The sequence below is a fragment of the Erpetoichthys calabaricus genome, chromosome 8, assembly GCF_900747795.2.
Source record: "Erpetoichthys calabaricus chromosome 8, fErpCal1.3, whole genome shotgun sequence".
Lineage (NCBI taxonomy): Eukaryota > Metazoa > Chordata > Cladistia > Polypteriformes > Polypteridae > Erpetoichthys > Erpetoichthys calabaricus.
This window is the reverse complement of record NC_041401.2, coordinates 173,689,740-173,811,635: the sequence shown is the minus strand read 5'-3', so window position 1 is coordinate 173,811,635 and position 121,896 is coordinate 173,689,740. Positions and strand designations below refer to the sequence as shown.

Genomic DNA, 121,896 nt, shown 5'->3' with positions numbered 1-121,896 from the left:
TTGTCAAGCTGCGTATTCATTCCTGTGAAATCCATGCAATGAAGAATTGAGGCTGTTTTTAGAGCAAACAGAGGCTGTCAAAAGGACAAATCAGTCATAACCTATCTGAGTACTGTTGCTGATCGTGTGCATCCCTTCATGACCACAATTTACCCATCTTCTAATGACTACTTCTAGCATTATAATGCAAATGTCGTCTCAAGCTGGTTTCAAGTCCAGTAGAACACCTTAAGGATGTGATAGAAAGGGAGACTCACAGAATGAATATGCAGCTTGACAAATCTGCAGAAATTGCATGATGTAATTGTGTCAACGTGGACCAGAATCTCAAAAGAACATCTTATGGAATCCACGTCACCAAGAACTGAAGATGTTTTGCGTGCAAAAGCCTATATACATCAGACTTCCAATACAACTCGGAGTCCTGCCACGTGCAAAAGTTTGCTGACGACTCTGCTATTGTGGGCTGCATCAGGAGTGGGCAGGAGGAGGAGTATAGGAACCTAATCAAGGACTTTGTTAAATGGTGCGACTCAAACCACATACAACTGAACACCAGTAAAACTAAGGAGCTGGTGGTGGATTTTAGGAGGCCCAGGCCCCTCATGGACCCCGTGATCATCAGAGGTGACTGTGTGCAGAGGGTGCAGACCTATAAATACCTGGGAGTGCAGATGGATGATAAATTAGACTGGACTACCAATACTGATGCTCTGTGTAAGAAAGGACAGAGCCGACTATACTTCCTTAGAAGGCTGGCGTCCTTCAACATCTGCAATAAGATGCTGCAGATGTTCTATCAGACGGTTGTGGCGAGCGCCCTCTTCTACGCAGTGGTGTGCTGGGGAGGCAGCATTAAGAGGAAAGACGCCTCACGCCTGGACAAACTGGTGAGGAAGGCAAGCTCTATTGTAGGCACGGAGCTGGACAGTTTAACATCTGTGGCAGAGCGACGGGCGCTAAGCAGGCTCCTATCAATTATGGAGAATCCACTGCATCTACTAAACAGTGTCATCTCCAGACAGAGGAGCAGCTTCAGCGACAGACTGCTGTCACTGTCCTGCTCCACTGACAGACTGAGGAGATCGTTCCTCTCCCACACTATGCGACTCTTCAATTCCACCAGGGGGGGTAAATGTTAACATTATACAAAGTTATTGTCTGTCTGTTATACCTGCATTGTTATCACTCTTTAATTTAATATCTTCTTTATCAGTATGCTGCTGCTGGAGTATGTGAATTTCCCCTTGGGATTAATAAAGTATCTATCTATCTATCTATCTATCTATCTATCTATCTATCTATCTATCTATCTATCTATCTATCTATCTATCTATCTATCTATCTATCTAAAAGGAGGCCCACCGAGTATTAGTACAGAGGTCGTAAGAATTTGTTCAGTTAGTGTTTATTGCATATATGTCAGAACTGTTCGATTTTTTAAGAAATGGGAAACATTTAATACAGAACATAATTAAAAAGTGACAGGGTCAAGGTTAATAATGGTGGAAATGAACTAGTTAGATATAGTAGAAGTCTTGCACAGAGTGGCAAACATTGAACATTATTAATAAGCTGGAAAAAATTCAAATCAAAAACCTAAAACGAGACAAGAAATCAGCAAAGTCCAAACCGACTGAACACGGCATAACATCATGAGCCACGCAGCGTGAGCGCACACTCCTATAGACACACCGCATCTTAGTAACCATCCAAACATAAGCACAGCAGAAGGTGTGATGGTGCATCATTCAGCCCTAAAAAAGCCCAATACAAATAGCTAAACTGAAATATTTAAAAATAATTGAAAAAAAAATACTAAACTCAATATCAGAAGAACAACACAATAACTTGCATCCTTTTCCATTTTTCACTGATCTCCAGCTTGCACAGTTAAGATGCATAAATCATTTCAGTTGTGACATCTAGAGGCCAAAAGTGGAATTACTTATACACAGTATTGTAACTCCTATACTCTCACTTTGAGAAATGACAGCTGATTGAACGCATTCTGTCTTTGAGTATTTTTTATTGCTTTTTATTTATTTTTTTTACCAGATGTCCAACTCATTATTTACTTTTTTTGGGTGACTGGGCCATTGTGATATCTGGTTGCTGTTGTGGAAAGATCAGCCTCGACACGGACAGACACCGACTCACAATGTCCTTACCACACACGTTCATTTTCAGTTCTGCACAGCATAATGCACCAATCACTCACAGTCCTTTCTTTAACTCTCTTTTGCTTTACTTCACTGCCGCCTCCACTCTTCTCTCACCAGCTCCGTCCTCTTCCACCTGACTCCGGCTTCCCGGGAAGTGCTCCGGGTGCTTCCTGATTAACATCCAGCAGCACTTCTGGGTGTGTTGGACGTGCTGCATGCCAAGGCTCCAGAGCTGTCCAGGTGTCCCCTGGCGGGGCTGGATGCTGCCCTCTTGCACCCCAGGGAAGTTATTGCCCCTCTTCCGATCCTTCTCTTCTCCAGGTGTCCCAGTGGGACAAGGTCCCTGGTCGTCTGCCACACTGTTTTAATGTACAACACGCTATCACTGTAATAGTGTTAAGTGCAAGTACACTGATATGCGGCATCACAAAAGCCATTTTTTTCCTTAGGAGAAAGGCCTAGAAATGCAAAATAATCATCAACTTTTCTGATCTCGATTGAAATCACTATCCATCCATCCATCCATTTGCCAACCCGCTGAATCCGAACACAGGGTCACTGGGGTCTGCTGGAGCCAATCCCAGCCAACACAGGGCACAAGGCAGGAACCAATCCTGGGCAGGGTGCCAACCCACCGCAGTGAAATCACTATATTTTTATTTTTTCAACTTTTTGGAAGCAATTTTTCCCATCATTGGCTGTACATTTGCCCCTCATTTTTGAATCACGTGTTTTTTTTAAATTGTACATGTACTCTTGTCTTTTTTTCTATTTGCATCAATTCTATCTTTACTCCTTTACAGTTATTTGTTGCTTGTCTTTGCTCATTAATAACTAACCATTTCAGGCAGACACTCACTTCTGTTCATGAGGAGGCTGTTGGTCAAAGTAAACACTAGCAGGTTCGCCTATAAAGAATTCTTCTTTTGATCCTTTCTTTCTATTTCAGTGTTAGTGTTGGTGGCCCCACGGGATTGATTAGAAACTCTTTCTGTCTTCATTATTGTCTCTCGGTCACCAAGAGAATCCATGGTGCCTCAGCATGTAGTGTATCTTAATATCCTGCCTCAGAACTGACAAGCAAACTTTTTCAGTGATAAAAGAGAGCAAAACAAAACAAATAAAAATAAAAACACCCAACAAAACCCAGATGAGAGACAAGAATGGGTCAAAAAACAGTCAAAACCAGGAAAGATTCAAAGAGTAGCAGTTAGAGCCTCTTTTAAGGTATTGTATCCGCAGATTGCATAAAGAAATGAGACTCCTAGCTGACCTTTTATCCCATCATGCCAATGAACCTCATAGGCCACGCCCTTAGAAACATGGGATGTGACCGTAACGACGGACCCAATACAGTGATACCTTGAGATACGAGTTTAATTCGTTCCGTGACCGAGCTCGTAAGTCAAAATGCTCGTATCTCAAATTAATTTTCCCCATTGAAATTAATTGAAATGAGATTAATTCGTGCCAGCCCCCAAAAAAACCACCCCAATTTTTTGTTAAATGTTTTCAACATAAGAAAAATGTATTTATAATGAACAAATATTGTATACAAACAAAATAAAACCTAATACATAAAAGAGAATCTAAAGAAATAAACAGACGTTGGCAAAGCCGATTTGCGTATTGTAATGTTTTTTTCTTTCACTTCACTTTTGCTTAACTTAATTTTCTTCTTCACTAGTTTTTTTCTTTTTTGCCACACTTTCATCACTTTCATTCACAGGGTGTTTCAATAGAAACCTGTCCAAGGAGCTTTGTTTAGTCATCCCCTTTAGGATGTTTCTGAAATGAGTTAGGCAAGTGTCATTAAATAGCGCGGCTGCATGTTCAGTTTCTTTTCAATAAAGTCAAGCGCTAGGCAAATGTTATTAAATAGCGCGGCTGTATGTTCAGTTTCTTTTCAATAAAGTCAAGCGTTAGGCAAGTGTCATTAAATAGCGCGGCTGTATGATCAGTTGTAATTTTTTCAGGGTGTTTCTTTTCTTTAAAGTTCGAAACTTTTTCCCACATTGCAAACACTTCCCTTATCTCACTTTAAGAGATAACCTCCTCCGCGATACCGATCTCCTGCAGAACCTCCGTATGTTGCTGCGTATGTAGTTCCGTCAACTCCTCTGTCGTCAGTTCCTCGGAATGTGCGGGGACAAGCTCTTTGATGGCTCTCATTTCGAATTTTGGCTCGCAACTCAAGACAAAAAATCGACCTAGTGATGGCTCGTATCTCAAAAAACTCGTACATTGGGGCACTCGTATCTCAAGGTATCACTGTATTTGGTGGCAAAGATGGTGAAGATGGTAAAATATATTAGCTTTAATTAGAAATGAGATTACCCCTAAAAATGAAACCTGCTCATGACACTTGCATAGTCTGCTTATTTATTTTTATGCCTGTAGGCCTTGTAGGCCCCATCTATGAAGTTCCCTAATTCCACTGGCCATTGGATGTCATACTGTACATGAAATGATTTTGAACCGTTTTCATTTCACAAATCAGAGCGTTATTATAACTGTAGGGAAATATATTCATTTTTGGCACATATTGCTTTTGTTTTATTGGGGTTATTAATTATTAATCATTGTGACAGTGACCTCATTTTCACCCTCTGTTTTTTCTTGGCAATGACTACCATTGCCTGTCGCTACATACTGACATCATCAATACTGGGGTATAATGATTGACGCTATGGTGAGAGTTTTCTTCTAGTTTTGACCACAAGATCTCTTCATAAAAATAAAAGACTTTTCTAGAGTAGTTATGGGAAAGAAGACCAAGTTAGTGTTAAGAGTGCTTTAGAGCTCCAGACTTGGTTTTCACAATTCAGCCTGTTAATTAACTACATTTCAGTCTCCCATTTAGAATCCCTTTAGTTTTCTGCCACTATGTCCGTGACTTAATAAGTGCACAATAACACCACACCAAGCTGTGCACTCTGACTCCTCCTGTTATAAATATCCACCAGCCTGTGCATGAAAAGAAGCTCCTGACGTTCATCCCTTGCTCAGCCAGGACACCTCTTTTATGTATGATCCAGGGGAACAAGTATGGACTGAACAGTACCTCCCCCAGGACACTAGACGGCAGCCCCCATGGGTGGCAGTGGCGCCTTGGATTCATCGAAGATGGAGTTCTCTAAAACCCTGTTGGGACTTGGGGGTGTCGCCAGGGGGGCGCTGCAGTTGTTCCTGAGCCCATGTGGATGGCACTTCCGCCACACTCGGATGTGAAGCCGGAAATAGGTTGTCAAACACCTGGAGCACTTCCGGGTGGGCTATGAAAGGAGCCAGCTGCCATCACTCTGGGAGCCAGAGTCGGATGGAGAAAAGAAGAAGAGGTGAAGGATTGTGGGGATTGCGCTTGTGCTCATTGGAACGGGCAAGGCGTTGCCCACAGGCGAAGAAAAGAAAAAGAAAACATTTATTTGTTTTATCAGTGTGCCTCCCGTGTCTGCCTGTGTCGGGTTGAGCGCCAGTATAGCGCCTTTTGTCACAGTCTATTTGTGCTCTGTTTTTAACTACACAACATTGTATATTGCTGTTACACAGAAGCTATTTAATGGAGTCTACTAACATAAGTCATTAAGTTTAATTATCGCTGTTGTTTTTGAATATGACTCATTGTTACAAAAATATTAATTTATAAACATAAATGCTTTAATTGACTCTTGGATGAAGTCACTAAAAATGAAATCAGTTGACCATATCAGTTAACTTCGCTCCTCAACGCACCTGAATGTTACCCACTGCAGACATTTTTGAACTTGTCTCAAACTGGTTACTGGCTTTTGTCCATTTCGCCCCATGTTTGTGCTCCGGCTGTCAGTCTCACTAAAGCACTCCTTTCTTTCCGTAATCTCACCAGCCACTCAGACGAGCCCTCCCTCCACGTTCACAAAGGACCCCACTCCAACTGAGAGTGCCAAAGACAATTTGGAGCAGAGGTGAGCATGCAGTGGCCTGAAGTTAGAATATTCTGCCAGCTGAACCGACTAGGACTTCTTCTTTAGCTTTTTAAAATGGTTGAGAGCTTGACAAGTCACGAAATTTGACACTTGAGGGAGAATCTCTTTATAACAATACTGTAAGAAAAGGGTGGGGATGAAAAGCCGTTCAAACAGCTCTGAGCGCTTTCACCTTTGTGCGTCACTGTGAGATCAAATTTAACTTTACAGTTTGTGCTGTGACCAGATACAGTATATCCTCAAAGTTTACTTTTAAGTCATTTTGTTTTTTATAAAATAAAATACCTTGGTGAAGAGAAAGTTTAGCTTGTTAGAGACTGGGGAGATGCAGACTCTGCTTTGTATATCTCTATGTCACTCCTATGGCAAGCCGAATTCACATTTAGAGATATCTCAAAATGAATTTTAAGATATCTGGATATGCATTTTAGATATCTCAAATTGAATTACAGATATCTAAAAATGCATCTATTTTAAGATATCTAAAAAGCACTTTATGATATCTCAAATAGATTTCAAGATATCTTGAAATGATGTGCTGTACATTTTGAAATATCTGAAATGTATTTTAAGATATCTTAAATGCAATTTGCGATATCTCGAAATCACTTCCTGTAAAATTTCCTCTTCTTTCAATGGGACTTCCTGTCTATTTCAAGATATCTCAAAATCATTTCCTGTAAAACTGCCTATTATTTCAATGGAACTTCTTATTTATTATAAGACTAGACATTATGCCTGTTACAATAACGGGCGCTAGAACAGTAGTGCATAAACATTAGTAGGAACAGTCTACATTAAATGGCAAGGGACCTTGACCTCATTCTGTTTCTTGTCTTAATTTTTTTTTGTCAAAAATATTTTTGCAAGAAGCATAAAGTAAAATAATAATAAAAATAAAATAGAAACGTATATGACAATACAGTAAGTATAATTAATATTACATTTATCCTCTCCTCTGTGGCTGTTGATTGATGTGTTGTGTCTGTTTGAAGATCTCCTATCCTGCCTCTCTTTATTTTAGCTTGCTGTGGCGTCTCTCCAGCAAGTGCTGTGCAGTTCCCCAGCAAGTATTTTAATCTGTGCTGGCGTGCAGCTGATTATTGTATGTGTGGCGTCTCCCCAGCAACGGATTTTATGTGCGCGAAAATAAATCTACTTTTAAAAGTCATCCTATTGTAATATCATGAAAATTCGTATATTTAGGAAAACCCCTTCAACGACTGACACTTTACACTTTACACTTTACCGGGCCAAGTTTTGCTAATCACAAATCTGACATCCTCAGAGTGAACACTTGCACAACAACAAACACTAATCCCACTGTATCAGTACCCGATTGGATTTTTCGTGCCTTATGTTTTAGGTGTTACCTCATTTACCGAAATCCGATTGGATCTGCCGCGCGATATTTTATAGGTCCTGCCTTCTCTGTCTTGTGTGACGCGTCAGGCAGCCTTTGAAGCTTCTGCTAGAGGCCGGTGACTCTACTTCTCATTCCGCCCTTCCCTGTACTTCCGCTTTGTCCGTAATATGCGTTTAATTTTCTGTCACAACAGTGGGCAATCAGCGGAGTCTCCCCGGGAACTGATGTAATGTGTGGCGTGCAGCTGATAATCGTGGCTGTGGCATCTCTCCAGCAAGTACTGCGCAGTTCCCCAGCAAGTATTTTAATCCATGCTGGCGTGCAGCTGATTATTGATTATTGCTTGAACGGGACATGCTGACCTCAAAAGTGGGGCCCCATTAGGCGCGGGGCCTGGGGCGGTCGCCCCACTGGCCACCCCCAAACGTCGCTCTTGATGAAGACCCAAAGAATGTTGAGGTCTAGTTTAGTTTAGTTTAGTGTATGTTGAGGACTGATTGAGATCATTGATGTTAAGTAGAATGGGTGGTCTCGTGGCCTCAGAACCCCTGCAGATTTTGTTTTTTGTTGTTTTTTCTGTCCTCCTGGCCATCGGACCTTACTTTATTCTTTGTTATCCAGCATTGCCTAATCTTATTTTTTATAAACTTTTCTTTCTTCATCTTGTAAAGCACTTTGAGCTACACCATGTGTATGAAAATGTGCTATAGAAATAAATGTTGTTCTCATTAGTCTTCATTAGGAGTCAGTTCTTGATTTTAATTGAACCCTTTATTTAATTCCATAGCTTGTTGGTGCTCTCATTCTAACACAGAAGACATTTCTTTTTTCTAAGGCATGTTTTCTGGACCTGAGCACATCAACATCACTGAGGCCTTCACCTTTGTTTATTTTCAAATATTGTATGATGGACACGGGTTATATGACACTGGTCACATGTTGGCTCATTTCTGTAGGAAAAAAAGAAACAAATAAAGGGTCTTAGTCTTAACTCTTTCAGAGCGGATGTCGACTTTTGTCAACAGGAGGGGCAGACGGCGGTAATCAACTGTAAATGGTGACAGACCTCGCTGTTATGTTTTTGTTCGACCCTGCTGGGTAGCAGGAAACATTCGCTGTGTTGGTTTGGCCGAGATTCCCTGTACTGGCGTGAGTAGCGAGGACTAAACAACAGCAAAAATGGCATCGACATCTGGCGAGAGATCGAAAGCGAATGTGTAAACAAAAATACTCTACGGACGATGATCTGCATATTATGGCTGAATCGGACTCTGACCTGTCAGACTCCGATGTTGTTACCAGTGATCGAAGGTGAAGGTGAGGTACCGGCATCATCTGATCGATCTCCGGCCGACTGTGGTGCTGAACAGGTTTGTGCAGCTGACGTGCCTACGGCCTGGGAGGACCTCCACTTCCAATGACAAGTGGTCAAACCAGACTGCGTGGCACTGCGACTGCCACTGCTAAAACCCCTGCCACATGAAGACATCCTGGCAGCCAGCCTGCTCCCTGTGAGCAGCTCAAGCCATAAGAGACACCGAACTGGCGGCAACCGCATGAAGCAAACGATGTTTAATATTGATTTATGTGTGAAACCATTGCTTTGGGTGCTTTTCATAAAACTGTGTTGTTTTGGAATATCATATTCAGCCCTCAAAGAGTTAATTTACGAGTCCATTAAAATGTGGGCAAAAGAAGCCAATAAGTAAGAAAAGCTGGTCACTAATGAAGAAAATGGTCAGAATGGAAACCTGCAGCCACTGCGGTTCTTCAGGGTTGGAGTTGGACACCCAAGGTTAGGAACAAATATTTTTTTCAGTTTTCAAGACTTTAATTTTTGGTTTGCATTTAAAAACTTGACATTTGATTATCAGCCTTTTCCAGTTACAGCCCTTGCTCGTTTTTCTCTCTCGTTCCTGTTTATTTAAAAAATCATTACTATCTCGTTCTGAATCACGTTTGTAAGGTTACATCATGTCAAACATTTGTTGTTACGATTGGGGAAGTGTGTCTAGTAGTGTAACGACACAGAAAACAAGGTGTCACACATGGGTGTCGTGCATATGAAGCAGCTAAAGGGCTCAAAAGACGGTAATTCCATGCCAGACCAGGGCATGATCCTTTCTCTTTTATCCTTTGCAGACCAACCTCGGGAAATTCCGACTGGGACCGATGACGTCACGTCTGGTTCCAGACTCGATGACATCACGTCCTGTTCCTGTCCCAGTGACGTCACTTCCCCCTCCGGCTTTAAAACCGCCATGTTTGTCTGCTGAGTCAGTTTTGTCTTCAACTAAAACTTTTTTTTTCTATTCTGCGTTTTTTCAGCCATTTTTTCAAGTATATGGTATGGCTGCCCCAAACCTTCAATTTTTGCATCATTTCACAAAGGATAAGATAAAGGTTGATCCACCCTGTATACTTGGAAATTAGTGCTGAAAAATATAAAGAGCAGAATAGACTGAGTAATCTTTTACAGCTGAGTCCCAAAACGTGACTGACTTTGAAACAGGGGAGTGGCAAATTTACAGAAGGGAGGAAGGAAGAGGCGTGTCTTCGGGGTGTACCCGGAAGTGAGGTCAGCATTGGGGTTGGACGGGAGGTTTGTAGAGAGGCAGGAAGTGACGTCAGAAGTGGAACTGGAAGAGGAGTTGGAAGTGGAATCAGGCAGATGTTACTTCAGAGGATCTTTAGAGGAGAGAGAAGAAGCATTAGTGTGAACTGCCAACCCTCGGCCTGGCATAACAACACATGTAGTCAGGCCCATCGACCGCCTCCCACACTATTCGGACACTGGTGTCATGGGTGTAGAGTTGTATCGTGTCAAATACTGGTGTTATGGCTATCCCTGTTGTGAGGCCGGATGGTGTCTCTGATATTGTGTGCATTTTAGAGTTAGAATTTTACTTAGTGGATACTTTTTCCATGGACCGAGGATTACATTTTTGATTTCAACTTGTATTTGTTTACATCTTATGTTTTAGCTCTGAGTAACGTCATATGACTGCACCTGTCATGTTGCTGATATCACGGGAAGTGACCCGATAAACATGGTAGCAGTCGCCACACTTGCTATCCCTCGGAGGGTACACATTACTGTTCTTGACAACTCTTAGCGATAGTTTGTTTCAAAACAAACAGGACCTCAGCACTCAGCTTTGAAACTCCTTTTTGATTGTTGACTTTTGATTCTGGTTTTGCCTTTTGCTTTTGCACAATCTCAGGTATGACCTATAGCTCCAAATTTAACTACGACTTTGGTTTGTGTTTTTCCATCTCCTGGTCTCTTTTATTTGCTCACAATAATCTCAAGAGACTATGTGTGTTATGAAAATGGCAGACATTTGTATCTCTTGCTTGTGAGGGTGTTCCATGCCGGCTATAGGTGAGACGGCTGTGAGGTTATATCATTCCAAATTAGCATCAGCAGCATCATGTTTATGTTTGTAAATTTTGATTTTTTAATTTTACATTTTTTTAATTTTTAAATATTGAATTTTAGTTGAAGGGTTGACAGCATTGATGATACGGTCACATAGTTGTATTGGTCATAAATACTAGTGTTGTGGTTGTGAGGTCATATCATGTCAAACCTTGGTGTAATGGCTGCCGAGATGCCAGACAGTGGTCTGAACGAGTGTTTCATATGTCAACTGGAAAGTGCAGATCCTTTATTTCTCACGCTTATTTAATTCTGGGGTGGACACTGATTGGCATGCTTACCAACAAGTACGTCTCAAAGAGGCCCCGTTCCTTTGCCATAAGTCGTTTTATCGTTTTCTGAACCCTGGAAGCAAGTGCATTTAGCAACAGAGAAATGGACTGAGATATAAAATGGGTCATTTGAGGCCCGTTTATAAGAGCTTATTGGGTTTTGCCATCTTCTTTTGGGAGAGGAAATCAGGTTGGAAATGCCAGCAAATATCAGAACAAATGAACAATGACAGTGCAAGTCATACACTGCTCTTAATTATCCATCGTCAGACAGTACAGTATCACTTGTCGGTTACTAAGCATTATTACCCAAGCACATATGTGTTAGCAGGCTATACTTTATTTTAAATTAAAAAATGAAGCCTTGTACAAAAATATTAGGACATGTCAGAGTAAAGCACATCCACACTTCACATTCTAAACAGGCCTTGTCTATTCAGAAGGCAACTCCTCAGCACACATGTACAGTTGTGGCCAAAAGTTCTGAGGATGACACAAGTATTGGTTTTCACAAAGTGTGCTGCTTCGGTGTTTTTAGATCTTTTTGTCAGATGTTTCTATGGAATACTGAAGTAGAATTACAAGCAGTTCATAAGTTTCAAAGGCTTTTATTGACAATTACATTAAGTTTATGCAAAGAGTCGATATTTGCAGTGTTGGCCCTTCTTTCTTTTTCAAGACCTCTGCAATTCACCCTGGCAGGCTGGCAATCAACTTCTGGGCCAAATCCTGACTGATGGCAGCCCATAATCAATACTTGGAGTTTGTCAGAATTTGTGGGTTTTTGTTTGTCCACCCGCCTCTTGAGGATTGACCACAAGTTCTCGATGGGATTAAGGTCTGGGGAGTTTCCTGGCCATGGACCCAAAATTTTGATGGTTTGTTCCCCGAGCCACTTAGTTATCACTTTTGCCTAATGGCCCGGAGCTCCATCATTGTTCGTCACCAAGCTGTTCTTGGATGGTTGGGAGAAGTTGCTCTTGAAGGATGTTTTGGTCCCATTCTTTATTCATGGCTTGGGATCAGGGCACCACCAGTGCAGAGCTTGCTCAGGAATGGCAACAAGCAGGTGGAAGTGAGGCAAAGACTTTGGGAGGATGGCCTGGTGGGTGTCAGGAAGGGCAGCAAAGAAGCCAAGAAAAACATCAGGGACAATCTGATATTCTGCCAAAGGTACAGAGATTGGACTGCTGGGGTAAAGTAATTTTCTCTGATGAATCCCCTTTCCGATTGTATGGGGTATCTGGTGTGGCAAGCGGCTGGGCGCGGTACCCAGCCAGGACACCTGAAAGGACCGGAAGAGGGATTATGCCTCCTCTGGACCACGAGGGGGCAGCTGTCCTGGTTGGTATGGGGACCACGGGAACAGAGCATGGAAGCTCAACCCTATAGGGGCCCATGATCACCGCCAGGGGGCGCCCGGATGCCTAAAGAGCCCTGGACGTCAGCACTTCCACCACACCAGGAAGTGCCGGCGGAAGTTCATCGAGAGGCACCTGAAGCACGTCCGGGTGGACATAAAAGGGGCCGCCTCCCTCCATTCAATAGCTGGAGTCGGGTGGAAGTGGACGTAGCTCAGAGGAGAGGATTGGATGTGGTCAAAAAGAGAGTCATCGAAGAAAGAGGCCAGGATTAAGGGTGATTGGTGCAGGGGCACTGGCTTGTGCGTACACAGTTGTAAATAGACAATGTGCAATAAATGTATGCTTGGGTTTGAACCATCTGTGTCTGTCTGTCTGTGTCCGGGCTGCTTTCCACATTGGAAAAAAGAAAAGGTGAGTGGCACTACCATCAGTCCTGTGTCATGCCAACAGTAAAGCATCCTGAGCCCATTCATGTGTGGGGTTGCTTCTCAGCCAAGACGGTGGGCTCACTCACAATTTGGCCTAAGAACACAGGCCTGAGTAAAGAATGAGACTTAAACATCCTCCAAGAGCAACTTCTCCCAACCATCCAAGAACAGTTTGGTGACAAACAATGATGGAGCTCCGGGCCATAAGGCAAAAGTGATAACTAAGTGGCTCAGGGAACAAAACATTGAACTTTTGGATCCATGGCCAGGAAACTCCCCAGACCTTAATCTCATTGAGTACTTGTGGTCAATCCTCAAGAGGCGGGTGGACAAACAAAGAACTACAAATTCTGACAAACTCCAAGCATTGATTGGGCTGCCATCAATCAGGATTTGGCCCAGAATTTGATTGGCAGTATGCCAGGGCGAATTGCAGAGGTCTTGAAGAAGAAGAGACAACACTGCAAATATTGACTCTGCACATAAACGTAATGTAATTGTCAATAAAAGCCTTTGAAACTTATGAACTGCTTGTAATTCTACTTCAGTATTCCATAGAAACATCTGACAAAAAGATCTAAAAACACTGAAGCAGCAAACTTTGTGAAAACCAATACTTGGGTTATTCTCAGAACTTTTGGCCACAACTGTACTTCTGGCAATTGAGAAAACACTGCCAGCTAGTCAGCAGGACCATCTTCCTATTTCCTTTAATGTGTACACATTGTAACCAATCAAAGTTTGACATTTTGTAACATGTGGATAAAGAACACCTTAATGAATAATTATCCGCCCTTCTGTTATGTGAGAAGGCTTTGCCCTATTGGGTGAGATTCATCCTCTTTGTGCCGAAAGGCACATAAGACGTCAACGATTTGCCTTCATCTGGTCCTGTCTTGAGCTACAGATTCTGCTTCACCTCATGTTAGGTTCATCTCCTGCAGCTCATTTATTTTTCATTTATCATTTGCCCTACATAGGCTTGCATAAAATAGTAACTATTTTTATAGGACGCCATTAATAGAAGAAATCATTAATCCTGGCCAAGTACTGGATATTGAGCAGAAGGAAGGCGATTGTTATACTGTACACCACAAAATACTTCTACTGCCAATACTTCACACTGTTAGTGCCACATTAGTTTCAGACTGTGACAAGATAGACCGATTTCTGTTGGTTTCCACTTGTGACCCTAAGCTCTCATATTCTTAGACCTCCAGTCCCCCTTACTTTTTTTTTCAGCCAACAGAAAGACCACTGACCTTACTGCTTGGCACATGGCTTTATACTGAATATATGCTATTGTAATATTAATGAACACCTTCATTGTCATGAAAGCATCATATCTGGAGAACTTCAATATTTGACAGAATACTCCAAAAATCCCCCCATTCGTCTACATATGATACACATGCAGGCTACAGCAGTACATGACAAAGAACTTTCAAGTGTCACCATGACCTTCCAGCAAACATGCAGGGCTAATGACACCTCTGTAAAAGAAGGACAGCACTTTACAGGTGTAAGGGAAGGGTGTTGTGCTTTATGCTTTACTATTTAGGTTCCACTAATAGTTCGCTACTCTGTCATCAGTCATATTGTTGACTTTACTGCTTATTCCTTCCTTTTTAAAATTTTGGTTTCTTGCCTAACCCCAAGATAGTTGGTTCTTTGTATTCAGACTACGTTTGCCTGACCTAACCAAGGCTTATACTACATGCATTGGTGCTTCAGAATTTTTTCAAACTATGCAGCGATGCAGACGCAGTGCTGTGTATTCAAAATGGTGAACTGTAAGGAGAAGCTGGTTAAGTGGGTGCCAGGATGATGAACGAAGGGCTGTATGTGATGCAACAGGCCATCAAAGTGCAAGGTGGACTTGCAAAAAAGTGCATCTGTTCATCATGTAGGTCATCCCACTCACGAGAATATTATACTCGCCTTCCCTTTTTGCTTAATGGGGTGGACACCCCACCATCTTCTTTTTTTGCTGTTAAAGACAAGATAACACGCACAACTCTTCTTCCATAGGCAGAGTCTCAATGCCTCTGCTGTGACATTGTTGATCAGACACTGTCACCCACTGGCTGAGAGAATATCAATGTCCGATCAAATGAGCTGCAACAAGTATAAATGCCTTATGGTCACTGACCACATGCGTGATTTGTGTTGCCGTTTGTGAGAAGACTTTACAGAGTCAAAATGAACAATAATTCTTTGATTTTATATAGTGCTTTTCTCACTACTCAAAGGGCTCAGCAATTGCAGGTTAAGGGCCTTGCTCAAGAGCCCAACAGCGCAGAGTCCCCTTTGGCATTTACGGGATTCGAACCGGCAACCTTCCAATTGCCAGTGCAAATCCCTAGCCTCAGAGCCACCACTCTGCCTAACACAGCTCGGTGTTGCGTGTCCAATTCATGTATTGACCTTCATTCCTGACAGTGTTCAGAAGCCATTATGAAGGCTAACAGAATGTCAGGTTATATAGCGCCTTGATGTGTGGAGTACAAGTCACAGGAGGATCTGCTCAAACTTTATAATGCACTGGTGAGGCCTCATCTGGAGTACAGGGGGCAGTTTGGGTCTCCAGGCTACAAAAAGGACACAGCAGCACTTGAGAAAGTCCAGGGAGGCTGATGCCAGGGGTAAAGGGAATGAGTTTGGAGGAAAGAATAAAAGAGCTGAGCCTTTTCAGTTTAAGAAAAAGAAAATTAAGAGGAGACCTGACTGAAGTGTTTAACATTATGAAGGGAATTAGTCCAGTGGATCGAGATGGTGACTTTAAAATGAGTTCATCAAGAACACAGGGACACAGTTGGAAACTTGTGAAGGGTAAATTTCACACACACATTAGGAAGTTTTTCTTTACACAAAGAACGATAGACACTTGGAATAAGCGACCAAGTAGTGTGGTAGATGGTAAGACTTTAGGGACTTTCAAAACTCGACTTGATGTTATTTTAGAAGAATTGAGTGGACAGGACTGGCGAGCTTTGTTGGGCTGAATGGCCTGTTCTCGTCTCGATTGTTCTAACATTCTAATTTCTAAAACCGTCCCTGTATATTTCTTTTGCCTGTCTTGTGACCTAAAATCTGTCTACACACAATACCACAAGTGACTTGTAATGGCAAAGATGACCACACTTTAGTGGTCACTGGACGCAGTGGTTCAGTTAAACTGAGAATCTTTATATATGTCTTGTCAGCATGATGACAAGTGAGTGAAAAAGCAAGTCAGAGCCATCCATCCTTCCATTATCAAACCCCCTAACCCAGGCTGCTGGGTAGTGGCTGCTTTTCCCATATTTACTGTGGAAGGCCCCATAAATATAAGCAGTACTCAATTTCCAGGCTACACATTTGAACCGAATCTGACGTCACAAGCTTTATGTAGACAGTCTCCTCGTATAGGTGATCTGTTCACCGTTACCACTTTTACTCTGAAATGTTCAAACTTAGCCTCCTGAGGCCATGAGGTGCTATAACGGGAGGTGGGCAGCTTAAAGCAACAGCTCTGCTGGCGCCAACCCCACCTATGAGGTGGCAAAGCTGTCCACCAAATGAACCAAACCAAAAGTCATGTAGCAGCATACATACAGGACCTCGATTAGAAACCAAGTCATGGAAACAGATAAATTAATTCCAACTGAAAACATTAACATTCATAAATAATATTTCACTACAATGAATGAATGAATTGAAAAACTGCAAAATAGATCAATCTGAAACAGTAACTTAAATGGCAATACAATCCGGGTCTCCACTCAGATAAGATACATCAGAATATATAATACTTTATATCATAAAGTATAATGAGAATGTATTCAAATGGGTGTTTAAATCATCAATGCCTCCGTTTTCTAAACGTGTTGCTTGTATTCCATTGCTGTGGATTGGACACCAGCCCAGCGCTCTCTCACTCATACCAAGCCAACAGGGGTGCATCCTGCCCATCTGTGAGTCAGCATGTCATTTTATTTTACCATCCATCCATCCACTTTTTCAATTCACTTTTTTCATTACTATGTAGTGAGGAGTTGGAGTCCATAATGAGCAAAAGCCCCCGATGGTATGGCAGCCAATTGTTGCGCTCACTCGTGCACACACCTACGCCGGACTAACATGCATCCAAAGTCTTGCAGATGTGGGAGAAGCGTGCAAACTCCACATAGACTGTAAACCAAGGTTCTTGGAGATGAGAAACAGCGGCACTAGCCACTGTGCCACCATGCCTTCATCCATAAATCCAATAAAAAGAAGCATTTCTGCTTTGAACAGCAACTAATAACATAACACAAAGCCTAATAAATAAAAACTGATATGAGAAATAACAAAGTCCAAGAATCCAGTTTCTCTTTTCTGTACCTTTCTGGCTCAGTGGTACCAGGATCTGAGACCATGCAGTAAATTGGCAAGATGAAGAAATCAGGCTCTTTGTATTGGCATATTCTGAATGTGAGCCAGTGTTGTTGCAGCATTCAGTTCAGTGCATTTTTAGATGTGCTTTTCCAGAAGAATCACATGAAATTACACACTGAACATGGGCATGAGAACCACATGTTTGAAGAAGCTGTGTCCATGGCTCTACAATTTGTCCTGGTGCCACTCTGCACCCAAATGGGTGCTACTTGAAGGTCCAGCGAAGCCCCAACAGCCAACAGGGTCTCTCTTTGCAGTCTTGATTTTCTACTTGCCAGCCCAGCGTCCTAACTCAGGCTGCTTGAGTCACTTGCTGTTGGGACCAGCAAAAAAACAAAGGGACAAAGGACAGACATTGAAACACGTTAGTAATGACAAGTCCACAAGGTAAGAAAAAAACACCAAAAAGTGACTCCTCGTCTCGACACCGGTGTGCCCTCCTGCCACTGGGATTTTAATCACTGGTTATGAAAACCCCTGTGATAAATTACAATTAGCTTGGTACAGCTGTTTTCAAAATTGACTCAATGGAATGAGTGAAAGGGTGATATTGATTTCATTTCTAATAAAGAATTCTGATTGATTGGCAGTCAGTGAGAGGAGAAGCCAAAACTTCAGAAAGGTATTCTGGGAATGACAGAAGCTGGCTCAAGAGATAATAAATCTTTAATCTCAGTCCCAGCTGCCACCCAGCTATATCTGATGGCTCATCTCTTGTCCTTCTCATTGTTTATTTGGAAGACATCTTATCTAAGATGATATCCCGGATGCGTCCTTATATATTTTTTATGTTCTGTGTGGACGGCACACAGTAGAATGAACTTCTCAGTTGACTGTCCCCCATGTGGTTTTTCACATTTGAACCTTAGGCAGGTTGACTGACTTGCACTGATTTACAAAGTGAGTGGGTGGCAAGACCTGAGCTGTAAACCTGGTAGATACCAGTCCCGGGGTTTAACCACTAGGCTACAATGGCTTCTTTTTCTCATTGTGTGGTTAAATTGTGTGTGATGGCTGAACGTGACCCTTCCACCATCCATCAAGTGAAACAGTGCCTTGTAGCAGCATAAAAGTCAAACTCTGAATAGGAAGGAAGACGGCAGGTAGTGATTAGTACACAGACGTGCAGCCCACAGACCTCCAGCCACCAGCCAAACTCTATTTCTACTTTCTTGAACATCATCAGAATGCTTGGGGGTGTTGTTACATGCAGCATTTCTGGGATGTCCAACCAGAATAGGAGATTACCCATTTCTCTTAGCACAGGCTTTGACAGGTCTCATTCAAGGAAATGGGTAAAAAGTGCGACTAAAAGCAAGCCATGCAGCCCCCTACCTGCCCCTGTGCCTTCAGTTCCATCTAAGTTCATATGGAATAAGTGAGGTAGAATATCATTCCTTACCTTAGCACATGGACACCAAGAGTGACTAGCAAACACAGAACAAGACAGTCAGCACATCAAAGCACAGACACACACAGACTGACACCAGAGACCACACCAACAAAGCAAGAGCAACAGTTACGCCAGTGACAACACCATCAAGGGACAGAAGGGCACACCATGAAGATCAATGCATGAACCCAGACAATGTCTTCAAATGCCCACTCAATCCTGTGCCTTAAAGGTGTTTTCTGACACCAATCTTTAGGTGCACTGGAAATCGGGTTTTTCTGATACCTATTTTGAATTTCTTTTTTGATTTGATATACTTTATATACCTTTTTATGGGTTGTAAACAAAAAGTACCCTAAATACACAGTCAAATCTCTAGGGCATGGTGGGTCAAAATTGACCCCGCGGGTATGGCAGTATTCAAGATATGTAGGAGCTGTACAAAAATGTGACATTTGTAAACTTTTTTGCTTTTTTGTAAAGTTATATTTTAAGATGAAATGATTACATTTAGGGCGTTTTTATGAGCAAACAAATTAATGTGGCAGACGACCGGGGACCTTGCCCTACCGGGACGTCTGCAGAATGTGTAAGGACATCAATTTTTCAGTCTCCTACACGTTCAGCGTGCAAATACACTTCTGCCGTAGGCATTTCCAACACGTCTTTGAGGAGGATTTAGCATGAGGACCTTAATTTCCATCCATACAAAATGATGGTAGTGCAGGAACTCACTGAGAGAGACGGGGATAGCCGTAGATAGTTGTGTGCGAATATTCTGCAAAACGTTCAGCGAGATGCCATCATCACGTGCAGCGACGAGGCACATTTCTATTTGAATGGTTGTGTAAATAAGCAAAACATTTGCTATTGGGCTGAAACCAACCCTCGTGAACCCCTGCACGATAAGCGTGTTACGGTTTGGTGCACAGAATTTTTTTGAGGACAGTGGAGCAACAGTCACCATCACTTCAGAACATTACAGTGGTACCTCTGGTCATTTGGTCGCGACCCGAACATAATTTCCCCATAAGATTAAATGTAAATACAATGAATCTGTTCCAGACCGTACAAACTGTATGTAAATATATATTTTTTAAGCACAAAAATAGTTAATCATACCATAGAATGCAGTGTAATAGTAAACTAAATGTAAAAACATTGAATAACACTGAGAAAACCTTGAACAACAGAGAAAACTAACATTGTAAGAGTTTGCCCTAGACCCTTACGAACCGCTCGCTGTAAACACTTTTTTATGTGTTTTAAGCACAGGGAAAAAAAATTAAATGGCACTTCTCTTGTGAAACTTTTCAAACCGTCCTCTACTGGCTTTAAATTCCTCACCTTCACCACTCAAAGAAGGATTTTTTTTCAGCGAATCTTCCTGGCTTTCTCGCATATGATCATCTCACTTACGCTATCCCCTGCAAGTTGCCTCTTGTTCGACCACACTAGCAACAGTTTTTCCACTTCTTCCAGCACTTGAGGCCTCTGTTTGGTTAACATTGTAACTCCTTTTGCAACATCAGCTGCTTTGTTAGGCCCTGTATACTCAAACAAAAGAAAATGGGAAACGGAGAATGGGAAATCATTGACGCGTACGAACGCGCGTAGGGAAAACTGGCCGCCAGTGTTTTTGTTCACCACCAGAGCGTGTGGTTGTGAACAGATGCTAAACTTTGGCAAACTTTTTGATCGTAACCCGATTTGTATGTGTTCAGAAATGTTTGTGACCAGAGGTTCTACTGTACATTGAAATACTAGAGAAGTGGAAGAAATGGATGTGGTGGATGCCTGGTTTCAATAGGATGGTGCAACTGCTCAGACGGCGCGGGGATTCATGCAAGTTTTGTGGGAGATGTTTCTGATTTCCCTGTGCGGTGATGTCGGGTGGCTTTCCCGTTCGTCTGATCTCGCTCCGTGCGATTTCTTCTTGTGGGACTATCTCAAGACGAAGGAATATACACACACCGACCTCAAAACCTTGAAGCCCTCAAGGACACTATTCACCACCAAATCGCAGCTATTCTCCTTGAAATGGCCAAACGAGTCATGTGAGCATTCAGAAATCGTCTCAAAGAGTGTATCACTAATGATGGCCACCACCTTGAAGATATTGTTTTTAAAACACAGTGAAAAAAATCTATTTTGTATACCATTTTTTTGTGTTGTAATGAAATTTATTTTATCTTGTAGCATTTTTGTAGAATAAACATTTGAAATGTGGTACTTCTTTTTGGCTCACCCTAATAATGTGGAATTGTAACAAACCCAAATTCTGTTCAGTTTTACTGTAAAGTTAGGGTAATCCATTCATTCTATTTCAAAACAAATAACCTGATGTTAACCTCCTATCCAGGAACCATCGGGTGAAATAAAGGACCCAGCATTGGGCAATGGGCACATTCACTCCAATAGGGCAAATTTAGACCTAACCTAATCTGAACATGTTTGAGAAGTGGGAGAAAATTCAAACAGAAAAAGAAAAATGTACCAACCCGTATAGCTCTCGACAATCATAAACGATCAACTTTGGAACCATACCTCTTATCTGAAAGGTTTCATTAAACTGAACTGATGACTATTACTGCAATACATTCATTAATTCATTTTCTTTGCCCACCTGGAAGCAATGGGTGCAGGACAGGCAACAATAACCCTGAATGGGATGTTAGTCCTATCACTCAAATCAAGTAAATTTCCTTTGGCCAGGGGAATGAATGCATCTTTGAAATGCAGCTGGACAAAGGTAGAACTTACAAAAGCCTGACACAAACTTGGCATTTAAAGAGGATCTAACACTATCAGCTGTGGCACTGTGCTGCCTTCGTACCGCAGTCAGTAGGAATGGGCAGTTCTGAGAAACTTTACAAGTATCCATATTTATTGGTATGAGGCAGATTTGATAGAGTATGGGAAATCGAGGTGTTTCAAAATGCAAACAGGCAGACCACTTGTCTGTCATTGTGTTTAATGAAAGCCTCATGGGCCATCTTGCCAGGCCACGTCCACATAACAGTGCATGTTTCACCCATTCTTCTCCCATTAGTCATGTTTGCAGTCTGAACCATTGCTAGTCATCTGAATTCAGAATAGTGAGGCTCTGGACGCCCCTTTGAATTTCATTACCTCATATATCTGTCTTGTGGGCTGTCTCATCACCTGTCTCATTCTACCAAAGACAAACCAACAAGTGTGAGGAGCATGTAACTGTTGCCATTGCAAGACGGAGGGACGTAGCAGACAGATGTGTGATACTGTGATGTACTGACCTTCTGAGGACGCTGATCCCCGACTCACCATCAGAAGAGCATCCTGGTTGTCAGCCAGCGCCTGCTTGGCAAGGTAGCGTTCCCTCTTCATTTTGAGTGCCAGGGACTCGGGCACATCTGGCACTATCCAGTCAATCACCCTTAGCATGAAGAAGACCACATGCTGCAGCAGACAGACAGAAGGGAAACCATCATAATTAGAAATAGCTGGGAGAGGCCAAACATGCCAAGAAAATTGAGGGAGGTGGCTCTGTGCCAGCTTTTAGAAAGTAAAGTGATACTGAAGCCCCAAGCAGGACTTTATTAATGAAGTTAATTCATCCTGCTGGAGATATTATATATATATCACATTATACATAATATCACACATTAACACTTTTTTACTGAATACCAAATCACACAGTTTGGCACGGATCCTCTGCTGGTTCATTTGTGATTTCAGTCTGCATATTGACAACTAAATTAGCAATGTGCATTTGTGGGCATGGCACAAAGTTGCCTTAAAGTCTTATGTCTTTAATTTAATTAATTTATCTCAATACATAAAGTAGTATGATTCTATCCATACTGTATTTCTACAATGTACAGTAGTGGCCAAAAGTTTTGGCAGTGACCCCAATGTTGTGTTTTGCAAACTTTGTTGCTTACGCATTTTCAGATTATTTTTTACATGTTTCTATGGTGTACTGAAGAACAATTATAAACATTTTATAAGTTTCAAAAGCTTTTATTGGCAAATACATCCAATTTATGTAAAGAGGCAGTATTTCCTGTGTTGATCCTTCTTCTTCATAACTTCTGCAATTCGCTCTGGCATGCTGGTTATCAGTTTCTAGGCCAAATCCTGACTGATTCTGATCCATTCTTGCCTTTTTAGTGCTTGGAGTTGATCACAATTTGTGGGCTTCTGCTTGTCCACCCGCTTTTTGAGAATTGACCACAAGTCCTCAAAGAGATTCAGATCTGGGGACTTTCCTGGTCACGGGTCCAAACTTTCAATGTTATGATCTCCAAGAGATCACTTTTGCCTTGTGACATGGTGTTCCATCATGCTGGAAAATACACAGGTCATCACCAAACTGCACCTGGATTGTTGGGAGAAGTTGCTCTTGGAGGACGTTTTGATACCATTCTTTATTTAGGGCTGTGTTCTTGGGAAGAACTGTGATGAGAAGCAACACCACACATGGATTGTCTCAGAATGCTTCATTCACTTTTGGCACAGTGACACAGGACTCATGGTAGCGTTCACCCTTTCCTTCTTTGGACAATCGATTTTCCAGATAGTCAGAAAGAGGATTCATCTGAAAAAAGAACTTTGCACCCGTCTTCTGCTGTCCAATCCTTGTACTGCAGAATTTCAGCCTGTCCTTGATGTTTTTCTTAGAAAGAAGTGGCTTCTTTGCTGCCCTTCGTGACACAAGGCTGTTGTCCAAATGTCTTTGCTTCACTGTGTGTGCAGATGCCCTCACACTTGCCTGCTGCCAATACTGAGCCAGCTCTGCACCAGTGGCAACACGAACCTGTAGCTGACTCCTCAAGAGGTGACGGTCCTGGCGCTTGCTGGACACTTTTAGCTGATCATTTTGTGTCAGGGCTAAAATAAGTGACAATGGGTTTTTGTGATAAAGTGAACTTTCTATGCTAATAAAGCTCATTGGAATGAATTAGTATGCATCTGATCACTCTGCACAATGATATAAAAACAATGTGATATTCCACCATAAAAACTGAAGCTGCAAATTTTGCAAAACACAACATGTGTGTCACTGCCAAAACTTTTGGCCACGACTGTAATCTCCAAAAGGTGAACTCACTCCACTCTCACATGTAGAACCCTGGACAATGATGGGCTTACTATGTCAGAAATGAAAGTGGATTTCATTGTTTGCCCTTATATGGATGATTTGTCATTCTCACATGACATTCCCAGTTTGGGATGGGGTCACAGGGGTAGGAATTTGGACTGGTACTCTTACATGCCTCTTTCTGAATCTGTGGCATAACTACTAGACAGAGGCTCCTCTTTAGTCAGATACCAGTCAGTGCCATACTGCTACAAACAGCTTCTAAGGAGCATTCCTACTGCTTGCTACCACAGAATCATGTTGTCGTGTTCCTACCATATCAAAGTGCCAGAGACACATCTCTTCCTCACGAAAGAAGAAGAGGCAGGTTTCTACAGTAATGCCTGGAGAGTCGGTTGTACCAATAGCTGTCCAATGCTACGTTTAGAGAAAGGTAACAGAAACCCCAGATGCCCCTTTTCTGTTTATAGGATTTCCTTAACGAATTAGAGATGCAAGGCTGGATAAGACTGCACTTAACCACAAGGGGCCAGTTTGGATTTGACAGTCAGCTAATCAGTTTATCTTACAAAAGATGTACTTTATCAGTTAATTACCAAATTCTTTATTTATTTACCAGTAATTGCGCACTGCTCGATAACGTGCAGTGAATACACCTACTTGCCACGTTTTGTCTTAAACAATATACTCTCTGGTCATTGCTCTCATTCATTTTAGCTCTCACACGATTAGCGTCTCTTTGTCATCGCCGAATGGCATTTTGTTCTGTCTCATTTGCCTTTGCAATTCTGGCACTTTTGACCACTGATTTCCAACATCGATTAGCCTCTTGTGCTCTTCTGATTCTCTTTCGCTCAGCGTTGGCTCATCTTTATTGTATGGTCTGCTCTTTGCTCTCAGTTGCTTGAGCAATTCTCTTTCGCTCTGCGTCAGCTTGTCGTCAATGCTGGGTGCGTTCTTCATAGTTTTCCTCCTCTTTCTCTGTACGTTTACCATTCGTTTGCTCAGAGGTTGATGCACTCGCTACTTCCTGAGCAGCTCTTCTTTTCACCACCCTAGCAGCCCACTTCTTCTCTTCTTTCGTCTGAATCTTTTCACGTTAAAACTGATTAAGTCAGTGTTTGTGTTGCAATTACTTAGTACGTTTTCTTTATTTTTTCACTTACACTGGCACTTAAGTCTGCAATCTGCCTCAAGAATGATTTAAGATATGAAGAGGTAGGGGAAGTGACGGCGAAGGTGGTAGGAATGAGAACGGCACCCGTACACATGCGCTGCATGGCCGCCCTGCTGTGCGCTGCCGAGAGTTGATTCTACAATAAAATAAAGTAGAAATAAAAAGAGTAATAATTCCAAAACTCCTCACTTTTAATATAAAGCTGTAGTGTAGAGTTTCAGTGTAGTATTTGTGTACCAAATTACAGAATACAGGTTATTTAATTTTTGACCTTGACATTCCTGGGTTGAACTTTAACCTTGGAGGTCAATCACCACCCCGAAAGCGGACAGTAGAGGTCATGTAGTATATGTGTACCAAATTTCAGGTCAGTAGGTCAAATGGTTTGCAAGCTACAGGTGATTTAAAATCCTGGACAGACAAGCGGACAGCTGTGGTAGCGTATTATATATGAAGATTATTTGTCACAAGGCAGCTAAAGGGCCTGAATGAGGATAATTCTTACCAGACCAGGGGGTGGCGAAGTGTACTGACCCTTTCACTCTTTCCACTGTAAACCAATTACAGGAAATTCCGCCTGGTCCCAATGACATCACTTCCGGTTCCAGGTGTAATAACATCACTTCCGGTTCCGGTCCCGATGACGTCACTTCCTATTCTTTGCTTTAAAACCGCCATCTTTGCCTCATCAAGACAGTTCTGTTTTCTGTACACAAATGTACTCTCAATTTAACTCTTTTACAGCCAATAACAATTATATAGGTGGCTGCCCCAAATCTTTTTGTGACTCTTTTGTCTCGTCTTTGACATATTGTTCACATTAGAAAGAAAGGAGCATTTAATGCGATGTCAAACTCCACAAATGAGTGAGGGACACAACAAAAATAAATACGCTTGTGAGGGCAGATGTCTTACCTCAAAGGCAATAATGAAGCCAAGGCGCACTGCCAATAACTCCCAGTAAAAGAGGGTGTAATTGCCGCTTTCATCTCTAAATGCCTTGTACCTGTTTTGGAAGAAATAGAGGAGAATGAGAACCCTTCATTATGAACCAAATGCACTCTACCTGAACAGCTAAGAAATCACTGGTTCAGAAATGGCTACAAAAATCCCGCCAGGTCCGAATCAGATGGGCATGTTGAGAAGTGCACAGTCAGCAGCATTGCTCTGTCGGATGGGACCACCTGCCCTCCTGTTCATTCTGACTTTCAGAGGGGAGCAGTATTTCATTCTTTACTGATATCTGCTAAAGCTGATTGACCTTCTTCATTAATAGTTTAGGCTGCTGTCATAATTACAGTTGTGATTGTTATGATAGTATTTAGAAGGAAAATAAGTGTGAAAAAGAAAAACACAAACACACTCATCCACCCATTCTTTTTCTGAGCTTATTTGCTGAATGCAATAAACCAAAGAGGGGTGCAGGGAAGGAGTGGTGGCTCTGAGGCTAAGGATCCACGCTGTGTGGAAGTTAATGCCGACACAGACAGGCAGACCTCACAAGTGCAAGCACACACGTTTTTATTTTCTTCCTTTTTTCAGCACACGGTGCACAATCCCCAGCAATAATTGCTCAGTCCTTTCTTCTTTTCTTTTCTCGCTCTCTTTCTCTTTCTCTATTCTTCTGCCACCTCCACTCCTCTCCTTGCAAGCTCTGTCCTCCACCTCCCGACTCCGGCTCCCTGAATGCAGTGAGGTGGCCTCTTTTATACTGTACCCGTAAGTGCTCCAGGTGCTCTCGGACTGGCTTCTGGCAGCACTCCTGGTAGTGGCGGAAGTGGTGCATGGGCACACGGAAGTACTTCAGGTGCCCCCGGACCTTCTTCTGGCAGCACTTCTGGTAGTGGCGGAAGTGGTGCATGGGCACACGGAAGTACTCCAGGTGCCCCCGGACCTTCTTCTGGCAGCACTTCCGAGTGTGGCAGAAGTGCTGTAGTCCAGGGCTCCATAATCATCCAGGCACCCCCTGATGGTGACCACGGGCCCCAGCTGGGTTAAGCTTCCAAGCTCCAAGCCCGTGGTCCCGACATACTCTGGGGGGGGGCCCACCCTCTCGTGTTCCGGGGGAGGTATTATCCCCAATAAGTCCTCTCCCATAGGAGTGTCCTGGTCTGGGATCTTCACCAGTCATTTGCCATAGCTGGCATCTGGGAAAGTTGCCAGTTCAAATCCTTGTTTCTGCCAAAAGAGATCCTACTCTGCTGGGCCCTTAACCTGGCGCTGTATGATGGCTGACCCCAAAGGGGTATGTGAAAACTAACAAATTCCTAATACAAGAAATTGTATAAGGTGAAATAATTAAAGAACAAAAGACACTTGCCCATGCCGGATTTGACCACCCTCCTAACAGCTAAAGGAAACCGCATGGAAGTCATGCCCACTGCACACAGAAGGCAAAGCAGTGAAGGACTACATTAGGCCTCAGACACTGCGAAGTGACAATGCTATACGCTGTGTGAATGAGATAAAGGCACTAATGTAAATATGTCTGACAGGATTTAGTTTGTCATATTCAGCTTTGTCCACTCATTCATTCAACTTTCTAATGATCCTAATTTATTGATGGTAACAAAAAGTCAGAGCCTATCCCAGCAGCACTCGGCACAAGGCAAGAGTGACATCTGGACAAGGTGCCAGTCCATCACAGTGCCCAGGCGTGTAGACATCAATGCTCAATCCTACGAATCACGATTAAAGTCACCAATTAACAACTAACTCATCTTTGAAAAAAAATTAAAATAAAACTAGAGCACCTGAAGGAAATCACATGGAGATACAGGGAGAACATGCAAACTCCTGGAGCTTTGAAGCAGCAGCGCTAATCACTGCACCACAACACCTCTCTTCTTCAAATAAAATAAGAATACAGACTGGAGCAAGAGCAGATCTGCAACTTCTACAAAGTTTGTTTAAAGAGTCCACATGAACTCACAAGGCACTGTGTGTAAGGAATATCAATGCAGAAAGACCTGAAAATATCTTGCATTTTTCCTAGAGGCTAAACTGAATGTGCTTGCGCTACTTAGCATACAGCTTATTACCTTCATTCCGTGGTGCACACCATATCTAGAGGGTACACCATTTGAAAGTGCACAGTGTGTTTAAAACTCCTGCCTCGGCATGGCTGCTGCCTCTAATCATCTATAATTTCACTTGACACAGAAGCTTCGATGACTGACACAAGCTGTTTCTTTCCTTTTTTTGAAATAATTGAACCAAAAATTCAATATTAGGTGGATTGAGGCTATGCATGCAACTACTAGATAAAGAGTTTTAAAAAAAAGCAGTAAAGCTGCTCCATTCCAGGAAGTGGCAATCATTAATTCTGACATCCAATATTCTTAGTTATGATTGAATATACTAATTATATCCTCATTAGAATTTTTGCATTCAACTGAACTCAATTTTAGAAAGCATTTGGCATCAGACTCGACAAACGGACATGGAAGACACCATTGCATTCAGCTACAGGCTCACTTACACACTGGAGCAGCAAAGTGAGGAGTGGACAGGACAGGACTGAGACAGAGTAAGGTGTGCCCAGGCACTACAGTATTGCCAGCGGGCAGACACAAGAAAATGAAATGAGTTTCAGCTGCAACAACATGTGTGCTAGGAGCCGACTTTCATTAATGTGTAACTGTGTAAGGAAAAACAGCAGTGCACTCACCATGCTCAAAACAAAATTCTCACAAAGTTACTTTGTTTAATTCATTGTTTAACATACTGGGCCATATTTAACAGTGTGGCGGGCAGCCGTGGCCCCTCCACGCTGGGAGGACCAGGGCAGAAAGCATTACCTCCTCCTGGAGCACTAGCTTGCAGCCCCCCTGGGGCTGGGGCAGGGCTCCATGGGAGTTGGAGTTTGGTACAGCCCTGTTGGGGTCCGTGGGCACTGCCAGGGGGTGCTGCAGCAACTGCTGAGCCCTCATGGGCAGTTCTTTCACTACACCCAAAAGTGTGGCCCAGAAGTAGGTCATCAAACATCTGGAGCACTTCCGGGTGCCTTATATAAGGGGCCAGCAGACACTACTCGGTGAGCCAGAGTCAGGAGGAAGGGAGACACAGCTTGCCAGGAGGACTGGAGGCAGAACAACAAAGAGAGAAGAAAGGAAGAAGGACTCTCTTGCATTGTGATAGTGGTTCTTGCACTGTGTTGTGGGAAGCGAGACAAAAGTATTTCCCCACGGTAATAAAGCCGTGTTATGTGGCAAGACTTGTGTCTGCATCTGTCTGTGTCGGGGTTGGGTGGTGGAGCGCCCTCCGGGTGGCAACAGTATGTTGATGGATTCATGTTAGTATTGGGAAGAGAAATTAGCTAAACATTCAAAGGTGAAGTCTGCTCTAAGAGCCAGAAACCTCAGTAGCTTTGGGTCTTTTCATATCCCCCAACCCTCACACCCTCACTTTCACCCTTTTACACCAAGTCACACAAGGCTATGTGCAGTTTCCAGCTGAGTATTTTCTCCCATTACCGGCACTGGCTGCTGTTGCTGTCCATGGAACCTGATGGGGCGTATGCCAAAGAGAAGTTCACATAGCCATGTAGGTTGCTGTCATGCTTGTACTGATAGAGAAGACGTGGCAGAAAGTCTGAGGTAAAAGCGATCAGGAAAGCCTGGAAAAAAAAAAGAAGAAGAGAAGGGAAACAAATGAGAGAGTGAGGTGCTTCAGGGGTGAGAGCCTTAAGATGAAGCCACATCAGCTCTGAAACAAAAGGTGCTGCCTATTCAAGACCAAGTTATTCTGCATACCTTTCATGATTATTTCAATATGAAATATTGAGCGAAGGAAAACCATCATCCAACCTTGATGACATCTACATCAATGGCTATGCTTTGTATTTCCTTTCTTCCACTGACTTGACTCGGTTACTCTACATAAAAAGCATCTTACCAGTTCTGAGCAGATTCAGCACAGAGCTGTCCTCTCCTCCAACTCCACTAAACTATTATTGAATTAAACTGTAGAATGTAGAATGGATTAATACTCAATTTCACAGTCCTTAGCCATGGTCAGACAATACAGGGTGACAGGGAGTCTGAAAAACCACTTGACAGAATACAAGACTATTGCTGGACACATACACTCACAACTTGCACACAAGTACATTTATTGTTATTTTACTTTATTTAGCAGATTTTTAAATGATCATTTAGGCCAGTCTACTGACGGGTCAGGTCATTGTTGCAGATTACTTACATTAATGATGACAGAAAGGTGAGACAGAGCTTCCAGGATGTTGAACCAGACCCCAATATCCTGAGTGCGTTCGGCCACTGGGCGGCGATATTCACAGACAAACTTCTGAGCATCCAAACGGATCTCCACCCAGTTATTGAGCAGAGCGAAGAGTGGAGCCAGTGGGAAAGCAGCCACAAAAATAGTGATGAACCCAAACTGAAGAACTGCAAGGAGAAAGCAAAGGTGATAAATGGATAAAGAGGCTCCACTACCCATGATACCTACTTAGAGAGGATACAAACCTCAAGGACTGTCTTAAAACATCATTGCATCAACAGAACACTTGTACTGTGTCTATTCACGATCCTGAAACGCACCTTCGTGGTCAGCTGTAATGTAGTGCAATAACTCCATTGGAACAATAAGGTCAAGTTGAATATTCAGAGAAACCTTCCTAGCTACTTTCTCTACTTCTTTATTGCATATATCATCTTACTTTGGTGAACACTATGCCACCATGACATGAAGGTGTATAACTGCAGTGCAGTGGTGAGAATGGAGAGGTAGCACTTGTGGCCTCATTTGTGAGCTATGCTGCCTAATGCTGCACCCTAATCAGTACCTGCACTTTCCGAAATGGCCTTATCTAGTGGCATGGTGTATTAAACATTTTGGGGCAGTGCCAGGACCAGGAAATGCATGGCACATCAACACTGGCATTTGTAGAGCTTGCCAGTGTACATAGAGTGATTAGTAAGCTTTAACGTTGTAGCACGCACTCCTCAGCAAAGAGCCACGCCCAGCAACTCTAAGAATTCACTAACAAGCAAGACGCATGCAAAACAAAGCCACGCCCGCCAACTCACAGAGCCCCGCCCACCAACAATTCACTAAGCAGCCGACCATGGCACACGCACGACAGAGCCACACCCACCAACAAATCGAGCGAGAGCGAAAGCATTTGCCAAGAATGTTTTCATTAATCAAGAACAAAAGTCGGAGGTTCAAAGACGGTCACATACCGTTGTAGTTCCGACCATAAACGATGCCAACTGGCGATCGTTCCTGGCAGCCAACCAGGTAACCAAAATCTTTGGGTTCCGGGGGGGGTAGTATGGTTGCAAAGCTGAAACTTAAAGGAATTGACGGAAGGGCACCACCAGGTGTGGAGCCTTTCGCTTAATTTGACTCAACACGGGAAACCTCACCCGGCCCGGACATGGAGAGGATTGCTCTTTCTCGACTCTGTGGGTGGTGGTGCATGGCCGTTCTTAGTTGGTGGAGCAATTTGTCTGGTTAATTCCAAAAACTAACAAGACTCCCGCCTGCTAAATAGTTACGTGACCCGGCGTGATTATGCGGCGTATGCTACGCCGCGGGTTGGCTAGTTTTGAATAACAGCATAATCCATTACAAGTCACTTTACTAGCACATGTAATTGCTATGGAATATTTCCCATTTAATTGATGATATTGACAACTAAGGGGAAGACATTTCTTGTTTTATCCATATACACCGATCATCCATAACATTAAAACCACCTGTCTAATATTGTGTAGGTCCCATCTAAACAGCCCTGACAAGTTGAAGCATGGGCTCCACAAAACCTCTGAAGGTGGTGATATCTGGCATCAAGACGTTAGCTGCAGATCCTTTAAGTCCTGTACGTCGTGAGGTGGGGCCTCCATGGATCGGACTTCTTTTTCCAGGACATCCCACAGATGCTTGATTGCATTGAGATGTGGGGAAACTGGAGGCCAAGTCAACATTTTGAACTCTTTGTCATGTTACTCAAACCATTCATGAACAATTTTTGTACTGTAACAGGGAATACCATTACTATGAAGGGATATGGTCTGCAACAATCTTTAGGTAGGTAGTACATGTCAAAGTAACATTCTCATGAATGCCACGTCCAATGTTTCCCAGAAGCACACTACTTAGAGTATCACGCTGCTTTTTTCCGGCTTAACTTCTTCCCATGGTGCATCCTGAATCCATCTCTCCTTAGGTAAATGAAACAGATGCACCTAGCTTGTCCACACGTTCTAAAAGAAAATGTGATACATCAGAGCAGACCACCTACTGTACTTTCATTGCTCCACGGTCCAGTTCTGATGCTCATGTGCTTGTTGTAGGCCCTTTCGATATGAGCACTCTCTCTGGTCTCTGACTATGTGACCCCATACACAGCAGGCTGCAATTCACTGTGTGCTATGACACCTTCCTCTCATGGCCAACATTACGTTTTGCAGAATTTGTGCTTACAGTAGCTATTCTGTGGAGTTGGACAAGAAAGACTAGCTCTAATTCCCCACATGCATCAATGAGCCTTGGGCACCCATGACCCTGTCGCCAGTTTACCAGTTTCCCTTCCTTGGACCACAAGACCTGCCATTTTAGAGATGCCCTGACCCAGTCATATAGCCATCACTATTTGGCCCTTGTCAAAGTCGCTCAGATCCTTACGCTTGCCCATATTTCCTGCTTGCAACACATCACCTTCAAGACCTGACTGTTCAGTTGCTGCCTAAGATATCCCACCGCTTGACAGGTGCCATTGTAATCAATGTAACTCACGTCATCTGTCAGTGGTTTTAATGCTGTGGCTGGTTTGTCCACTTCGTCTCCTGTCTGGTTAGTGTCCATTGCGTGTGTTGCATGTTATCATAAAGTCTTTATTGAGGAAGGCAGTGGGGAGTGCTGTCAGTTCAGGATCCTGCACTTCATCATTGTCTGCCTGGAATTTGCGTGTTCTCCCTGAGTCTGCATGGGCTTTCCTCCCATATTCCCAATATTGTGCCAGTGGGGTTCTTTAGCAATTCCAAATGGCCCCTGTGTCAGTGTGACTATGTGCATGAGTGGGCCCTGTGATGGACTGGCACTCTGACCCTGGACTGGCTGTTTCCTGCCTCAAGCCTAACAACTAAGACCTTGAATTTGATTAAATGGGTTGAAAATTGTAATGTTTACTCAGGAAATGCTTCATATAATGAAATGTGGTTTATGAACCTGCTGCTGGGATAAAAATGAATTAATTGGCAAAGTATGACCTTGCACAAGATAGGGTAAGTCGTCAAGAAATCACGGTACTCTCATAAATATTGCAATGTGGGGCTCCAGTGAAAGAAGTCTTCCTGCATCTAAGGTGGGAGAAATCGCTCAGATTGTGGTTGAATATCATCAAGAATACTACGGTCAGAGGAAGGAGTGAATTGGCTGACGGCTGATAAACCGAGGCTGTGCATGAATTAAAAACGTTGCTCATATAACACTATGCCATTAGGACAGTGAGACTAAAGTACGTTGGAGCGATGGCTGGGTTTTACACATGAACAGATGGCCAGCTTCAACCAATAATTATTTTCTGTTGTTGAAGAATCAACGTTGGCAAGACTCCCTATCCAGGTAAACCTTCCCTCATTTTTAGTTTTATACACACACACTATAAATAACATAAAAAGCTCCTTTATTGATAGATTTATTTATTGACACCACTTTTATTGCTGTTATTATTATAGGCAAACTTTTCAAGGGAAATTAATGATTTAAACACTTGATTCCAGCGCACTGGATTTCATTATGTGAAAGTCTGCACTTTGAATATTTTGTTATTTAATGATATGATTGTGTTTAATATTTGAAATTTGAATACTGGTTTATATGTATGTATTTTAAGAAGTGTTATTATTGTGTTTTGTGTCTCTCTTTTTAGCACCTATGGGGGAAATCACTGGGGTATTAGACTTTTAAAAATGGCATTCGGTTATTGTTTGCAGGCTTTCTTTTGAGCTGATATTATCAAATTAAAGTTCAATTAGACTGGTCAACAAACAAGTGCATTGTGAACTCTAAGAGCCACCTGCTGGTCACATTTAGTTACTACATGTTTTACCCTCTTGAACAGCTCAAGTATATGTGATATATCACAGCAGTTTCCAAATATTTGTAACAAAACGAACATAGGCAGCTTACATGATTTTCTTGGGGTGAGTAAAAGAAGGACACTGAACTAATGCCCAATGATTTAAAATCTAAGCTCTTGGTCAAAACACTCTAGAGGCAATTTAAATCTCACCCATCTCCAGGTATTCCTCGAAGAGTCCCTCACACTCAATGAGTTCATAGTCTTCTTCCCAACGCTTGGACTCCTGTGAAATCTGAGTGCCTCGCACTTTTGCAATCTTGCGCTTCTGCTTCCAGGCCTTCATTTTTCTGAAATGAGAATAAGGATGTGAGGTGAGCGACAGGCCTACGACACCCAAATCAAAAAACATATCCCTTCAAGGAAAATGCCTATCTTTCACACAGCCATTGAGCACCACAAAGGCCACAAAAGCATCTGCCCAGATTGATAGGCAGAAGGTGTTTATGGTGATGTCCATCTGCTTAAGGAGTGGATGTAGAGGTGGTCCACTCCTACAAGTACTTGGGGGTCCACATTAATGACAGGATGGACTGGTGTCAGAACACAGAGGAACTATACAGTAGAAGAAAGGGCAGAGCAGGCTCTTTTTTCCTTAGGAGACTGTGTTCCTTTAATGTGGGAAGTTACATCCTTCACATCATTTACAACTCTGTGTTGGCCAGTGTGATTTTCTACACTGGGGTGGGGTGGACTGGTAACATCACTGCAAGACAAGACCACCGAATTAACAAGCAAATTAAAAGGGCAAGCTCAGTTATGGGACACACTCTGGAGCTCCTGGAGGATGTAGCAAAGGAGAGAATTAAAACAAAACTGAGTGCCGTTATGAACAACACTGCATATCATCTGTCTGACACCCCAACACTGAGGACTTTCGGCCAATGAATTCAGCTGAAGTGTGCCAGGAAACACTATGGGGGCTCCTTTATACCAACAGCAATACGTCAGCATAACACCTCACTGTCACTGTGACAGCCAAGAAGTTTTATATGCTTTTAATTTTCTTCTTTATTCACACCAAAGTGTGTGTGTACATTAATTTATAAATTTATTTATACAGTCCTGATCAAAAGTTTAAGACCACTTGAAAAATGGCAAAAAATCATATTTTGCATGGTTGGATCTTAACAAGGTTCCAAGTAGAGCTTCAACATGCAACAAGAAGAAATGGGAGTGAGACAAAACATTTGTTGAGCATGCAATTTAATGAAAACAACGATTAAACTGAAACAGGCTGTTTTACAGCTGATCAAAAGTTTAAGACCACACCTACAAAAAAACCTGTAAACCCCCCCAAAACAGAAATCAAACTTCCAAACATGAACTCAGTACTGAGTAGCTCCACCGTTATTGTTGATCACTTCAAAAATTCGTTGCGGCATGCTTGATGCAAGCGTTTCCATGAGGTGAGTGGGAACATTTCTCCAAGTGGTAAGAACCACTCACAGAAAGTTCAAAACGACACATTTCAGACCTAAGCATATGTGCATCATGTATACAGTCCTGATCAAAAGTTTAAGACCACTTGAAAAAGCAGGATGGGCCAAAAGAGTGATGTTATTCTCCTGGAAGAAGTCCCTTGTCCTGCGGGCATTGTGTACTGTAGCGTTGTCCTGTTGAAAAACCCAGTCGTTACCACACAGACGAGGGCCCTCAGTCATGAGGAATGCTCTCTGCAACATCTGGACATAGCCAGCGGCCATTTGACGCCCCTGCACTTCCTGAAGCTCCATTGTTCCACTGAAGGAAAAAGCACCCCAGACCATTATGGCGCCCCCTCCACTGTGGCGCGTAGAAAACATCTCAGGTGGGATCTGCTTGTCATGCCAGTAACGTTGGAAACCATCAGGACCATCAAGGTTAAATTTTTTCTCATCAGAGAATAAAACTTTCTTCCACCTTTGAATGTCCCATGTTTGGTGCTCTCTTGCAAAGTGCAAACGAGCAGTTCTGTGGCATTCAAGGAGACGAGGTCTTTGAAGACGTTTTTTGTTTTTGAAGCCCTTCAGTCTCAGATGCCGTCTGATGGTTATGGGACTGCAGTCAGCACCAGTAATAGCCTTAATTTGGGTCGAGGATCGTCCAGTGTCTTGACGGACAGCCAATTGGATCCTCCAGCTCAGTGCTGGTGAAATTTTTTTGGGTCTTCCACTTGACTTGGCGCGCTGTGAGAGACCCTGCTTATGCAGTTCAACAACCTGACCACGTTCAAAAAGGGAGAGTTTTTTTTGCCTTTGCCATCAGAACGTGTGACTACCTGACAGAAAATGACAATGAATCCACATCTTTGCACAGATTTGGCCTTTTAAAGGCATGTGGTCCTAAAATTTTGATCAGCTGTAAAACAGCCTGTTTCAGTTTAATCGTTGTTTTCATTAAATTGCATGCTCAACAAATGTTTTGTCTCACTCCCATTTCTTCTTGTTGCATGTTGAAGCTCTACTTGGAACCTTGTTAAGATCCAACCATGCAAAATATGATTTTTTGCCATTTTTCAAGTGGTCTTAAACTTTTGATCAGGACTGTATAACTTATTTATGCATTTATTTATTTAATGATCTTCTGTAAAAAACCTAATTTCCCTCTGGGGAAAAATAAAGTTCTATCTATCTATCTATCTATCTATCTATCTATCTATCTATCTATCTATCTATCTATCTATCTATCTATCATGTCTTACATACCCATATGTTCATTGACATACTATATAGTGCTTTAAATATTTATCTGTGGGCAGCACAGTGGCACAGTAGTATCACTGCAGCCTCGCAATAAAGAGATTGGGGTTTGCATCCTCACTGCACGGAGTCTGCATGTTCTCCCCACGTCCAGTGGGTTTCCTGCAAGATCTCTAGTTTTCTTCAAAGGCTTCATGTTAGGTGAATTAATGTTGTTAAATTATCGCCTGGTATGTCTGTGTGTGTGTCTGTGTGAGTGGCACCCTGGCCAGGTGTGGTTCCTGCTTTACATTTAGTGATTGCAAGGATAGGCTTTGTGACCTTGCCCTGAATATTCTGGCATACAGTGCCTCTCATATCTATCTATCTATCTATCTATCTATCATATAGTGCCTTACACATCTATCTATCTATCTAATTAATCATGTGGCAGCAGCACAATGAGTTCAATGGCTTGGAAAATGGCAGATCATATTTGATGTCTGTGAAGATTCTCAGTCATCCAGGTGAAATTATATGGTAGTTGAGTCATGGTAACTGGACTTCTTTCTTGTTAGGTACAGTAGATACATTTCACTGTTCATCCAAGCTGCTTCTTCAGTCTGAGGAATGTTGTTAGAGACCACAAGTTTATCCTCCAGGTTAGTTTCACTTCACACCTGCCCTGATTAGGCTCGTTGAGTAAAACAAAGGAAGGGGGAGGTGTGGGTAGATGTCACACCTTTTAACAGCCCCTCCTACCCCCCTAGAGTGGGTCGTTAGGAGTGGTCCACCTGGTGGAGGTGTGAATTGGGCCAGATTTTCCTGGGGGTGGATGAAAGGGCAGCATGATAAATTGAAGACAGGTTATGCCTAAGGCCTCCACCTCTGCTGAGTGAGGGGTTGTTGATTTGCACATGCAAAGCTTCCCTCACCCCTCTCTCAAACCACTTGTCTTCTCTATCCAATATTTGGATGTTAATGTCCTCAAATGAGTGTCCTTTGTCCTTCAAATGGAAGTACACAACTGATTCCAGCCCTGAGGTGTTACTCCTTCTGTGCTGGGCCATCCTCCTGTATAGCGGCTATTTGGTCTCTCCAATGTACAGTTCAGAGCACTCTTCATTGCATTGAACAGGATATATTACATTGCTCTTCTTCTGTTTCGATATCCAGTCTTTGGGGTGGACGAGTCTCTGTCTCAGTGTGTTAGTGGGTTTGAAGATCCGGGAGGTACAGGCCTTTACAGACCACATTAACTCAGTGGACACCAACATACAATTCACTAGGGAAGACTCCAAAGATAACCAGCTGGCTTTCCTGGATTGTGCAGTCATCATTGAAACCAAGGAAAAGCTAGAAATAGAAATCTACAGCAAACCCACCCACACTGACCAGTATCTTTTGTTTGACTCACATCACCCACTACAACACAAACTAGGAGTTATCAGGACTCTACACCACAGAGCAGAGAACATCCCCACTTCCACAGAAGCTAAGAAGAAGGAAAACAGGCATCTGAAGACAGCCCTTAAGACCTGTGGATATCTCAAGTGGGCCTTTAACAAGGCAGGATCCTGTTCCAGAAAAAGGACAACAGTACAGTCGGAGTCCCAGGACCAACGGAAGAACCTGGTTATTCTATACATGGCTGGTGTGTCCAAAAAGTTAAAAAGGATTTTTGGAAAACACCACATACCTGTCTACTTCAAACCCACAACACACTGAGACGGAGACCCGTCCACCCCAAAGACTGGATACCGAAACAGAAGAAGAGCAATGTAGTATATGGTGTTCAATGCAGCGAAGAGTGTCCTGAACTATACATTGGAGAGACCAAACAGCCGCTACACCGGAGGATGGCCCAGCACAGACTTGGTGAATTCATGCTTTCTATTTGCCACGGTCTGCTTGACATTTTTCTGTTCTGATATTTAACTCTGTTAATTTTATCTCAGGGAGGCACCATGGCACAGTGGTTGGCATTGCTTCCTCATAGGTCAGGTCCAGCATTTGTGGCTGACATTGCTCTAGCTATCGGGGACCCTTAAAAGAACATTGCACCATTGTTATCCACTCAGAACTAGTTCAGTTTCTCCTTCCCTATTAACATCAATGCATTTCACTGAGTCAGTGAAGTTCCCCAAATTTTCCACAATTTCATCAAACTTGAGACAAAGTAAATTCAGGGTGGATTTACTTATCGCTAGTAGTAAGTAAGTGATGGACATGATATATGAGAGAAATAAAACATTTTTATGGTCCATATCCATTTTAGAGGGCAGCACGGTGGCGGAGTAGTAGCACTGCTGCCTCACAGTTAGGAGACCTGGGTTCGCTTCCCGGGTCCTCCCTGCGTTGAGTTTGCATGTTCTCCCCGTGTCTGTGTGGGTCTCCTCCGGGTGTTCTGGTTTCCTCCCACAGTCCAAAGACATGCAGGTTAGGTGCATTGGCGATCCTAAATTGTCCCTAGTGTGTGCTTGGTGTGTGGGTGTGTGTGCCCTGCGGTGGATTGGCGCCCTGCCCAGGGATTTGTTCCTGCCTTGCGCCCTGTGTTGGCTGGGATTGGCTCCAGCAGACCCCCGTGACCCTGTGTTAGGATATAGTGAGTTGGAAAATGACTGACTGACTGACCATTTTAGAGGATGTATTTAAAATACAGAATTTCTATTCAAGAGCATAATAATACCTTATGAACATGAATTCATGAGCTCATATATAAAAATATACAAAAAGTCTGAAAGTTGTAAAATTCTAGGAAAACGTCTAGTCAGCGTTTCCCAGCAGTTAAAGAGATTTATTGAACTGTTCCATTTTTGTATGCCTGGAATACTTCAAAATCAAATCCCATTTAAAGCAAAGCTCTGATAGACAAGGACATTGCTCCCTGATGAGCTCCAGAGTGAATTGTGGTTTTTGCCAATCAGGGTCCGTTGTCTTCATTGATGTTGTTACTACTTGAGCAGATCTGTACGCTATCAAGTGCATGGCCCAGAGATTTGCTTCAACAGGACTACAATATCCCAGCTGTCCCGTTCCAAAGCAGTGGAGTTTCGACTGTAAACAGTAATGGAGCTTGTTTCTCTTGGTGATTATTTTCCTTCACAGTCAGTATTGCACCTTGGTCAAGCTTTTTTGCACACAGCCTCGAGGTGCTGCTTGTCTTTCCTAGTCTTCTTTTTGAGCAGCAAATTAAATAATTAAATAAGAGCCTCTTACAGCAACTTATGTGCAATGGAGAAAGCGTGCATGACTCACAGCATGATGGAAACGTACCCTAGGGGAGGCCATGCACACTAATCGAGTCGAGGCTCTTGAGACGGTAAATGAGCTGGTAGAATGCAGTCCAAAGATGTCCCCCGGGTGGACTTTCGGTCTGCTAAGTTTTTGTTGTTATGCCCTAGGCGCCCTCTTGATGGTGCCACCTTAGATTTATAGCACAGTTACACTGAAGCATTAAAAGGTCCAAGATTATGCTATAAGTAGTGGGGGCTTTGCTGGGATTTCTTTACCCGCTTGCTACAGCAGCGAGCTCCTAAGCTGCAGAATGCACCAGAAGGGAACAGCAGCCAACATGAGGTGACAGATGCAGTTACAGTGATCCCTCACCTATCGCGGGGGTTACGTTCCAGAGCCCCCCGTGATAGGTGAAAATCCGCGAAGTAGCGACCTATATTTATTTTATTATTTATACATATTTTAAGGCTTTATAAACCCTTCCCACACTCTTATAAACCTTTCTCACTCTCTTGTTAACCTTTCCCACACTCTTATAAACACTTCCTATGCTCTTAAACACGTTCTACATTCTTAAACACCGCAGACCAACACTGCACACTGCACGCAGCGATCAGACGTCAATGTGTCTGCACTCGCTTTGTGAAGGGTGGCAGCTGAACTCACGCTGAGCAGAAATGGACTTTGTGCTGCTTCTGCCAAAATGCCTGCTTGTCGCTCTGCGCGTTCGGAAGGAGGAGTGTGTGTGTGTGTGTGGGTGTGTGAGGGCTGAACGCACATTCGCTCAAACCCCCCCTCCCCGGAAGCGCAGTACGCTCCTGCCACTTCGCTTTGTCAAGGGGGTGGGGAGCTGAATGAACGCTAAGGAGAAGTGGACTTTGTGCTGGCTTTGTGCTGCTTGTCGCTCTGCGTGTCAATAATTTTAAAGCCTTGTATTTTCCTGTCTCACTGTCTTGTCTTGCGTGAAGTTAAAATGTTTTATAATAGTGAGATGTTACTCATATCCTTAGCCCGACATCCACATATCATATGTGTTAACAAAGTGTGTTTTATAAGTTTACATGTGTTTAAAGCATGTGGGATGGGTATTTTAAGGCTTAAACTATAAAAATGTTTATTTATATGGTCTTTCTATATCGCAGATTTTCTCCTGTTGCTGATGGGTCTGGAACATAACTTCCGCGATAGGCGGGCAATCACTTGTATTTAAAAACCCGCAAAGTCGTGAATCCGTGAAAAGTGAACCGTGAAGTAGTGAGGGATTACTGTAATGGGTTACAGTGAACATAATTCACAATTCTTTTGTTGTCAGATAGCAAAGATTATGTGGAAGAGCAATCCTTTTTTGATGGACACCATAAAATTATTGAAGGTATAGCAAACAAAATAAAAAGAAAGGGGTTCCATTTTTGAAAAATAACTTTTACATCATTTCCTCATTTTTAACTTAAAAATGAATCACATTATAGTACTTTCTGGGGTCAAGACCGAACAGTATTTGCTTGCACAGCATGTTCATTATCTCCCAAACCTATCAGCCCATCCAACCATTTTTGAAACAGCTTAATCCAATTCAGGCCTCCCATAACCAGCAAAAAACATTTATGTAAAGCTAAAGTAATTAAGCTTAAAAACAGGGCTGCAGTCTTCTGTAAGCCTGGTGAGGTTCTGTGACATTCCTATGCTATAATAACGCCTGCACAGGACAGTGATAAACCATCTTAGAAAGAAGAAGCGACTTAAAGAATCACTTACGGAATGACAAACTCTTGAATGTTGTTGATGATCTGTTTGCCAACCATGATGATAAAAAGCTGCTCGGCCAGTTCAATAAGACAGCCTCCAGGACCACACTGCAAAACCAAATCTGAGTAAGTACACTTGATCAGAAGATAGTAATGAAGTACTGTACTCTGACAAACGCTACGAGACAAGAAGAATCTACAAGGATAAAGAGGAAGACCTTGAGGGTACAGTACTGCTAACAAAGGACCACAGGAACAGCGCTGATCAGAAAGGATGTGCACATTCATAGAATAGTAATGTAAGGGAATTTAACAATCAATGAGAAGTCCATTGAAGAGGGCACTTGAAGACAGTACTGACCAATGAGAATCCACACATTCATCACTCAGGAGTCTGAGGAAGAGTTTCTTGATGAGATACTACAAGTATCCAGAAGATTAGGAGGAATGACATCAGTGATCTAACAAAGCAGAACGATGGACCCAGGAATAGCAGTAACCAGAAAGAAGCTGCATGTCTAAAGTGTGCGAATGAGACCAGTGAGAAGCTACAGGTGTACAAGCTAACATTGTGAGAAGCAGCTCAGCAAAGGGTAGATGTGCAGTCCTGCATGGTGAGAAATTACAAGGCCGATAAGCTGACAAGCTATACAACTGGGCTTTAACAAGATGTACTAACCAACAGTTCCACAAAGAAGCACCATCAATGGTGGCTATGGATGCCACAATCCATAAGAATATAGCACAGTGAAAGACTAAGGAATATAAGAATAACAATGGACAATGGCAGAGTTCAAAGCAGATGACCTGTAGAAGAACCAAATCTATAGGACAGAACTGCTGCATGGGGACTGCAATCACCATTGAACCAAAGTTAGAGGATCCCTAGAGTCAGTACTGTCTGGTAACATTGTACAAGTCGACATGAGAGTATTTACAGGGAAACATGCTGAAAGTCAAGCAAAATATGGTACAGATGACAGAGCTTTGGGGGCAAACACTCAACGGCTATCTGATGTCAGGTGCAAGCTGCCCAGATGACCTCATGATGCGGAAGTCTGTTCAGTACAGTCACTCACAGCCAATATCCACTTTAATAAAAGGAGAAGCGTCTGTGTACCTCTGTGTCCGTCCAGATGTTATGTCTCTGTCATTCCAACAGATGGCACATCACAAGCATTTGTAGTAATGAATTTTATTACTACAAATGTTTGTGATGTGCCATCTTTTGGAATGAAAAGTGCAATGTATTTTATTACTACATTCCTTACAAAATACATTCCATTTGATGGTTCACTGCAAATGTTAGCGCTAAGGTCTACATTGACTACTTTGATTTTGAGCTGCCTTAGACTGGTAGCATAGCTATTTCTTCCATAAAAAGTGAAGCCACTGGTCTGCAAAATGGTGCAATCTCCCATAAAGTCCAACTGCCAACACAGATCAGGACAAGCCAACAAACACATAACAAAGAAGAGGATTAATGTAGCAGTTTTAATAAGCAAACCTGTAATGCAAGAGATGGGTCAGAAATCTGAAATAAGGTCTAACAACATTATCCATAAAGGGCACGAATACAAGCAGAACCCAAACACTGGTAGCAAGGTCACAAAGAGAAGTTCAGAACAGGATCAAACACAGAAGACCACACTTGTAAATTTAAAAATTCAAAGCAAAGGTTGGAAATCACAATAAGCCCAAATTGTGGCTGCCAAACTCCATGTCATCATCAGATGTCCTGTTTTTATTTCCATTCCCTGGCATTGCACTACTGCTTTGGAATAAGACTAATGTAGCAACAGACACACAGTGGCTTACAAAAGAAAGGGCTGCGGTCACAACACCAGTTCGTTCCTGTCAAATGGTGTGGCCAAAAATAACAGAAGACAAAGTAAGTGCACTTACACTAGCGAGGATGGCAGCATCTGCATAGCTCACTGGCCAGCCTAAATGTCAAACTGATCATCACCAGCCAAATCCCCACCCCACTGTGCCGATAAGGAGGGTCATTCTTTATTATATTACTCTCAGAGGAGTGTTTCAGCATCCAATCTGAATACCACAAAGTCACTGCCCACCAGTATAATGTATAAGACCTATGGAAAAGTTCAAAAGTTGGGTTCTGCTGTTTACCATCCATGGATGACAAGTCTCTCTCACCATACTTACAGTACATGATATTATTATAGACTTTGTTACACAAGTTGTAGTCAAAAAATTCTATTTTACTAAAATACTTGGTCTTTTCCTATAAGTCTCAGTATCACACGTCATACCAGTAAGAAAAGTAGACACAGAAGCAAATGAACATAAACTGCAGTGCACTTACGTCCTCGTTCCTCATTCCTAACAACGTTCCATAATGACCTGGATAGCCAACAAACCTGTGGAGGACAAAGGAAGAATCTATCAACCATTACATTATTTCTCAGATACCTTTATTCATTTAGTGGACACACTGATCTAAAGCAGTTTGTAAATCACAGCACACTTGCTCCATAATTGTCCAGTTAGAGCATATTGGCAGGTTAATAGACTTGTCTGAATCACGTAGTGAGCTAGTGCTGAGGTTTAAACCGATGAAACTGTGCTTTACATTCTATTGGGATTAATAAAGTATCTATCTATCTATCTATCTATCTATCTATCTATCTATCTATCTATCTATCTATCTATCTATCTATCTATCTATCTATCTATCTATCTATCTATCTATCTATCTATCTATCTATCTATCTATCTATCTATCTATCTATCTATCTATCTATCTATCTATCTATCTATCTATCTATCTATCCATCCATCTATCTATCTATCTATCTATCTATCTATCTATCTATCTATCTATCTATCTATCTATTGTCATGGCCACTATGGGTCACACTCTCTGGATAAGGAGCTACACTGAAAATAGCAATGCAGGGAGGTACGCTGGATTACTTCTGTCATTAATCCAATAGAGACGGTTTTTGAATACATGGGTCTGAGTCAGTGCCAGATACTTAATGTGAATTTAGACATCACTACTTCAATCAAATGGTATCTACTTAAGGGCCACTACCTCTCAACCATTCAATTCATTCCTTATAAATTGTGTTTTTTAATTAGTAGGTCGAAGCCAACTCAGCAGACGCTCAATAACAGTTAATTTATATAATTACTCCTTGAAAGTTGTCTTTTATGAAGAAATTGTTATGATTCCAGCACCACAACTGCACAAGCCTGGGTCAGTCTTGCGTTTCCCATTCGGTTCAGTCTGTTAGCTGCCAGCAGCTGATTTGTCCGATTATTCATCATCTCACCTGGCACTGACTTTCGGATAGTATTTGATTTTTCCAGGTTTTGAGAGGGGCGGCACAGTGGCGCAGTGGGTAGCGCTGCTGCCTTGCAATTAGGAGACCCGGGTTTGGGTCCTCCATGTGTGGAGTTTGCATGTTCTCCCCGTGTCTGCTTGGGTTTCCTCCAGGTGCTCCGGTTTCCTCCCAAAGACATGCAGGTTAGGTGCATTGGCTTGGTGTGTACCCTGCGGTGGGCTTGCGCCCTGCCCGGGGTTGGTTTCCTGCCTTGAGCCCTGTGTTGGCTGGGATTGGCTCCAGCAGACCCCTGTGACCCTGTAGTTAGGATATAGCGGGCTGGATAATGGATGGATGGATGTTTTGAGAGGACATAGATTTTGACATTTTCTTTACTGCTGGACCAAACTTGCATTTTCAATCCCAAATGTAAATAAGCTACTTACTGATCTTCTCACCTGCCTTTGAAGAATGCCACATAGAAAGGTGATGAGTAGAAATTGACAAACTGGAATATGAAGACTTTGAAAGTGAAGGCATCCTCATATTGTGTCTGTGTCCGATGCATTTCTGTAAAATAAACAGCCCAGTTTAGTCACCTAGCATGCATCCTCCAGGCTGGACAAGCCAATTGCTCCTTACCCCACTTGGTAAGCTGCTCTGCAAGCGCTGTGTACACTTGGCCCATCAGGAGAATCAGAGCCAGGTTCACCATGCTGCTGGAGATGTTGGCAATATTGCCGGCCTGTTGAGTGCAAGCACAATTTATTTTTATTGCGGACCACCAACAGACACACTCTTTGACCCTGGGAGAGGCACTCAGCCTGCCTGTGCACCACTAGCAGATATATGTAAACAGTGTATTGAATTTGTAATTGAATAAATGAATACTGTCTAGAATAAATGTATTACAAGTCACTGTGATATGTGAATCAATTAGATGAATGACTGTGAAGTATTACTGAATTAAGAACTATAATATCTAATGGGAAACACTGGTTGCATGAAAAAGTACAGAAATCTATAAAGAGGAAGTTCTTCCATAGTATTCAGACATCCAATCCTAAACAGAGGAAGCAATCTGCACTGTTCACCTTGCTTCATCTAGGAGCCAAGCACATTTACATTTAATTAGTTGATGCCAATTCTTAAATTAACTTTCAGGTCACAGGTTTGAAGCTAATGGTCTCCTTTTTTGCCAATCTCACACAGAGAAACGGTAAGGACACCAACCATGTGATGTGCTGTTGAAAGCCAGAGCCACTAGGAAACCACATTGAGCAATCTGTGGCAAATCAAAAAGCTTGAAGGTGAGTTGAAGTAGTGAAGGAAGAGAAACTTTATAAACAGAAACACAATATTGTGCCTTCAGCATATTGCGGTATCTGGTATCAATTTTAAAATAGGTGTATTGCTGAAATTTTACAAACTCATAACCAGAGACTTACTAATCAGTTATGTGTTTCACTTACACCAATAAATCATCTCTGGGGACAAGGCAACTGAGTTTAAGGCAGAAGCCATCATTGGATGGAGCGCCAGCCTATCACAGGGCACAGACTCACTAACTCCAACTCAGTTTAGAGTCTAACCTTCACATCTCTGAAATGCTAAAGGAAATCTGATCTGTGTGGACACAACGAGAATGTGAAAACTCCGCTGACCATGCCTAGGCTAGGATTTGAACCCAGGAATAAGACTCATTAGGAATTCATGAAAAAAGATTCAAGCATTTTGTATGGAAAAACCCTGGCAATCATTTACCAAATGTGTATATCAATTCAGGTTACCAGAACCTGTACTGGACATAAGAGGCACAAAGCTGGAAACAATGGGAGCAACACGCCCACAATCGTTCAGTTTAGATTTGATAAACTGACAAAACACCTGTGTGTTTGAAGAGTGGAGTGCATAAAGGAACCTGAATACCCAGAGAGAGCCCATGCAACTTTATACAGAAAGTGTTTGGCTTGGGAATTGAACCCTGGTCTCTCAAGCAGTGACTAGGCCGTGTGTGATCTACGATGACCTTTATCAATTTTCATAAATTGCTCCACAACAAATCCCATTCAAATCCACTAAACCAGAATTTATCTGTCTAGAAGCATGGATGGATAAACGTTTCGGATGTATGAAGTGAATAAGAAGCAAAAACAACGCAACCTAAACCAAAAGAATGAACACTTATTTAGTCCTTCATTTTCACTTCTGCTTAGTGAAGATGAGGGTTGCAGGGAGGGTGGGAGTAGAGCTTGTCCTGGCAGCAATGGGTGCAAAGTCAGAAACAAGCCTGGACAGGGGTACAAGTCCATCGCAGGACATCCCCACACTCTCTTTTACAGACCAATTTACAGTCTCCGTTCAGCCTAAAGTGCACTTCTTTGTGATGTGGAAAGAAACCTGTGCACTCAAGAGAAAAACTCATGGCAGCTCAGATAAAATGTGCAGACTCTACAAAGACAGGGCTGTCTTCACGCATGGGCACGCTGGGCATTTAGCCGGGGGCCCCATGCTAATCTATGAATGTCGTGACTTGCTGACTGGTTGTGTAGGTAGGGTCCCCCAGTCCAAGGCTTTGCCCGGGGGCCTATAATGCTGTTGAGATGGCCCTGACCAAGACAGGAGTCATACTCAGGACTCTAGTGGTACTCACTGTGCTGTTCATAAAAAACAGTTTAAAGTTATAAATTTGGAGATGCAGAACAGGGGAGAATATAAATGTTTTAAATATCCTGTAGGACAGTACCAGGTCCATCATTATCAAGTGGAAGTGACTGGACACACTTTCAGTCAAGCTTTTCCTCCTTAACTTATAACCATGCTATACAATTCCTTCTTTGCCATCACTGAGAGGCAGAAGACCTCCAGAGATCTATGACCAGGACTGGGGAGAAATGTGGACCATTGAGCAAATTATACACTGGGGACATTGTCAAGAAGGACGTTACTGCTGATCAAAAGCCATATGCGGAGCAATCAAGTAATGACCCAAGAGCTGTGAGGACTTATGTAATCATAATATTTTGGGTTTCATTTTTAATCAGTTTGAGTTTGTCTTTAAGGTTAAAGATAGACCATATGTTCTATTGGTGAGACAAACTGTTTCCAACTTTCAAGCTTTCTGAAACTGGAGTTTTGGCAATATGTGCACTAATAGTAAAAAAATCACTTTATTATCTGTGAATAAAACATGCTAATCAAATAGAACATGTTTATGCCTCACATGATTATGATAAGGTGAGAAACTCAACCTCAGTAGACTTACCTGAGTCCGCAGAACTGAGCTTCCTGTATGATACATCATCATGCTGATGATCCCTCGATACATAATAACAGTCACCAGGAATATCATGACAATGCACAGCTGAAAAAACAACAGTAAAGAAAATATGGCCACTGATCATTCACCATCAGATGTTTAGTTTATTCAGGCAGGATGACCTAAACCACAGAAAGCTAAAATCTCCCTGTAGCCCATTCATCTGTCATTGACCGAGAGGAACACAGTCTAAATGAAATATAGGGGTTCCAACCCTGCCACCCAATTAACCAAAATATTAAATTTTAATTATTATTATTAAATTCAAACAAAAATAACTGGCACATGATGGCGCAAGTAGGAACACAAAGGCAGAGTCAGCTGTTGGCTAGAATAATAAGGCTCTGAAGAGCAGACAGGCTTCAGGAGGCAGCACCGTTTGGTGGGTTGCTCATACCCTCCTGGGAGTGCCCTGCTCTTATAGCTCGTGGACTGGAAGGAGCAGAGTCAGTTGCCCTCATTGGGCTTATTCTAGGAGTGTCCCACAGTGGTAGTGCTTAACTCTGATGAGCCCAGAAGGTGATCCTGTAACATGCAAGGGTCACAATCTGAACATTATACAAATAATGATGTTTCAAAATAATAATAAAATTGTAGAATACGTGCACTTAGGGGACAGCCAAAGGGTTCAACAGGGGCATTAAAACATCAGATAAGGGGTTGGTGACGAGTACTAATGCCTTTTCTTTTTGTCCCTACAGACCCACGGAAGTCTCATTGCTTCTGTCCCGTCCTGATGACCTCACATCCATCCCTTACAGATGACGTCACTTCCGTCCCAGATGACCACAGATGACCTCACCCTACTTCCTACCTCCTTAATTTAAACTGACCTGAATCCATTTTCAGTTGTCTTTTGTTGCTTTGCAGAAAGACAGACAGGTATCAGTCATTGTTGACTACTCTTCACAATATATGGGGTAACTCCGCAAACCTTTGTTTTGTCTACCTCCAAAGTTATTGACACAATATAATATAAGTCATTTCCACTTATGGTAAAGTGTCATCTTCATAGTCACAACACCCAATGCAGGGAGGTGCACAAATGTGAGATGGAAACAAATAATACAGTAATACAATATAATAAATACATGTTTACACCTCATATACACTGAACTCTTGATATTAAAACAATTGTAGATTTTTTCCAATAATATACAACATATTCCTGATTTTTTTTGCCAACAATATTCAAAATTTTCCTCGTCCTCATCATTGTCAGAATTAATGCACTACAGGTTGAAGGTCTCTTCATTGTCTTTCCAGCTGCTTCCACATAATGCAAACATTTTTCCAGTCGGTGCCTTTTGACTTTGTGATGCATTCTAATTACGTGGCATCTTCTCTAAACCTATTGTTGTCTGGCGATGATTTATTGTTAAGCAACTTGACCAGCCCATTGTCTTTTGCAAGGTCATGTTATCTTTTTTCTTGTTTCAGTGAGCATGTAGTTGATTAAATGCTTTCCATGATTGTTTAGTATGGTTCAGAATTTCATTCATAATATTGCCATTCGTCGTAATATTTTGGCCAATTTAAATATAGCTGCTGGGGTTTTCCGTCAGTGGTTGAGCTTTTAACTGAATGTTTAACATGACATTTGTTTTCTTTAGATTCACTTACAGTTATGATCATTTGCTCCAGTCATTTAAATCTGTTATTTGCCTTTCAAGTTCTTCATTATTGCAGGAGAAGAAGAAATATTGTTAGCAAAATGTAACTGGTGAAGGATTTCACCATTGATCTTTATGCTGACTTGTATATTTCTTCTAAACTTGATGGGAATAGCTTTTATAAAATGGTTTCCCCTGGCTGAATGCCCCGTTATATCTTGGTGGTGACCACTGATGAGATTTATAGCTCTGGCTCTTGTGTATATTGACATAAAGAAGTTGATATTGTCAGAGGCGGCCTTAGGGGTGTGCGGGGCTGAGGGCTGACCAACCCCATGTGGGGCCGGTTACGTCAAACGCTGTTACCGGTATGTGTGGACTGTATAAACTTGCATACGAATTTAATAAAAATAATGTTAACATACACCGGATTTTCTCATTACAGTATTTAGCGAAAAGCGATGTGGTGTCATGCAGAAATTAGCAGGCCCTCTTCTAGAAAACGTACCCAAATTGCAAGTATATTCCGAGTCTCGATATGTAGGATGTCAGTTATAACTCACGTTGATGTCATGTCAGCCAGTTATCATTAGTGATACATGTTTTTGTGCATTAATATTCGGACATGTTTATGGCCTAGAAATAAAATGTGAGATTCAGTGTTTCTACAGGAAGTGTGAAATTAACATAGAGGTATCATGAAATCTCTTACTGGTTTCCAGGTTCAGAGACGAAAATACACTTTTCTTGCCTTCCGATTTGAAAACTCGTTGATGTCATCTTCGTAGTCTAATCTGGATGCAATGTCTTTTTCTATAGCAAGGAGAAGCCAACCTAAGGACTAATGGGCTATATCTATTTCAGGAAGGGGTTATACTGGCAATGCTTTTCGGGTGATGAAGGTGGACTATGTATGGAATGTTTTCAAAGACATACATGTATGGAATTTGACCTTGAAGAGGGATTTTAAAAGGGTTCCTCTTAGAAGCATCTCAAATATATATATACTGGAGAATATAACTTGACAAATCCGCTCGAACGGGACACGCGGACCTCAAAAGCGGGAGCCCTCTTAGGCGCAGGGCCTGGGGCGCTCGCTCCTACTTGCCACCCCCAAACGCAGCTCTTGGATATTGTTGTGAGACACAGGGTGTTGAGAATCCTTGTAAGTAAGAAAAAAGTAGGAGATGATTGAAATGCAAAAACAAAAAAGGTTAGCAAAGGTCACAATACCAGGAAGTCAAAACAGTCTTAGGAATAAGATCAAAAAGAGACAAAACAAAGGTGAAGTCAAAAATACTGAGAAGAGGCCAAATCCAGACAATAAAGCTAAATAGCACTAAAGAGAAAGAACTTTTTATCCACCAAGGGATAACTTGAAAACATAAATGCTTCCATATTTACATGCAACATCCCAAAATGTGATTGTGATTTGGGACTTGCTTGCCCTGGATTGCCTTTTAGGCATATTCTGTTTGCTCTTTTGATCATTTTTGCTCTTTTCCCCTATTTTGGTAATACCTTTTCAATTTCCTGCGGTGGGCTGGTTTGTTTCCTGCCTTGCGCCCTGTGTTGGCTGGGATTGGCTCCAGCAGACCCCCGTGACCCTGTAGTTAGGATATAGCAGGTTGGATAATGGATGGATGGATGGATGGAAGGATTTTCAATTTCTAAAGATTCAGTGTTGCCTTTTGTTTATCAACCAGAGGTTTTACCGTTTCTCTCCCTTCTAATGAGAAGTCAAGTAAAATGACACATTTTATTGGCTAACTAAAAAAGATAACAATATGCAAGCTTTTGAGGTAACACAGGCCCCTTCTTCAGGCAAGATGTCCCTTCTAAGGCATTTTCCTGAATTCTGGGACGATATTGTTTTTTTGAACTTTTATAGAATGATTCCAATTTTTAGGCCTGTGTAGGCCACAGACTGTAGGTAGCAGTTTAGACTGGCTACCTTAGGGTGATCCTCTTCTGGACAGGACAGTGAAGGTTCTGACTTGCTTTTGTGGCTTATTTTGGAGATACAACCTTTCACCATGGACACTGTATATACTTTGTGACAATTTCTGCCATGGAAAGTGCTATACATAATAATAATTACTCAGTCAATAGGGTTTAGTATGAATGCTGGGCTTATATGCCTGTTAATACCATTGGCCACCATCTGCAAGTCTTATCTGTTTGAGGCAGTCGACCTTTGCTGAGGTGTGGTGTAATTCACATGTTTGCACATCATCACAATAGATATGATTAATAACTGACATGGGCTTAAGATGAGATGGGAGTGTTTTAGGATTCTTCATTTGAATCTACTGTAGTTTTGTTCCAAGAGACAGAGTGCACAGTGTTTATTGAGCAAAATATATTGCCCAAATTCATTTTCCAAAATTGAGCACCATTCAGTGTGTTAAATATCAAAAGCACCCTGAAAAAGTTTCATTATAAGAGAAAAAGTGACCAAATACTATATAATTCATCCATCCATCCAAAGTCTAAACCTGCTTATCTAGACCAGGCTCTCACAGAAGCTGGAGCCTATCCCAGCAAGCATTGGGCACAAGGCAGGAATAATCCCTGCACAGGGCACCAGACCATCACAGTGTGAGCACAGACACGGGGCAACTTGGCATTACCAATCCGCCTAACCTGCGTGTCTTTGGACTGGAGGAAAGAGGAGACCCACACAGACACGTGGCGAACACACAAACTCCATGAACCGCAGTCTCCTTGTTGAGAGATACCACTGTGCCACCCTACTGTATACTTTTTACTAAAATAAAAAATTCAGTTTTTCACATACAATGAAAAAGTTAACCAACATTCTTGACCAAAGTACACTGTCAAGTCTATTAATAAAGGTCTCATTAAAGTTTAGTAATAGTTGTATATTAATTAACCCTAAAGAATATTCTAAACATGACCATCACCAGTGGAAAAAACAAACCATCCTGACCCACAAATATCCAAAATAAGGTGATGAAAAAGAATTAAACTAAGTATGTTACTTTATAGAATAAAATGCAAACAACAATTGTTCCAAATACTTTGACATTGTATGAATAAAAGAAAAAAAAGTAAACACTACTAAAGCAATAGAGCGTGTATACCTTCTTTATAGCCGCCTGTTGACCACCCATAGTAAAATTACTTCTTAATTGTCCATTCTAGAGGGCTGGAATCATTGCTGTTCTGGTGAAAGTATGAAGAAGAACCTCCACAGCATTTCAGTTTAAGGAATGAGGGGCTGGAGGTCAGACTCACCATGAAAATGATGACCATAGATCCAGTCAAGATGCGCGACTGGCGAGTTTTTTCCGGGAAATAGGGTTCCATTGCTCCTGTAACAGGATTCTGCTCCATGCCTGGCGCCATTGCCACAAATTCTGGCCGTGGACGCTCCTGCCAAAAATACACCAGGTCAATCCGCCATATCATTGTCATGAGCTCAAATTGAATAACATTTCTCCAGTTGTACACACGACTCCTTTTTCTGCATTTATGCATCCCATGCATCCATCTTCCAAACCTAACTCTCCAGGGCAGAGTTGTGGGGCAGCTGGAGCCTAACCCAGCAAGCATCAGGCACAAGGAAGAAAGCAATTCCTAAATAGAGCAGCAGTCCATCTCAAGGTGAACACACACACACACACACACACACACACACACACGCACATGCACACACACGCACACAAACACACAAACACACACTCCACAGCCAATTTAGCAACCCCAATTCACCTAATCTGCATGTCTCTGGACTTTAAGAGAAAACCCATGCAGACATAGGGAGAACATGCAAACTTCATCCAGGGAGCACTCAAGATGTGAATCCCCAGTCTCCTTGTTGCAAGACAGCAGGGCTACCACTGCATCACCCTGCCTCCTTTATTAATGCTTCCCTTTTAAGAGAACTCTTGTTCCTCATTTGGTCCTAGAGCTGTCTCGTGCAATTTATCTTTAAGTGTTTCTTAAGAAAATGTTATGTATCAGAATGTTTGATTTGTTTCCCTCTTTCTGTTAGTTTTTGCTCATTTATATCACATAGGGTGCTAGACGCGGACAGAATTAATTCAAATCTGCTTTGGTTCTCCGATCAGAGAGATTTTAAAGTACTTAGGCAGGAAGAGATCATCACCGGTGTTACTTAGGGATAACTGTTGACTGTAACGTGAATTTTAAATCACATATTAATCAGATCACTAGGACAGCATTTTTTCACTTAAGAAACACAGCAAAAGTTAGACCTCTTATATCATCGAAAGATGCTGAGAAATTAGTTCACGTGTTTGTTTTCAGTCGACTAGATTACTGTAACGCAGTCCTCTCAGGACTACCCAAAAAAGACATAAATCGTTTGCAACTAGTGCAGAATGCAGCTGCTAGAGTCTTAACTAGGAAAAGAAAATCCGAGCACATCTCTCCAGTTTTAATGTCACTACACTGGTTACCTGTGTCATTCAGAATTGACTTTAAAATTCTGCTTATGGTTTATAAAGCCTTAAATAATCTCGCTCCATTTTATATATCGAAATGTCTGACACCTTATATTCCAAATTGTAACCTTAGATCCTCAAATGAGTGTTTGCTTAGAATTCCAAGAGCTAAACTTAAAAGAAGTGGTGAGGTGGCCTTCTGCTGTTATGCACCTAAAATCTGGAATAGCCTGCCAGTAGGAATTCACCAGGCTGATATGGTGGAGCATTTTAAAAAACTGCTGAAAACACATTACTTTAACATGGCCTTCTCATAACTTCACTTTAATTTAATCCTGATACTCTGTATATCCAATTCATTATAATAACTATTCATGGTGGCTCTAAAATCCGTACTAACCCCTAATCTCTCTTCTGTTTCTTTTCCTGGTTTTCTGTGGTGGCGACCTGCACCACCACCACCTAATCAAAGCACCGTGATGTCCCTACGTTGATGGATTAAAAGCCAGAAGTCTGCATGACCATCATCATCAAGTCCTTCCAGTGGGAACCCTAAATACAAAGAGGACTGATCATTTATGTTAGGTAAAATGCCTAGAGGGGACTGGGCGGTCTCATGGTCTGGAACCCCTTCAGATTTTATTTTTTCTCTCCAGCTGTCTGGAGTTTTTTTTGTTTTTTCTGTCCTCCCTGGCCATCGGACCTTACTTTTATTCTATGTTAATTAGTATTCTCTTATTTTAATTCTTACTTTGTCTTTTTTCTCTTTCTTCATCATGTAAAGCACTTTGGGCGTCATTATTTGTATGAAAATGTGCTATATAAATAAATGTTGTTGTTGTTGTTACAAGTTCATGGGCATCCCTTTTCATTGAAACCTGTATTAGAAATGGGGGCTGCTGCTGCTGCTGCTTTTAGCAAATTAGGTCATTAGGTGGCTTTCCAAGCAGTGACCCCTCGAAGGTGCCTTATGAGGAGTTTGTAGTGAGAAAGTCAACTGAGAGTAGGCCACCATTCACATGCTGTTTTTGATATAGGTCTTGAATTATGTAGAACAAAACCAGCCACTGGTGACACCTCATTACTAGTCTAAAAGGATGTCATTCCACTTCAGTGCCCACAGACGCTCAAACTTACTCACCCGGCATCAAAGAACCAACTTTTAAATTGCAAGGGGGTACTGGACTACCTGGAGACATGCTGTATAGACAAGTCTGGCTGGGCATCAAACTCAGGTCCCTGTAGTCAAGGGGCAACAGTGCTAATGATTGTACCAATCTGCCAAAAGGAGTCTAAAGCTTTATTACATTCAGGTTTTGTTAGCAGAGTAGTTAACTACTACTACTACTACTAACAGGCCTGATTTGGGCTTGAAAGTCAGGTTGCATCACGTAAAAAACGTGTAGGGCTTTAACAGGCTGTTTTACAAGACATTTAATCCCATCATATTTTGTTGGATGACATATTGAAATAATTGAACTATCTGCTCATTGTGAATTTCCCCTTGGTTTTAATAAAGTATCTATCTATCTATCTATCTATCTATCTATCTATCTATCTATCTCTATCATTATGTGTGTGTCATGGGCTGAATGGTCTCCACAAATCTGTAAAAATTCTTATGCTGTTTTATGTTATATAAAATCTGACAGTGTAGTTCCCAGCCAGGGCAGTACACATTGTTGACCACTAGGGGCTTTACTGAAATGTCCAGCCAATGCTGAATTCTATGTTGAGTATTTTTTCATATTACAGGAATTGTGTACATCTGATCAATACTAGAACTATGGACTGGAAACTCATCACCAAATTTTGTGGATATTAAATGACCCTTTTTTCTCTTTCTCGTATATAAAGTATAGGGAAAGTATTGCAATTGTCCAAAAATTTGATGTTGAGATTTTGATGAATCTTGGCGTTTTAGATCTCCCTGACTTTCTCGTATACGAGGAATAGGGAAAGTATTGGAATCCTCCAAAACTTCCATTTTGAGATTTTGATGAATCTCGATGTTTTAGGCCTCCCTGAGTCTGAAAATACCATTTTTGGAATTATGTCCGTGTGTGTGTGTGCGTGTGCAGGTGTGTGTGTGTTTGCGTGTGCGTGTGTGTGTGTGTAAACATGATAACTTGAGTATGCTTTCACTTAGGTCAACCAAATTTTGCATACAAGTATTAGGTACAAAACAAGGATGTCTATCAATTTTTGGGCTATTTCTGCTAACTGGAAGTGGTACTTTACCTTTTATCTATGCCACAGCCATCTCAACTCTGCCTCCTATAATAAACTAGTCCAGTTCTTAGAGGAAGTGGGACACATCTTTAGAATGAGAATAAACTCAGGTGAACTGCTACACTGAGGAGACACCTCCTGGTCAAACCACAAAGCCTGACCACATGCAATGACATATACGGACATACTGACATACCGCATGTGCTTCAGAACTGGTCATCCACTTCAAACTAAGTGTGTTCAGGCCCAGCAAGTAGTTGGATGGGAGACCATACAGGAAAAGCATGGGTTTAGTGGTGTTAGTGGGGGTGCATACCCTTTGGTCTGAATGTGGACCCCAAGGCCCCAGTGCAATGATGAGGACACTGTGCTGTAAAAACCGCACTGTCCCTCGGATGAGATGTAAAACTGAGGTCCTGACTCTCTGTGGTCATAAAAGATCCCTGGGCATCCTTTGTAAAGAGCAGGGTGTATCCTGATGTCCAGGGTAAAGTGCCTACCACGGCCTAGTCATTCTGGCCCCCTAATCATCCCCCGTGTCTAATCTCTTTCACTACTTCACCACCTAACAGCTAATGTGTGGTAAGCATACTGGCACAAAAATGGCTGCCATCACATCATTCAGGAGGATGCTACACATTAGTGATGATTGAAGTGGCTCCCCACTCACTGAAGCACTTTGAGTAGAGTGATAAATGTAAAGAATTATTATCATTATTATGTACTGCTTCCTGTCACATGGAGTTTCAACAAAACTGAAATGCTTGACATAAAAGTGCGTAGGTGACCAAACTATAAGGTTAGATTTCCATTTCGTTCACTGAGAGCAGTGGTTCTCAACCCTTTTTTGACTTCTGGACATAGTTTTATATATTTTTGTTAACATTTCAAATATAGTTTACATAGGTGAAATCAATCAGCCTTGGTTTTGGTCTGCTTCTTTGCCCTGTTCACAATGTGCTGAACAATTAAAGTAGGGAGTTTAGCGTGATTACACACTTAAAAAGCAGCGAAGACCGGTGGAGGGGTAATGTGTGAGTTACTCAACCACTGAAATCACAAGCCACAGTCTGAGAATCTCTAACTTTCCAAAATGTTTCCAGGGTAAGATCCAACTTGTGAACATTGCAATCGAGCTCCAACCTCATTGGGCCTGCACCAAATTAACATCATTCTGGACCAAAATCTTTGCATGCCTATCAGGCAGCCTTGGGGTCACAATCTCTCCTAATCCATTAACAGCGTGTTTGATGTACTCCCAGATGAGCTTAAGAGTGGAGAAGAACAAACAAACTGGAATTGTCTTTCCTACACTATCGGCACGTAGAGTTATCTTGCTCATCTGGAAGAATCCTAACCCACCTGTTTCAGTCAGTGGGTAACTGATGTTTGAAATTGGAAAAACTCAAATTCTCACTCAGAAGATCTGTTCAAAACTCTTTTAAAACCTGATAGGAACTAATCAATAATATTTACAGAATAAGCATTTAAATTGGGAAAAAGGACCCCCCCCCCCCCCCTTTTCTACTCTTTCAGTTTTACCCTGGCTGTTGGCCTTGCTTTCTTTCTCACAGGTCGGGGTTGATTTGATTGGCTTGTATGGAATGTTACTTGTTGTTAATAAATTCAATAAAATGTAAAAAAAAGAAAAGAAAGAGAAACGCTAACTTTGAGAACAGGGTTTCAGACTGCACATGTCTCCCCAGTTCAACTGTAAAAAGGACAAGATGCAGATCTACTAAATCACCCAACATTTAAAATTGCTGTAAAGCCAAAATAAACCCAGGATATTTCTCTTTTCTGTGGCCCAGCAAAATGAATTTCTGGAGGTTTGTGTGCTACAGAATTGATTCCAGGACTCATAGTGTCCAGAAGCTCAGAACTCAAGGTAAAAGCTCACAATCAGTTGTGGCCTGCCGCTGATGGTGGTACCCAGCCGGGACGCCCGAGAGGACTGGAGGAGAGCTTGCACCTCCTCCGGACCACGAGGGGGCGACCGCCCTGGTTGTGTTGGGGACCACGGGTGCAGGGCATGGAAGCCCAACCCTGTAGGGGCCCGTGGTCAACGCCAGGGGGCACCCTGGTGCCTGGAGAGCCCTGGACCTCAGCACTTCCGCCACACCCGGAAGTGATGGGGGGGGGGGAGAAGAACGGGGACACCTGGAGGACGTCCGGGTGCACAGCTGGCACTTGCGCCACATAGGGGAGTGTCGGGAAGAACCTGGAGCCCATCCAGGTGTGCATAAAAGGGGCCACCTCCCTGCAGACAGAGACAGGAGTCGGGCGGAGGTGAACAAGAGTCTTGTTGGAGAGGAGTGGAGGCGGCCTGAAGAAGGCAGGCACTGTACTTTGGGGGATTGGTGCTGGAGGCACTGGGTTTGTGCAAAGTTAAATACTGTATATATTGTATAATAAACATGTGTTGGGTGCAAACACGATGTCCGTCTGTCTGTGTCCGGGCTGCTTCCCACACAGTAGAGGTCTATTACATGTCTTCTTTCTCAGTCTGACATCACACTCCTTCCACTCTGAGAAAGTGACATCACAGACCACACCAATACCATCAGGACTAAGAGCCCGCAATCTCGAACTTGGCATGTCCTTTCATTCCTGTGTTTCATAAATGGCCTGTGGCGCATACCTCATTCTCCTGGAAATCCATGCAATCCCAGTGATGGGCCAGTGTAGCGTTCTTCCTCTTCCAGTATTCCAGAAAGGTCACAGCCCAAAATGACATAAACACGCTGAAAAGCACAGTCCCTGGATGATCAAATAGGTACCCCAGCTAAAAGGAAAAGGAAAAAGCAAATATCCATAAAAAGCACTAGCAGAGAAGCAGACACTAAGAGTGACTTACCAGAGAATTTAGAGATGGGCAGCTCAAGGTGAAACTGAGATGTAGAAGCCCACATGTGCCACTTTGTATTACATAGCCAAGTGACTAATTTCACATCTTAATAGTTCATTGAATCACTTGATCCTTCCCTTCTCCACCCTTAATGTATGTTTTGGGGCTGAGCACCAATATGAAGGGAGTTGTGATGAAAATATGCAAAATGGCACAATAAACTGATATCCAGTCTTATGGATTGTTTCAGCGGCAGCACGCAGTTAGGAGACCCTGTATGGAGTTTGCATGTTCTCTCCATGTCTGCGGGTGTTCCGGTTTCCTCCCACAGTCCAAAGACATGCAAGTTAAGTGCATTGGCGATTCAAAATTGTCCCTAGCGAGTGCTTGGTGTGTGGGTGTGTGTTTGTGTGTGTGCACCCTGCGGTGGGCTGGTGCCCTGCCCGGGGTTTGTTTCCTGTCTTGCACCCTATGTTGGCTGGGATTGGCTCCAGCATAGTTAGGATATAGTGGGCTGGATGATGGATGGATGGATTGATTGTTTCAGGGTGGTTTACTTATCTTGGTCATGGTACAGATGTGCAATATGTTTGAATCAGAGCAGGTGTCATATAGAAGGCATGTCAAGTTGTGCTCCTCGGTCAAGCAGATCTCTTTGACCAACATGCTTTGCTTACATTGATCAAGGAGCAGATGCCCAAGTTGTTCTATACAGAGCAAATGTTACACAACTGGCACATTAGATGCATTTTCCCTTGTGCCACTGTAGCACATTTTTTGACCAGCAGACTGGGATTATCTTGGTCATGAAATGGATGCTGTATATGTGGAATATCAAATAGTATCCTCATTCCCCAGCATGCTTCAGTTACCTTGGTCATGGAGTAGATGTCCAAGATGTTTGAATTGGAGCTTGCTTAACAAACACATCAGATATCGATCTCTGTTGTAGGAGAGCTCCTTGGTATATCATATTTTGACTACTTGTAACATGAAGGTGTTAAACAGACGCTCATAGGAGCAGATCTCCTTGTGTCAGCATACTTTGCTGATTGTAGTCATTCATCAGATGTCCAAGATGGTGGAACTGTATCTGCATACTCAGTACATGAAATTGTGCCCTCTTGTGGATCAGAGCTCCCTGTCCAATCATGCTTAGATTACCTGAATTATGAAGTAGGTGTCACATAGCAAGCACATCAGATAGAGCCCAATACTGGAACAGATCCCTTTGACCCAGGGTGCTTGGTAGGGAATCCCGCTAATCAGGAGCCCGGGATTCCCGGACATTTTTCATTCCTGCATTCCCGGGAATGAAACTGCTGTAATTCCCGGGAAAAGGGAACGGCCAAGCTCACATATATAGCGTGCAAAAGTGTAAAAATCGATCAAGACATAACAGAGTTATAGTTGAAAATAATTAAGGTGGCGCCATTGCTGCAGCTTGCACTTCATCAGACAACAGCTTTGAACAGTAACTTGAAATTGCAATGCGTCAGTCTGTTGCATCCGCATTATCTGTGCCAAGAAACTTGACATTACAGAATGATGACAAGAAACTGGATGCATCAGTAAAAGCTGAAATGGCGGTGTTTCAGAGCAACGGCAAGTGCGGGTGTTGTTTAGAACAAGTGTATCAGTATCTGATGATTGTGCGGCCTACTTCAGTGGAGGCAGAGCGTGCTTTCTCAGCGGCTGGCGTACTTCTGCACGAAGGTGCGCTCTTGCCTGTACAACTGCACGCTGGACACGTTAATAATAATAATTCATTACATTTAAATAGCACTTTTCTCAGTACTCAAAGTGGTATCCACACAGGGAGGAAGCGAACCCACAATCTTCCACAGTCTCCTTACTGCAAAGCAGCAGCACTACGACTGCGCCACCTGTGAGGACGTTGTGCTTTCTACGCTCTTATTACCACAACTAAAGATACATGTACTTATATGACAGCATTAACTGCTTGTAGATAAGGTTAGTCTTTTATTTGTGTCAACATATTGCTGTAGTTTTATTAAAAATAAGTGTCGCTCGTTCTAAAACCGTTCACATGTGAGATGCCCGTGCACTTTTTCATCCCCGGAAGCCCGGATTCCCAGGAATGAAATGCGGGATTCCCGGGAATGGATAAACCCGTCCAGGAATGGATTCCCTAGTGCTTGGCTTACCGTGGTCATGAAGTAGGTGTCACATAGCAAGCACATCAGATAATGCTCCCACTGAAGTAGATTTTAATGGCCCAACATGCTTTACTTACCTTGGTCATGCTGCAGATGTCCGAGATGTTCCATGCAGAGCAGGTGTCACATAACGGACACATCAGATAACGCCCCTCACTTGAGCAGATCTCCTTTCTGGGGAGAAAAAATAGTAGAATTTAGAATGATGACATGGGGGATGTAGAAAAGATGCAATGAGTTATCTGTTATGAGAAAAATGAATACACTCCAACTTGATACAACCAGTCAGGATGATGCTGACTGAGTGGAGGGGTATGGTTAATAAATGTATGCCAAGGTCTGATGACAACTGCCAAGCCACTGATATTAGAGATTTGAATTCAGGTGTTTGTGGCTGTTGAACGGTCTGAAGGTTAAAGCCTATCAATGGTTTCATTAGCCACAGCTTCAAATGGCCTTTTAGAACCCCATTAATAATAATAATAATAATAATAATAATACATTTTATTTATATAGGACCTTTCCCATACCATGGAACTTCAAGATGATTCTGCTGGAGCTCACAGTTATGTGAAATTCACTCTGCTTCTCATGACATCGCTTGATACCCATCATCAAAGCCACTAACCCCAAGCCCATAAGATGCTACACACTGGAAGCAAAGGTCTTAGCTTTGCTGTAACTGCATAGTTAACTGCGAGGAATCATGACCGTCTTTACCAGATTGACGTGTTACAGCAGATCCTTTGCAGTGTAGCCTTGAGGTTAACTTCACAAAGCAGGCCTTAACACTGTTAGCATGAGCACGTAGGGGCATAAAGAAGCATATTGATTTACCATTTAACCAATAATGGATTTAAAGCCAAAAGGTCAGGAATTCAGATACAACATTTGTTCTTTATGAAATGTAATCCAGCTCACGTCTGAAAGCACCGGACGTTTCGGACCCACAGTCTGAGCCTTTGCATAAAAGTCAACATGAGGAAAGAATGAGCATCAGGCCAGGAGTATTGTCTAAAATCTTTAAAATATTCTTGCTTTAGAAGGGCTGCATCCCATAATCCCAAGAGGCTGTTGGCATGACAACACAGTAGGCTGTAGCCAGAAAAAGCAGCATTTTCCTAGTCTTCACATGGGGTATAAGGACAGTTATTTTATAAACTAGTAATAATTTTATTTTACTTTAATGCTGGCAAGTGATGGATTTTGGTACATGTAGTCAATTCTGGGCAGGCCTGTAATCATGGGTGTCGGGGGACGACTCCTGCTATTTCAAACAGACACAATGTGCTGTGAGGAGAACAGAAACCACCAACACCCTTCTCCATCTGAGGGGGTACTCCTTATGAGCACTCATTTTATCCAAACTAGGCTTCACTGTTTCCTAAAGTCTCTGTGTCAGCTTCACCTGCACATGCTTTTGACCAGGAGGCTAACATGTGTTATTTATCTTATACCTTGGGACCACCACTACGGTTTACCAGTCCAAGGTAAAGCCTACAGTTCCCCAGAACAATGACGGGCTAACAAGACACCCTACAAATATCTATCACCTTCAGCATTTCTCCATCATTATTTAGTAGGCCTGCTAGGTGAACAGGCAGAACCTTATCACATATTATGCCCACTGATTAATCCTCTAAATAATCAACAAGATTAATGCAAGAAAACATTCAAAGTTTTAGGCAACTCAACATCACAGTGAGATGATCGTCGCCTCCTCTGCTATAAATTTCATCTGAATGCCACCAACCTGGGAAATTCTCAATATCCTCATAACCAGTGTGGAGGTCTCGTTAGTGATCAAAAGCCACTCCACCTCGTACATCTGGGAAGCATCATACAAGGGAGAGTCAAGCTAAAGTTACAAAATGGGATTTATCAGAAAATGGAACCAACCTTAACAAAACTGATAATGTCATTTCTCAATGGAGTCTCCACCCTTCCCAATGCACTTGTGCCACCTGCAGAATAAAAGATTTTGTCTTGTCCTCGCAGCCACTCGTGCACCCGAGTTATTGTCAAACACTACATACTGAGGGGTGCTACCGTCACTAGTGCAGGTTACGGTGACTTGCTGGAGACTAATGTGAAGCCTGCTATTCGATCCAAGTGGCCGGGACTGCTGTCTCAAGGGGTCCTTTTGCTGCAAGACAATGACACACACACTGCTAAGAACACGAAGGCTTGTCTGGAGAAACTGAAGTTTGAGGTATTGCCACATCCTCCTTATTCGGCAGATTTGGCACCGTGTGATTTCCACCTTTTCGGACATCTGGGTGGTCGTCGATAAAAGACAGATGATGACGTGAAGAAAGAGGTGCAGGACTGGGTGCAAGGACTAGAAAAAAAAACTTTTATTCTGCTGGCACTTCCAGGCAGGTGGCGCAAGTGCATTGAGAAGGGTGGAGGCTACATTGAGAAATGACATTATCAGTTTTGTGAAGGTTGGTTCCATTTTATGATAAATCCCATTTTCTAACTTTAGCTTGACTCTCCCTCGTACAAAATGGCCACTCTCCATGACACGTGTGTATGCTAGTGTGGGATTGCAGAAGCTGCCAACTCAACAGCTGCAGTTCTAGATAGCAGAGAGCAAGGAAGGCAGAAAAACTCCATTTTGAGAGCAAAGCAGGCTATGATAATAGGAAACACTCTGACTTTTGAATTCATATTTGAGTATACAGTATTTTCAGGAAAGCCCAGTAAGGGCATTAAATGATTTATAATTTTAAAATTTATATTCAGGGAGTCCTGCCAACACATAATTTTCAGTTTGACGCTTGGGTGTTCAGGACACCAAACTCCACCTCTATGTTTCATATTTTGTCCATAACTGACTACAGTCTTACTCATGGGTTTAGAAATAAACCATCTAATTTGACAAGACTGTGCCCGAAGACAATGCTGTCTGACTGTGGCTACCTAATACTCTCCAAACTCTCGTATGAGTGTCAGCTTCTTCTCAGCCCATGGACTGATGGTCCATACCATACGAGCCAAATTCCATTATCAAGAGCCTGTGGGATTTTCCCGCATGTGCCCATCTCTCAAATGGCATCCCACCTACATGGCAGGTTTATCTGGTTACTTTGCACTTAACCTCATGAATTCACAAGCACACTGCACCAATGGGCCTGAAATCAGAAGCGAGTCCTGTTATCTCATCTATATGTGAAGTGCTCAAGATTCTGATTTGAAACCCTCATGGATGTTGATTGCCAAATCACTGTTCCTCTCGCCTTTCCATTAACTGTATCAGAGGCACAGGGACTCACAGCTCGAATGAGCCCTGGGATGTGCGGGTCCACCTACCATGTCACGATCATAATCCTCACAGGGACATTACATTAGTCATTCTATGAACCAGGAATAACTCTGCATATTTCTTTTCTGAGCAGCGCTTGCACTAATAATTTGAAAATTTTGGTTTGATATCTAATTGGGTATCAGACAAAAAAAAGATAAAACGTTTTGTAAGGTGTAGGTATGCCAACCCATTTTCAGTGTATTTTCATTTTTCTTCAGTCAAGGCTGAATTCACAAACAGGCTCAAGCAAACTCACGCAGGAGTGTTGGTTCCCATGGTGACAATGCCCGATATAAAGACAATGGTGCCCACCACAGCAGCAGGGAGAAGCCAGGCTGTGTAGAAACCTGCCAATAAAAGCAAAAAAACAAAAACAAAAAGGAGTCAGTAGCATTCATAATTAGTGAAGACAAGTCACATGCAAAATTCACTACCAAGATATACAGAGAGAGGGCACACACCATGGTAGGCACATGTAAAACTACCCAGTTGATAAAATGTGACATCTTTACAGTTTTTCTTTCCTCTAAACTGCACTACCTGAGCTCTTTAATCATCTGACAACAGTACCAATTACTTACAAACCATTCTGACAGTTTGACATCCATGGCAGAGTGACGGGCGCTCAGCAGGCTCCTGTCAATCATGGAGAATCCACTGCATCCACTGAACAGCATCATCTCCTGACAGAGGAGCAGCTTCAGCTACAGACTGCTGTCACTGTCCTGCTCCACTGACAGACTGAGGAGATCGTTCCTCCCCCACACTATGTGACTCTTCAATTCCACCCGGGGGGGTAAACGTTAACTTTATACAAAGTTATTGCCTGTTATACCTGCATTTTTATCACTCTTTAATTTAATATTGTTTCTTTATCAGTATGCTGCTGCTGGAGTATGTGAATTTCCCCTTGGGATTAATAAAGTATCTATCTATCTATCTATCTATCTATCTATCTATCTATCTATCTATCTATCTATCTATCTATCTATCTATCTATCCCAACCCTCTGACTACACTGTGGTACACCAATATTAGTATGACGAAGAAGACACAGTCCCCAACAGCCTAAATCACTGGCACTCTTTGCCACTAATGGGCAGCACTTATTCAAGATATGGCCTTGTCTCCTTCCAACTTCCTACCCAGGAAAAAGGAATCAGGAAGTCACCCCCAAATGCTAGGGCTCAGGATTGCTGCTTTGTTCGCCCAAAATTATATGCAGAGATGCAGCCTTCATCATCTGAGCCTTCCTCACAGTGGCAACATACTGGTCTTGGCCCTATAGTGTAAAGGCTGTGTGGGAAAGCGCTGACATGTAAAGTGCAAGGTGGCTATTTCAACATCTCATGCAATCTGTACAAATGTACAATCTGTTTAACATGGTAGGCACTATTGAAAAGTGCCAAATTAAACTGTAAATTGGTTTGCTATTCACAAATTCCTTTCCCAACTTCTTACAAAAAGTACTCTTGGAGTGGATGTGTTGACTCATAAGAGCTTTCCTACCTAGCCAGGCAAAGTAGATAGCAATCTTCTCTCCAAAATACTGGCGAATGTGGTCTAGCGGCTGGTATTTGTACCATTTGGACCAGCGTGCCCAAAACTGGTAAAGGACCTGCCGAGAGTTGAGTTCTTCTGGGGCAACCTCATAACCTGGGAGCTCATACAGACCCTAAGGAATCAAAAAAAGGGGCAAAGGTTAGGAAATTACAAGAAGGGCATCTAGATACCCTTCACATTAGCCCAGGGGTAAGGAGGTTACTGTATGTGTCCTGCATGCATAGTAGAAATGTGGGGTGGGATTGGCTGGAGGGGTTCACAGATTATATGACAATGTCAAAAGTTTCTACCAGGTGTGGTAACTGGCCCAGACACAGACAGGTAAGTTTAAAACCATACACACGTTTATTTTACATACTGTGTACAAAAGTCACACAACCCAGTGCTCCTGCACCACAACACCCTTAAGTTCTGGCCTCTTTACTAATGGCTCTCTCTTCTAGTCCGCCTCCACTCCTCTCCTCCGAGCTCCGTCCTTCTTCCACCCAACTCCAGCCTTCGAATGGAGGGAGGCGGCCGCTTTTATGATCACCCGGATGTGCTCCAGGTGCCTCCCAATGAGCTCCTGCTGGCACTCCCTGGTGTGGCGGAAGTGCCAGCTGTGCACCCGGAAACACTCCGGGTGTCCCTGGTGTTTTTCCCCCCAGCATTTCCGGGTGTGGCGGAAGTGCTGAGGGCCAGGGCTCCTCAGGCATCTGGGTGCCCCCTGGCTGTGACCACAGGCCCCTATAGGGTTGAGCTTCCATGCTCCTTTCTCGTGTGGTCCCCATAGCCACCAGGGCGGTCGACCCCTTGTGAGTCGTAATCCTTCCTTCGGTCCTTCTGGGCATCCCGGCTGGGTAGCTCCCCCAGCCACTCACCACACAGGCTAAGTCCTTGTCAAATATCCAATGCCAAGGAGCCGGTGGATTCAATTACCAGTCTCGTTACTAACTATGAAACCCCATGTAGTGGGAATTGGCACCATGCTACACGTTAGGCTCTTGTAGTCCATGGATCAAACGAATCGACAGTGAGAGAAAGGCACAGATCCAATTTATAAAAGTGAAGAAAAAAAGTGTTCTTTATGAACAGGTGCTTCAAACAGAAAGGTGCAAACATCAATTCCCCAAATCAAAATAATGTGCTGTCATTAAATAAAAACAAAATCTTAATGACGCACACAGCAAAAATAATTAAAAAAAATAACAAAAAGCAAATATTCACAAAAATACAGTGCTTTTCCTTCTTTCTCCACAAACCAGAAATCAGGAAAGTAACAGTTAAAAGAAAAGTAATCATGAACTCTTATTCAATAATACTGTTAACCCAAAATAATGTATTCTTCTTCCTCCTTTGTCAAAAGCAAAATCAAGAACTTAAAGTGTATCAGCATTTCTAGTTTGGGACTTTGAGTGGAAGCATTGAATTGCCTAATTACAGTGGGCATAAAAGACCCCTAGAGGTGCTTCTTAGCACACTGTGGACGAATGGGCCTGTCCCTAAAAGTATCCTGAATAGACTTTTCATGCCGGTATCCAATCTTTACACCATCCTCTTTTCCTCAACAGCTCTCAGTGTGTCCAGGGTTCGCTCAGTGATGGAGCAGGCTTTCTTATTAAGTTTGTTCTTTTGAGCTCAAGTTGCTTGCCTAGGAGACCACAGCGTAGAACAATGCACTGGCTACCGTGGACTGTTATAACTTTTCCAGCATACATCAAAAGTCTATCCCAAGTCAATTTAGTAAGTCCAATCTGCTCTGGCCCTTCTTGGATAATGACACTGTGTTGTTAGACCTGTGCAGTTTGCTGTTTTGTTTGGACCCCCAGGTTCTTGTAGCTCTGCACCACTTCCATGTCAAACCCCCCCCCCCCCCCCCCCCCCCCCCCCCCAACCCACACACACACACACACACCCGAATGCTGATTGGCTCTTTGGCATGTCAGATGTTCACCACTAACTTTTCTGATGAACGAACAACAGGCTAAGAAAACAGGCAAAGAGGAGCAGTTTTCAGAGGATTAAATATTACCCCGAAGGGCAGGGTAAGCAGCCCCTGTCCAGGACTGGGGCAGGAAAGGAAACTGACAAACTCCAGACCAACTTTTTAACCAGGTGCTGGAACATACAGTATATGTGAGAAAATGATTTTGACATCGAGTGTCCCCAAGCCACAGTACCAGAGCCACATTCCACATCTAAAGGAAACATCTGACCAACATCTGCTGCAGATCATCCAAAATGCTCAGATTTAGGGGGCCAAGGGGGCTCTGAAGTGGGTCCAAGTGACTGGAGGTGGGTCACATGCTTCAGGAGACGTGATAATGGCCAGTAGTGTTGTTAGCTTGAGCTTCTTACATGGGGGCACCATAGGCGCTAGTAGGGCCGGACTGGGAGGCTTATAAAGGCCGGGAATCCCAAGTCTAACCCTGGTCACACAATATTGATCAGTTCTCTTGTACAGGCACAGACTTAAAAAACTAACAAACACCATTTTTTCTTGGATTTTTTTATGAATGTGGAGACAGTAGATTCAGCCTTTACACATACATTTCACTCTTAAATATTAGTCTCAAGATACTCTCTGATAAAGTGTGGAACAACACTTCATACATAGATTAACCATGCAGTTCTATAATATTTATATCAAAATAAATGTGCTAAAAGACTGAACCACACAGAATCTCCACAGCTGAGCCGCTGTCCCTGTCTGGATGGTAATGCTGAATACTCTTTCACAAAGTTTGAAGTGTTGGTCAAAAAAGACCACTTTGAATTTCTTCAATAGACAAAAGACTTAAAAATGTCTCAGTGCCACAGAATTCTGTCAAACATCTTTCAAAGAATGCACTTAGTAAAAAGAAAACTATGAAACATTTTGTGTAGCCTATTTAGTCCGTCATCATAGAACTAAGGTTTAACTGTCGGAGAGCGAGAGACGCACTTTAAAAATATTAAAGTAAAGTAAAAACAAGACACGTTCATTAACAGACTTATCATGAAATAAAGAATAACAGGTACATTTAAAAACACAAATGATTCAAATCACATATGTGTTTCACTAATAAAAAAAATAAAGTAAAACATTTCTTGTAGCCTATTCAGTCACTCTGAGGGAAAAAGGAAAAAAAAAAAGTCTAAGTGTGACCATACGCTACACTTCATTAAAATTTGAAACAAAAATAAAATAAAATAAATACACAGTAACAAATACCAAAACCGATACAATATCCAAATATAATTCAAAGTATATTATAAACTTTTAAACAATCTTCATGTATAACTTTAATCACAAAAGCACCAGACGTACGCACCTCTTATCATAGTGCTCCTGTTTAACTGTCAGAGCGTGAGAAGCACGTGAAGTCAAAACTTGATTTGAACAAAGAAAAGTAAACCCTCCAACGTTAAAATGAAAGGACTTGTGCCCACCACAGAGCAATAACGCCTGCTTGTTTTCCAGTATAATAACATTATACGTATAATTTCACCATTTGTTTATTTCACTCATTGCTCTGAATGCCAGGCCAGGCCACCGGGAAAGCTCCCGCTGATTGGAAATGTCAGTGTGACTCTGGGTGCAAGCCAAAAGGTAACAACATTGAATGCTCAGACAGTTTAAGACTGGAGTTAATGCTTAACAACTAACTGAGATTGATATGGGGGTCAAATTATATTTTAAAGTAAGGTTGAAAATGCTGGAATGGTAGCAACTTTCAAATACAGAACAATTTACAATATGAGCAAAGCCTCCTGTTAAAAATAATATCAAACAAGCACAAGAATGACTACATTGAGATGCTGAAAACTGTAAATGGTACTGTTAATTAAAGAATTATGCAGTTCCCTTGTGAACAAATCCCAGCAAGGTTAGGGGAAGCAGATATGATTATTACAGCCAAACTACACTGTCTGTGGTGACCTTTGGGCTTTAACAGAAAAGCAGACATGCGCTGATACTCATAGCTCACAAGATAACAAAGTGTTAGAAATAATCTGAGATCTAAAAATGCTTCAGGAACAAAAAGCACTTAATACTTAACTGGACTGTAAAATTTTACAAGAATTACAGAAATGCTTTATTGGTTTAACATCTCGTCTGTGGAGTAGAAAAATAAATAAATAAGCAAAATGCAGATCAAGTCCATGCTTTAACATTGAGCACTGCACTTCCTCTGTTTAAGAGATGGAGGAAAAAATACAGAAAAAATAGTGTGGACAGAATTAAAGGTAATCATAAGTAAAGGTAAACGTAATGCATAATAAAATCTTTTTGTAATAATACATGGCTGCATTGAGAATGCCTCCAGATTTAGTTTAGCAATTACACAAGTATACAAAGGTACTCTGGATATATTGGAAATTCAAAGTACAAGTGGTACCTTGAGATACGAGTTTAATTCATTCCGTGACCGAGCTCGTAAGTCAAAATGCTCGTATCTCAAATCAACTTTCCCCATTGAAATTAATTGAAATGAGATTAATTCGTGACAGCCCCCAAAAGACCACCCCAATTTTTTGTTAAATGTTTTCAACATAAGAAAAATGTATTTATAATGAACAAATATTGTATACAGGGCGGCACGGTGGCGCAGTGGTAGCGCTGCTGCCTCGCAATTAGGAGACCCGGGTTCACTTCCTGGGTCCTCCCTGCGTGGAGTTTGCATGTTCTCCCCGTGTCTGCATGGGTTTCCTCCGGGCGCTTCGGTTTCCTCCCACAGTCCAAAGACATGCAGGTTAGGTGGATTGGCGATTCTAAATTGGCCCTAGTGTGTGCTTGGTGTGTGGGTGTGTTTGTGTGTGTCCTGTGGTGGGTTGGCACCCTGCCCAGGATTGGTTCCTGCCTTGTGCCCTTTGCTGGCTGGGATTGGCTCCAGCAGACCCCCGTGACCCTGTGTTTGAATTCAGCGGGTGAGAAAATGGATGGAAATATTGTATACAAACAAAAAAAAACCTAATACATAAAAGAGAATCTCAAGAAATAAACAGATGTTGGCGAAGCCGATTAGTGTATTGTAATGTTTTTTTCTTTCACTTTTGCTTAACTTAATTTTCTTCTTCACTAGTTTTTTTTTCTTTTTTGCCACGCTTTCCTCTCTTTCATTCTCAAGGCATTTCAATAGAAACCTGTCCAAGGAGCTTTGTTTAGTCCTCCCCTTTAGAATGTTTCTCAAATGAGTGTCATTAAATAGCGCCACTGCACTATCAGTTGCAACTTTTTCAGGGTATTTCTTTTCTTTAAAGTTTGAAACTTTTTCCCATATTGCAAACACTTCCTTTATCTCACTTTATGAGGTAACCTCCTCTGCCTCTGCCTCCTCCGCAATACAGATCTCCTGCAGAACCTCCATATGTTGCCGCGTCTGTAGTTCTGTCAACTCCTCCGTCGTCAGTTCCTCGGAATGTGCGGCGACAAGCTCTTTGATGGCTCGTATTTCGAATGTTGGCTCGTAACTCAAGGCAAAAAATTGACCTAGTGACGGCTCGTATCTCAAAAATCTTGTACGTTGGGGCACTCATATCTCAAGGTACCACTGGTTCAAGGTATATTAAACCTGAATAGTGATTACAGTAATTTATTTTCATGATAAATTGGCAATTTCTAAGAATATATTGTCTAGCTGTGGTTAAAAGAGAAGGCATCTTGAGAAACAAGGAGAGAATGTGCGGAAGATTGATCTAAAGTGAAGAATTGTGCTTGGTGTGCAGGTGAGAGTGTGCATGAATTCTCAGACAGATGTAAAGATACTTTCAAGAAAACACTGTGTTAAAGGTAAAAGTAAGCAAGACACTTTTGTGGATGTTTATGTGCATGGATTACTTCCAAAAATGAATCAATTGATACTGTAACTTAGCATGTGTATAATTGGCCGAGTGCAAATGAAGATAGATTAAAATGAATGGCTAAGAGGATCTGCAGCGGGCACAGGTACATTTTGTCTTCTGGGACGACCTGCAAACATGGCTTAACAAGGACATGGAGGAAAAAATTGGGGAAATAATAGTTAAATGTGTCAGAGTAGAAATGACAAGGAGGGCATTCAAATAAATAAATGGAAAATGAAAGTTACACTAATGATAAATATTTAATTTATGGTGGAACCAATCACTGAAATGATGAGTATCTTAAGAATGGTCAGCAGTTGTTTAGAGACAAATAACGAGAGACTGGGGGCTTTTCAGGTCCCTATAGAAATGCAAGACCTCCTCCCCAGTCAGCTAACACCCAAGGGCACCAGCTAATTTTACTTCATTTTTTATGTGTACAAACCATTCACTCAGGCTTAGGACAATGCAGGCTCCTCCTGTTTATTACGGGCACCGAAATCTGTTAGTCTTTATTTGCCTTGCGCTAGACTAACTTCATCTTTGACTGTTATTAAATGTGCAGCACACACTTGTGCTTCTGATGAAGTAGCAAAAGAAAACTCTTTGGTTGATGTCCATGACAAACAAGCAGCCACATCTCCAGATGGGCCTGTCGTCCAAGCCTAACTGAAAGCCCTCTCAGATCAGTACACTGTTCATAATTTAGATGCTCCGCAGGCTGCTGGGACAGATTTTAGAAAGTAGTCTTGGATAAAATTTAATTGTGTACAGCGCCCTTCTGACAGTCTTCAGATGGCTCACTCATTACTTGGTTGGCATCAACAGCCCATGGTCAGTCTCATGTTTCTAAGAAGGGCCTGGTTGCACTGACAAATCTGGTTCACAACACGGGCTCAGCAGTATGGTCCCTGCTCTGCAGTGTGTCAAAAATATAATGTAAATAAATTACCGCTTCTGACTGTAGCTGTGTATCCACCCTGGGAAGAGGTTCATTACAGATTGCAGTCATTACTAACCAAACAATATACAGTACATAAAGATATATCTTATATCTTTCCCTAGTGGTACAGGGGTGATCCTAAATGGAATAAAGAATCAGTAACACTAAAGGAAAATTCTACTAGCTTCTTCTTAATATCAGCTTAATACACACAAGAATATACTAGTCAAAGGAGAGCTTCTTAATCAAACGCATGATGCACATGGGCTTTCCTGCGATTGGAGCTTGTCCAGCTTTGAGACAGATTGTGGTAAAGCATGTTGTCCTACGCACGGGCAGGAGCAATGTCTTCCATCCATCAGTAGGTGAGCTCTACTGCTCTGGGCAACGTCTAAGCCTTTATACATTTCCTACAGTTCAAGAGTCTGTAACATGATCACGCAAGCTCCAAACATGGGTTCATTCTGGTTTGTTGGTTCATCACTCACAGAAGATAGAACAGCCACTTTAAGCCAGAAACAGAACTTTTGGGTCACGGCACATTCCTTCTTTCTCTGAATATCCTACCTTGGCAGCGAACTGTTGTTTGCTGCTTATCTTCTTCTCAAATTGCTAACCTTGCGAATCTGCCCCCTCTGTCAGTCAGCTTCCCTTGTATGTTATGTGGGAGGCATGTCTATTTGTGTCTGGTTTCTGTTCATATAAATAAAATCAGATGCAATGAAATAAACTTAACAGATCACAGTGACATATTATAAACGTTAGTTACAAGCAGCATATCAAATTCCATAGGTTCCTTTTTGTGAATGTGTAGATGGATTTCATTGAAATGGAAAGACAGATGCTGTTCAAATATGTAGTGGTGGTGGAGCATGTGTTTTCTAAGTGGATGGCGCAGTAGCAGTAGCATGTAGGGCAGCGGATACCACTGTGGTTGCAAACTTTGTGTTGAAAGAAATAATTCTAAGATTTGCCATAGCCTGCATACTGGCCCATGATAGAAGATCTTATTTTGTAAATACAGTATTAAATGAATTATGAAAAGGACCCCAGACTAAGTGCTACTTTTACTACCCAAATTTGGCTGGTCTAGTAGAATGAACAAATGGAATTATTAAGCACATGCCTACAAAAATCTATAATGAAACAGGCCTAAAGTGACCAGAGGCTTTGCCGCTAGCTTTAATGGCCTTAAGGGGCACCCTGAACAGAAAGACAGGGTTTCCTCTTCATGAATGTTTAATGGACCAACCTATGAAAAAAACAGTGTCAGCATCTTTGATTCCTAAACAAAAAAGATATTCATTATATGACTGAGCAAATGTAGAATTACTGCATAGCATTAGGAAAAGTACGGCGCTTTGGTTATTTGTGGATTGCAACTCTTACTCACATGGTTATACTGACGTTTTTACAAGAAAAGGTTCCTTACACCGCATGGCAAGGGTCCACATCAAGTGCACTTTACAGCAAACACCACTTGAATGTTCAACAGTTTGGCTTCATGCATTGCATTGTCGGTCGGCTCCTGTTGGATAATAAGAGCCTGTCTGACTGCTGCTCTATTCTATTGTCGGATGGATTTCAGGAGGAAATGAAGACTCCAAAGAACATAGTCCATCAAGTACGCTCCAGTATGAGTAAGGAATACCGGGGGTCATACCTACTATATAGTACTTAGCTTTCTCTCGTTATTGGGCAGTAGTTACCACAATGAAACGTGTTGGGTTTGAAAATAAAGAAAGGTGAAGGTCTCGGTCATGTTGGTCTGCTCAGGTCATCAAAACATCTTGACGGTGGTCTTAGAAAAAACAGAAAATCAACAGTCTGCTGTGGCAGAATGAGAGCAGCAGCAAGTCCTGATATTCAGTAATGGCTTTAATTAACAGCAAGAATTGACTTCTCATTAAGAAACTGGTTGGAGTGAAACGGACACACCGAGGACCATATGGTGAGACTGTTCCATATTACAATTGCCGCTGGACAGTTTCTAACTGGTTCAAGGTCATTTCCATTAACCACTCTCTGGACAATTCCCTGGACTTCATGTGTGTTAGGTGTTTGTTGTGGGTCATATCTTTTTTATGTTCAGTGTACGGACAAGGGAGGGTTTGTATTGTATATTTATTACTGCACCTTTTTTATTATATTTCACTGGTCACTTTTGGGGTTGTGTGTTATGTTGAGGCTGGCTGGGGTGTGATATATATACATTGTTTGGAGTTTGTTTCATTTCTTTTTTTTTAATATATATTCACTTTATTATTGTTCATACTGTTTGTCTTTGTGCTTATTTTTGATCATCAATTGGGGAAGTGTTTTGGAAGAGCTACTACCTGCCTAGTCTAACAATCGCTCAGGTTGCCAGTATTGTTGCCAGTCCGGACGATTGGTTCGGCTGCTACACGCTGGTGGCATAGCCCCAGAAGGCACTCCTCTACATGGCTGTTCACCACTCCAGTAAGATAAGGTGCAGGTCGGACACTGGAGTGGTCATAAAAGTGGCTCATAATAGTTTTCAGACCCTTATAGCTTCACGTCTTCTTGTACACCTGGATTTGAGCAGTTTATTCCATTCTTCCTGGAAGATCCTCTCAAGTCTTGTTACATTGGATGGGATGCATCTGTAAAGAGCCATCTTTAGATCTCTCCACAGTTGTTATATGGGGTTAAATCTGGAATTTGGCTGAGCCACTCATGGACAGTCACAGAATGTTTTGGCATTATGCTTTGAGTCATCGTCATGCTAAAAGGTGAACCATTGCCCTAATTTGAAGTCACATGACCTCTGAAGCAAATTTTCTTTAAGGACCTCTGTGCTTGGCTGCATTCATTCTTCCCTCAATTCTGACCAGTCTCCTTATCCCTGCCATTGAGAAGAACCCTCATAACATGATGCTGCCACCACTATGCTTCATCGTAGGAATGCTATTAGGCAGGTGGTGAGTAGTGCCTGGTCTTCACCAGACATAATACTTGGAGTTCTGCCCAAAAAGTTTCATTTTTGTTCCATTAGACCAGAGAATTTATTTTTCATGCTTTCAGAGTCCATTTAATTTTGTTTGGCAAACTCCAAGTAGGCTGTTTGTCAAATGTGCCTGATTGGTGGAGGACTGCTGAGATGGTCTTCCTTCCAATAGGTTCTCCCCTCTCAACAAAGGACTTCTGAACCTCTGTTAGAGTGACCACCAACCTGACCATGTCCCTTCTTGCCTGGCTACTTAGTTTTGCCACATGGCCAACTCTAGGAAGAGTGCTGGCAGTTCCAAATCTCTTCCATTTCATAATTATTGAAGCCACTGTGCTGCAGGGAACTCTCAAAGCTTTACAAATGCTTTTATCCCCTTGCCCTGATCTATGCCTCACCACAATCTAATCACAGAGGTAATTCTTTGGACGTCATGGCTTAGTTTTTGTCCTGCCATGCAGTGTGAATTGTACAATCAAATCAATTCAGTTTGCCAGGTGGGCTGCAATCCAGTTCTAGACACAACTCACACCTCAGTTAAAGCAAACAGAATGCACCCGACCACCATATGCAGTGCCACAGCAAAGGGTCTGAATGCTTAAATAAATAAGAGATTTAGGTTTTTGATTTCAAATACTAGGGGGCAAAGCCCCCTGCTCACTTTGCTAACCCACTCCCCGTTGCCTCTCGTGTTGTGAAAGGGAGGGTGGCTGAACGCCCCGAGCTGTGTGTTCTGCTTGTCGCGCCGCGTGACGATCATTTAAAAGCCTTTACAGCAGCTGTCCTCAGTTCGCTCGCCCACCACCTCACTTCTCGTCTCTGCTGCTCGCATTGTGAAGGGGGAATGGGGGGGCTGAACGCACGCAAGGAGATGTGGACGGATCAGCTGCTGGCTTCCTACTACTGCTGCCGAGCTGCGTGTTCTGCTTGTCACGCTGCGCGTCGATCATTTAAAAGCCTGTACAACAGCTGGCCTTTTGTCTCACTACTTTGTCTCGCGGGACGTTAAAGTGTCTTCTGAGAAGATCACATCTCAACCCAAGTTTTTTTTAATTACAGTATAATAGAGAGATATACAGCAAACCTTTCTGAAAACATGCTCTCACTTTGCCATTACCGGTTATTGAGTGCACACTGATGGGCAAAAATGTCAAATTTATCCATTTGAAATTAAATCTTCAACACAATACAGTGTGTAGAAAGTGAAGTGGTCTGAATCCACGGTTTAACTGATTAACTTAAAGCGGGTGAGGTTTGCTACTTTGTCCTTGGAGCTTTAGTTGAAGGTCAACATGTGAAGAGCAAACAAAGGTGTTAGACCACTTTGACTATAATTAACCTGGCTGCTTGCTTATCTGATTCCTATTATTAAAAGACAAACAGACCTCAGCTTGTTTTTTGGTAAAAGACTCAAGTGTCAGCACAGCTAAAACACAATGGCAGTGGGTGTGTGTGCCTGCATTAAACCTTTTTTGAGAAATGATTGTAGACGAAAGTGTCTGTGAATTATTTATCATATAAGTGGCTTCTCAAAAGCATCTATAATTGTTAAAACTGGAAGCCACACTCTTAGAACAAATTCCATGGGTGTCATGTCTTTACTCAGTGACCCATGCTTTGGGTTGGAGCAGGGGCTGGCAAGATGTGACGGTCAGAACAAGAGAGGGTCCAGGCGTCTACCTGAAAGAGCTCCTTCTAGTGTGAGATTCTTTGGATTTTCATCACATCCAATTATCTCTGTCAGTGCAAATACAATGTGTTAGCTTGACTGGCGACCCTAAGCAAATTCTCACATTTAGATATTGTGAAGCCAGACTTGGAGACACAGGCAGGACACAGGTTCAAACACAACACCCAGCTTATTTACAGAGCACACTGTGCACAAATCACCAATGTAACACACAATTCAGTCCCTTCCTTCTCTTCTCTGCCGCCAGTCCATCCGCCTCCACTCCTTCTCAGGCTTTGTCCTCTTCCTCCCGACTCTGGCCATTAAATGGAGGGAGGCAGCTCCTCTTATTCAGGTCCCAGGAGTGTTCCAGGTGGCTCCTCAGTAGTACCTGGAATCATTCCCATGTGTGCTGGAGGTCCTTTATAGGGCTCTGCAGCTCCCCCTGGCGGCCCACACGGAACCCAACAGGGCTGCACCAAACTCCAGCTCCCAACATGCCCTGCCACCCAGGAGGGCTGCCCTCTAGTGTCCCAGGGAAAGTAGAGACTCACCAATGCCCCCTCCCCTGGTCCTTCCACTCTGTTGGCGTCCCAGTCAGGTAGTGGCCATGGCCACCCATCACAATATAAAAATCTTAATCAAAACACAGCTTTAGATGGTTACATGAAGAGTTCATATGACACCGCTTCTCACATAATTCTGTATCAAAGCAGTTAAAAAAAATCGGGAGTGCTCTCCCCTCGACTTTCTCGTATACTCAGATATGGGGATGAATATTTGAGGAGTAAACCACAAGACAATGATTATATTTTTTATATTATGTACATTAAAGAACCATCAACAACAAATCAAATTAATAATATATTGAACAATTATTATAAAAGTAAAGTTGAATAAATCAGATTCTGTAGCTGCATGAATAAAAAAGCACCATTTCTGGTTAGCGGAAATAGCCCAAAAGTTGATAGAAATCTGTGTTTTGTATCTAATACTTGTATGCAAAGTTGGTTGACCTAAGTGAATGCGTACTCAAGTTAACGTGTTTACATGCATCCATTTCAAAAATGGTATTCTCAGACTCAGGGAGGTCTAAAACGTTGAGATTCATCAAAATCTCAAAATCAAACTTTTGGACGATTCCAATACTTTTCCTATATATCGTATATAAGTAGAAATGGAGTGTGACTATGTTGATATCAACTTCCTGTCCTTTTCAATACTTTGCCATTCAAAGGTACAGCAAAAGGATTTCAAATAAGCAGGGGAAGAGTATATGAGATAAGACTGCAAAAGATTTTAGTTGTAAAACATGCTTTGGTTTAAACAAAAACTAGACAGCAGTTTAACACGTATGCCACATAGCTTCAGGGATCAGAGTTTAAATTGTTTGAAACACTCCAGAATTTTCTTAGCCTGCTGACATGGAGCATTATCCTAATGAAAAACTCCACTCCCACAATGAGTACAGCATTGCCTTGATAGCCTGCATGTCATTGACAACAGTGCTCTGATAGCTTGTGGTGTTCGTCTTTTACAAAGGTATGCTGCAAAATATAATGAACCCACCAGCCTACATTGGTAACATCTATCAGGAGAGTTCCATACACCCAAGAGAGTCTGCATTATATCCTGATTGAATCATTTGTGTAAGTCATTCTCAAACTAGCGTCATCCAATTTAGGGGAGCAGGGACGTTTCGAAATAGTTTTCAATTATTTAGTCGACCGTAATCACATGTGATCGTGTTACACTGACAAGAGTGGAATTCAGTTGGCTGACAAATCACATCTAAGACAAGATTCACTGAGGGGTGCTCTCTGATGCTGCACTTTGGGACTCCTGCTAATTGCCTGTCCATTACAGAGTACACCTCGCATCAGTCTTCAGCACCCTTTTTCATCAATGACTGGTTAATGACTACAGGACTGCCTTTTATACAGTAGGACCCAAAACTTCCTTCTGTTTCATTCATACCCTGTGACAGTGTGTCATGCTGCCTAAAGTGACTTATAAATCACCAGTCTTGCAAACTCTCCATTTAAATTTTGTATTAACCAGATTTGTTGTTACCTCCTGACCTGATTAATATAACAATATTTACTTGATAGTCTGATTAAAAACACATTGTCATAATAATCCTGGAGCACAAAGGGTTACTATAAGTAAGCACTGCGGCTCAATTTTAAAACAAGGGTGTAACAAGAGCAAGCATACACAGTGTGGTCCCAACCAACATTCATCATCCAGAAAATTGTGCACATATGAAGCCAACAAAGAGCAGTCACGTTCTAATGAGGCCCACACAGTCACTCATCACATGTCACTACATTCAAAATCCCAAAATGACAAAAGGAACAAAGGTCTGGCCTTACCTCATGCAGTGGGAATGCAGCTGAATAGGCACCTTCATTAAGAAGCCTTTCAATCCCAATCTGTGCACGCTTTCGCTTTCCATATACTGTCCGAGCTAAGATCTCATACACCTGTACAAGGAAAGAAAAAAGATAGATAGATAGATAGATAGATAGATAGATAGATAGATAGATAGATAGATAGATAGATAGATAGATAGATAGATAGATAGATAGATGAGAAAAGCACTATATAATAGATAGATAGATAGATAGATAGATAGATAGATAGATAGATAGATAGATAGATAGATAGATAGATAGATAGATAGATAGATAGATAGATAGATAGATAGATAGATAAGAAAGGCACTATATAATATATAGATAGATAGATAGATAGATAGATAGATAGATAGATAGATAGATAGATAGATAGATAGATAGATAGATAGATGAGAAAGGCACTATATAATAGATAGATAGATAGATAGATATTTTTTTATTTTTAAAAGACCTTTATTGATCAAATAGCAATAAATCAAATATATAACAGGTAACAAATAACCAATATTTTACAGGTTGCTGCATCAAATGAGAATCAATTCCCTTGCAGTCCGTATTTGATATACTATTTCTTATATTAATTTGAAATGACCCAAAAAAAACTTTTCCATTCTTCTAATTTACAATTTAAACCCCCTGAGCCCGTATCAAATAAGCACTTAAAAGTCCCAAATCATAACTTCAACAGAAATATTATGATGTTACACCATTCGATTAGCTCATCTATTTTACATCATTATAAGAAAACACAAAAAAGGAGAACTTCAATAATTTCTCATACAATCATTTTTAGTTCTCCATCATCAATGGAGCAAAGCACCCCTTTAATCCCCCACACATTTTTAAACAAATCTAATGTATTCATCAATTTATAATACGTATATTCCATTATTATTCTGGAGCGTACATTTATCTTGAAAATCATCACAGCATCAGTAGCCCCTGTCCCAGATTGTTTATTATTTCTACTCTTTAAAATTGCTAATTTTGCTTCACCCAATAAATAGTTTAATAGTTGAACTTTTTGACGATTTTCCTTATTATATTTTGTTCCATAAATGAACATGATATTGTTAAATTTCCCCATTAACCTACTACATATTTCACTAAAAAAATGAAAAAAAAACTAAGTCTCATACATTGCAAGAATAAGTGGAATATAGTTTCTTTTTGTCCACAAAATACACAAGTATCATCCTCTTTCTGCTCAATTATTTTTAAAAAGGAATTGGTAGCAACAATCCCATGCAGAATTCTCCATTGTAAGTCTGCTGTTCTTTTCTTATTCGGGGGCTTATATATCTCCCTCCAAGCAGGTGCACTCCCACCTTCCACCCCCAGATATTCTCTCCATGGTGTGTCACATGCTGTTTTTAGTGCTGCAAAGTGTACAGTTTTTACACAATATTTATAAAGGTCCCCTTTTGACAGAGACTTAAAACTCACGACTTCCCCTTTATGGAATGACACGATCGTATTATCGGTGAGTGAGGACAGATCAACAGCAGGGCAGACCTCCATCTCTGTGTTCACTGCTCTGATCGAGTTGTTCAGCCGATGATAATCTTTGGCCATGAATGATAAAAAACTCTGAAGCATTCTGACTGACTTGACCCCCAGTATTGAAGATAGCACTGCTGGGTCAATAAAGGACTTCTTGCTGTCATCATAAATTTGGGACAGTGTAAGTATTTGATGTGTGATGAGTGTTTTAACAAAACTATCACTTAACAGCAGAGGACATGAAAAAACAGAGTTGAAAACTAAAGGCTCATCAGCCAACCAACCAGATGTAGCAAAGTTTCTTTTAAAGACAAAGTGCCACGTTAATAAGACTCCCTTGTAAAAATGGGGTAGGCTGGACAGGTCCATTTTGTGAATGTTCATCACCATAAGTTGTTTATCAAAACCGAAGCCTCCCACTCGGCGGAAGAAACCCATCGCCATCTCTCTCCAACTCAGAGGATGAGAAACAAAAAAAACCTTCTGCAGAACCTGAAGTCGAAATTGTGCAACTTTAGAGACAACATCAATGAGCCCCTGACCACCCTCTTCCAAAGGTAAAAACAGTACACTTTGTTTAATCCAGTGTAGGCCCCCCCAAAAAAAATCAACCAGAAGTTTCTGGATTCTGTGTAAAAGCCCAGGAGGAGGGTCCCCACTCACAAGTTTGTGCCAGAGCATTGAGGCTATCAAATTGTTAACTATAATCACACGTCCCCTGTAAGACAGCTTAGACACAATCCACTTCCATTTGTTCAGTCTCATAGTTACTTTATCTAAAAATCCTTCCCAATTACTGTTGTCCACCCCCTCAGCACCCATCACCACCCCGAGATATCGAAAACACCTTCTGTCCCACCTCATTTCTAAGGGCAGATCTGGTGGTGAACATGCTGTCCAGGAGCCAACCAAAAAAGCGGTACTTTTGGCCCAGTTGATTCTTGCTGAAGATATTTTCTCAAATACTTGTTGACATGAAATTAACATTTTTATGTCATCGTTTGATGTGACAAAGATGACAACATCATCAGCATAGGCCAAATATTTAAAATTAACAGTTGGGCACATAGGAAAAACCACACCCTGCAGTCTGCGACTTATCTGACGTAAAAATGGTTCAATTGATAAAGCATATAGCATTCCAGATAAAGCACAGCCCTGTCGAATTCCTCTCTTTACTGAGAATGGGGCACTCAGCGAACCGTTGACTTTTAAAACTCCAAAAATATTAGTATATAACAGCCTTATCATATTTATAAAACTGTCCCCAAAACCAAAACTTTTCAATGTATTAAACAAATATCGGTGATCTACTCGATCGAAAGCCTTTTCCTGGTCTAGGGACAGAATCCCCAAATCAACCCCACACAGATTACATGCTGAGATAACATCCCGCAATACAAATATATTGTCATGTATTGACCGGTCTGGCACACAGTATGATTGACACGGGTGAATTATAGAGTCCATTACATTCCTCAGGCGGTTGGCCAAGGCCCTTGAAAAGATCTTGTAGTCTGTACACAATAGGCTCACAGGACGCCAGTTTTTGATTTGACACAAGTCCCCTGTTTTTGGTAGCAGAACGATGACGGCTCTTCTGCAGCTCAGTGGTAATTCACCAACCGTAATGCTTTCCAGAAACACTGTAAGCATGTCTGGTCCCAACAGATGCCAAAACTACTTATAGAATTCTGTTGGAATCCCGTCAATCCCCGGAGTCTTTCCAACATTTAAATTAGACAGTGAGTCAGAGAGTTCCTGCAGAGTAATCTCGGTGTCCAGATGTAATTTTAACTTTTCCGAAATTGATGGCATACCTTCCAAGAACTCAGACATTGCAGCCTCATCGATGCTTTCCTCCTTGAATAAATTCTTGTAAAACGATACAGCAAAGTCTCTTATCTCCCCTGTAGTACACAGTTCTTGACCGTTGGTGTCACGGAGCATATGGATTGTCTTGCTCTGTGCTTCCTTCTTTTCAAGACTAAAAAAAACCTTGTGGGTGCATCCAGGTGATTCAGATTCTGGAAGCGAGACCTCACTAAAGCCCCCTGAGCCTGCAACTCCAGAAGCTGAGACAGTGAATGTTTTTTTGCTGTTAAAATTTCAAAAGTATCCTTATCAAAAGTTTTTTGAAGAGTAGCCTGTAGTTCAGTGATGTCCTCCTCCAGGCTTTTCATATGGTCCACGTTCCTCTTCGTCACTTGCTTGGTGTATTGTTGGCAAAAAGCTTTGATCTGTACTTTTGAGATATCCCACCATTGTTTGAGGGAAGTGAATTTGGATTTAGTGAGGGTCCATTGCTGCCAGAAAAATTCAAAGCACTGAAGGAAGTTCGAATCATCCAACAGGGAAACATTGAATTGCCAGAAAGACTTGAACAAAAGTTTTTTAGAAAAGGTGAGCTTTAATGCTACTAGCGAGTGATCAGAAAGACCGAAAGGACAGATATAAGTAGTGGTGATTGTATTCAGAAGATGCCGTGAACAGTAAAACCTGTCTAACCGTGCCATTGAAATGCGGCCACCCCCCCCCTTTTACCCAGGTGTATTGTCTATCTGTAGGAAAATTATTCCGCCATACGTCCACCAGATCTGACTGCTGTAATAAAGTATGTAATACTCTGACAGAAGCTGGATGAGGCTCAGTGCCATTTCGATCCAGTTGAGCATTTTCTGTACAATTAAAATCCCCTCCTAGTAGAAGGATTTCCCCATTAATAAACGATTCCACCACCTTTCTCAATGAATCAAAGAAACAGATCCTCTCTCGACCATTTGTTGGTGCATAAGAATTAATGAACACGAGGTCCTGATCACCAACTTTAATCTGCACCACCAGCAGGCGCCCAGCCACCACCTCTCTAATATTAGTGATCTGTAAATTTACAGTTTTGGAAATCAGCACAGCTACCCCAGCACTGATATGGGATCCGTGACTAAGCACAGCCTGACCCCCCCATTCACGTAGCCAGTCCGACTGATTCCTAATATCGGTGTGTGTTTCCTGAAGTAGTGCTATGTGAAGGCCTTTTTGCCCTAAATAATCAAAAACAGCAGCCCTTTTTGCGTCTCCCCTACACCCATTTACATTTAGACTCCCAATATGTAAAGAGTCCATTAATACAAAACACAAGGGAGTGACCAATAAATTACACAACACAAACGAATAAAAGAAACGTAGAGCTACCTCCATCATGATTAAAGCAGTGATTTCCTAACCCTACTGATCAGATTCTTTAATCTCACGGACTCTTTCTGGTCCATACCAAGCTGTACGGCATTGCGCATCACCCTCTGTGCTGACACCAGGAAGAGCTGAACATCTGGGAAGTGCTCCTCCACTTTAACTCCTCTCTTGCCCTCAATAAATTCCAAGAAATACCGAATACTTGCGGTGCTGTATCCGCCTCCGAGTGTATACCTTGATGAGGACTCGCTTCTCACGGAGGCGTCAGTGTCACTGCCCTCATCCTCCCTGTCACCCACATCACAGTCACTGTAACTTTTAAACAAGTGACTGCGTTCACTGGATGGCTCGCTGGACACGAGGCTTTTCTTTGCAGACTTCGTATTCTCCGATTTATTCTTTCGCTTATGACGGGGCACTTTGAAACTCTCATCCCTCTCGCTCACACTTGCACTCCCACTCTCCACGGCACACACCTCGTCCATCGGCCTCTCACTCATCTGCCTTTCCACGACTTGCGCCGAGCTCTGCTTCGTCAGCAGTGCGTTCTCAGCGGCCTGAACTTGTGCAGCTTCATCGGTTACCTGAGACTCGTTCACAGCAGTGGCGACTGGCGCAGCTCCCTCGGAAAGAGCGTTCAATGTCGTCCCCTCACTGCTACTGGTCTCAGGCTCTGTGCTTACTTTACACACTGCACTGTCGGCTTCAGCCGGCTTTTCATCGGCAGCAAGAAGCGCGCTCTTCTCTGGAGCGTCTACAGACAGAAAACTTGCAGGCCGATCACACACAACACCCGCACTCTCCAACTGATCAGTACACTCAGACACATCATCCTCCATATTGTCCACCTCACTTTCATACTCAGACTCGCAGTTTTCATCGTTAACCCCGTCATTGTTCTCCTTAATCGGAGCGGAGCCGCCCGGCAGCACCCCAGGTTCATGTTTGCACTGTGCCGCCTTGTGTCCAGCTCTGCCACAGTTAAAGCATTTCATTGTATCTGAAGTGACAAATACTACATAATCATCGCCCTCTACCTTAAACCTGAGCGCCACGTTTATTTCCTCATTCATGTTATTTAAAATCATATAAACTTGTCTCCGAAAGGAGACCACATGTTTTAATTCCTGCATCTTGCAGCCAAGTGGGATCAATACTATATCAGACATTATCTGCCCATAACGTTTCAATTCCCTTAGTAAAATATCATTTTTTAAAAAAGGTGGAACATTAGAAACAATAACTTTCTTCGCAGGCGCTGATAACGGCAGGACAGGAACTAATGCGCCATTGATAACAACCCCTTCTTCAACGAGTGTATTCACAAGAGACTCGTCGTTTAAAAAAACAACCACAGCCTTGTTCATTCTGGAGGCGGATAGGACATTTTTATAGCCGACAACTTTTCCTACTCCCACCACACATGCTTCGGCAGAAACCTGGGGGTCCACCAGGACCTTTGCGCCATGACGGCGTGAAAGATTTTCAAATGCCTTTGGTAACAAACCAGGAGCCCTGCCTTTGGACACGGCCATGGCGATAACCGCCAAAGCCGCGTCTTAACAGTAAAAACTATAAAAAAAAACAATTCTAAGACAAAACACTAAGAAAAACAACTAAGAGAAAGAAAAAAGGAGAAAAAGTAAAAGACTTACACAGAGAGCTCGACGCCCGTCGGCTTCCCACGACTCGAACACGCCCACCCCAGACAGCACTAATCGAGCAACACACAGACAGCAAGAGATAGATAGATAGATAGATAGATAGATAGATGAGAAAGGCACTATATAATAGATAGATAGATAGATAGATAGATAGATAGATAGATAGATAGATAGATAGATAGATAGATAGATGAGAAAAGCACTATAGATAGATAGATAGATAGATAGATAGATAGATAGATAGATAGATAGATAGATAAGAAAGGCACTATATAATAGATAGATAGATAGATAGATAGATAGATAGATAGATAGATAGATAGATAGATAGATAGATAGATGAGAAAGGCACTATATAATAGATAGATAGATAGATAGATAGATAGATAGATAGATAGATAGATAGATAGATAGATAGATAGATAGATAGATGAGAAAGGCACTATATAATAGATAGATAGATAGATAGATAGATAGATAGATAGATAGATAGATAGATAGATAGATAGATAGATAGATGAGAAAAGCACTATAGATAGATAGATAGATAGATAGATAGATAGATAGATAGATAGATAGATAGATAGATAGATAGATAGATAGATAGATAGATAGACTATATTCGCTTTTACTATGTCAGTGATTGTTTCTCACAGGGCTGGTACAGTGGTTGGCACAGTTGCCTCACTGACACTGCATCGTAAGTTTGTGTCACACACATAATTGTGTGTGTGGGTTTTGCTCATTTCGTATTGTATATTGGTGATTCTGCACCGGTCCTGTCAATGTGAGAGTGTGACCTGTGGTGAAGTGGTGGCCTATGCAGAGTTGTTTCTTGTCTTAGACCCATGCTACTGGGTTAGGCTTCAGTCTCAATGACCCTGAATTCTGTTAAGAAGGTTAAAAATGTTGAGCTATAGAGCAGCTGTGTAAAGTATAAGATGGATCTGCTAGGTGGAGATTGAAAGTATACAGGTATATCTAACAAGGGACATGGACCTTTCAACAAATAAAAAAAATTGTTCATCAGACTGAAGAGCCTGCAGTTAGCAAACTGAGAGACTTGTGGGAGAGCCATGGGAGTCAAGGATCAAAGAGACCAACCCAAATGTGAAAAGTGTATAAAAATATGAAGAATTTCTACTAGCACTGGTTGCAAAAGAACTGAAAAAGAAAGCACCAGTTACAAATCTATCAGCCAAGAGTTTAACCTGAAAAAGGTGGTCTTTGGATAGCACAATCACTTTTAATGGAGCACACACTCAGCTAGAAGGGGACATCTAGGGTATAAGGAGAAAGAGACTTGTACCCTTTACTGCTACAAGGAGTCCTGTGTTTAGTGAGACAGGCATGTCTGACAGCAGTCAAAAGACAAACTCTTTTCACTTTATTCTTCTCCCCAGGCAAGAAAATAAAAAAAAAAGAATAATAATTCTCCCAGCATTGATTCCCTTGGATTTTAGCAGCAATATGAAAACAAAGTAAACTGCATATGGCGAAAAAACAAGTTTAAAAAATGGCAAACACATTCAACCAGCTATAGAACTGGATACCCAAAAAAGTCACGTAGAAAAGCAGATACTGTACTTACGATTCTATGCCTTTGAGTATTGGTGAAGTAGCCATCATGATCTTCACAACCCAAGAACCTGTAATTTTAATAGTAAACAGTCATTACAATCTTAGCTTTTGTGGATACATTTTTAAATATTACAGTAGTACTCTTTTAGCATATTATAATGTAGGTACAGCAAGAGTTAAAGTTATTTCCATTTTTATAGGCATAAGCATTTTATTTTGCATTTTTTCTCAGTAATTAGTCCATATTATGATTAAAATGCTAACATCTTTTATACTAAAGTAAGCAAACATTGTTCTGTGAGAAAACTTTAAAATAAGTAAAAGGATATACTCTACAAGAATGACACAGAAATTCAATGATTTTTACCATTTTAGTTGTAAAATATTTTCATCACAAACAGGATTATCTGCTATATTCAATAAACACATTTTTTAAATTTATCCATGTCAAATACTCTGTGTACACTTTTTTAAAAATCATCTTTTATTGGAGAAAAACTATACATATTTTATTTATTCATTTTGCTAAAAATGCTACATGCATAGTATAATTAGCTGGTTGTCTTATCTAATTCCTAACCAGTCCTGAATAACACGATTGGAAAACGACGTCCTAAGCAGGGACGGTGTGTGGGAGGTGTGAGGCGACAAGGCAGTTGCTTGAGGTGGCACTTTGGTACGTGAAATAACAATGCAAGGAAGTTAAGTGTGAACTCCTACACAGAGTCCTGAGTTCAATGAGACAGGCATGTCTGAGAATAGTCAAAAGACAAACTCATTTACTAGTGCAATTAACTAGGGCTTGTCATTATGGGTTACTGAGTGCAAAATGATGAGCAAAAATTGCACATGTATCCATTTAAAATTAAAGGAACAACATAATAAAGTGTGTATAAAATGAAGGTGTCTGAATATTTTCTGAATCCACTGTATATACCCAGTATGTCATTTTGTAACATTTTGTCACTTTCTGGAATCTGTTTAATGTGTCAGTCACAATATCTGCTAAAAGTCTTTTATATTCGCATCGTTTAGTTAAAACCGCAGGGGTCTTGTCGCTTTCAGGACAGAGTGTGGAATAGCCGAGGTATTTAGAGCAGCAAGCAGGATCAGCAATACAGCCGAGTTTCATTAGGCATTCAGTTTCATATTATACATTGTATTGTTTTTAATACGTATTTTGCATTCTATTGTTTAGATAGATAGATAGATAGATAGATAGATAGATAGATAGATAGATAGATAGATAGATAGATAGATAGATAGATAGATAGATAGATAGATAGATAGATAGATAGATAGATCTTTTCATTGTTTAACAATTTTTCCATATATACATACATATATATTTGGATGTTCACAGAATGCACCCTATCATGAAGTCTGTATAGGAACATGAATTGTATGTGAATTAAGTGCCTTGTCTCATATTTGGTAATGGTATTTAGGCAGCATTATTTAATGTGCCAGCCCTGCTTTAACTTTACTTAAAAATAAGAAAACAAATTTTATTTTCTTCACAATGAACAGTCCAAGACTTTTGCAGAACTTTGCAAGAATTTGTTAAATACAGATGAGGGATTACTTCATGGTAGGGACTTGGATCGCATGGTTAGCCAAACTGGGCACAGAAAATCTGTTGTGATTAATATGACGTAGTATGTAAATATGGCGACACGGTGGCGCAGTGGGTAGTGCTGCTACCTCGCAGTTAGGAGACCCGGATTCACTTCCTGGGTCCTCCCTGTGTGGAGTTTGCATGTTCTCTCCGTGTCTGCGTGGGTTTCCTCCGGGTGCTCCGGTTTCCTCCCAAAGTCCAAAGACATGCAGGTTGGATGCATTGGTGATTCTAAATTGTCCCTAGTGTGTGCTTGGTGTGTGTGTGCCATGCAGTGGGCTGGAGCCCTACCCGGCGTTTGTTTCCTGCCTTGTGCCCTGTGTTGGCTGGGATTGGCTCCAGCAGACCCCCATGACCCTGTGTTAGGATATAGCGGGTTGGATAACGGATGGATGGATGTAAATATGTGGGATTGATAAGGGTCTTATTTAGTCAAAAATCTTATTTACAAAATCAGTAAGCCCAGGGCTATTCATTATGCTATTTTTATCTAAATTTGTTTAAAAGTTTGGATCTCTTTACCAGTGTTCTGATTGTGTAGAAATGTTGGAGCCGCCTGACTTCTTAACTATCATTGAAACGAAACAGAATTCTTAGAAATGACCTGTCTTTGTCACGGGTCCCCTTCACGCATATGCTCGTTCCAATCTGCACTATCAGAGTGACAGAAGAATCCTCAACACTCAAAAACGGAGTACAGAAGCAGCCTTGGTAAACATCCTATTAATGGCTTCCGATGCCGGGCGTTTAACAGTCCTTGTAATACTTGATCTGAGAACAGCCTTTGATACTGTATCACGTAATATTTTGTTGAATCAGTTAGCTACCATCAGCATTACTATTAACTGATAACCCTCTTATTTGATTTTCTTCATATCTGTCTAATCGTACTCAGTTTGTTCAGCTAAAAAACTCTCAATCACACTCCTCCCAGTCACTAGTGGTGTTCTCCAGAGATCCATGCTTGGCCCCTTATTGTTTTTAATAAATCTGCTCCCTTTAGGTGGCATTTTTAAAAAATATAGAATTAATTTTCATTGCTAAGTAGACAATATTCAGCTCTGTGTATCTACAAAGCCCAACTCTGTCCTTCCTCCTTCCTGCCTCACTGACTGTCTACCTGAAATAAAATCTTGGTTTTCTTCTAATTTCCTTGAACTCAATAGCCATAAGGCAGAGGGGCTCCTCGTTGGCTCCAAGTCTAATTTATCACTTAAACTTGATGGTACCTCAGTCTCTCCCTCCCCTCAGGTTAAGAGTCTGGGGGTTATCTTTGATGGTACTCTGTCTTTTCAATCCCATATCAATAATGTTATGTGGTCATCTTGTTTTCATCTCCACAGCATTGCACATCTGTGACCCTCCCTCACACTAAATAGCACTGCTATCCTTACTCATGCATCGCCCATTTCCTGCATTGATTATTGTAATTCTTTTCTCTTTGGTCTCCCACACAAGTTTTTCCATAAACTCCAGCTTGTTCAGAATTCATCTGCCTGTATTAAAACTCAGACCACTTCCATACAACACAACACTCCATGTCTTCCACAGACAGCTTCATTGGCTTACTCTTAAATTCTACATTGATTTTAAAATTCTTTTGCTTACCTTCAAAGCACTCCATAACCTTGCTCAATTATACTTCTCTGACCTAATACATGTTTATACCCCCAAAAGGCCCTTAGGCCTCCCAAATCTGGTCTCATCATCACCATGCATGGCTGATCACCATGGGTCTCAGGGCATTTAGTCGTATAGCTCCTCGTCTCTGGAACTCACTACCACAAAACATTTGGGTCACAGATTCTCTACTCGTTTTCCAATCCCATCTTAAGAGTCACTTACTTAGATTAGTTTAATTAGATTAATGTCTTCCTGTGCCCACTCGTCCAGAGTTAATTCCTATGTAGACTGCCCTCTTGTCCAGAGTTAATTCCTATGTAGACTGTCCTCTTCACCAGAGTCGATTCCTATTTAGACTGCCCTCTTGTTCAGAGTCGATTCCTATGTAGACTTCCCTCTTGTTCAGAGTCGATTCCTATGTAGATTGCCCACTCGTCCAGAGTTAATTCCTATGTAGACTGCGCTCTTGTCCAGAGTTGACTCCTATGTAGACTATCCACTTGTCCAGAGTTGATTCCTATGTAGACTGCCCACTCGTCCAGAGTTAATTCCTATTTAGACTGCCCTCTTGTCCAGAGTCGATTCCTATGTAGACTGCCCTCTTGTCCAGAGTTGATTCCTATGTAGACTTCCCTCTTGTCCAGAGTCGATTCCTATGTAGACTGCGCTCTTGTTCAGAGTCAATTCCTATGTAGACTGCCCTCTTGTCCAGAGTCGATTACTATTTTGACTGCCCTCTTGTTCAGAGTCGAGTCCTATGTAGACTGCCCTCTTGTTCAGAGTCGATTCCTATGTAGACTTCCCTCTTGTCCAGAGTCGATTCCTATGTAGACTGCCCTCTTGTTCAGAGTCGATTCCTATGTAGATTGCCCACTTGTCCAGAGTTAATTCCTATGTAGACTGCGCTCTTGTCCAGAGTTGACTCCTATGTAGACTATCCACTTGTCCAGAGTCGATTCCTATGTAGACTGCCCTCTTGTCCAGAGTTGATTCCTATGTAGACTTCCCTCTTGTCCAGAGTCGATTCCTATTTAGACTGCCCTCTTGTTCAGAGTTGATTCCTATGTAGACTGCCCTCTTGTCCAGAGTCGATTACTATTTAGACTGCCCTCTTGTTCAGAGTCGAGTCCTATGTAGACTGCCCTCTTGTTCAGAGTCAATTCCTATGTAGACTTCCTTCTTGTCCAGAGTCGATTCCTATGTTGACTGCCCTCTTGTTAAGAGTCACTTACTTAGATTAGTTTACACTACTATATGACCTTATTTGCTTTGTTTAATTTCAGTTCCATAGATATATGTATATGTCTACATTTCCATGCACGTTTGATTATTGTTGGTTTTATGACTTTATTGTTTGTACGGTGTCCTTGGGTGTGCCTTGAAATAAAATGTATTATTATTATAACCAGTTATCTGTGTGAGCTCAGTCAATGTGAACATGACAGCTACCATTTAGGAATTCAAAGGGGAGAGTTACTTACTTGGACACTTTAGACTTGCGGAAGGCACAAGTATAGTAATTGACAGGCTTGTTGGGGACAAACTCAGCCATCATGTTGGGAATACAGAGAGTCTGCAGGAACCGAGCTGATGAGTTGAGGTCAGGATTGGGCTGCTCCTATAAAAGGGATTAGAGTTTTGCATATGAGATTACACAATTTGTTTTAGCTAGTAACGGCATGCATTAGGAAAGCTTCAGAGCATGGTCAGGATCAGGAATGGTAAGAAAACAGACTGATGATGTCATATGTGAAAATGAGCTTAATGAACATTGTCTAATGGCATACAACTCAGTAATTCATATTCAGTGGATTTGTTATTAGACTGCACTGACTAATTTACACAGTTAAAAACGTTCCAGAAGTATAATAAATTATAACAAATAAAGAGAAAGATAAAATAAAAATGTCATAAAGCTAGACCAAGTCACTTAACCTGCTTGCAAAAAAACATGAGCAAACAATTATATTTTAGAGTTGATGCTGGCCTTAGAAAGGTCCATACAAATGTATGGTATTGTAAATAACTACCTGGATGTAAAAAAGACTTTCATATTTAGCCGATGATGCCGAGTTTTTCATACTTTTGGCAATCACAGCACTGACCTGCAGAGGTGCTCTCAAACACAGCTCTTCTGCGTAGTAGATAAGGACTTCCCAAGGAGCACTGACCTTCAAGTAGTGAATGGTCTTCTTTTCACTCACCGTCTCCTCCTGGTAGTGAGAAACACAGCAGTAAAATCGTGGGATTCAGACAGCTGGACTCAAATAAACAGCCAGCACTGGGATTTGAAAACTAGGCCTTAAAAACCTTAGAAACTCTTTAAATGGATATTCATGTTTTGAAAGAAATACACTTAGCATTCCACCTTAGAGTGTAGAGTTGGTGGGTGTTGACAGAGTTGACAGGATTTTGATGGTTAACTTTCAACTAGCTGAGCACCTAAAGGGATCTTCAAGTGTTTCCTATTATTCCTTAGAAGAGAGTTCAGCAGCCTGCTATCACAAAAACATCACTCCAACCAAAGAAATGCAAATTACTGCCTGTATCCCCTTCCCCACAGGTTAAGAGTCTGGGTGTCATACTTGACAGTACTTTATCCTTTCAGTCCCACATCAATAACATCTCCCGGTCTGCATATTTCCACTTGCGTAACATTAATCGTATCCACCGCTCCCTCACTCCCCACACCACTGCTATCCTTGTTCATAGCCTTGTCACTTCTCATCTGGATTATTGCAATTCTCTTTTCTTTGGTCTTTCTCGCAGATCTCTTTATAAGCTTCAGCTGGTCCAGAATTCATCATTACTAGAAGCCCCTCTATTCACCATATCACTCCTGTCCTGCAGCAGCTTCACTGGCTTCCAGTTCAGTTCCGCATTCAATTCAAAATTCTTCTGTTAACTTTTAAGGCTATCCACAACCTTGCCCCTCCATATCTGTCTGACCTCCCCCATTTGATCCCTCCACACCCTTAGATCCTCTTCCTCCATCCATTTGACTCTCCCCTTCGCTCGTCTTACCACCATGGGGAACAGAACATTCAGTTGCTCTGCTCCCCAGCTCTGGGACTCACTACCATCTGAGCTTAGAAATATTGAATCATTCTGACTTTTCAAATCTAAACTTATAACTCATTTGTTTAAGACTGCTTTTTCTGATTTTAATTTTTTTATTTTAGTTTATAATCTGTGTTTTATCTATTGTTCGGTGTCCTTGAGTGTTTAGAAAGGCGCCTACAAATAAATAAAATGTATTATTATTATTATTATTCAATCCAACAGAAAGGGAGGTAAGACTATAGAAAGAACACAAAGTTTCAACAGAAATTCTAATAGAAAAATAAAATCCTGCTGAGCCTAAACATATGATCTATTAGGGAAGGCACTGGACTTTAAACTCCAAGGGTGCCATTTTAGTTGTCTCTTTGATTCCTTGTGTGACCAAGAGCAAGTCACTTCAACTCCACGCACTCCACAGGTAAATAATTGAAATGTTTCTCTTATACTATAGCCCTGGGCTCATAAAGCATATTATTATTGTGTATGCTACAGAAAGGAATTATAAAAATAAAGATTGTGCATTTGTTATATAAGTGTCTGTTCCTGTCTGTCAGGTGGGATTGCACCCCAAATTTCTTCCCTCCTAAAGTACCACAAGCCCCTTTCCCTTACAATTCATCTGTATGCTCTCTTCCTCCGTACTAAGGAACATTCACCAAACTCCTCTTCCGCAACACTTCCAGGGAGTGAGTGCCCTTTATATACTGTAGCTGCAGAAGTCAGGGGTGGCACCTTCTATCCTGACTGGGCACACCTTCTCCTACCAAATCCTGAATACCCCTACTGAAGGTATACCTTAGGTTTGCCAATATGTTTTTAATATCACACTTTATGGTAGCAGGACTTATTCCCTAGATGGTCCCCATCCATCCACCCTAGCAGGACAGATACTCTCCAACTGCCGCACTGAGTGTTTCTCTCCTTGTGAGATTTCTGCTGGGCCAAACCCAGCCTTATTCCTTTTTATGGTATGTGTGTGCTTTTCTGATCTATTCCTAGCCGAGCAAACCCTTTGATTCATTAAGTGGAAAGGTGGTCCTCTTTAGATTGAGTCTGCTGCAGACATCAGGACAGTTAAAGGTACATAAAGGCTGCCTAATGGCTAGTGCTGCTGCCTCACCGCTAAGGAGCGCTGGGTTCAAATTTTCATCCAGTGGCTGTTTGCCTGAAGCATGCATATTCTCCCAATATTCAGGCACTCTACTTCACAACTACATCTGAAGGACACATAGGTTTGGTTGCTTGGTAACTCTACATTTGCGAGTGTGTATGTTTGTGTAAAAGTGCCCTGCAATGGACTGAGGTGCCTGTCCAGCATTGGTTTCTGCCTTGCACTTGATAATAATGGCAAGGGATTAATGTCTTCCTGTGCCCTCTTGTTCAGAGTCGATTCCTATGTAGACTGCCCTCTTCACCAGAGTCGATTCCTATGTAGACTGTCCTCTTGTTCAGAGTCGATTCCTATGTAGACTGCCCACTTGTCCAGAGTTAATTCCTATGTAGACTGTCCTCTTGTCCAGAGTCGATTCCTATTTAGACTGCCCTCTTGTTCAGAGTCGATTCCTATTTAGACTGCCCACTTGTCCAGAGTTAATTCCTATGTAGACTGCGCTCTTGTCCAGAGTCAATTCCTATGTAGACTGCCCTCTTGTTCAGAGTCGATTCCTATGTAGACTGCCCTCTTGTTCAGAGTCGATTCCTATGTAGATTGCCCACTCGTCCAGAGTTTATTCCTATTTAGACTGCCCTCTTGTCCAGAGTCGATTCCTAAGTAGACTGCCCTCTTGTCCAGAGTTGACTCCTATTTAGACTGCCCTCTTGTTCAGAGTCGATTCCTAAGTAGACTGCCCTCTTGTCCAGAGTCGATTCCTATGTAGACTGCCCTCTTGTTCAGAGTCGATTCCTGTGTAGACTGCTCTCTTGTCCAGAGTCGATTCCTATGTAGACTGTCCTCTTGTTCAGAGTCGATTTCTATGTAGACTGCCCTCTTGTTCAGAGTCGATTCCTATGTAGACTTCCCTCTTGTCCAGAGTCGATTTCTATGTAGACTGCCCTCTTGTTCAGAGTCAATTCCTATGTAGACTGCCCTCTTGTTCAGAGTCGATTCCTAAGTAGACTGCCCTCTTGTTCAGAGTCGATTCTTGTGTAGACTGCTCTCTTGTCCAGAGTTGATTCCTATGAAGTACCCATTCCTGCTTAAGAATGTGTCAGCTCCCACAACACTGAATTGGACTAAGCAGATCTGTTGGATAGATGGCTGAATAACATAATACCAAGCAAAGTGCACAGTGCTACTATATCACAGACGCAGAGGTCTGAGTTAAGATTGTGGCTTCATCACTGTATGGAGTTTGAAGGTTCTTTCCATTTCTATGCAGCCTTCCTCCAACATCCCAAAGGTATGAGTATTAGGTTGAGTGGTGAATCCAAATTTATTCTAATTGAGTGAGTGGGGTTTGCATGGTGCATTGGTTTCTTGGCAGTGTTTGTTCCTGCCTTGCACTTGATCCCGCTGGCCCAGATATGGAACAACTGGAGACAGAAAATGACTGAAAAATCTTAATATTAAAAAGTCAGTAAATTAAAGAAAAAAAATCTTGGAAGTGATCATTTTCACCCTTGTAATTAGTATACCTCACACGTCATAAAGGTGGTCAAATAAGGATTCTTTGCCTGGTTGCTTGAGTCTTCTGATGTCTGCCTTGGTTACATGCTCAGTAACAGGCCTCTGGCCATTCACTCCACGTGGAGTTTGCACATCATGGGTTAACTGTTGCTTAGCGACAACATGTAAAGCTCATTAGACCCAAAAGGGCTTTATTCATTGATAAGGCTTGTTTCACTCTTCATTCTACCCTTGCCATTAGTGTTTTATATGCTTCGGATCTGTGTGCCTCTGTGTGTTCGTTTTTTAGATCTGCCCTTTGTTTCTGGTCTCTTCTGATTCCTTGCTTGAATATTTGTTATGTTTTCTCTCATCCCATTCTGTTTTTTGACTATTTCTTTCTTGTGTTTTTCTGAGAGTAGTGATTATATTATCAAATACACTTCTGAACAGTGTCACTAATACAGGAAATAGTCACCTACTGTATATTCATTTACAGCTATTGGTTCATCCTGAGGGAAACAATGGGCACATCAATCAAACTAGTTGATATATTTTAAAATCAGTCACTAGAAAACATCTGCTAATCTCAGGAGAGCATATCAGATTTAAACAAAAAAAAAAAGGTAAAGGCAGAAACAGGGAGAAAAATATGAAGAGCCAAAGAGTGACAAATTACAAATAAGGCTTAACAAGAAACAGACTACTTCCACTTCTGTGTGGCATTGTCCCACCACCCACCTTTTCAAGAAGCAAGCCAGAGGATTGCAGGTTCCTGACATACTTGTCTCTCCACCGGCCGTGTGAAGCTCGCTTGGAGTCCAAGTCCTCGGCATCATCTTCATCCACATCCTGAGAGCGGCTCCGAGGCTTGCGTTTTTTGCGGGAGTGGTTTTTCACCTCCCATACCAGCACAAAGTCTGGAAGAGTGAAAGTCATTGTCAACCATCAGCATCTTTACAGTGACATAACCGTCATCAAATAGTTAAACGGCACCCAACTGAATGGTAATGTCATGAACGCTCTGCTCTCTCTCTAATTGTCATTTTGTGATCTGAGCAAATCCCAGGTTGTAGGTGTCAATATGTGAATTTTTAATAATATCAGGGAAAAAAAAGTTTAGTATAAGTGTATGTTTAGAATAGTAGTGGTGGACTTTAATTATTAACTGGGGAAAGCCCTACAAATACAGGAGAGCAGGAGCAGAAAAGTACAGTATAGAGGTAGTAAGGGGCTGTTTTTAACTCGGTATGTTAAAACACTAACAGGAGAAGCCTGTCTAGATTTCTTATCATAAACAGGATAAAATTCAGAAATGTAGATGCGCCATTAGGATTTAATGATTATAACAAAAGTTTAACAATTTTCATGCAGTGCATATACAGTGGACTCTGGAAATATTCAGACCTCTTCACTTTAAGCACACTGTATCGTGCTGTATGATTCATTTTAAGAATGGTGCTAGCCCTCCTTGACGACTCATCAAGACGAGACAGTTTCTATGTAAACTTTTACAACTGGTTGGTTGTGTTTATCTGCAACACCTCAGAGCGAATTCTTGGGCAGAGACACAGGTCAAACTTATTCCAAAACGTATAAACCTCTGGCAATTTAAGTAAAAATCCACAGAAGATGAATAGGGAGATAAGAAAGAAATCCCAAAAGAGGAAAAGCAGTTGCATAAGATATAGAAAGACAATGGATTGTATTAAGTTGCATGCGTATTACGTCACAATTTGTGTTTAGCGGCCATTTTACCAGGGAATGTCGAAGATGTACATCGCTCAGTTAGATGCAGAAAGTTCTATGCAGTATTGCAAGTAAAGTCTAATCACAGACAATGACAAAAATAAAATTTACCTTTCTCTTTTTGGAATCACTAGTTGTAGGGCATTGATTCCTTCTCTTTTGCCGAATATATCGGTTGACTGTACTAAGTATTGCTGTTTGTGAATCATCAGCATAGCCTAGTTTTAAGTTAGGAACCTAGTCAGGGTTGACTTCATCCTGCATATATGCTGGTGCTCCTGTCAAAAAGATGCTTTGCTGAGTTACAAGAGAATTTGCTGATTTGGAATTGAAAGCAAATACTTCGTATTTAATTAAAAGAAACCCTTCCGATAATACAAATAATTTTTTCAAAATGGATTTACTTAAAGATAAAAACTCACTATGGAGTACAGGATGTTTTTAACATTTCATCATTACTTGTGTCACTTTCATATCCCTATTTTGGAAGGCACTAGTGTGTACGTATGTATGTGTTATACTGTAACTGTAGATCAGATTGCAGCTTTTGATGCTGTCAGTAATCACCGTCACATTTTTTACTTAATAATGATAATTCTTTGCATTTATATAGCGCTTTTCTCATTACTCAAAGCCCTCAGCAATTGCAGGTTAAGGGCCTTGCTCAAGGGCCCAACAGAGCAGAATCTCTATTGGCATTTACAGGATTCGAACCGGCAACCTTCCGATTGCCAGTGTAGATCCCTAGCCTCAGAGCCACCACTCCTTAGTATAGCATTCCCAAAGGATAGCCAAGCTTTCCGTCACCTTTCCGTTAGTTCTTTGGTTTCTTTTACTTGATTTTTACGAAACGAAGGTATACAAAAGAAACTTAGCTTAGGGTTTTTCTTGCTGCTGTTACTACAGCCAAACACACAACAGTCGATAGTCTTGGTTGTCCAACTCGTTCCCCGATAAATGGCCACCGGCTCGTTTTCATTTATGCGTACTTTGATAATGACGTCAGCTTAATTCAAACTATTAACATCTAAATAAAGTGCAGCGCTCATGAGGACTTGATGGCGATGACTGAAATGTACAGCAGTGTTAAAAGGCTGCATTAGAGAGGAACACAGGGGAAAATAGAAGAGTTCAGTACTTTAGTACAAGGTGAACCAGTGTTGTGTATAAACTAGTTCAAAAGAGCGCCTTCATTGAACAAGCACATTTTTCTAATAACGGTGAACTTAACGTAACGTATTGTACTTGCAAGTGAATAGCATGAACGTAAGCGATTTCAGCTTTAGGTGACATTCTGGATCTGGTTTAAGTCCAGATTAAACGTTTTGCCTTACCCTGTAATGTAGGGGTGGAGCCGAATCCGAATTCGGTGTTCGGATAAGCACAAATAGTGGATTTTTACGAATATTTATTTGGTGTGAATTTTTTGGCATTTATTTGTTTTCGGAAAAAATAACGTCAAATCAAATCGGCCCTGTCTGTGTCTGCCTGCTTGTGCTTAAACTGCACCCCCACTGACACGAGCTTCACTATGTGAAGCTCCGCTTTCGCTTTTAGGAAAACGTTGTACTTCGAGGGGCCACTTTACATTTTTCCCCGTTGGACATGCAATATGTGACGTGAACTTTGACCAGCAGGGTAATCAGTTAGCTCACCTACACGCAGGTTGCACTGTCACTGTTTGTGTCACACAGAGAGGTTATTTATATGTATAATTGCATCTATTTAATTTCTTTTTTGACCAGTAGGATATTAGCATATCTCTATATATAATCTTCATTTGGATCTTGATCTTTGTTTATTCGCGAATGAATTAGAAGAAGAAGCACTAGATGGCATTAGAGAGACAGCTAAAACATAGGCATTGCATTAAGAATCTCCTCCCAGCTTATACTACTGAAGACTGTAGTACTCCAGTCACACCTCAAAACACAGACATTCAAACTAAACAAATTGTTGTGCTTTAAATTAACTAATCTTTACATATAATCTTCATTTGGATCTTGATCTTTGTTTGTCCGCGAATTCCACGCATGCATAGACCACCTTCTAGTTTAGTACGTTGTTGTTACTCACGGATGTCAACAATGTGCCGGAATAACGAAAGGGGTGGTGGACAGTGTTACGCTGGTTAGCTCCTGAGGCCTGGTTAGAGAATGAGATTGCCGAAGATAAAAGGTACGTGCCTACGTAACATATGAATGAAAGAAAGACAGTGGGTAAAATGAATGACAACGTAACAGCACGTTCTGGAAATTATTATTGTTACGTTGTAGCCAGCAAGTGCTGCTCGTCTCACAGTTGTACCCTGGCTTGCTCACATGTCAGTGAAGTGATCCCTATTTATGCTTTAAAGAGCCTGGATACCTATGTGTCCCCCTTTTATAACCATTGCTCCGTGTATATTGCCTTACTCTTTGGATTGCCACAAAGCAACCTGCGAGACTGGAGAAAGGTTGAGAAGAGATTGTGAGAGGAAACGACAGCATCGTGAAAACGAGACGGACTGTGAACGGAAGGAAGCAGAAATGCTCCTACACCACCACATAATTACTATTCGGACAGTGATTCCGAGTAGATAGATAGATAGATAGATAGATAGATAGATAGATAGATAGATAGATAGATAGATAGATAGATAGATAGATAGATAGATAGATAGATAGATAGATAGATAGATAGATAGATAGATAGATAGATAGATACTTTATTAATCCCAATGTAGGCCGTTCCTACCGAATCAATGTCCAAGGGTTTTGTTTTGTAATTTTGTTTCCCTTATAAAAAATCATAATGCTGTGCGACGAAGGGCCCAGTTCACGACTGGCAGCCGCGTTTAAACAGGGAGCCCTTCACAGACAACTTTAATACGCGCAACGTAGTTGGGCGCACATGGCTAGTATGGTTATACTGTATGTGTTTGTTGCCGGGTATAGCTCAATAAAGTGTATTTAAATAAAAAAGTCTTCATAATTATTGTATTTTATTGAAGAACACTCTAATTGCCTAATATAAGGAATGCAAAATGAACTGAACATGCTAGCTCAAAATTGAAATGGTGAACTATGAACGTGAATTGATTCATTTTAATGTGTGAACTGAACTTTGAGCAAGCTCTTGTGAGGTGAACATTACTAAGCCATACCATGCCATGATCAAACCTGTTTAATCCCATTCAGGGTCACAGGGCCTGTCCTGGAAGCACTGGAGCTAAGGCAGTAAACAGTCCTGGACAGGGCACCAGCCCAGTGCGAGGCCCATTCACGCATACACTCACACTTGGTCCAATTTAGAGCCATCAATTGACCTAACATTTCAGAAGAAAAATTGGCGTACCGAAAAGAAAACCCATGCAGAGAAGTGAGAATGTACAGACTCAACACAGATAACAAGTGAGCAAGCGATTCCAACTCCAGACACTATAAATCAGCAGCACTAACCGCTGTGGCGCTGTACCACCAGCTCTGATTCAAAGCCACAAAGGACAATGCCTTATCTAATAGACTGTATTAGGAACACCAAGGATAAATTAAATATACAGAAAATGAAATGACAAATATTCTAAATTCAGTTTTCCGTAATGTTTATGTGCTTACATCTTAGAAGTCAATAATTTCCTAGTAGTTACAGAACTCATTAAGGAGATACTCAGTGATTGGGGGATAACAGACAGTGAAGTGCTATAAGGATTAAAATGGCTGAAATGAAATAAATCACCAGAACTGGATGACATTAATTCTGCAGTGCATCATATATACATATATAAGCCATTAACTCTCACTTTTCAAAATTGATTTGTTGCTAATGAAATTCTTAAAGACAGAAAGATAGCAAATGTTATCCCATTATATAAAAACCAGTAACGGCGCACTACACAATAACGTGCAGTGAATACACTTGACTCGATCATTCCTAGTTCTCATCCTCTTTCTCTGTACATTTGCCATTCGTTTGCTCAGAGGTTGATGCACCTGCTATTTCCTGAGCAGCTCTTCTTTTCTCCACCCTAGCGGCCCGCTTCTTCTCTTCTTTTGTCGGCTTCTTTTTGCGTTAAAACTGATTAAGTCAGTGTTTGGGTTGCAATTATTTAGTATGTTTTCTTTAATTTTTCACTTAAGCTGGCACTTAAGTCTTTAATTTGCTTTAATTTAATGATTTAAGATATGAAGGGGTAGGGGAAGTGACGGCAAAGGTGGTAGGGATGAGAACGGTGCCCATACGCATGCGCCGCATAGCCAGCCTAGTGCCCGCTGCCAAGAGTTGATTCTATAATAAAATAAAAATAAAAACAGGAGTAACCTTGGAGGTCAATCATCACTGCAAAAGCGGACAGTAGACATCACAAAGTATATGTGTACCAAATTTCAGGTCAACAGGTCAAACAGTTTGCCAGCTATAGGTGATTTAAAATCCTGGACAGACAAACGAACAGCCACGGTAGCGTATTATATATAAAGATGTGATTGTGTTAATTTTAATGAGCTTAGTCAATAGAAACAATAATTTAAGACTGAGCGACCCCAAATACAGGTGTATTACTACACAAATAATAAGGTTTTCAATGGGGCAGCCATGTTTCATTAATATCTGGAAATCTAGGAAGAAGCACCAAAAAGATTTGATCAGAAGGGAGCATACAATTTTATTTTTCTCATCTTTCAAAAGCTGATAAGGTTCCACATGAGAAGTTGGTAAAATCAAACTAAATGAAGTGGGCATTCAAGGATGGGAGTTCTGTGTAAATGGGTGCAAAACTGGCTCAAATAAAGAAGGCACAGGGTTATAAGAAGAAGACGTTTTCCCAAATTAAGCAAAAGTGGTGTCCACTTGTCTTTTTAATGTATTTAAATGATCTTTATACAAATATAACTATCAATCTGGTTAAGTTTACTGATGAAAGTAAAGATATGCAAGAATCAAATGAATCATTATCGATTTGGATTGGAAAATAAGTAACAAGCTGGTTAAATCTGCAGATGATACAAAGATAGGCGGACTGGCAGATAATCTGGAATCCGTTAAATCATAACAGAGGGACAGCATACCAGCTTGGGCAGATTTGTGGCAGAAGAAATTTAATGTCAGTAAATGTAAAGTATTACACATAGGAAGTAAAAATGTTAGGTTTGAATACACAATGGGTGGTCAGAAAATCGAGAGTACACCTCATGAGAAGGATTTAGGAGTCGTAGTGGACTCTAAGCTATCGACTCCCTGACAGTATTCTGAGGCCATTAAGAAGGCAAACAGAATGTCAGGTTATATAGCGCCCTGATGTGTGGAGTACAAGTCACAGGAGGTTCTGCTCAACCTTTATAACGCACTGGTGAGGCCTCATCTGGAGTACTGGGTGCAGGTTTGGTCTCCAGGTTACAAAAAGGACATAACAGCACTAGAGAAGGTCCAGAGAAGAGCAACTAGGCTGACTCCAGGGCTACAGGGGATGAGTTATGAAGAAAGATTAAAAGAGCCGAGCCTTTACAGTTTAAGCAAAAGAAGATTAAGAGGAAACATGATAGGAGTGGATAATGGATGGATAGATGGATGATAGGAGTGTTTAAAATTATGAAGGGAATTAGTCCAGTGGATCAAGACTTTTATTTTAATATTAGTTCATCAAAAACATTGGGACACAATTGGAAATTTGTTAATTGTAAATTTCACACAAACATTAGGAGGTTTTTCTTTACACAAAGAACCTCAGACACATGGAATAAGCTACCAAGTAGTGTGGTAGACAGCAAGACTTTAGGGATTTTCAAAACTAGACTTGATATTTGTTTAGAATCATTAAGTGGATAGGACTGGTAAGCTTTCTTGGACTGAATGGCCTGTTCTCATCTCGATTTTTCTAATGTCCTAATGTTCATTACAGATTGATTTGGACAGAATTCAGACATTAATGTTTAATGTACATAAATATAAAATATTACAGTTAGGAAGTCAAACAAAGAATTGTGGGATGACATTTCCCTCGTGGAGAGTCTTAGCAGTCATATTGGGCTCATTGTTGTCCACATTCAGTTTACAGTGAGATCTAAGACTACTAAGAAAGTTAAAAAGGTGTAAAGCTGTGCGATACAATTGATCTAGTACAAATGGAGGAAGGTTATTAAGCCATATACAGTAACACGCTATTAGTACTTTTACTTGCATGTCCAACCAACATGCCACATGTCTACAGCATGAGGCCTCAGCTGGAATATAATGCATAGCTTTGGTCTTCATATTATGAAAAAAGCAAACGAAAGCACTAGAGAAAGTTCAAAGAAGAGCAAGTAGACTAAATCCAGGACTGCGGAGTATGAGTTGTGAGGAAAGTCTGAAAGAGATTAACCACTTCAGTTTAGTTAGACCAAGGTTAAAAGGAGACATGATAAAGAGTTCAAAATTATGAAGGAGATTGGCATTGTGGATTCCAAATGTAACTTTAAAAAATAGTTCATCCAAAAGAGCAAGGGGGAATAGACAGAAGTTAGTTAAAGGATAATTTTGCTCCAATGTTAGAAAGTTTTTCTTCACGCAGAAAACCATAAATAGATACTGTATGTGGGATAAATTGTCAAGTAGCGTAGTAAGTGGAAGTACTGTGGGGTCCAACAAAACCCGACTAGATCATTTTTCATTTTAGGTTAAGTGAAAAGGGACTGATCAGTTATACTGGGCTGAATGTCCTGCACTCATCAAAATTGTTCTTTAGAGGATGAAGGCCCATGACAATTGCAGGGTAACAAAGTGGACATTAGTATTACTAAAGGCTAATTAATGGAAGGCTGATAGGCCAGCCAGTAATAGGAAATCACATGCTCCTTCTCTGAGCACATGTAATTGTATAGTTGCATCAAATGGACATTTACAGATGTTTGATACAAGCTCTGCTCATTAAGTAGGCCTCAGCTCTTTGGGGATTTGAGAGGAAATATTTAGGTAGACAGTCAGAGAGAGAGAAAACGATTGGCCACATTCTGGGAAATTATGTTTAAGACCCCAGGAACGAAAAAATGTTACTCTAATATTCATTTGATATCTAGTGTATAAACATAGCTTGTTTAAATATAAGCTGTCCTTGAACATTTGGTACACCATGAACCATTTGGAATCATCTAACATTAAGATTAAGCATGCTGGAGTCTAGTGAAGTCTGAGTACAACTATTAGATGGGACAAATGAGACAGGAAGTAAAGACGAAAAACAAGGTGGAACAGGATAAAGGTAGAGTGAAACCAAATGTGGAACACCAGGGTATGGTAGGAGAGGATGAAACAAATAGGAGGCTTCTGCAACACTAGAAACGTGTTAGGGGGAGACAAGAAAGAACTGGGCCAGAGCAAGTAGGATGAGGTATAATGACAAATGAAAGGGCAGGTCAAGGCCAGGCAAGGTACGACAGATTGAGACATTCCAAGGCAGAGGAAGACAGAGTAGAACAGAGTAGGACAAGACATGGTAAAGAAGGACCAAGCTGGGGGTATCAAGCAAGGGTAGGGTAGGACAGTACCTGGTGGAATGGGGCAAGACACCACGAAGCATGACAGAATCCCAAATTGTAAAAACAACCTTGAAACTGGGAGAATCTATGGTAAAAATACATAGTGTTCACAGTTCAGTCTCACCACATCACTTCTCACTTACCGGTTTTTGTTTTGCCATCCCTGAAGTAATTTCCAGTGGGATCCACAGGGCACCTCCCTCTGGTCTCGCACTGTATGAAAATGGGATCATCGTCATCATCGTCGTCGTTTAACTATAAAAAGAAAGAGCAAGTATGTTTAATATGGAGAGGGGTCATGGGCAGCACTGTGGTTAATGTTACAGCCTCCAAACACTCCGCCTAGTCATTCCAATATAGGGAATCCACTATTATATTTCATAAAGAGTCTCTAATTAAGGACATTTTGGGTCATGCTGTTACCTCATTTAAATAGCTGGCTTTTAAACTGTGACCGCCACCTACTGTTATTTCAGTGTTATTACACCCTCCTCCTAACTTTTGTACCTGATTTTATATGAACTGGCCTTGACGGGACTGTACATTGTGAGACGTTTAGAGTATACCATCAAACATAAAGAGACGCACTGAGCGCTACAAGAACCTCCTGTATCTCACAACTGTTTGCGCTTGGTAATAAGGACCCAAAGGTTTTAATTTCTTAGCCAAGCTCATGGTAATTCTAATGTAATTCTAATGTTTTGTCAAAATTAATTTGGAAATAAATAAGTAAAGGTTCGTTAATGTTCTTCTTAAATATACTCATCTGTTAATAAGGATGCTACTACTTTTTTGACTTTTCATTCTGTTTATGTACACTAATTCATAATAAAAAGGTGATTAATAATTGTAAGCCAAATTCACCTCCTATGAATCTCATGCCTATATCACTTATTACACAATGACTTCCTGTACTCTGCCCTCTTATTATGAATATTTTTAATAGCTCTCTTCCCTCAGGATTGGTGCCATCTGTTTTAAAAACCGGTGCAGATAGACCTATTTTAAAGAAAGCTGTCCTTAAAACTGAATGTTTATCTAATTATAGGCCTATTTTTCACTTCCATTGCTATCTGAAGTCCAGGAATGTGTTGTGGCTGAACAGTTGCAGTATCACAAGCACTTAAATGATCTCTTTGAACAACTCCAGTCTGTTTTTTTGTTCAGTGGGTATAACACCGGAACTGTCCCGGGTTAAGGGGCTAATGATCTGTTGATGGCTGCTAACTCTGAGGCCATGTTTCGTTAGATTCCAGTGCTGCCTTTGGCCCACTTTGCCATACTCTATTCTTTGAACTTCTCCAGTCACTTGTATGCCTTGCTTGCACTGTTATAAAATGGTTTAGGTCCATTTTTCTCAGAAAGGCATCACTTTGCTGCACTGGCTCCTCATTAATCTCCTTTTAACCAGAGTATGCAACATGGCTCAGTTCCGAGGACTCCGCCGTTTCATGCCCATGCCATATTATTCCTGCACATGGTCTGGACTATCACTTTTATGCTGATGATCTTCTGATCTAAGTAAAATATCCATATTTTTCCTGCCTCTTGCTCTCACTGCCTGTTTGCATGATTCTGGTTATGGATGACATCCAATTTTCTAAATTAAATAATGAAAAAAACTGAAAAACGGCTGAGTGTTGCAAGTAAGAATCAGTTTACTGAGATGGATCACTTTACAGTAATGGTTGATGGTATTTCTGTCTAGGCATCAGCTTTAGCTAGATTGATTCTCTCGTTTGTTCCACACATTAACAATCTAGTAAAATATCCTTTTGTTCATCTAAAGAATTTAGCCCATCTTAGCCCCTCTCTGACCTTGGCAGATGCAAAGTATTTAATAAGCTTTTATAACTTCTAGGCTGGATAATGGCAAAGCCTTATTGTATGCACATCCAAAGTCAACTCTACATGAACTGCAGTATACCCAGTTCTCTATCACTAGGGTTCTGAATTACAGCAAGTCTTGAGGACACATTATGCCAACTCTGAGGGTACTACATTTGCTGCCAATTAAATCACTCATTTACTATAAAATGCTTCTGGTGACTTCCGAAGCATTACATGACCAACCATCCTGTGTTTCTAACCTTCTACACTTGTTCCTGCCTGCCAACACAGGCTTTTACATCTGATCCTCTAGTCACTGTTCCTAAGACTAAGAAGACAGCTGTGGACATTGTGGCACGCGGCTGGGGTTGATACCCAACGGGGACGCCCAGGAGGACTGGAGGAGGGTTTGTGCCTCCTCCAGACCACGAGGGGGCGACCACCCTGGTTGCTTTGGGGGCCACGGGTACAGAGCATTGAAGCTCAACCCTGTAGGGGCCTGTGGTCACCGCCAGGGGGCGCCCGGATGCCTTGGCAGCCTTGGACCTCAGCACTTCCGCCACACCCGGAAGTGCTGGGGGGAAGAGAAGCAGGGACACCCGGAGTGCTTCCAGGGATGCAGCCGGCACTTCTGCCACACTGGGGAGTGCCAGTGGAAGATTGCCAGGAAGCACCTGGAGCATATCTAGGTGGCTATAAAAGGGGCTCCATTCGATGGCTGGAGTCAGGTGGAAGTGGACAAGAGTTTTGGAGAAGAGGAGTGGAGGCTGTGAAGAGAGGCAATGAGGAAATAGGCCTGGACTTTGGGGTGATTGGTGCTGCGGCACTGGGTTGTGTGCTTCATAACATTTGTAAATATGGTAAATAAACGTGTGCTGGGTGACAAAATGATGTCCGCCTGTCTGTGTCCGGGCTGCTTCCCACAACATGTAGGTTATTCTGCAGATAATTCAGTTTTCCTCTGACATATCAAAGATAATAATAATAAGTTGCATTTATAGAGCGCCTTCAACAAACCCAAAGTCACTTTACATACAAGAAAAAAAACACACAGAAGAAAAAAGTTTGTCGAAGAGGAAAGTTCTGAGTTGAGATTTAATGGCGGAGAAAGAGGAGCAATCTCGGAGTTCCAGAGTTGAGAGACCATAACACTAAAGGACCTGCCTGCCTCCCAGGGTGGAGAGTCTGGTGTGTGGGACAGTAAGGAGATTACTGCGTGAGGACCTGAGAGAGCGACAAGGAGCTGAGTGAGGTAGAGAGGGGCAAAGGTTAGGTAGGACTTTGAAGGTGAGAAGCAGAACCTTGAATTTAATCCTTGATGAAACCAGTAACCAGTGAAGTTGGGAGAGAACAGAGGAGATGTGAGTGGGTGAGGACTCTGGCTGCGGAGTTCTGAATGGACTGTAGCCTCTGTATAGATTTTGCAGGGAGGCCGATGAAGAGGGAATTACAGTAATCAATATGAGACATTATGAAACAGTGAACCAGAGTTTGATCATCATTAAATGTTACAGAGATGACAGAATGAAATTTTGGAAAGAGCGTAGCTCAAAGTTAAGTGATGAATCAAAAAAAACACCAAGATTTCTGACAACAGGAGTAGGTTTGATAAGTGTACCATCAATAGAAATAAGATGTCACACACACACATAGGGAGCATCCACACAACACTACTGTGGTAAGCACATCGACATCACTCCCTGGGGAAACGTCGTCACTAACAGCCTATAACCTTTCACCCGCAGACTAGAGGACATCATGAAAATCCATCCATTCATTTTTTGAACTGACCTACTCCATCACAAGGATGTAAAGATTCTACTTTTTCAGAGCAATATATAAAATAGAAATCAACTCTAAGTGGGAAACTAGTCGATTATAGGGGACATGGAAGCACTCACATTCCCCTAAATACTGCCAATATGGAGTCATCAATCAACCTACCATTCATGACTTTAAGATGTGAGAAAAAAACACAAGCATTGAGGGAATAGGAAAAATCCACAAAGACAGTGACAAATCTAATACTGTTATTTGAATCCAGGTGCATAGAGTGGGAGACAGCCATCTTAACCCCTGTTAGAGCATTTTAGAGGGTCACCTTACACTTACACTTACAAAACAACAGAAACGTTCACCAAATTCAATTGTATTGTAGAACCTAAGATTCATACACACACACATAGTGATTGTGAATGACTTTGTGTGGTAAGCACAAATCATTAAGTAGCATATCTTGACTTGAAAAATCAATAATATTTGAGTAGGAGACCCTGCTTGTGCTGCCTGGAGTCCACAAATTTATTAAGTCTGAGGGCCCATCTCACATACCTGCCAGTGCTACCTGAAATGTTGAATTGTCTGGAGGGAATTGTCTCCCTGGTGGCACAGTAGCCCAGTGGGTAGCGCTGCTGCCTCACAGTTAGGAGACCCAGGTTCGCTTCCCGGGTCCTCCCTGCGTGGAATTTGCATGTTCTCCCCATGTCTGTGTGGGTTTCCTCCCACAGTCAAAAGACATGCAGGTTAGGTGCAATGCTTGGTGTGTGTGCTCTGTGGTGGGCTGGCGCCCTGCCCTAGGTTTGTTTCCTGCCTTGCGCCCAGTGCTGGCTGGGATTGGCTCCTGTGACCCTGTGTTAGGATATAGCAGGTTGGAAAATGACTGACTGACTGAATGCATCACGTCTGCTTTATCCCAGGCAGTCCCACCACTTCTGCCCTGCAGGTTATGTAAATAACACCACTGCTGGAAGCTAACATTCATTTATGGAACTACGTCAGTAGAGGACAGAGGCCCACTCTGGAAAGTCTTTTTGTATGCCCTTGCCTGAGAGAGGCTCTAAGGGATGCCAAACGTCTGCAGTCACTTTCATTTACACTTTTTGCTTTACTTTCATTTCTTTGCCCAGCTTGAAATGGAGTCACAGCTGGTCCCCAACCCTTAATTATCTTCCTATTGTCTTTTATTGACAATTCTAAATAGACCTGGAATGTGGGTGCGTGTATGCGAGCTTAACCCCCAATGAACTGGCTTTCTGTCCATAGTTCTCATCTTGTGCCTACACTGCACACATCACAGGACTCTACTCTAGATCAAGTGCACTGCCTACTTAAATTGACCTGCTATAAATGAATTTGTGTATGTGTGTGATTGTGTGAGTGAGTGTGCTCTGTAACAATGTCCCATCCAGTTTCGTTTTTTCTTCTGCACACAAGCCAACTCCCACAGCTCCATTCAGGATTAAGCAGACTCTGAACATGGATGGACAGAGAAGGGACACAGCCAAAATCAATGTGTGGTCTGTCAAAAGACTGTACCCCACTATAAATTTCTGTCATAGAGACTGATTTATTGAACAGAGAAAAAAACATCTTTAATGTCTTACTGTCTAATTCTATTTGGATCTATAGACAGGATTATTTTTTGGTTTCTCCTACATGCACACAGTTAGTATTTGGCACAGTAAACAGAACCTTTGCCCACATCTAGAACTGCTTATGAAAATCCATCCATTCATTTTTTGAACTGACCTACTCCATCACAAGGATGTAAAGATTCTACTTTTTCAGAGCTATTTAGAAAATAGAAATCAACTCTAAGTGGGAAACTAGTTGATTATAGGGGACATGGAAGCACTCACATTCCCCTAAATAGTGCCAATATGGAGTCATCAATCAACCTAGCATTCATGACTTTAAGATGTGAGAAAAAAAACACAAACATTGAGGGATTAGGAAAAATCCACAAAGACAGTGACAAATCTAATACTGTTATTTGAACCCAGGTCCCTAGAGTGGGAGGCAGCCATCTTAACCCCTGTTAGAGCATTTTAGAGAGTCACCATACACTTACACTTACAAAACAACAGAAATATTCACCATATTCAATTGTATTGTAGAACCTAAGATTCATACACACACACATAGTGATTGTGAGTGACTTTGTGTGGTAAGCACAAATCATTAAGTAGCATATCTTGACTTGAAAAATCAATAATATTTGAGTAGGAGACCCTGCTTGTGCTGCTTGGAGTCCACAACCTTATTAAGTCTGAGGGCCCATCTCACATACATGCCAGTGCTACCTGAAATGTTGAATTGTCTGGAGGGAATTGTCTCCCTGGTGGCACGGTGGCACAGTGGGTAGCGCTGCTGCCTTGCAGTTAGGAGACCCGGGTTTGCTTCCCAGGTCCTCCCTGCATGGAGGTTGCATGTTCTCCCCGTGTCTGCATGAGTTTCCTCCCACAGTCAAAAGACATGCAGGTTAGGTGCATTGGTGATCCTAAATTGTCCCTAGTGTGTGCTTGGTGTGTGTGTGTGTGTGTGTGCCCTGTGGTGGGCTGGCACCCTGCCCAAGGTTTGTTTCCTGCCTTGCACCCTGTGTTGGTTGGGATTGGCTCCAGCAGACCCCCGTGACCCTGTAGTTAGGATATAGCAGGTTGGAAAATGACTGACTGACTGACTGAATTATCTCCCTCCAACTCCAATAAAAAAACATTGGTGGCCCTGTATGCTGAAGGATTATTTTTGTAAACTCACCATGCAGCCATAGCAAAAAGTTTAGGGTGTCTATAGGGAGATTTTTTTTTTTGGCCAAAGTAAAATGTACATTTGAGTGATCCCTTTTTTTTTGTTTATGGGGTACATCTAGATAGATAGATAGATAGATAGATAGATAGATAGATAGATAGATAGATAGATAGATAGATAGATAGATAGATAGATAGATAGATAGATAGATACTTTATTAATCCCAAGGGGAAATTCACAAAATCTAGTAAAACATAACATGAAATAACATTTTTAAACTCACTTAATTTATTCAGGGTCTCAGTGGGCTGAAGCCTAGCCAAGCAGCATCGAGCACAGGCAGCAACACAGCACAGGGCAAAATCCATCACGGGGCCACTCACACTCACATGCATCCTAATCAGAATCACACTTTAACCTAACTGGCACATCTTTTTGCAAGAAAAGCTGAAGTAAGCTGGAAGCTTCCCTCTATAGAGCTTTGGCCATATACAGGATTATTGTGTGTTGTTCATCTAACACACACTAATTAAAAGCAAGCTGCTGCCATGGTGCTTGTGTTGCAAGTGGGTTTACTCTTTTTTTTTTTGTGGTTCAAACAGCTATCTTAATAAAATTGTTGCTGATCAGATCCTCCTTGGCCAGGTCTGACCCTTTGAGAATGCTGAATCATCATACTGCACAGGAGTAGAATGTTAGCTCTGCACTGGCAGAAGAGGACAAGAATTGATGGGAGCTACTTCCCTGAACTCTTTGTGCGTATGGCTTAGTTCCATTGCTTCCAGCCATGTAATGGACTGCTCCTGTACTGTAAAACACGTGCTGGTGGAAGAGGGAAGCTGCTCTGTGGGAATCTTAAAAGCATGCGTCTTCTAGCTAATTGCTTGCGACCATGACAAAGGGGCTCATGTTCCCTGAAACATAAAGACCAGCTGGACACATATCATTGAAGTACCCTTTTGCTGCTGCTGCTCTATGTATGATAGCGCTGACCATTTACCCAGCTTTGTGCCCACTCTTTAGAATGTTATTTGTGCACCACAGTGGTGAGTGGGAGGGTACCAGTTTCACTGCATCTGGCAGTCATTCCACAACAAGATTTCACACGTCTAACTAGAACAATGCCCTGTAATGGCTTATTTGCATGAGATTTACAAAAAAGCGTGCAGATTTTAATAATCATTAAGTGTAGCATGGGAGTTCAGTACTTACATATTGAGCCGCAAGAAAGCCCCCGTTTTGCAGGCTGCCATAAGAATCCGAGGTCCAGGGTTCTGCCGAGGGGTCCAAATTCAGTAGTACATCTCGATCTGCCCCCAGTACTCCTGAGCTCCTCTTCTTCAGCATGCTTTTCTTCTTCTGCTAGTCTTCATCACCTGGGCCACAAGTGACAGGACAAGCAGTAGGTCCAGCAGATGAGGCAGAGGCAGCTGTTCAGGAACACAGTGAGACAGCCATTCAGTAATTCAGGGTCTGTGTGCAGTGTGAGGACTGAACAGCTGTGAGAAGCAGAGAGCGAGCGAGCGAGCGAGAGAGAGAGAGAGAGAGAGAGAGCATCTGCAGTAAGCCGCTGCTTCAGTGATGGTCCAGCTCGCTGCTCACACACACATACACACACACACACATATACAGTATATATATATATATATATAGATATATTACAGCCTGGACTCCTCTGGGAGCGCTTGGAATGCTTTGCAAATTACCGTCAGTCTTCTAGTAGATGGAGCACTGCGCACTGTCTTTGTCACACAAGACCAATCTGGAAAGAAATCAGCCGCCTCTGAATACCAGCCCACACTGCCACAAAGCTTTAAATTTCAAGAGAAAGGTGGCATCTTATTTTTTATGTTAGATCTTTGACAGTGAAGACTTGGATGAAGCTTTGTAAAGAAAAAAAATATGTATAAGTAACATCAAAATCAGGCAATCACTTTAGTACCTGTGATACGTATAATGTTTAACTATACATTTTTACAGCTTCTGTAAAGACTGAGACTGAGCATTATAACAGTAATATTAACATTTGATTTAGCCAATCTTTTATCTACAGTTTATAGCATCTTTTAAAGTAAAGAGTATCATGGAACAATTCAGCCCTAGCTCTTTCAGAAAAAAAACAATCACTTTTAAATACACAATCAACTAACAAAAATTGAATATTCTTCCATATAATATGGTTTGGTCTTTCCAGTCATTTTCATAATTAGTAACCAGTTACTGCTGCTAATAGAATATGTTTCCTTTTCCTTTATTTGAACTACCTTGCCTTTTACTACTCAGAGCTATTAACTGAATTTTTGCTTTCAATAATAAATATTGGAAAAGAAAAAAGGCAGGAGTGAGAAATAGTGATCTAATCTGATCAACAAAATACTCTGATGGTGCTCTCCGATATAGAGAAGTATCTGATGTGGTAGAGTGAGAACACTAATTAGCCATAAAATGAAATAATGTGATTCATAAAGAGCAAAAATTGGCCTTTAATTAAGAAGCGAAAAAAAGGTCGAGCTCACCTTAACTGGTCATCCGTTGACTCACTTTACATCTCATTATTGTTCGACTGCTGGTTTAGGAATAAATAAATGATTATGGGTCCTGAAATATGTTAAAAGGCAAGTCAATTAAAATTAAAGCGAAAGAAGTATATTCTATTAGAAGCACTTAAAGTGGCAACTAATTGAGGACGAGGATAAAACGAAAAGGAACAGTCATAAATACACTCCATCCTCTGAGCTTGACACGCCTGATTTAATTCTAAACTGAGCCTCTATCTTTATTACCAAAGACAACTCAGGATTCAAATGTCTACAGAAATCCAGCTGCTGCTATGATAAGGGGTCCAAAATTGAACACTGTCATAACCGGATCAGACCTTACCTGACAGAGTATGCAGAACAACTTCTGGTCCAAGCTTGGGTCTTGCCTTGTCTGGACTACTGCAACTCGATTCTGGCAGGAGTACCCGCAGAATGCAGCGGCCCGTCTTGTATTTAACCAGCTGAGACGGACATACGTCACTCCTCTTTTCAGGACGCTACATTGGCTCCCTGTAGCAGCACACCCTAAGTTCCAATCCCTGATGCTTGCCTACAGAGTAGTCAATGTGTCAACACCTGAGTATATGGAGACACTGGTGACGCGCTGTGCTCCTTCTCGCCCACTCAGGTCTGCCAGGGAACAGTGTCTGATGATGCCGCCTCTGCGTGACTGCAAGTCTCAATTCGGACTCTTTTCCTGTGTGGCTCCGAATTCATGGAACGGGCTGCCAACCTCCATCCGTACTGCTGAATCCCTCAATGTATTTAAGATGCGATTGAAGACCCAACTGTTCTGTGAAAATCTCTCTATTATATAAAAAAATCCTGGGACAAGACTGGACGAGACAACTTTTTCAGAGAGATAATTTCAAGTCCTGCAAGACGAGACTTTGTGCCAAGAGATTTAACCACGCCTAGAGACGGAAATAAAAGACAAAGAGTAGAAGACAAAGTAGAATCTCGTAAAGAATTCAAAAACATTGCCGCAATACACATGCAGAGCAGGTTAGAGATTATGAAAGTATCAAAAAACTGATAGTAAAGATCACATTAGAGCAAACAAATGGAAATAATTACTCAGTGAAATAATGGAACAGCGAAAAGAGATGGAATATATTGACATAGGTGATATCACAGAAGTAGAAGATATTGTTCGACTTTAAAGTTTAAGTCGGAGACTTGTAGATTGTCTAATTCGTGTTGCCATCAGAGAAAAGTAGTGTTTCTTCCCGATGAAGAGGCGTATCCGTGAGAATTAAAAGATTCGCTGTTTGGTGAAAATGAAATCCACAAACACTACAGGCAAAATATCTGAATCTACAATAATCTGTCTGCGTTCGCATCATTCAATGCTCAAAACGTAGATTTACATGATTCAGGACCATACGCTATGAGAATCTGTGGTCCAGCAACAATTAAAGCAACTACAAGTTTAATTTCAAGGAAACCACAATTCGGTCAGGTTTATATTTATGATCACAGGGAAGCGATGTTACAATCGAATACAATCGAAAGAGTTAAATGATTGGACGTATTAGAAATTCTACAGCCAATAATGGATACAAATCTACACATCCATATATACGAACTCTATCTGAAAAACACAGGCAAAGAAGTTTTCTTGGATTTCTATATGAATCTGAAAGATCAGGCTCACATATATAATAAACCAACATGTGATGAATTGTCAGCGATAATTGTTTTGAAAGACAGAGATATCAAAGACAGAGTTGATATTCGTGTTTATCCAAAAGCACAGCACAATTCGTCGCAAGCGGCAGATCCAGGAAATGACTAGCGTGTAGGGGACTGGCGAGTGAAATGAGCAGGGGGAGACCCCTAGTGTGTCTAATTGAAAAGAAGGGAAAAAAAAACTTTGTGCTGCAATATATAAATATTCTTGGTTATTTGTTTAAGTTTAATTGCTTTATTGATTACAATCTGGTTGTAAATGTATGAGTTATTACAACTTATCACTTGTGGCAATCAGCTTTTGTTACCTGCCCTTTTAGACTTGCTGAACAAACAGGCCCTGGCCTAATGTTACTCAATTATGTTTGCCTCTTTTGTAAGTCGCTTTGGATAAAAGCATCTGCTAAGCAAATAAATGTAACTGTAAATGTAACCAGTGGCATTTCTACATTAAGGGTCAATGGCGCACAGTGCCAACATCCGTCCATCCATCCATTATCCAACCTGCTATATCCTAACACAGGGTCACAGGGGTCTGCTGGAGCCAATCCCAGCCAACACAGGGCACAAGGCAGGAAACAAACCCCGGGCAGGGCGCCAGCCCACCGCAGAAGTGCCAACATATGTTATGCAAATATGTCATAAGCTTCCCTCTCTGATTTAACTTATACAGTAAAACCTCGGGTTACGACCGTAATTCGTTCCAAAACTCTGGTCACAACCCAATTTCGTCGTGACCCGAAGTAATTTCCCCCATAGGATTGTATGTAAATACAATTAATCCGTTCCGGACCGTATGAGCTGTATGTACAGTAAATATATATTTTTTGAAAGATTTTTAAGCACAAAAATAGTTAATTATACCATAGAATGTACAGTGTAATAGTAAACTAAATGTTTACTTACTTCTTCTGTAATGTTTACTTCCTCTGCTTGGGCTTTCTCGCTTGTTCGCTTTCTCTCTCTCTTGTTCGCTCGTTTGCTCGCGCTCTTGCTCGCTCTCTCTCTCTCTCGCTCGCTCGCTGCACAGGGAAGGCACAGGGAGAGACTGAACATGTGCAGAAATCATTGGCACTTACGAATCGGAAGGGAAACTGGCTTATTCATCACCCGAGTGTGTGGTCATGAACAGATGCAAAAGTTTGGCAAACTTTTTGGTCGGAACTATGGCCGGATTAAGGTGGGTGCTATTGATGCTGCAGCATTAGGCCCATTCCTGAAATAGTGCCTAAATAAAAACAGACGAGAATTTTCCAGAAGCTGAACAGTTTTCCTTTGCTATGTTAACCTCAAAATAATTCTTAGAATGAAATTTGCAGTCTGACTTTTGGATGCCTAGACATAGCGTTACTTATTATACAGTTACTATTGTTCTTTGCACTGGGACATAGCTATAACGTCGTGTTTATTGTTAACCGAAGATTTCAAGTTAATGCTATCAATTTTACGTTACACAGTTTACTTAGTAATTTACAGTAGCTGCGTTTTTTTCAATATCTTGGGGATTCTTGCCACTTTATTATTGTTCGGTAAGTGCCACGTAGTAAATTTTTCACCTTGAAAGTTAGTTGTACAGTAAAAATTGATGGCTATTTAAATGGTTATCTGTAAAGGTAAAACTAAAAGCTGGCCCACGGGCCCGGCATGGATGTTTAGAATTTTTAAAATCCTCGACAGGATTCTGGTCTATTATGAAATTTAAATCGTTGACAAATTTTTACCCTCAAGAGCCTGAACTGAGTCACTTTGACCCAATGTCTTTGCAAATTCATTTTTTCTTACTCTGTTTCGTAAGAGAATTGCAAAATTTTGTGTATTTCATTGTTAGGTTTTCTGCATTAAGTGCACTTTTCAGACAATTGCTATTGAATGTTGATGTTACATAGTTTGATGTTAATCTCAAGTTGTTACGATACTACGTCGTTATTATTATTCATGTTCAATAAAGGCTGGCTGGTTGCGTCGCAAGCAATTAAGGCTCCTTGGTTGGTCTGAGAGCGCATGTACGGTGAGTGTCAAATGCACCAATGCCAAGAAAAAATAGGCCTTTTTGCGCTGCAGCATCAGGCCCAATTTCATCTTAATCCAGCCCCGGTCGTAACCCGATTTGTACGTGGTCCAAGACATTCGTGACCCAAGGTTCCACTGTAATTAAAATGTTTATAAGCAGTTCTTTTCAAAATCTATATCATATACTTAATGTATTTTCTTATTGCTTCTTCTACTATGAGAAATTGTCTTTTTTCCACGTGCTGCAAGGCTCTTTCTGTTTGAGAGGCTGGACCAATTGGCCCTGTAGTGTTCGCAACACCTTTGGGTGTGTGTGCAAATGAACAATCCAGACTTTCCAGTTTAGTGATTGTCATCACCCGTAATAAAATCATGACATTAGGCTGCTTCTTGATTTTCACCAACCACTGATGTAAAGCGCACAAATTTGAAAAAGCAACCAAGTAGGTCTAAATGTACTCGTTCCACTTTGTGGAAAAGAAGCCAGCAGATTGAAGCTTCTGATTCCAAGAATCACAGAGTCCTGGTGCGGAAAGGACAGTTGTGTAGAAAATATATTTTTTACTTGCATGCTGTCCTGGCTGCACTGTAGTTAGCGCTGTTATTGGATGTGCACTATGTGATTTGAGCTGTGCAGTGCGTGTCACCTGCATGTACTGTCCCTGACATTGTGACTTGACCGTTGTCACTTCAGGATTCTTAACTTGGAAAATTGCATTTCAGTTTAGGCAGTTCATATCCACAGTGGGGTAGTAACAGGGCTATCACTTTACTTAACATTTAAATCTCAACAGATGTATTTTGTCAGATGATTGTGATGCCTCCTGGATTTTTCGTGATTGATGAAATCTCGACTCAAATGGGTTCTTTGATGTTGAGAACATTTGTTGAACTGCAATATCATTAACACATCTTTTTACACTACACTCCTACTGCGCCCAACCTCCACCCTACTGTTCAAACCCAACAGTTCCGGCATTTCTGTTGCAAAGCATCATGGAAGTTGTAGTGCTTATACGCTAACTATAGAGAATGTATTTTCACATATACAGGTACATTTTGTCACACACGTGTGCTTGGGAGGCAGCTAAAAGGCTTGAATGAGAGTAATTCCAAGCCAGACCAGGAGGTAGCGGGGTGTACTGACTCTTTTTCTCACTTTTCTGTAGACCGTTCACGGAAAATTCCACCTGGCCCTGATGACGGCACTTCCGGGTGTAAGCCTATGGATGAAGACCCTTCCGGTTCCTGCCCCTCTGATGTCACTTCCTATACTGGCCTTTAAAGCCGCCACCTGTCCTCCGTCCCCTCAGTTCTGTTCTGGTCTCCAGTCTGTACACATCAGTACAAACCTTTAAACCATTTTGCTGCAAGGAAATAATATACGGGTGGCTGCCCCAAACCTTTCTGTGCCTTTTTTGATTTCTGTGACAATATACACATCTCACCACAATGATGCTGTCAGAAGGTATCACGTAACCATAAACTTGTGTATTTTGCTTGTCTAGCGTGCATTACAGGGCCAGATTTTATTAGTCTGGCAGGTTAACAGTTATGTTAGAAAAGTCTGCAAACATAAAGAAAATTCAGTCATGGGCCCACTAGAATCTTCATGCCAAAAATTGCCAATAACATTAACAACATTAATTATTAAAGATACCATACCATAACATTTTCTAAGCTCGGTTAATCCTGAGCAGTGCCGCAGGGATTCTTAAAAATAAACTGTTAACCAAATCCTAATTAACGAACCTTAAATGTGTAGATTGTCCTTCAAAGCACTTGCTCTTTCTTGTAACATTTTTAGACTTCACACCTTTCACAGTCAGCACCATTAGAAAGTAATCTACCAACACAAACTGCCACGCAACATGCAATGAAAAAAATATATATCAAAAGGTTAATGAAGCAGCTCATTTATATTGTATTGTGTCTTTCATTGTGAACAGTCAGGTCTTTCAAAAGTTTTAAAGCAAAAAATACTCAACAGAGTAAGGCTTTTTATAGATAGATAGATAGATAGATAGATAGATAGATAGATAGATAGATAGATAGATAGATAGATAGATAGATAGATACTTTGTTAATCCCAAGGGGAAATTCACAAATCCACATAAAAGAAAGTGATAGGAGTCATCAATAAAAAAATAATAAAAAAGAGAAAAAAAGGTAGAAAAATAAAGTCGTACACGGAGCTGCTGAAAAGGCTGCCACTCTCGGCTATTATGACTAATATGACTATTATTACTATTATTATTTTGACAACTGTCGCGCATTCATGTGCAAAAAAAGTATTTTTTGTAAAAAGAAAAATAATAAATAGTACTTGACAAGAAAAGAACTGTATTGAGGAAGAGGGGGATTGTCCATTCCATTTACTTACTTACTTAGCAAATAAGAACACTGTAATAAGATAGGCCGTGCAATCTAAGACACTTTGGTGAACTGCCCTTCGGCACGTGGGCGGTCTTGTGAGTGTGTGTGAACCAATCAAAAACAGGCATAGCGAGCATGGCCTGTGTGTGTGTGTGCGTTGAACCAATTAGAAAGAGGCAGGGCAAGCCGAACAACTTGGTTGTGGAGCTCTTGATGATTATGCGAGTTAATAAGAAGGACGCAGAGATTTCAAGAAGTCTCTGAAAGGTTTGAACTTCAGCGTCTTTTACGCCTTTTGGACTTTGACACCCGTCTTGAGAAAAGGTGTTTTTTTTTTTAAATGTGTGGAAGCAGTACGGGCATTCTTAGACCTGGCAGCGAGAAATAGATACAGGAGAGCACTGTGCCAAAA

At 41.6% G+C, this 121,896-nt stretch overlaps 1 protein-coding gene across 3 annotated transcripts; it reads right to left on the bottom strand.

Annotated features, from left to right (window-relative positions):
* Positions 1 to 15,300: 15,300 nt before the first annotated feature.
* Positions 15,301 to 114,596, bottom strand: ano11 (anoctamin 11). 3 transcript variants are annotated; one of them, XM_051931305.1, is made up of 23 exons: positions 114,079 to 114,596; positions 106,653 to 106,764; positions 98,012 to 98,190; positions 93,708 to 93,815; positions 93,084 to 93,220; positions 88,372 to 88,429; positions 80,377 to 80,487; positions 66,563 to 66,728; positions 65,310 to 65,400; positions 61,821 to 61,917; positions 59,357 to 59,500; positions 53,312 to 53,449; positions 48,384 to 48,482; positions 45,761 to 45,863; positions 45,577 to 45,688; positions 44,155 to 44,209; positions 41,836 to 41,933; positions 34,337 to 34,473; positions 30,277 to 30,482; positions 29,550 to 29,692; positions 25,990 to 26,080; positions 22,118 to 22,252; positions 15,301 to 17,734 (listed from the first exon to the last, which is right to left on the bottom strand). In XM_051931305.1, the coding sequence occupies exons 1-23, from the start codon at positions 114,211 to 114,213 to the stop codon at positions 17,714 to 17,716; spliced, it is 2,676 nt and encodes an 891-aa protein (XP_051787265.1). In that variant the 5' UTR covers positions 114,214 to 114,596; the 3' UTR covers positions 15,301 to 17,713. The 3 variants fall into 3 exon arrangements, with proteins under 3 accessions (XP_051787265.1, XP_051787266.1, XP_051787264.1); XM_051931304.1 differs by having other exon boundaries at positions 15,304 to 17,734; positions 22,090 to 22,252; positions 114,079 to 114,595; XM_051931306.1 differs by lacking the exons at positions 106,653 to 106,764; positions 114,079 to 114,596 and having other exon boundaries at positions 15,302 to 17,734; positions 22,090 to 22,252; positions 98,055 to 98,123.
* Between the last annotated feature and the right edge of the window lie 7,300 nt (positions 114,597 to 121,896).

Bases quoted from the DNA above. Each gene is read 5' to 3' on its own strand.
- ano11 (XM_051931304.1), bottom strand. From the start codon at position 114,213: ATGCTGAAGAAGAGGAGCTCAGGAGTACTGGGGGCAGATCGAGATGTA. The intron at 93,221-93,707 runs GTCAGTGCTGTG...TCCCTTTTATAG, and splicing joins GTTTGAGAGCACCTCTGCAG to GAGCAGCCCAATCCTGACCT. The intron at 65,401-66,562 runs GTAGGAAAGCTC...TTTTATTGGCAG, and splicing joins TATCTACTTTGCCTGGCTAG to GTTTCTACACAGCCTGGCTT.